This window comes from Lemur catta, chromosome 2, assembly GCF_020740605.2.
Source record: "Lemur catta isolate mLemCat1 chromosome 2, mLemCat1.pri, whole genome shotgun sequence".
Classification (NCBI taxonomy): Eukaryota; Metazoa; Chordata; class Mammalia; order Primates; family Lemuridae; genus Lemur; species Lemur catta.
This window is the reverse complement of record NC_059129.1, coordinates 83,991,937-84,136,115: the sequence shown is the minus strand read 5'-3', so window position 1 is coordinate 84,136,115 and position 144,179 is coordinate 83,991,937. Positions and strand designations below refer to the sequence as shown.

The 144,179-nt window shown below is 36.6% G+C and overlaps 3 protein-coding genes across 7 annotated transcripts; 2 read left to right on the top strand and 1 right to left on the bottom strand.

Annotated features, from left to right (window-relative positions):
• The first annotated feature begins 9,998 nt into the window (after positions 1-9,998).
• GJB7 (gap junction protein beta 7) lies at positions 9,999-22,830 on the top strand. Of its 2 annotated transcripts, none has more exons than XM_045543984.1 (2): positions 9,999-10,106; positions 21,500-22,830. In XM_045543984.1, exon 2 carries the CDS (start codon positions 21,527-21,529, stop codon positions 22,331-22,333), a length of 807 nt encoding a protein of 268 aa, XP_045399940.1. In that variant the 5' UTR covers positions 9,999-10,106; positions 21,500-21,526; the 3' UTR covers positions 22,334-22,830. The 2 variants fall into 2 exon arrangements, with proteins under 2 accessions (XP_045399940.1, XP_045399941.1); XM_045543985.1 differs by lacking the exon at positions 9,999-10,106 and adding an exon at positions 10,275-10,288.
• Positions 22,831-40,339: 17,509 nt separating this feature from the next.
• On the bottom strand, positions 40,340-133,683 carry ZNF292 (zinc finger protein 292). Of its 4 annotated transcripts, XM_045543981.1 has the most exons (9): positions 133,598-133,683; positions 133,199-133,395; positions 82,989-83,143; positions 82,719-82,797; positions 80,260-80,395; positions 66,460-66,662; positions 59,268-59,404; positions 56,910-57,051; positions 40,340-49,189 (listed from the first exon to the last, which is right to left on the bottom strand). In XM_045543981.1, the coding sequence occupies exons 2-9, from the start codon at positions 133,364-133,366 to the stop codon at positions 42,044-42,046; spliced, it is 8,166 nt and encodes a 2,721-aa protein (XP_045399937.1). In that variant the 5' UTR covers positions 133,367-133,395; positions 133,598-133,683; the 3' UTR covers positions 40,340-42,043. The 4 variants fall into 4 exon arrangements, 3 of the variants coding, with proteins under 3 accessions (XP_045399937.1, XP_045399938.1, XP_045399939.1); XM_045543982.1 differs by lacking the exon at positions 133,598-133,683 and having other exon boundaries at positions 133,199-133,533; XM_045543983.1 differs by lacking the exons at positions 80,260-80,395; positions 82,719-82,797; positions 82,989-83,143; positions 133,199-133,395; positions 133,598-133,683 and adding an exon at positions 76,353-76,367.
• On the top strand, positions 49,935-52,170 carry LOC123633488 (histone H2A.Z-like). Its single transcript, XM_045544769.1, has 2 exons — positions 49,935-49,940; positions 51,492-52,170. Exons 1-2 carry the CDS (start codon positions 49,935-49,937, stop codon positions 51,795-51,797), a joined length of 312 nt encoding a protein of 103 aa, XP_045400725.1. The 3' UTR covers positions 51,798-52,170.
• Positions 133,684-144,179: the final 10,496 nt, after the last annotated feature.

The following is a 144,179-nucleotide window of genomic DNA, read 5'->3' as shown; positions in this document are numbered from 1 at the left end:
GATGAAAGTGGAAAGCATTCAGATTTGGGAAAGAAGGTTCAGATCTGCGCTCCTCCTACCCCCATTTTAGGGGCACAGTCATTTAAATGTACGGTTAATACTCTGCTATTCTGTGAGGGCCCTGAGATTCCAGGATGCAAGATGTATTGCAGCTGCGGTTGAGACAAGAATAAATGTGAATGCCGGTTTGCACACATTTTGCTGATGATTAAGTTTGTTGGGATACAAGTTATAGCAAAACAAACAAAACAGAATAGAAGGGACCCAGTTTTTGCATGGGTTTATGTAAAGCTTTGGCGAATGGATTTTGCATTTAAAACTTGTTCTCCCAAGCCAAATTAACATTATATTTGATTTGAGGTTTAATTTTTAAAAGTTCATTGACATCTGGTATTATTAGGCAATCTTCTGGCAAAATAAGTTAAATTTCACTTAAAAAGCTGTTTGTGAGGTAGCTGAGAACAACTACAGGGCTACACAACATTATCGTGTTGCATCCTCAACAAACTCACACCTTCTTCTGTCCCTGAGGGTTCTTCTCACTAATCTCTAAATGTCAGATATCACTATGGAAACGAAAGTACTTTTACTGTCCTGATCAACACAAAGGGATCAGATGAAAGCATAAATGAAACATAAGAACATGTAAGAAAAGAGCATAAACCTGTAGGTAAAGACAACAGAGAAAAGCCTGAAGGCCTTGCTAATTTCATGGATATGAATACAATGCAAATGCTGTGACTTTAGTCATTATTATTTATAATCCATGCCATTTTATGATGCTTTCAAGAAATTACTTTGAAGAATGACGCCAGTCTGGATTCAGCTTTTATAATCTTTGTTTGGTGCAGCACCATTAATATTTAATAATATTTAACAGGAGATTTTATATTTGATGAGAGTGCATAAAGCAAAGGTTCATCTGTGTGAAAACACATTCAAATTGACAAAAGATATTTATTTTAATCAGGGGTTCCCAAAGCGTGCTCTGGGGATGACACTGGTGGTCTGGGAGTGTTCTTAAGAGATCTCTGCTGGCACTGGTACTTTTTTTTCCAGGTAAGAATTAATAGTTAAAAAAAAAAAAGAATTAATAGTTGATTTAAAATATTTAATAAAAAATCATACATTATTGGTGTTTTGTCAGAGGCAGGGTTTTTTTTTATTAAAACAAAACAAAACATAAATGCTAGCTTTTGCTTTCTCCTAGAAGAAAGCCAAGCCAAAGTAGGTGACATAATTAATGTGGACCAAGGATATCTGAGTCCCTAGAATGACTTTTTAGTCAACAAATTAAAAAATTAAGTATGTCGTGGTAGTTTGCAAAGTAGTCCCGATTCTCCACCCCTCCCTGTGTTCACACCCTTCTCCATGCCCTCCCACCCTGACTCTGAGGTCAGCCTTATGTCTTATTTTGGCTAATATGATATTAGCAAATGTGACACAAGAAAAGCTGGAAAAGTGCTTGAACTGGTAAACATGCTTTTACAAAGTATTTGTTCTTTTGACTATTGTCAATTGGGTGTCTATATTTTTCTTGTTGATTTATATGAATTCTATTAATATATAGTTGCTGAATATGATTCTTTTCAGATGCATGTATTGCAAATATCTTTTCCCATCCTCTGATTGCCTTTTTACTCTCTTGATGGTGTCTTCTGATGAAATACATTTTTAATTTAAAAAAAATTCAATGTATCAATTCCTTGAAAAACTGAAATTCAATTTACTAGGACACATGTTTAATACTGTTTGTACCACATCTAAGAAATCTTTTCCCACACCCAGATCATGAAGATAGATCTTCTGTAATCTAGAAACTTTATTGTTTTATTTTTCTTGTTTAGATCTACAATCCTTCTAGAGTTATTTCTTGGGTGTGGTGTAAGTTAGGAATCAAGATTAATTTTTTTCCATAGGGATTTCCAATTGACCCAGCACTGTTTATTGAAAAGAACATCCTTTCCCCATTGCACTGCGGTATCACCAGAAAAAATCAAGGACTGTATATGTGTGGGCCTGTTTCTGGACTTTCAGAGAATTGGCTTGTGCAATTGTGGGTGCTAGTTAAGCAGTCTCTGTGAGGCTGTTGTCTCCACATCTGATACTGGAGCTGGAAGTCCACGGAGTAGGCAATCAGGGAGGAAGACTGGACCAGGCTGGAACTCACAAACACGAGCTGGAAATCCGTAAGGATGGACTGAAACCTTTGTTCTGTTGCCTCTGACCTTGGTGACAAGGGTATTCTGCAGAAGCCCGAGCCATTCATTACAGAGGTAAATGCATACCTGGCCCTGGAGTTAGGGGGAATTAGGGAAGATGAAAGAGCATCCAGGAGAAGGTAGAGCAATTGCAGGTTCAGCTGCTGCTTCACATCAACAAGGTTAATCAGCATATCAGCAACAACATGTGTCAGCTACAAAGGCTGCTGCTTTCCTTTTGCCTTGCAAATCCCCCTACCTCCCTGACTGCCCACCCTAATCAGAAACATACAAGAAAGGGAGCTCTGGGAAATGTAGTTCAGCCTAGCCACATGGACACTTCATGTTATCCATAACAGATTATTCATAATATATTTGTCTTTTCTGTCAGGAAAAGGAGATGTAAATGTGTTTCTCATAAGATTATTTTCATTTGGGTATAGAATTTTAGGTTGTCACTTCTTTTCTTTCAGCACTTCACAGATGTCATTACATTGTTTTCTGGAGTCCTTCACTTCTATTTATTGATCAGCAATATGTCTTGTTTCTTTAAAAGTAAAACATCTTTTTTATTGGCTTTTAAGGTCTTCTCTGTCTCTGGCTTTCAGTAGTCTTACTATGGTATGCCTAAGTATGCTTTTCTTTGTATTAATCCTGCTTGGGATTCATAAAACTTCTTGAATGTGCGTCGATAACTTTCATAGATTGAAAGAGTCTTGGTCAATAATCAAATATTATTTCTTCCCATTTTCTCTTTTCTCTCCTTTTGGATATTATTAGAATCTCTAATTGATTTTTAATATATTTTAGTTTTTTGATGAAATTTTCCATTTTGTCATCTATTTTCTTGAACACATTAATAGCTATTTTCAAGTTTTTATCTACTAACATCAGCATCTGTATACCTGTGGGTCTTTGTTGTTGTTGTTGTTTTTCAGTCTAATCTTTTGGTATGCACCTGGTAATTTTTTGATTAAATGCCTGAAATTATGCATTTAACACGGTAGAAGTTCCAGATAATGCTATTCATTACCTGGAGAATTTTTTTTTATGCTTCTGAGACAAAGTATAGGAGGATATCATCTTCATCTTTTAAGGAATCCATCTGATTTAGAGCTGGATTTCACCCTTTTTAAGGCGTGGTTTATTTTTTGTTTGCCTAATTGAAAATCTGGGGTTTATACCAGGACTTCTATACCTTGGCAAACCCTGAAGACCAATTTTAACTCCCTAGCACCAAGAGATGCCAATAGCTCTGCTTAGATCCTCAGCCTGACAGTATCCACTTTCCGCTCTGTCCTCCTCCTTCTGGCCTGTGCTGCTTCCGTATCAGCGAATACCTAAGGGAAACAGGGGAGTAGAATACTGAGCTCATCTCAGTGTTTCCTTTCTCTCAGTGATCTTGGATTCACAGTCCTGATTGGTGGCTCTCTGCTGCCTTCAAACAATTTCATTTTGTTTTGCTTTTGTATTATATTCAGCTTTTCTAGCTGTTCTCAGCTAGAGGCTTGATTTTCTACAAAGTGATCTGTCATAGTCAATACGTAGGAGGAGTCCCCCCTCCATTCCCTTTGATTCTGTCTCTGACTCCAGCCAATGCTCAAGGACCACAACATTTTCACTTACTTTCCATTGATCACAACGGCTTTAATTCTGGTGACAAAGTTGCGCAAATGCCTTTTATCTTCTCCCCTAAGACCACCGCTTCTCTGGAGGATCTTCATAAGAAAATGAAACAAAGAGGAAAAAATGGCCCTGCATTCTAGGGTCAATTGGACTATCCCCATAAAATCCTGAAGTCCTTAACCGCAGTCTCCCCATCTGCCCCCAGCCCTGCCTGTCCAGGAGGAGCAAGGAGCACTGTTGACTCAGTGCTTATCCCACTAGAAACTCCTGCCTCATTACACTATAATCATCTGTGTAAGCCTTGAAATGTTTCTACCTTCTAGTAGACAAAGTTCCATAAGGAATCTTTGTTGTCTTCATATTCTTCAGTTCCTTCTTCATATGACAATATCTTTTAAAAATTTTCTCTAGAGAATAAACAAAGATAATTTAGTCATTTCTCTAGCATAGTTTTTCTTAAATTTGCTTTTTATTATTAATAATTCAGACTTTTTTATTACCTTCTGATAATCAAAATTTTTTCTGATTTATTATCTGATTTCTATTATCTGCTAATAGCATATATATTTGGAATTATCAATTTATGGAAAGCTTCCATTAAATTTTTCCATATTTGGAAGAATTTTCCACAGACTAAAATCTGCCTTGATACATTTCTCCTCCAAACCCACATCCTTTTGGCATTGGGTGTCACTGAACACATTCAAATGGCAATGAGACCTTGATCTCTGCAACTTTAATTACAACATTGGATAACTCAGCACAGTGGGAGGTAGGATGATTCTTGGAAGCCATCCCTATGCTATAATACACAGCAATAACTTAACTCTAAACGAATGAATGTGAACCACACAAATGTATCTCACTAAACCAAAATTAAGCCCAAATCAGCTTACCCAAACCCTTAGCTGGATCCTGTGGCCACTCCAGCTATCTGACAGAAGGGGGGTGTGCAATATGAAGGAGAGACTGGAGTATAAAGAGACAAGTGTCTCAACTGACTATGGTTAAAATAAATTTTCAAATTTTACAGAAACACGTTACTATGAGAATATACTGCTAGGGCTTCTCCCAGGGGCCCCTCCCTTTGGAACTCAGTCTTGCCCTTTATATAAACTTGCACACACGATCTTGGAGAGATTCAGTACTGCATCAAACCCCCTCCCCTGACAATCTTGTTTCAGTAGGACTTCCTGAGAAGAGGGGCAAAAGAGCAATAGTTATTCACCAAACTCCTTTTCTTTTTCTCTCCAAGTCTTCAGTGCAATACACTTGTATGAGTTTGCTACGGTGGCCATTGCAAAATACCACAGACTGGGTGACTTAACAAAGATTTATTTTCTTCGGGTCCTGGAGGCTAGAAGTGCAAGATCAAGGTCCCAGCAGGATTGATTTCCTCTGAGGCTCCTCTCTTTGGCTTGCAGATGTCAGCCCTCCTGCTGTGTCCTCACACAGTCATCCTGTGCATGGGAATTCTTGGTATCTCTTTGTGGCCCCAAATTTCCTCTTCTTATAAGGACAATAGTCAGAATGAATTAGGATCCACCCTAAGGGTCTCATTTTAACTTAATCACCTTTAAAGGCCTTGTCTCCAAATATCATCACATTCTGGGGTACTGAGGGTTCGGGCTTCAACATATGAATTTTGGGGAAGAGAGACACAACATAGCCCATAACATAACTGCTTCTGGCTCTCTCCTTTCTCACTCTCAAAGTTCTTGGAGAACAAAAAATGGTGAGGTTATTCTGAAATGCATTATCTTTACAGAAGGCTGGAACGAATACAGCCTTGCCTCCCTCCACTCCCCAGCCCCCGCAAAGCCCACTGGAATAGTCTTTAATCCCTCCTCTTTCTCTCAAATGCCTGACAGAAGGCCCTGATGCACGCTGTGTTTACTTCTACTCAGCTTTTCCAACAGTATGATGAATCATCTCCGTGATTCTGGGTGTGGCTAAGAAGCACTGACTCTGGGGGCCATAGGCTTATGCAGGCTGTGTACAGTTAACTATGTTTAGTATACTACAAGGAGCAAAATGTAAGCACACTTGGGCATCAAAACTTAGAAGAACAATTAGCTATTTTATGTCTATGTTTACCTTACAGAATATCATCTGCCGAGTTGTTATGGCAACATGCAAAGTGGCATAATCCACAGACCTTAAGCAATGAACAAGGTTTTAAGTATGTGCTTCTCATCAGAACCACAAAAAAAGATGTTTAAGGTACTTTTTTTATCTAGTGTTTTTTTTAAGTTTAGTCAAGTCCTATAGGAAGTATTTGACCTAATTATTTCATTTTTTATAAATTGTATATTAATATTTTTACTCATCTGTCCCATTGGAATAAAAATTGCCTGAAGAAATAATATTCCTACTTATAAAATTTTAAGACCCCTTTTTATATGGTAATCTTAAATTGCTTCATCAACTATTATTCACTACTTTGCCTTTTCAACTTTAAATTGAATTAACATCATCAAATACCTATGACGTGTCAGACACTGTTGCCCAGTACTTCCATATTATTGCCAGATCATCAGGGCTAACAATTCATGAGGACAGAATGAAGTTATAGTTGTAATGAGCCTATTCCAACCACTCCGGAGTGGGAGATCCTTACTTATGTATGTGTTTATTTGTGTTTCATATCGTTAATCTACAGGTTACATTTAAAGTATAAGAATTTACATAGATTTTCTGTAAGAAATAGGATTTTTTTGGCCTGTGTTTATTTCTCTATAAAAAACTATTAAAACAGTATTGGGGTATGTGTGTAAAAGTGATTACATTAAGAACTGTTTATGTGACAAAAGTTGGTGGAGAAGAGATCAATTTGTTGTTTGTTTTCCAATACCTACATTAACATGTATGTGCACACAAAGCCATTCTATTACCTTTTGTTAGGGTTTGAGAAAAATTTCTCTAGACAAAGATTAGGGTAGAAAAAAGAAATTTATTTTACTTTCCCAAGTGGAAAAGGGCCAACACGGTGAAAGAGGAAGAGTGTGTTGGCAGAGAGAATCAGGTATTCAGGCTTTTTATTTAGGAATTGTAAAAAGGGGGTGAAGATGATTTATAGCTGTAGCCAAATTAACAGAGTACTGTGAACAGTGTATCTGCTCCTCTCTTTCTTCTGGGCAGGCAGATAACAGCAGAAATGGCTATCGATGTCAAAGATCTTGTCAGTGACCTAGCCCTTAAAACATGATTTTGAGCAGGAAACTGAGACCTGGCGTTTGCTCCCCTGCTGTTTGTCCATGGGCCTTCGCAGGGACTTCTTGAGGCTGTAGAAATGATGGTGATCTAGCACCCCTTATATCTTCCTGCATAGAGCTTGAGCCCATCCTCCGAAGTGAGGTATCACAAGAATGGAAGAATAGGCACCACATGTACTCGCCATCAAACTGGCACTGACTGATCAACACTAAGGTGCGCACACAGTAGCAATATAGAAACAGATTCTAAAGGGCAGTGAGCTGGTGCATGTAAAGAGAAAGATTTAGATTTCCTTTCTGTCTTTTGGCTCTTTTCTGATGTTTGTGAGAATGGAGTCCCAGCAGGGTGCCTGTCAACTAGGGAGAGAAAGAGCAGAGAGCAGGGAGAGAGCTCATGATTGATCTTTAGCTGTTATTAGGAAATTGTAGGATTAGATATTTTCGTGCTCTTTCAGCAAGGCCGCTGCTTTCACTTTTCTTTTAGCAAATTCAAATAAGGAAAGAATGAGTTAAAATTCTAGGCTTATCTGTCACACAAGTATAATAACTGATGTACTGTATATACAGTGAACCTATCAGTTGGCTCTAAATGTTTTCTGATATTGCACACTTGTTTTCTTAAGAAAAGATCCACAAAATGCTGAAGAGTGAAATATGGCCTTTCATTTTTTGACTCAACAACAAGAAAACTAATTAGGGCTGGAGGCACATGCATCCATCAACGTAGAGGCCTGCCATACTCTGGAAGTTCTGAGACAGTGGTAGCTAAACTGATATTAGGTAGCATGTGAATTCTCTTTTCTTAGGAAACATAAGATCTCAAAACATTTCTTGGACATGGAAATTGCTTAGAAAATATTTGACACTGTAAGTGCAAACGTTGAAAATGTGAGTCCTTTCAATTGCTGGGAGGAGACGTGGTGTCTGGCTGAGCCCAGAACTGGGGCTCTGTGGTCTTTCTTAACAGAGTGATCACCAAGATGGGTCTTTCTGCAGCCCGCACTCTTGTGCAGTTCATATGGTAGGACACATTGGTCATTTGAAGGCTTTGGCTTATACTGTTTCAGTCTGCTCTGGGCTGTGCTCTTTGCTGCTCATCTTGCATGATCACATTCTCACACTGAAGAGGCATCTATCAAAACTGAAATCCAAAAGGAACAGAGGAGAACAAGGTTTATAATATTCATCCCATTCTTTCTCCAGTTCTGTCTTCTTTTATCTTGCTTTGCTTCACCTTTAGCTTTCTGACTTCAAGATGATGTTATTTGTATTACAATATTCTACTTTTTTGGTAATCTTCATTACATTTGTTTCTCCCAAAACAAAAATGGAGGTGGAAGAATTAAATTTCTTTGTCAAAAGTGTAGCACAGGCACTGTGTAGGAGAACACACCCATGATCATGCCCCTCATTCTATAAAGATCCAACTTGTACCCTGCCTTTCTGTAGAACCTTTCTTGATTTCTTCCTATCCCTGGAAATTTCTCCTTCCTCCAGCTTCTATGTGAGATACTACAAGATCCTTGAGGAATCTTTGTCTAGAAAAATACACCTCTGCCATACTGGATCATTGCATGCCACCTTTGTTTGGGTTAGTGCTGACATTATCCAAAGGATGGAATCCCCTGAATCAACAGTGCCCCAGGATTCAATATGGTCACCTTCAAGGTTGTCCCAGGGACAAATGACGTCAGCCCCACTGTTCAAAACAGAAGGTACAAACAGGTAATGTTTTAAGGTCATGGATAAAGTTTAGTGAGTGCTAATAATAAACAAATGAATGGAAATTGAAAGGGATGAACAATTCTATACACAAGGCTTTGGGGGTCTTACCGAGATAGCAACCCTTTGGGAGCTAGATCCATACTCTGGGATCCTGGGATCTCTGTAAAAACAAAACAAGATTTACTTTATTGGGTAGGGAGAAAGTATATTTAGTAATTACCTAGTAATATAAATTACTAACTAATAACATAAATTGATGGTTAAAAAAATAAATTGTACTCTTTGAATTCTGGATTGAATATATGTATATACAGAATAATTTCAAAAGTCTTGAACATTAAGAGCAACCAGAGAGAACCTGCACTGAAACTCACAAGGTCTGCACATGTGAATATCACAGTGTAAAGGAAAGAGCTCTGAGGCTTCGGTTTCAACCCTAGCTCTTTTCTATGCTTGCTATGCTGGCTCTGAGACCTCTCTGCAGTTCTGTCTCCTCATTTCTAAAATGAAAGTATTAAATTTTATGGCATCTAATGTCATTTCCAACAGTAAAATTCTGTTTCTAAGCTATTCTCATTTCAAGAGGAAATAATTTTGTTTTCATTTCTATATATCTTTAATTTTAGACAATCTCAAGCCTAGAAGTGGTTCCATAAAAAGATAAAGTACTTTAAACCTTTCTCTCTCATCTATTTTTTATATACGTAGAAAATGTCTGTTACCAGTGATCCCTGGGTTGGGAAAAGCGATTTTTTACTTTACTCCTGAATTGTTAGATTTTTTTTTTCATAATAATATATATTTATAAAAAACATTAACACAAAAACTAGGCCTTTTTACTTCCTGGATGTCTAAGAATAGGACATATGAAGTAACATTAAATTCAGCTCATCAAAGACAAATGACTTAAATTGTTCTTTTGTCTATTATATTTTTATAGATTGCTTTGAAAAAAACCTTAAGAAAATCATTTGAAGAGATGAAACACTCTCTCTCATTGCTCCAGCTTCTTTCTGTGGATGGTAGCAAGGTTTTATAAAAAGGAATACTCAATGAACTGCGTACATGTGAGTTCGGATTTTTTTTTCCGGTTCCAGTTCTCTTTCAATGTATACTGTAAACAGCAGAGATCCGACAATTCTCATCTAAGTTATGAGCCAAACAAATGATCAGGTTACACCTGTTTGCCTTACACTCCCTTGGAAACCGCTAAACTCCATTTTCCTGGGCTTAAAGCACTCGTTCGCTCTCAGGGAAATACTATAATCAACTTATGCTTTTTTCAATCAAGTGAGTAACCAACTGGATCTCTTCTAAATCTCCACATCTGTGTCAAGAGGTGGGTTAAGCTTATTTATCTTATAATAGGATTTGTCTATTTAATGGTAAAATTTCATTTCTTGTAATTGAGTAGTTATTATTTCTTCTTGAAAAGTTTCAGTGAGAGAAGTAATCCAAATTACTACAAACTTTCACATACTCCCATTTATTTTTGTTTCGCATCACAGATGCCCTTTCTGGGTAAGCTGCTGGGAAGTAAAGTTGCCCATTTGGAATGTGTGATTGACTTGAGGGCTTTTGGAAGCTGTGGCCAAGGAGCGCACAGGGCCTGAGCACAGAGCTTGTGGGCCAGTGTGAATGAACAGGATGAGGGGGCGTGGAGCAGCACAGGACTTTTCAGAGCCCCTTCCGTGTGGATTGAGGGCAACTTTAGCACTGCTTCTACTGGGGATCATCTAAAAAAGGCAATGCCTATTCAGGAAACTCAGATACCTTGCAAGTGGTATGTGTGCACATGTATCAGCCTATGTGGGTACTATACTTTCTACTCAGTGTTTCTCATGGATTCCTAGTATTAAAATTTATTTTTTCAGCATATTGTCATTTACATGTATAAAACCTAAAACTAGACATAAAATTCTTAGACTTCTGGCTCTTATATATCTATATTTACAAAGAAAAAATCAAACATTAAAAACCAATAAAATAATTAAAATTAAAGTATAACAGACAAAGGTTATCATTTTGCTGAAACTAAATTACTACTCACTAAGAGAATTGGTTGCTGACTGCTTCTAGAAGCCCAATTCTTTGAAGCTGGGCCTGCAGTTCCGTGGGCCAAGTGATGACTTGGTTCTTGTCCACCACTCGTTTCCATTCCAACTACGAGCTGGCTTCGTTTATGCTGCACACCCATCCATTGTGGATTCATTTGGCATTCTGTGGAGCACAACCATCGTGTGCTTCTCATAGGCTGAGATAATTAAGAATCCGGTACTGGGTTTCAACAGGATTTTAAGCACAATGTAAATGTTTTGTGTAAAGGGCCAGATAGTAAATATTTTAGGCTTTGAGGTCTATGCTGTCTCTGTCACAACTACTCAACTCTGCAGTTGTAGTGTGAAAGCAGCCATTGAAAATGGTAATCATATTGGCATGGCTGTGTCTCAAAAAAACTCATTTACTGGATGTGGCCTGAGGGCTATGCAGTTTGCTGAACCCTCATAAATAGGAGTGTGTAAATGCTGGAATTTTGTGGCAGCCTTTGGTTATGGGCTGGTCATTCACCATTTCTGGTTTTTTGCGCTTGTTTTTTAAAATCATAGAAACAATAATGCACACCTAAGCTTCCTGTAGACCCTTACGAATATAACAACAAATCCTCAGGGGGCCACAGATTCTGGGTTTGAGAAACATTTTTTTAGGGATTTTCCAAATAGCCATCTCCAAAAGAGAAAATGCCTTGTATGCAAACAGGGAGTTAAAGGGTCTGTAAGTGCCAGCAGGTACAACAGGACTCAGAGGTGGAGAGAAGCCCAGGAGAGGAAACTCTTTTCTTCAGGGGTTAAATGATTTGTGTGCAAGGTAGGACAGACCTATGAATGGATCAGAGAACTGAGTGCTCCAGGGGGAGTGGAGACCAGCTGTGTAGGTCTACTGCTGGATTTGCTGCCGACTTACTGGGAGTCTCTGATGAGTCGCCTACCTGAGTTTCAGTTTCTTTCTTACTAAATTGGGAGTTGTACCACACACAGTGCTCATTACCTAGGATGAAAGTAAGGGTTGGATGAGATGCTGGGAAATGCATCAGAAATGGTCAAGTGCTGGCCAAGGATAGGTGTTATTATTACTAACAGGTGAAAGCGGCTGGGTATAAAGGCTGATGGCTTTTTCAGGAATTGTCACTGCCAGTCTGCAAGGCAGTTGGAAATCCAGTGTCCCTCAAACACAAGTTTCAAAACAGCATGTTTTGATAATTACGAAGCAGTTCTCTGGCTCCTGGTAGTGCAAAGGGCTTTTTGGACAGTACTTGTGCTCATTCAGAATACAGAGAGGGCATTTGGTAGCATGGCCTTGCCTCTCTTCCCTCCTGGAAGCCAACTGTGTGGGGAGAGAAGTCACTGGAGTGGCTGGCAAAGGCCCATCCTGCAGTAAGAGAAGAATAGGTGGGTTGTTCAACAAGGTTCTCAACAGTGTCACAACAGTCAGGGACTGGTGCTCAGTGACAAAAGGTCAGAAACTCAGGTGTCTAGTTTACACAGAGTTCAGTCTGCCCTAAGGGATTCATCCATGTTAGCCAAGCCCAGGGGAGCCTGATTTATAAAGTGCATCTCCAGTAACTGGGATTGTATCTAATCTCAAGAGAGTGTCCTTACACAGCTTAAGGAATCTCAGCAAGAAAATTACTACTCAGAAGGTTGCTTGGTAAATTGGAGTAATGAGAATCAAATAATAGTTAGGGACATTTAATCCATTATATAGAAAAGCCAGATGAATTAACTATCCCTACTCCTATAATGTCGTTACTGTGACTCATTTTCTGAACCTAAAGACCTGCACACATTCTCACTAGCTCTGACAATGCTTAGCATGTTTGCCGCAGCAGTTGTCCCAGAAAATTCAGCATCCTTGGTTGCAGAAGAGTATTGAATATTTAGTTGTTCATTATAGTCTTTCCTCTGGGTATAGAACTATGTAGACACTGAGAAGATCTATGTAGTTTCTATTCCTCTATACTTCACATAGCTCTCTACTCTTTTTATCCTTTGCTGCCATGTCATTATAGTAGTCACAGGAACAGACGGTTGATTTGCTTCTACCTGTTTTTTCATTTACTAGCCACTTTACTCAGATGCTCTCTGGTTGCTATGATTAGATCTAGCATTTGCCAGGTTATCCCAGGTATATCCCAGGAATACATGACAGATGATCTCTTTGGGACGAATTTCTTCTACAAATGCCTAATAATACTTTCCCATAATGGCCTTTACTCTTTTCACACTCAAAGGAGGTATTTGTCTCCAAAGTCTGAGTTACTTAATTTAGTCTGATTATGCTCTCACTCCAGAATGTTGTACTTTATGGAGGCCTGTGATTATATTCTTAATTTCTCTTCATCAGTTAGTAAAACTTTGGACTAGGTGGTGGAAGCTTTTTGGCTGAGTTTTTGGGGATCCTTTAAATTTTACGGGTTTGATGATGATGTTATTTAAATTGTTGATATTTATTATGCTCCAGGTGCTATCCTAAGTGCCTCAGAGGAACTTACTAAAGCTATACTAATGCAAGTTCCTTCTAAGAGAATAGAATTTGGCATGTATAAATTTATTTCCTCTAGATTTTAATTTGGTTTGAATCCTGTAATATAGGAATAGTTATTTCAAACTTTGCATTTACACAATTCTTCGACTCCAAAATCCCCATTCTGAGGATTAGCCACGTATCTACTGCGAAGAGGAGGCTTAGAACAATTAGTCAGTAATTGCTACTGGAGGATTCTGACTTATCCCCATAGCACATGCATGCACTATGTCACACACCCTGTCTCCATTTCCCAGACATATTCCATTTTTAATAAAATTATGAAACATTCGAATCAATATTGAGGCACATAATGAAAACTACTCATTGCTGTAAGTTTAACATTTAAATTATTTGAGAAAATAGAAATGAATGGATATTTTCTAACTAACCATAAATATTATAAGCTATGACAGCAAAGAAACATGAAAATTACTTTAATTTGTCATCTTTTAGCTAAATTTTCTTAGTGTGCTCAATAGGGAGAGTTAAGGGCCTTAAAGACTATATGAGTGATTTATTCTATGGCAAAGAGCAAAGAGATTAGAGCCAATATTTCACATGAGGATCAACTTTTCTCCTTCTTTAGCTAAATTTAGTTAATAATTATTTACCGAGCAGCTACTTTATTCTAAGCACTTTGGAGGATACAAAATGAACAGAAAACATGGTCTTTGACTCCAAGCAACATATAAGCTTCTTTGGAGAGGAAAAAATACAACTGAGGCTAGTTAAGATGTTATATTTTCAAGTGCTAAAATATATGCTAAGGTTTAGGGGTTACAGAATCTGAAGAGAGAAAAATCACAATTTGGAAGACTGCAAGGAGGTGGTAGGGCTTGAGGACAGAGAAGAAGGAGGAGCAGCATGAGTAAGAGCGTGGAGATGGGAATAACGTGAGGGCCTGAGGTGGGGAGACAAGGTGATGGGTGGGGAGGATGAACCAGCTGACCAAAATGGGTGCTGATGACCATTGGTAGACAGAAGGGTGTAAGATTAGGCAGGATCTTGAATGTCAAGGTGGGAATTTGACATTCATTCCACAGGTATTACAGAAGCCATAGTAAATTCCTGAGCAGAGAAATAACAAGATAAAAATAGCATTTTAATCTAGCAGCTGAGTGCAGAATGGCTCTTAGGAGGGAGTCTGGAGACTTCTTCCATTTACTTTTCTTGCAGAGAAGAGGCAAAATGTTCTGTATCTCAGTTTCAGCTAGGAGCCAAGTTTAATGGAAAATGGAGAGACACTTAATTCAGGCAGAGACCAGAGAGACTGAGAGTATAAGAGAAAGAATGGTTGAGGTTGCTGAGTGTTTCTAGGGAAGTTTCTGAATCCTAAATTCAATTAAATTTGAATTTCAGATAAACAATGAATAATTCTTTAGTATAAGTCACCTTGAATAGGATGGCACACTTATACTATAACATTATATGTTGTTTCTCTGAAATTCAAATTTTACTGGGCATCCTACATTTTTATTTGCTCAATCTGGCAACCGTAGACCCTTCTCTTAAAGAACATGGCAGCCTGTACAGATATGAATCATATAAATAAGTATGTGATTACAACTTATAAATGGCATGAAGGAAAAGAAGCCAGTATTATGAACAAGAATATCAAGAAAGACCTAATTTAGATTGATGGGGTCAAGGGAAGCCACTCTGATTCAGGTGAAGGGAAAAAGAGCATTGCAGGTGGGAAAAAACAGAATAGATTTAGGGGCCTAAAGGAGAAACTGAAAGAAGGAGACAGCATCTTTAAATGCAGTGTACTTTGGAGTACAGGATAAGGTTGGAGAGACAGGTAAGGACATCACTACACAGACCTTTGTTGTCCAGGTAAGTATTTGGCCTTTTTCTTTCTACCCCAAATGCAGTGGAAAGCCATGGTATGGCTTTAAGTAGAGAAATGAGACTATGTTGTCTCCATTTTAAATGTTACTCTGGTTATGGGATGGATAATGGGTTGGAGGGGGCCAGGAATGAGAAAAGGAGTGGCAGATAGGAAGCTATTATGGTGTTTCAGGCAGGAGATGAAGATGGCTTGGATTAAGATAGTGGCAGTGCAGGCAAAAAGAGTGAAAAGTTTTGGAGTGTATTGAAAGGTAAAAACTTTGGCCTTGAATGTAGATTGAATGTGTGGTTTAGGCCAGAGAGAAAGATGATGAATGACTTCCAAGTTTCTGACTTCAACACTTGGGTGGATGGTGGTGCAATTTCCTGAGTACTGGAGAGGATCAGTGCTTTGGGTGGGGGGCAGAAGGTGAGTAAGTACCAGCAAGAGTTCACTTTTGGATATTTCGGGTTTATGAGGGTGGGTGTGGTGGCATGCACCTGTAAGTCTCAGCTGCTTGGGAGGCTGAGGCAGGAGGATCACTTGAGCCCAGAAATTCAAGGTTGCAATGAGCTGTGGTCATGCCACTGTACTCCAACCTGGGAGTTAGAACAAGACCCTGTCTCTAAAAACAAATAAATAAGTTTATGAGATGACATCCTAGTGGAGATGACAGGAGGCAGCTGAAGGTCAAAGATGAGGGGTCTACACTGGAGATACATAATTTGAAGAGTCACTAACATGCAAGTAAAGGCAAAAAAGATTTTAAAGGATTCATCATATGATTTTTCCTACATGGAAACCTTCCAGATGTATATTATTGGCTTGATTTGTAAACATTTATTGAATAAACAGCTTTCTTCAATGGTTAAAAAAGCACACACATATGAAAGTGATGGCTGTCTGGTTTCTTAGTATTTCTTTTTTATTAGGTTTACTTTTTTTCAGATTTAATTTTGTATTATACATTCTTATTGTAACAAATGTGAATAATGCAGAAAAATATTGTTAATATTTTGTTCTTTCTTTTGTCCTTATCTCTACTCCCTAAATACACTGTTTTCTTTAAATATTCAGGTTATACAGGCCCCTATTGTCTCCTTATAGTCCTCCCACACACTTTTTTATTATGGTGAACTGTATATAACATAAATTTGCCATTTTAATTGTTTTTAAGTGTACAATTTGGTGGCATTAATTACATTCACTGTGTTGTACAATTATCACCACTATTTCCAAAACTTTTATTGCCCCAAACAGAAACTTTGTAACAATTGAGCAATAACTCCCCATTCTCCCTTCCTTCTAGTCCTTGGTAACCTATAATCTACTTTGTGTCTCCATGAATCTCCTGTTCTAGATACTTCATGTAAATGGAATCATACAATATTCATTCTTTTGTCTCTGGCTTCTTTCACTTAACACAAAGGCTTCAAGGTTCATCCATGTTATTGCATGTATCAGAACTTTATTCCTTCATATGGTTGAATAATATTCCATTGTACGTATATACTACATTTTGTTTATCCATTCATCTGTTGATGGACACTTTTGTTGCTTCCACTTGTCAGCTATTGAAAATAATGCTGCACTGAACATTAGCACACAAACATCTGTTTAAGACTCTGTTTTCAATTTTGGAGGGTATATACCTTAGAAGTGAAACTGCTGTTGAGCTTTAGTAGTTTTTATATATTCTGGATATTAAACCCTTATTAGATATATGATTTACAAATATTTTCTCTCATTTTATAGATTGTCTTTTTATTTCCTTCCTTTTTACTTCCTGGAACTTTCTAATGTTCTTTGATGCACAAGTTTTTAATTTTTTGATAAAGTCCAATTCATCTATTTTTTAGTTGCTGCCCATGCTTTTGGTGTCACATCTAAGAATCTATCACCAAACTCAAAGTTATGAAAAGTTACCCCTATATTTTCTTTTAAAAGTTTTATAGTTTTAGCTTTTTTTTTTTTTTTTTTGAGACCAGGTTTCACTCTGTTGTCCAGTCTACGGTGCAGTGGTGTCATCGTACTCCTTGAACTCCTGGGCTCGAGAAACTCTTCTGCCTCAGCCCCCTGAGTAGCTGGAACTATAGATGCATGCCATCACACCCAGATAATTTGTTGTTTTCCTTTTCATTTTTTGTAGAGATGGAGTCTTGCTATGTTGCCCAGGCTTGTCTCACACTCCTGGCCTCAAGTGATCCTCCCATCTTGGCCACCCAAAGTGCTAGGGTTACAGGCAGGAGCCCCTGTGCCCAGGCTGTGGCTCTTATATTTAGGTCATAGATCCATTTTGAATTAATTTTTATAAATGGTCTGAGGTTGGGATCCAATATTATTCCTTTGCATGTGGAAATCCAATTGTTCCAGCATCTTATCCCCACATGTACTTTTAATGTAGGTGAAATGTTTGGGGAAAATTTGCAACTTTCCAAAATTATTCCTGATATTGGGAATATTGAACATTTTACTTTCTGAAATGTTTGATTAATTGACTTTTCCAAACTAAATTTCTGCTACTTCTTAAGAGAAAGGAGAAAGTCATAGGAAAACTGGTACATTAGAATTGGTAAGTGGAACTTTTAAAAAACTAGAAGTGATCCTTGGCTATTTAAAGAAAGGGAAAAATGAAGAGCTCTTATTAAAAATAAGGAGAAAATCTGGAATTATTGTTAAGAGATTAAAAACATTGTGCTAATGACTTCACTGATTTCAAATGCTTAAAGGTCTATTATATGAAGATTCCTGACTATTGTCCACCTTCACAGGAACAGAACTAGAGAAAAAATGTATTTAATGTTTTCAATGGCAAAATAAGAAAATAATAATGATAATTCCTACTGAGCACCTACCACATGTCAGACCCTTCTTTGAGGGCTTTACTCATATTAACTCGTGGAAACCTCACACACCCTCTGAGGTAGGTACCATTACCATCACCATCACAGATAAGCTTGGACTTGATCCCACAGAGTCTAACATTATGCCTAAGCTCTTATCCACCTTGGTTGAAAGGGAACTAACATTAAAACATCGCTCCACCACCAGAATATCCATTGTCTTTCCATCAGCAAAAAGTTTGAAAACAAGATGGGCACTTATCAGTCAAATGAAAGTCATAATGCTGATGCATGATGACATCAGTCCTCTGATTCTATTCAAAGATCAGTCACTTTCCTACTGATTTTCTTTTAGTAACATAGTCTCTTACCTTCCTCCCTTCTCTAAAATGTCCAACCAGGTACTTTCCAACGTTTTAGAACATTACATAAATATCTTCTTGAATAAGGACAATGCACAATGACATATGTCATAGGGAAACACAATACTTTTTTTTCTTTTTAATCTTTGGGGCTTTCTTTTAATAATTCATGAAGACATTAGCCTTTGAGGTGGATTTAAGAATCCTTTTTATTTAATGTAATTTTGTTTGTGTTCTGAAAACCAAGGACATTGAAGTATTCATTCCCTACTGAATACGGCATTGTGTACACGTCTTTGTTTTCCCTGAAAATACCTCTTAACCTTCATTTATCTTCTCAGCACTCTAGCTTGTGGGCTTGCTCCATATTGTTCCCTCTGTAAGAGATAATGTGATGTTCTCTGACAGGTGTGCTGTTGTAATAATATCCCAAGTTTCTTAACCCCTTGGTTTCCCTTCACACTATCATTGCCATGATTCTCTTTTGGCTGAGTCTATGGAAGAAACAAGAAGTAATTAATTTTTGTAATAGGAAACAGGACCTGAAAAAGGCAAGGTTTTCACCTGAGAAATCACAAAGTAAAACAGGGCCAGTCCTGGAGTTCTAGCCCACATCTACTGGTTATGGTAGAAAGTTAAAAGCAGTGGTTCTCAACTAGGGAGATTTTTGTCCCCTCTCTTTGGAAATATCTGGAGACATTTTTAGTTGTCACAAATGGTGAGGAAGGAGTTTGCCACTGGCATCTAGCTGCTAGGGGCAGGAGATGCTGCTAAGCACCTTGCAATGCATGGGACAGCTGCTGAAACAAAGAATTACCCAACCCAAAATGTCAATGGTGCCAGTAGTGAGAAACCCTCTTTTGGAGCAATGCAAATAAACTTGAACTCTGCTCTGCATCTTACGTTATGACCTTAGGAACGTGCCTTCAGAGTCTGCTTTCTCATTTGAAAGAACAAAACCACCACCACCATAAAACACACAAAAAGACAAAAAACAAAACCACCTTTCAGGGTGGTTGCAAGAGATCAACTCAAAAGCACAGAACAGAATGCTGATCATACGATGAGCCCAAAAACAACAAAAAATAAATCAGGGCACATCCCATGGAGTCCAATGATAAGATAATATGGAAACAGGCAGTGCTAGAAAGACAATGTCACTGAAATGAAAAAGAAGGCTCCCCAGATTCTCAATAGCTTTTATAGGGAAAACAGCAAGAGATGGAGAGAGGTGTACGAGAGAATTAAACAGCACTGGGGATGCACCAGGAGGGGAGGGGAGCAGATGATGAGACTGAGAACAGAAAGTAGTGGGAGGGCGGTATAGGTGAGAGGGATTTCAGCAGTGACTTGGAGATGAATTTGAGAGAGACTCAGGAGGAATCCAAAGAACTTGGTGGGCAATTTAAAAAGGACTGTGAGAGAGGAGTCTAGGATGAATCCTAGATTTCTGACTTGGGTGTTTAGGTGTTGGTGATGCATTCAGTAAGACAATGAAATGAAAGGGCAGTGAAGATAATAATTCAGCTGTAGATGTATCAAAGTTTGGAGTGCCTGTGGGACATGTAGATGACAATCAGGAGGCAGTGAGATACGGAGGTCTGGGGAGGAGCCAAAGATTTGAGAGTCAAGAACCTGGAAGAAATACTGGAATCCACGGGAATGAATGATATTCTCCAGGGAGAGCACACAGTGTGAGACAACAGCAGAGGACAGAACTTTTAAGAGCTGGACAAAGAAAACTAAGATGGATCAATCAAGAGAAGCAGAACAGGAAGAGAAAGTAGAGCAGTATGGACTCAAGGCTGAGAGCACTCTGGGAACACAGGGCAGGAAACAGTGACAAATGTCACAGAAAAATTAAATAAAATCCAAAGGGTCCAGAAGATTTGGTAGTTGGGTGCTAACTTTAGCATGAAAGGTTAAGTATAATGATGAGCAGAAAAACTAGACTCAGTGAGTTGAGAGTAAATAACAGTTGAAGTATTATAGAAATAAAGGATAAAGAGAGATTGTCAGAAACATAAGCTATGAAGATTTTCCTCCCCTCAAACAGACAACACTTAAGCATATTTATATGCTGACAGGAAGGGGATGGTGGAGGTTGAAGATACAGACTATAGAACAGGGAAAATGGATAGATCAAGAATGGGATGTAGAGCTGGAATGATTATTTTGAGGTAAGAAGAGAGAGACCTTTCTTTCCAAACTGGGTAAAGAAGGTAACTTAGGGCCAGGCATGGTGGTTCATGCCTGTAATCCCAGCATTTTGGGAGGCCAAAGTGGGAGGATTGTTTGAGACCAGGAATTCAAGACCAGACTGAGCAATAGTGAGACCCCACCTCTACAAAAAATAGAAAAATTAACCAGGCATGGTGGCATACAACTGTAATCCCAGGTACTCGCTGTAACCCCAGCTACTACTTCTGGCTGAGGTAGGAAGATGGCTTGAGTCCAGCAGTTTGAGGTTGCGGTGAGCTATGATGACACCACTGCACTCTAACCCAGGCAACAAAGCACGACTGTCAGTCTGGAGGGTAAGGGAGTATGAGTTGAAGGAAGTTCATATTGGAGAGCTTCATTTTTCACTATCAAATTACAGGCAAGCTCAGCTGCTGATATGGGAACTGAGAGGAGGTAGGTAGGGGTAGCGAATAACTCTTAAGGCATTAACAAATTAGAGAAAGTGAGTACAGACCACAACTTCAACAACCTGGCATGTGAAGGACATCTCAAGGTACCAGGGTCACTTTGCGATTCATGTCTAATTCTTTCCAGATCGGAAACATAACCCATTCACCTTTAGAGGGAAGCAATAAACTAGAAAGATCTTGCCAACCACAGAATTGTTTGAAAATAAGGTATTGTGTGTGTGGGATGATCAACCAAATTTTAAATTAGAGTAGGCACAGGATAAATTATGTCTGTGGACTGGTCCATCATCTTGTTTGAAAGTGAGTGTAGCTTATGGGATTCTTAGAGAGCCTACAACATTCAGAGTTGTTACAATGCAGAAATTGGAGTTTATCTTCCATAATCCCTCAAATAAAACAGTAGAAATGATCAATAGAATACAAATAAGTGAATCATGTGAAATTGTTTTCTTTTGCAGAGTCTTGCAATTTTTTGAGCCTAAGCCATGAGTTGGATGTTCCTCAGAGACCTCCTGAGTGGAGTAAATAAATACTCAACCGGGATTGGGCGGATTTGGCTGGCTGTCGTGTTCATCTTTCGTTTGCTGGTCTACATGGTGGCAGCAGAGCACGTGTGGAAAGATGAGCAGAAAGAGTTTGAGTGCAACATTAGACAGCCTGGTTGTGAAAATGTGTGTTTTGACTACTTCTTCCCTATATCCCAGGTCAGACTGTGGGCCTTACAGCTGATCATGGTCTCCACACCTTCGCTTCTGGTGGTTCTACATGTGGCCTACCGTGAAGGTAGAGAGAACAGGCACAGAAAGAAACTCTATGTCAGCCCAGGTACAATGGACGGGGGCCTATGGTACACCTATCTTATCAGCCTCATTGTTAAAACCGGTTTTGAAATTGGCTTCCTTGTTTTATTTTATAAGCTGTATGATGGCTTCAGTGTTCCCTACCTTATGAAGTGTGATTTGAAGCCTTGTCCCAACACTGTGGACTGCTTCATCTCCAAACCCACTGAGAAAACGATCTTCATCCTCTTCTTGGTCATTACCTCAGGCTTGTGCATTGTGTTGAATTTCATTGAACTGAGTTTTTTGGTTCTCAAGTGCTTTATTAAGTGCTATCTCCAAAACTATTCTAAAAAATTCAAGTCTTCAGTTTGTGAGTGCCACAACCTCAGATATGTTGAGTGTGGCGAGATAGGGGCCCCTCCCTTACTTCAGAATCACCATTCAGTCTTGGCCATAAACACATCTCAGCAACCTGAAGCAAAGCTACTTTGTGAGACAAAAGAAGGTTAAAGAAAGCCTGCATCCCTGCTAAGCAAGACCTAAGCTGGGTGGGAAAACAAAGGGTATCAGCCTTAATATCATTTGGGAGGAAGTTTTGTATATTGTTAATATGCTTTCAGTCGTGAACACTAGATAGAGGTGTCATTGTTTTGTTGTAGGGTTTTCCATTTTGTGGATACTGAGTTATTTTTGAATAGTTAATTGCAAATTAGTCTGAAGAAATTCAACTAACAGCATTCTTTTAAGAGCTTCAGTCTGTCAGAAAAGAAGGAAACCCTATGTCAGTTTTCTAGTTTTTGTAACTGTCTCATTACAATTCGTGCACAATGAACTGGAAAATATAAAAAGTGACAGTTCTGACAAACGTGATAGGCTCCAAGCTGAAATGGAGGCACTGGCGATCTTTCCACAGTGGCAGCCAAGGCCCCATTCACTCAGTCCGACTCAGTCTTTGCAGATAAAGACTGTGGTGTAGGGTAAGGTTGCGGCTACAGGGGGCGGGGGGGGGGGGGGCACACAGAGGCACATCCAATGAGAAGGCCCAGCCTGGGGGAAAGGCCACCTGAGCCCAGGCCTACCAGCTTAGGTATTGTTGGATATAAGTGGACTAGGGGAAAGGGAACAAAGTCATCATTTCAGTGGTCCCCAAATTAAGCGCAAATAGTACTGGGAGATATCCCACTCAAGCCCGAACCAGCAGACATCTGAAAATGTTACAAAGGGGAAGATGAGTCCCACAGAAAGCAGCACAAACATAAGGAACAGGGAAGGCCACAGAAAAACAATGTGCTCACTTTATACTTACTTAACACTTCTTTTTAACTATAAGAACATTGTAATATTTTTAAAATGTTTGTATTGTTGGACCTTTTATAATCAGGAATTCACAATGTACTATACAATATGTCACAGTTTGCCTACATTTTACCAGTGCAACTCCTTCCAGGACAGATAATAAAATGTGTACTATGTTGTTACATTGGTGCAAACAATGTTATTACTTATTTCGAAGACTAGAACTTTTTTGTACTTTTCTAATTTTTTTTTAAAAAAATCACAGGTATATTCTCTTGAATTTAATACTCTAACATATGTGAATTTCTCCAGAATAAAAATGAAGGTGTTTTGCTTTGCTCTTTTGCTGTCATTGATATCTTTACCTGACTGCATGGGGTATGATTATTCTGTGAAATAAAACTTGTTCTGACAATTTTAGAACAGGATTTGCAATACTGCTTGGTAAAGATAGTTCAGAAATCATTCTTCTCCCCTGGGAATTTCTTAACAAAAAGTCAGTGCATAAAAATGTGATTTTAACTAATACTAATCATGTCATGTCTTCCATGCCCTGCCCTCTTTAGAATAAAATGTCTCATTACAATTCAGGCACAGTGAAGGTTATTTGGGTCATTATGTAGTCTACAGACCATGTCACCAATAGTTGTCATAATCTCTGTCTGAAAGACTGTGTCCTGGACAACAGAGACAAAGATGAACTTTGTGGTTTTCCCCTTTCTTTAATTTATACCACTGATCACTGCTGGACTTACAACCATGTACTCTACCATTTCACAGGGGAACATCTAGCCTCATGAATGCAAGTAACCATGATTTTATCTTTTTGACAGCAATAGGTGGTTAAAGAAGTTTAAAGTTCTTGAGATCCTGATCATGGCATGGAATCTAGAAAACAGGGTTTCATTGTGCAGAAATGGAATGAAGGCATGGGAGTTTTTCAGTCTGAGGATGAGTTTGATGCCAAAACTGTTTTAGGGGAGCTCAGCCTCTTCATACAGTTATGACAAGCCCTACAAAACGGAAAAGGTTTCTTTGCATTTCTGCTTTGTACAGGGAAGAAACAGAAAGGTAATGTGAGCAAGGGCAATGGAAATGAAGATGTTTAAATAGCAAGGTGAATGATTTTTCCATCTTTAAGCTTTTTTGATAGAACCTGAATTTGCAAAATGAGTTGCCTGTAAGAACATTCTGAAGGCTTTCTTGGTGTCAGTGAAGACCCAAAGCATTTGATGGAGAGAAACTGGAAGTTGACTTGTATCATTTTTATTCTCTTATCAATAGATTATTGAGTACCTGGGAGCAAGACACTGTGCTATGCACCTTCCAAGATGTAATGCATGATTCTTGCTCAAGACGTCCACTTTCATTAAGGATCATGGAGGGAAAAATGGAGTATCTTATCTTGAACTCCTGAGCTCAAGCGATCCTCCCACCTCAGCCTCCCAGAGTGCTAGGATTACAGGAGTGAGCCACCGTGCCCGGCCCTTAAAATGGAGTATCCTACACCTGTGTCCTGCTCTCACTTGGTCCTCCCTGAAACCTTCTGGTGCCCACAGAGCAGACAGTAACCTTAGAGATAAGGAAAGGCTGTCATTTCTGTCAGGTACACGCAACTAGTAAAGATAACCAACCTTCAGTCACTTTCTCGCCACACCGGGCTTTTCCGATCACTGAACAGAAGCGAGCCACTCCTGACTTGCAGTGATTATTTTGACTGTTCAGTACTTGCCCCACACTCTTTCTAATTACAGACCTTGCTTCTGGCCACAGGGGTTCTCACCGGAGCTGGCAGCAAAGTTTTTCAAGCACTTGTATGAAGGAATGCCCAGAGCTACAAGTGGCTATGGTTCGTCTTCCTGAGGGACTGTGAAGATGAGAGAGGAAAGACTTGAGGATGTTTGAGTTCTTCACTCCCATTGTCCCCAAGCCTGGCTCCACCTCTACCCTTTCTGCAGTTTAGTTACAGGAAAGATATATTCCTTTCTGCTTAAGCTGGTTCAAGTTGGATTTCTGTCTTGCAACTGAGAGTCCTCATAAAGCCACCTTCTTCATAAATTTCTTTCCTGTATAATAGTAAAAAAAAAAAAAAAAAAAGGTAGAACACTTTTCTTGTACCCACCCTTTCTAAGTATTGAGCCTCCTAACCTTCACGTGTGTATACATACGTATGTTTGTGTAAATAGGGGGAAAGTTGTAGAAGGATTGCAACACTGGTTACCATGGGGGGGTATTAATCTTTTCTTTATAAATCTTTTGTTTCACATTACTTTTGTTAAAAATTTAGTAAGTAAAACAATTTAAAAGCCCATAATACCCTGTCTCTCTCTGTTCTAGCTCACATCCCATTACACATTCTTAAATATCGACACCAGTTTGTTCCGTTTACATTTTATTTTGTTTGTATATTTAGTACTGCTCAAAACACAAAAGAGAGGGGGGATTTCACAGCTCTTTAAACAACTGATTAGAAAAGCAAGAAGCAGTAGTGGAACATGTGGAGGCAAAAAATGTCAGCATTCAACTGAATTTTTATGACAAAAACCTGATGGAAGTGTTTTGGGAGATACCTACTAGAAGTTCTTTCTCTAATATAAAATTGGTTTTTTTTTTCACAAAGCAAATCTTTCTTCAGCTTTAAAAGGCATTGGTGATTGTGGAGAGTTCTGAAAATTTTCTATAGACTCATCTTGTTTCCACTGTGTTAGAGAATCTAATAAAAAACTTTCCTATTCTGAGATGATTATCTTTTAAAATACTATAATGTGCCCAAACACTGTTCGAAAGCAAAGCAAAATGAGTTGTGGATGTCACCCACATATGTCAACATTCCCATCTATTTAAAGGTAAAGTATCAGATCCTTCCCCAGCTACAGAAAATTAATTTTCTATTAAATTTGTTTCTATTAAAAGGGAAAATGAAATAATACTGTTCAGAGAAAAGTAATACATGTAATTTCTGTTAATACTTTTTTATCTTAGAAAATTTTCAGACATTAATGCCTCCTATCAGAGCAGAGATGGACAGAATGGCTGTGGGGCAGAACTGGGGATGAATCCTAGGAAGTAGAAGTGCACTCTAGATTCCTACTCTTCATCACAGCTCAACCTCAAATTCCTGGGCTCAAGCGATATTCCTGCCTCAGTCTCCAAGTAGCTGGGACTACAGGCGCATGCCACCATGTCCAGCTAATTTTTTCTATTTTTGGTAAAGACTCTTGCTAAGGCTGGTCTCGAACCCCTGACCTCAAGGGGTCCTCCTGCCTCAGCCTTCCAGAATGCTAAGATAACAGGCATGAGCCACCATGCCCAGCCTAGATTCCTACTCTTTACGAAAGAGTCACTATTAAACTCTGTGCTATAGATTGGGGCCAGAGGAGACAAATTAAGCAATGCAATCACCACATTCTTACTATAAAAATGTTATTAACTAAATTGATGATCACCAATCCCCTGTTATTAAAAGAAGGATTAAACACTAGGTTAACCAAGAGCTTTCGTTCACAAAGTATTTATCTCAAAGAAAAGGGCAGTAACTTGAGAGTTGACTTTCTGTGGAAGATAAGCTAAACTAACTAATCTTCTCAGAGCAGACTGCTTGTAATTACGTTAATTTGATGGTGACATTAGGAACTACTGACTGTGACTAAGGTCAAGGACTTTACCTTACTCATCTCTTTATATCTGTGTATCCCCACAGGTTAGGGCCCTTGTACTTAGGAGCTCAACGTTTCTTAGGAAAAACTTTGTGTTCCTCTTGCCTCTCCTATCTCTCATCCACCCAGTATTTATTCCTCTTCACCTAAAAGAACCCTGATGGTATTGGGGATGGTAATGTGCCTAGCTAAAAAAAAAAAGTACATTTTTAATCTCCACTGCATGTAGAAGTAGCTGTGTGACTATCTTGCCAAAGCAACAGAGACTTTTTTGGCTGGTGCTTTGGGAAAAGTTACTTAAAAAGTGCAGCTGACCTAGCTTGCATGTGTCTTTTCCCTTGCCCTCCCCTTCCTGCCTGAGAGATCACAGTGCTGCAGGGAACATCTTCTGCCATCAGGTGACTTTGAGGATGGATGAGAGACCTTATGAAGGAGATACTGATGCCATTATAGAATTGCCCCATCAGCCCTGAACTGCCTGTCTCCTGTCTGCCTTTTTTTTTTTTATGTGAGAGACAACTTAACTCCTACCTGACATAAGTTATTGCCTTGTTGTTTTTTTTTTTTTACTTAGAGCCCCAAATAGTTCCTGATTATATTCACATTAGTGACCAGGATGAAGACACAGAAGGCCTGCTGAAATGTCTAGTATGTTGAATGGCAGAACTTAACATGATAAAAAAAAATTCAGTAGGGTACAATTTTGTTCAGAATAAGTCAGGTGAAATGGAACAAGTAAACATTCTGCATCAAGATTTAAGATTTTTATATGAGACCAGGATTGATATTAGTTCACAATATAAAGTCCTTGGAGTTTTAGCTGTCCACCACCTTAACATGAGCAAAGCATAGTATGAGACTATTTTTAAAAAGTTAATTTAAACCTGTATTAGCAGAGGTTTGTATCCAGACTATAGGGAATTATTTTCCCAATGCTTGAAAGACAAATAGCTTATTTCATTTCCAAAGTTGTAGAAACCAGGACCAATGGGGCAAAATCAAAGAGATAAAGTTTTTTTTTTTTTACCTAAGAACATTTTATTAATTTGAACTGCCTCAATGAAATGATAAAGGAGTGAGATCTTGATATTGAAAGGGATGGTCAAGAATATTTCTGGATTGTATGGGATGTATAGCTAGATGACCTCCAAATTTCTTTTTAACTCTTTAAGATCCTATGGTTCTAGTACCTAGCATATATACTGGGCAGGGCAAAATGAGATGTTGTATTGACTATATCACTATATAAACCTAAGTCCACAGAAAGACCTCTGATTAATTATATCACCTTTAGGAAACAAATTTTGTGTATAATAACAGGACATCACATTACAATAAACAATTTATGTAGTTCCATAGAACTGGTTACAAAAGGATTTATCTTCTTTAAAATCATGGCACTATAGTGATATGTAAAGTACTTAATAGTTTGTATGATTTCATTGTTCTTTTTTCCACTTTGAGAAATTCCAATTTTATTTCAAGGCTTGCATCAAATATTTCTTCCAGAGGGCAAAATGTGATGTAAAATGGGGATAAGTAAAAATATGGATCTCATAGGGCTACTATACAAATTAAATGAGATGATCAATACGAAGCACTGGCACATAGAGGTTATTTAAAAAATGTCAGGTATTGTAATTAACAATACATGGCTTTATTATATCACTTATCCCTATATTATTTGCTTATACATTTGTATCCCCCTCTAAATTGTAAGCACTTTGAATGCAGGCAAGAACTATGCCCCTTCCTCATTGTATCTTCATGGCTTAACCCACAGTAGTTGCTCAGTAACAAGGAACATATTCCTAAACCTAACAGCATAAATATGTTGTAAAAACTCAAAAATAATATTATTCTGGAATTGGAAGAAATCTTAAAAATACTTAGAAATAAGACAACTACAACCCAGAATGATAAAGTGACTTGCACAATGTTAAATGCAAGAATTCAGATTTTTAAACTCCAAATCCAGTCTTCCAGAAATTTCCTATACAGAATTGTTTCAAAGATCTTTGGAATACTGGTGCATCCATGTAATGACCAACTGTGTTAGACTTTTTTATTTACTGTATTAGATAACTAAGGATGCACAATCAATGCAAGGTGGCTCCAGTCTGTTTCTCTCATGAAGGCTGGTCTATTCTAAAATGGACCCACAGCTAATGTGTCCTAGTCATCTCCCAACTTTTAAAAACTGTATTTTAATAACTGTTTAACTTATTATACATATTAAAATGTAAATGAATACCACATATTAGCCCATGTCCCTTATAAAGTATAAATACAAAATAACGAAGAGGTAATTTCTGGTTCAGTTTCCAGACCTTAACTATACACACCCATTTCCAGTGTTAGCTTGCCATCTTGTGGCTTCTTACTCCTGTGCAACACCGTAACCGACCACCATATATTATAGGTTGGCCTATAAAACTGATGAGCTTTATACACACAAATCCACTTTTAAACTTACTTCACATGCAGCAAGTTAACTGTGCCTCCAATTTCACTCCGGACCAACTTCTTTTCAGCAAAGGCTGCCAAATTTAAAGTCAGAAAGACAGATACTAGCAGATACAAGTGAAGCAAATTATCTAATTAAAAAAATATGCTGAGACAGGTACTCAAAAAAAATCTGAAAATTTATTGAATAATGTGTCAATGTTTGCCAAAAAGGAGTGGACGTAACTTTTTTGACGAAGCCAGTATGAACATGGCCTCTGATAAACGTGGGCAAGCAAGGTAATAATAGGATTTGAATATAGATTTTTGCCAAATGGTGACATGGTCTTTCTTCTCACTCTGACGGGATTATAAAATCTACTACGATGTCTGCTTTTTTTGTTGAAGGTGTGTATCATGTATACGTGTGCGCGCACATATATATATATACTATTGACTACCACATACATTTTCCTTCAAGCAGTATTCTAGGATTGTTAACCTGACTCAGCGAGAACACACAGGTCCCTTGGAATAGTCAGGTCGTGATACACAAACTCTTGAGTTACCTCTAATGCCAGCTAATTCCTTTCTTGTAGTTATGACTAAATGATTTGATGCATAAAGAGCTCAGAACAGTGTCTAACACAGTCTACTAAATATTACTCATTGTTCTTACTATCTAGATAGAACCAGTCAGTCCTCAGCCTTGGGCTCCCAACCTTTCTTCAGGATCTTTGAGCTTCGCACTTTGCCAACTGCTGCTCTGCTGAGTGCCCAGTTCTGCGTGTAAAAGACTTGAGAACTCTGCTACAGCGTGTTTGCCCTTTGCTTCAATGTAGAGCTTCCCAGGAAAGCTGCCTACACAGCTTGCTCAGTAAAGAGGAAAAGAAAAAAAAAAAAAAAGGTAGCTAGGCCACAAGAATGCTGGGTTCCTGTCTATAGTTTTAAAATAAGAATTCAGAATTTCTCTCATTATCAATGATATCAGCTTTGAGAGAGAGAGAGAGAGAGAGCGAGAGAGAGCGAGAGCGCGCGCCCAATAACACATACCTAAATCTCAATGATTACACAGAACCAACCACTATTTTGTGTTGGAAAGGGCCACACTATTACCAGGAAGAGCACTCCGGGTTTCTGGTCTTTTTAATTCTAGCAGAGCAGCTGTTGCCTTTCACACCACTGGCTCATCTTTTTTGGCTGGGAGCTGGTGTGGGATCAAGGTTTTGGTGTTAGAAATGAGAATTGCTTCAGCTTTTCATTTTATACCAGTAAACTTTTTAAAAATTAATATTTTTAAATTGACATCAACGTTTCACATGACACATGACAGAACTTCTAATTTTGCCTTATTTACTGAAAGAAGTGTCTTGCACTGCTTCCTGTATTTACTATGAAAACCTAAAAATCTTGCCTATGTAATCCTGACACTCTCAACCTTCATTCTTCTGCTTTGAAATGGCAATAATGTCACTAAGCAGTGCAGTAGAGAAAGAATTGTGAACCAGGGGGCTCAGCAGATGTTTTGCAGATTTGCTGTTGAATGGTCATTCAATTTCCCCATCTGTGACTGTCTTTATCTATAAAATGGGGTTGCCAATTCTCCTATTCTTCTCAGGGGGCAGAGGTGGTTGTGAAGATCATATTTTAAATGCATAAATGAACACCAAACTGCATTAGAATTACAAAATCTCCTTTGAGAATTTATATGCATGAGAGAAAATTTTGTAGTGCTAGAGCTGAGATGATTTTAAGTAGTCATAGTAGGTTTAGTAAATAGATTGTTTTCAAGGATGGTTTTGAAATTTTCAAGTTAAGTCTAATAAGCTTATCAGCTTTTTAGGATTGGAGGTAGGAAACAAGGATAGCCAAGAACGACTTGTTTGAACATTTGCATTGTATAACTGTAAAAGTGTACTGGAAAAACATAAACCAGATTGATTGTCCGTATACTCCCCCACCCAAATCTCAAGTGTCAAGATGTTGGTTAGTATGTTAAAGCCTCCACATAAAAGGGGCCCATTTGACTTGGAAAGAAGGGGGCATTCCTCTTGTGAGGATGACTCAGACACCTGTTTCCAATGAAGAATTTCCTGGTGTGATCTGCTCCTGAAGTTTGAAACCCACCCTGTGTCAAAAGCCCAGCGATTTCTTGAACATTTCTTTGCTACAGAGGGACCTTGGCATATGAGAGCAATTAATATTCTGGTGTCCCATTCCTCTTCTCCAACCTACCCAGGGGGACGAGGGATCTAGGAGACCTAGGGATGGTAGCACTAAAGACTGTAAGTGCAACTTGCGTAGTGAACATTTTGCCATGCTCATAGCTACAAGTGTCAGTTGTAGCCCTCCCAATACACACTGACGAGCAAACCGGTCAGAATGCATTCAACCCCTGCACAACTGCTTCTCATTTCCATTGCTCACGCTTGGCTTCTGTGGGTTAAGGGTACACAACTGCAGTGCAGATCTCTAGTAGACAGCCCCTATGTTCTGTGCTCCCTACCTTCAACACAGCCACCTCCTTCACGGCTCCAGACCGGGTTCCAGAAGTTTATTCTTTTTCTTCTTTGGAATCAATATTAAGCATAAGCAAAAAAAATTATATAAATGTGGTCTTTGAAAAAAAGAGTATCACTTACAAATCAGTTCCTGATATTGTTTCCTAATCACCTAGACAGAATTTGTTTCAGATAGATACCAGGATAATTTTTATGGCATCTTCCAGCCAAAACACTGAACAAGCTATTTGGCTACTAGAATCTACTATCTTATTCTCCAAATCAAGGCACATATAAGCGTTGGGGTCCACTTGCCTGGTTTCAACTCTCAGCTATGTCACATACTATCTGCGTAACCCTTAGGACAGACAGACACCAAACCTTTTTTCATCTTACTCAATTTCCTCATCTTAAAATGGGGATAAGAACACCTAGCTGAGTTGGTGTAAAAATAAATGGAAATATAAGGAAAATTCTAGCACAGTGCCTAGCACATAGTAGCAGCCAGTAAATGCTAATTGTTACTATCATCAGCAAATCTGATACATGGGATCTAGGCCAGGGAAGGCCAGATATAGCAGATTCCTGCTAGGGTGTAGCCTTGCACTTATTCAATTATAAAGCTTATCTTTTCTCTTGGCTGCTAAAAAAACCCCTATTATTTATATTTCCCCTCTTACTATTTTAGAATTCTTCTCCTCTGACTTCCTCCATATGCCTCGCAGCCCTGCTCATTATGCTCCGTAGAATGGGTTCCCTGCAAAACTCTTGTTCTATATTGCTTCACAAATTTATATACTGCAACTTCATCTTAACGGAACCAGGGTCTCCCAGGATGATACTCTGAAGCAGCTGCTTTCCCAAAATCCTTACCACACAGCCTGGAAGCACTCTCTCTGATGAACCTCTTAATTTAGGACTTCAGCACTTGATTCAGTCTTCTTAACACTGGTTTCTACTAAAGGCATCTCCTGTGTACAGTCCATCCAGTAAATTGAACCCAACATTTTTTTAATTTCTCAACTTCAACAACCTTCATCTATATTCTAATCCAGTAGTATAACTTCTATGGCCACTTCCAGACACTGCAAGCTGCATTACTCCTAAAATCATAAATTTCAATGTCCCAGTCTTTCATACCTAACTTTTGGTCTTATTCCCACTATATCCTCTCTCTGACCCCATTAAGACCTCCAGTTCCTTAACCATTCCCTTTTCATCTATCCTCTTGGCCTTGTCTCCTACCCTATCCAGGCTCGATTTATTGATACATTACTTGTACCAAGACTATGCAACCACCTCCCTCTTTCTCTTCCATCCAAACTGAGGAACACTCTCAGGAATACCATATAATCATGCAGATGGTGCCACTGCATCATGCTTTCTTAACTCAGCCTGGTCTTGAATGTGAGAAGTGGTATATATTGGCTGATCAGTAATCCTTTCGTATCCCCTTAGCTCCTCCTCCCACTCTTTATCTCAAGTTTTCACCATTCAAACCTTCATTTTCTACTTTTCTAAGGCTTGTTGTTGAGTGAAATATTCTGTTTCTTTCCTTCCTGACAAGTTCAACAGTTCTACTTACAGACTTAATCTAAGAGATATCCCTTCTACTTTGTAACATTAATACTTTCACCTATGTTCCATCCACAACTCTACTTCAACTTCTACCTCTTCAATAGGTACCTTCCCAGAGCCCACAAATATGCAAGACTCACCTTAAAAGCCTTCAAAAAACGTCAGGTACTAATTTCCTTTTATTAAAAGCAAGATACCTACTTACCTACCTACATATACAACAACTCACTACCTTCACTTCCTTAGCTCATTCACTATTCAATTGTACTAGAAGGCACCCACTAAAACTTCTCTAAAGATCAATAACCACTAACAGTTAATTCTAGTAGACACCTTTTTTAATTGATCTCCCCATGGCATTTGGCATGACCATCTAACCTTCATCAATCTTCCTCCTCTGGCTTCCATAACTCTCTGTACCTTCATTCTCTTTCCTAGTTCCCATCTGACTCTTCCTCCCCAAGTTTCTTTGCTGGTCTCTTGCCCACTAAATGTTGCTGTTCTCTAGGGTTCCCACCTAGGCTATCTATCTTTTCCTACATGCTTTCTGGGCATGTCATCCTCTCTCCCTCAAACTAGGGTTAAAAATTGCCAACTCCCAAACTTCTAGCTCAGATCTAAAGACTGACTTTGCTTCTTCCTTCAGTTACAACAAAATGTATAAAGTGCTTACTATATCCCAGATTCTGGGCTAAATAAATCTTAGGAGATAAAAGAAAAAGACAGGGTACTTCCTCTCAAGGAATTTAAAGTCCAGAACTACAGTTTCAGACTCTGATAAAGAACTGTTCACTGTCCCTCTCTGCCTTGATGACCTATAGGAACCTCAAATTCAATCTTTCCTCCAACTCTATTCCTTCTATATTATCTTGGTAGACAGCATCGCCATTCAGAAACACCCAAGGCTAAAAATTAGTAATTCTGCAATATGTGCTATTTCTTACATCTTAACCTCTCCACTAAGTCATTCAAATTGGTACTTCAACATGCTCTATTATGCCCATCATTTTAAGAACTTTGATTAGACTCCATGACACCTTCCAGGTACCATTCTATTTTCTCCTCTACTTCACAAACTTTCCAAAATTTGGTGTTTATACTTGCTCTCTATACTCCTCAACCCACTTCCAATTGACTTTCACTAAAATCAAATAATTGCAAAGGTCAATGATTACTTTTTCACCACTAAATCCAAAGGATACTTTATAATCATTTCTTAATCATCTTGGCAGAATGTCACACAAAATTGTACATACCTCTTTTAAATACTTCCATCCTATTATTCTCATGATATTCCTATTTTTTTTTAATCTACTTTTAAATATTCAGTTCCTCAGGGTTGAGTCCTGGACCCTTTCCTATACACTTTCCCTATGTAATCATCCATTCATAAAACTGCTTCTCTTCCAGTCTTACCTGACTAAACAGTACTTCTTCAATCATTTATTTAAACTAAGAACCTCACATTTTCTCTACTTCTTCCCTCTCCCTTCTTTCCCATAATCTGCAATGATCAAGTCCTGCCAAATATTTTAGATCTCTCAAGTCCATCCATTTTTCTCCCTCTCTGCCAGCACCTATCTACCCCAAGCCAGTATCCTTTTTCCTGGGTGATTCGGATGCCTTCCTAATTGGTCTTGAATTCCCCACTGGAATGTTTTTTCACCAGAGTACACTTTTAAAACTCTAAGAATCTCATTCTGCTGTTTAAAACCCAAACGTAAACTCATTGCTTAGGATAAAATCCAATATAAACTAGGTCTTTCTAAGATAATAAGTAATCTGGCCCTTGCTTACTTTTATTCATTCACTTTAAGCCCTATCCTTACCCACTTTTTACTATTCCTCAAAAGCTATCTATCACAGCTTTTTATACTTGCTTTTCCATTAGCCTGGAATTTTTTTTTGCCTTCCCTCTCCCAATTTATATTTCTTTAGGGAAGTCTTAATTGCTTTTCCTCACCAGACTATACAATATCATATTCTCACCCTATTATATATTCTCATAATACTCGGTATTATTCCTTCACAGCACTTGTAATTGTATAATTAGACTCTGAGCCCCATTAGAGTCAGAATCCCATGTTTTCTTTATCACTCACCTAAGCATTCTATAAATATTTACTACTGCTAAGTATCTACCATCTGCAGGGTACTATACTATGCTATGCTTGCACTGGGCATAGAGTGGTAGGTGGCCTGACTAGGAAGGATTCTGTTCTTGTGCAGCTATAGTTTAGTGGGGGTGGGGAGCAAAGACAATAAAGCAGAAAAAAAGCAATTACAGCTTGTGATACTTGCCATCAGTGAAATTGTGTGCTTTAGAGGAGATCAATCAATCATGGCGCGAGAGACCCAATACCTGAAGAATGAGTAATTAGAACACAAGGGGGGGAAAAAGCATTCTAAGCAAAAGGAACAGCTAATGACAGGATCTTGAGATGTGAAAGAGTTTGGCTGGTTTGAGGAACTCAAAGGAAACCAATGCGGCTAGAACACAATGGGCAAAGCAAAGTAGTATAACAAGATGTGCTTAGGGAGAGATAGGCATGAACCATAGTAAAAATAAACATTTTATTCAAAGTATAGTGTGAAGGTGAGTTTTTCCCCTTTCAAATTTCCTTTAAAAAAATCAATCTAGGCCGGGCGCGGTGGCTCATGCCTATAATCCTAGCACTCTGGGAGGCCGAGGCGGGCAGATTGTTTGAGCTCAGGAGTTCAAGACCAGCCTGAGCAAAAGTGAGACCCCAGGAGTTCAAGACCAGCCTGAGCAAGAGCGAGACCCCGTCTCTACTAAATATAGAAAGAAATTATATGGACAGCTAAAAATATATATAGAAAAAATTAGCCGGGCATGGTGGGGCATGCCTGTAGTCCCAGCTACTCGGGAGGCTGAGGCAGGAGGATTGCTTGAGCCCAGGAGTTTGAGGTTGCTGTGAGCTGGGATGACACCACGGCACTCACTCTAGCCCAGGCAACAGAGTGAGACTCTGTCTCCAAAAAAAAAAAAAAAAAAAAAAAAAAAAAAAAATCAATCTAGTTGCTTGGTAGAGAATATTCTGGAAGAAAATCAGCAGAATGTTAAGGTAGTTTAGGCAAGAGATGATGGTGATTTGGATTAGTTACAATGATATGGAGAGAAGTAGAAGGCTCCTTTCTACTTAACAGGTAGAACTGACCATAATTGTCACCAAACACAGGGAAAGGACATGAATTGGCATGGTGAAAACATTAAAGAGCTGAGCTTCAGAAACCTGGGTAGTGACTTCACTTATCCAGATAAATAATACTGGGAGAGGAATAGATTGAAGATGGGGTAGAAAAGGAAATAATGGTTTGGACATGGTATGCCTAACTACGAGGTAGGCGGTTGAATAAACAAGCCTGAACTATGAAAAGTTTGGTCTTACAGGTACAAATTTGGGTGAGATAGGTATACTGATTATACCAAACTCCACAGAATGAACTAAATCATCCAAAGAGAATGTAGAGAGACATAGTGATCCAGCAGTCAGGTGCTGGGAGAGGAGCCAGGGATGGAGTCAGAGATGAGACAGCCAGAATAGGCAAGGAGAAAATCAAGACAAAAGTCTTCAACCCTACTGAATGCTTCTGAAGCAGCAAATGAGGGCAGAAAAAGAGCCAATAAACATGGTGGCATGGAACAGACTGTTGATCCTGACGAGAACAATTTTAGGAGAGTTTTAGAGACATATAAAGTAGCACTAAATGAGAAGGAGTGTATATGAGCAGGCAACTCAGATTAGCTGTGATTGGGATCAAATAAATGCAGTTACAGTTGGATGGAATAAAGTGTCTTCTTCCCTATTCTTCTTTCAAGAACAGAAGCTACCAAGGGTATCTATAAACTGTTGGGAAGGATCTAGTAAAGACTGATAGAACAAAAGAGTAGTTCATTGAAAGCTCTTGAGGAGGTGAGGGGGGATGGAATCCAGAATAGGGGTTGGTTTTTGCTAAGTGGTAGTACAGAGTGCAGTTACAAGTAGGTTTGTAGATTTCATAGAGAACAATTGAGAAGGCTCCTGTCAAATTATTTTTCTCAGCAAAATATGCTTAAAAGATCATGATATGAGGGAAGGATATGTCATTTAAGCTTGTGGAAGCAAGCTTAAGTTATAAGAAAGCCACAGAAAAACTGTCAGGTAGTTTTGAGTCTATTTAAGTTTTGAGATCATGAACCTATCTCCTGGAATACTTTTCTTCCATACAAATGCTCAAGAGCAGACAAAAGGTTTTGGGATTTTTCCAGATCATGACTGGGGGGGAAAGGTCTGAGGACATTTGCAAAGGAGTATGCATAACTACACTAGTCTCCAAGCTGACAACTTCTACTGTGAAGAAAACATGTTAACTGTTACAGTGGGAATTTTTTAGGCTTGACCATGAAAATATATTTTTTTAAATGTTAATACTTAGGTATATCCCACTGAATTAGTATTCTAAGGAACTGATCTTGGGAAATGCTGTTTTAAAATGGCATTTATTCAGCCAGGACTAATAATCAACACTAGTCAAGACTAGACAGAAAGAGTGAGCTGATGAAGAGTCAGCGAATGGCAGTGATGAGGCAGAAGTACTTATTAGTGGAGACATCTTGAGCAGGTGAGCTAAAAGTTTGTGGTTGGAGAAAGGGAATCTGAAAGATTTGGAAGTGATAAATGTGTTTTGATTATGGTGAGGTGTAAGGCTCCCATTTATGGAGGAAGAGATCACTGAAATGAGAGGGATCTCTAATGAGCAAGGTTATTGGAGAAAACAAGTATTTTCTTCACTGAGCAGTGTTGGAAGATACAAATAACAAATATAAAAATTAAAAACACGTGTAAAGAATGAGCATGTGAAACTTTAAGAGTTATCTGGGTGTTTCTCTGATGAGGTGACATTTAAGTTATTAATTGATAGATGAGACAGTTATAGAAATAAGAGGAATAAGGATTCCAGATAGATGATATGGGTAAAGGCTTTGAGGTGGGGAAAAGAATCTTAGTATGTGTTCAATGGAATGGAAACTGCGGAAAATAGTAAGCAGGATAAGAACGCTTAGAAAGGCAAAAGCTTTGAGCAAGCAAGACAACTAGAATTTAACCAAAGTGCACTTAGTGTTCAATAAATATTACAGGGAGATATTCAAAACACTAACCACAAATACAATAAAGGAATCAATCGATTGGGATGGAAAAATTGACCAATTAGAATAATCACCATTTGTAAACAGCTGGTACAGCTGAATTAGTGCACACCTGTGGACTATCAGTCCTGGCTGAATAAATGCTATTTTAGATTGGCATTTCCCAAAGTCAGTTCCTTAGAATACTAATTCAGTGGGAGATAATTATGAAAAATATGTAAATATTGACATTAAAACAGAAAAATATTTCCATGGTCAAGCCTAGAAAATTCCCACTTTAACAGTTAACATGCTTTCTTTACAGTAGAACTTTTCACTCTTTAATATGCCAATGTGCAATGGACTGTTTAAGAGAGAGATATAACATGCAATTTAGAAAACCTTTTTGATCAAAGAACTTACTTTCCACCCCCCCTGGTATCTCATTACAATAAACATTTTGAAAAAGGCTGCTTTTGACTACATAGCTTTTTAGCATCTCTCATGTCCATCAGTCTCTTTCCCCAACTCCATTAACATTAACTTTATTCTAGCTCCCATTATTTTTTTTTTGCTTGCAGTATTTTCAAGTCTCCCTATTAATCTCCAACTTACCCAATCTATCCTCTATACCATGCCAATTATCTTTCTAAGATTGCTACCTGCATTCAGTAACCACTTAAAAAAAAAAAAGATAAAGACTAAATATGGCATACAAGAACCTTCATGATCCGGCCCATCTGCCTTTTTAGCTTCTCCAACATCCCTTCTTCCCACACCAAGCACTGGCAATACGGCAATTACACTATGCCTCTTCATACCTCTAAGGCTAGAATGCCCTTGTCCCCTGTGACCATCCAATAAGCACTCATTAAGTTTTCAAAACCCATCTTCTCCACAAAGACTTTCACAACTACCTCCTTTTCCCAGGGTAACAGGGCATTCTCTCTCATGTCTCTAGCTGCAGTAATTGTGTACTTTCATCTTAATACCCATGGCAACTGTGATTACTTAACCGATGATGAAAATTTGCTTTATTAAAAATCTTTGTCTAGAATTTTAAAATAATTTAACATGCTAAACTTAACATTGCTAAAAATTTCCAAAACTGTTATATTTCACTTAAGACAATGATGTATTCTGAACATTATTCTGACCTGTAATATACAAATTCTTTGGGTTTAGAAGAGGAAAAGAAATCTATTTTTTAATGCTGAAACCTTTGGCAAATTTAGGTTGTAGGAAGAAAAATATCTCAAAGAGGAAAAGTATACCATGAAAATTACATACGATTCTTTTTTAATACTTAGGCAGTACATTCCATATCAAATTTTACCAACATGCTGTTCTATAAATTCATATTCATTTTATACTTTAATTTGATTCCTCAGTACCATGCTAAAAAGCCCACTCCCCCATAATTATTTTTGGCATACATTACCTGGAATATAAAAAAATTTCCTTCAATGTTGGCAAACTCCTTCCCCTGACATGAATAACAATTACAGAAATGTTTAGTGGTAAATTTTCTTAAGCTAATGAGCAAAAGAAAAGCCCCAATATTTTCACTCAGCAGTGGCTCATCACTATAATGATCAGAAATAAACCTACTGGGGCAGTTTGGCCAAATGCCCACCTTTAAGAGCTAGGTCAACTTCTAAGAAAACTGTACAGAAACATTCAGTTGTTAACAAAAATTTAATGTTAAAATTATTCAAAGTTATTTAAATTACTGTTAACTTAGAAAAAAAAACCCATGTATTAATCACCCATAAAAACAACTTTTATTTTAATAAATAACAGTGGGCTTACCAAAGGGTAGGGATTTTAATGTGTCAAGTTTTATGCATATTGATAATAAACCTTAAGGATGTAAAGCGAACTATTCAATAAAACCCAAAGGCCCTAAAAATAAAACTATAATACTTTAATAAAACTTAAAAAAATATTTTCCAAAAGAAAATAGTTCACTCCTTGACCATGCTTATTTATTCAGAGTACCAGCGATTTCAGTTAAGTGCTTCATTTTTCCTGCAAATCTAATGTTTCACAGGGAATATACACATTTTCATATCATCACAATATCATCAATGTCTCAGGCCAATAATATTGTGAATGCAACTATTTTATAATAAACACAAAGTAAAAAAAATCAATGCTACTATTTATGGTAAACAGAAACAAAAGTAAATATTGAGGATGTTTTCTTTTGTTTCCAGTACTGATTTAAGTTGGACTTTAAATGAAGGTCATCAACTCTCCTGAAATAACCTCTACCTCTGGGTGTGAATCCACAGTATAAATATGGTGAATAAAACTAAACTATAAGAGCTAACCATGTATGGAATAATAAAAAAAAATCAATTATAACAACTAATACTGCTCTTAAAGACCAATCTAATGAAAAAAGTATCATTAGATATGGTGAGAAAATACAGACAAATCTGTACAATCTAACATCTATAAACAGTAAAATCAAAACATCCAACTTCCTTATAGAAAGTGTTTCATCTATGTAATTATAAATGTTAAGGACTCTTGTATTTTATAAACACAAGATGGGCTCACTTTGATGATATCAATTTTAAGATTTATAAAAATGTTTAAAAAAATCTTTCCACAAAACTTTATACAGTTTAAAGCTATACACCAATCTATAAATCTCAGAAAATGGGGAAAAAAAAAAACCCTTTATAAGATCACATGTATAAAACAAGAAATGAAATGTGATTTTATTTAAGGCAATACTGGGCTACTTCACAAATCACCACCTCAAATATTTACACTGCTCCACACTACTAGGTTCTATCACATTCACAAAAGATTTTTTTTAATACCAAATGTTTAAAATCTTCAATGTAGTAAATTCTTTATTCACATTTCCGTTATATTTCATGGACTCATAACTATATCCAATTAGAAGCAATGAAAAAAAAACCTATAGCTATAAGAAACTGCTAGAGAATCTGCTTTAATTTCTCATGAATACCACCCAAAAATACTGGATGGCAAATTTACAAAGCAGAGCGAAGTGTTGATATAATGTGCATACTTTGTGAAAAGTAATCTTCAGATCATCTTGTAAATAAATGTTTCATGTAAAAATCAATGAACTATGGCAGAGCTTCTAGTTTTAGTTCAAAAAGTTCTTAATTTAAAATAATAAAAGAACAGTTTTAAAAATTTGATCACTTAGTTAAAAATTAAAATTTCAAATATAAATGTGTCATTTAATAGTTTAGACTTACAGACCGCTGGTGGCAGCAAAATGATTTACAATAATAAATATATACAAAAAAGGTATCTACAAAGAGTACTGTTATACATGAGCAGTGACCATCACACAGATAATTCAGTTTAGTTCATGAAAAGGGCAGCTGGGTGATAGAAATTTGAGGTTTAGCTCAATATTTACAATAAATGAAGTATTGATTCTGTTCCTCAAGTCCCATAGGGATAAAAAAAGTTTTACATGACAAATGTCATGGTTTTTTTTTCTCTTTTTTGGCCAGGTTAATTCATGTCAGCAACAAAAAAATGAGTTTCACAATTCTAGCATGCTTGATGGCTTCCTATTTAAAATAAAACTATAAATGATGTGTTTATAGTACATTAATTAGCAGTACTGTCCTCTGCCTGTGGCTTTACCTACACTGATTTCTTTCATAACAGACATATCTGGATCATTTGAACGTACTTCAAGTTTTTTCAGACTGACTGTAGGTTTCATTTCCTGAAGCTGCTTTAAGACAAGCTCAGTGCAATCTTTAAGATTCTTGTCTAAAACAATTTTTACATTACCACTGCACTGAAGCTGTGATGGATTGGCAAATTGTACAAACGTTTCACTTTCTTTACAAGAACATATATGATTTCCACTAGTTACAGCAGTCTTGTCAATATTTTTTCTTGAATTTGAATGGGATCCTTTTTTGGTTCCACTGTTTGGATGGTCTTTGTCAGTATTTTTCTTCTGCTTCACTGCAGACTCCTCAAGAAACTTCAGAAATGATACTTCAAATCCCATTGGTTTAAATGAGCTCCAGTCAAAAGACGCAGGATGTTCCTCAGTGGTTTGAATTGCAACAGCAGTTTCTTCTTCTTTACGTGTGCTACTTAACTCAACTGCTGATGCTGGTTCAGCTTTTTCAACTTTCCTTTTCTTATTTTGTGAGACATTTTTTTCTTTATTAACTCTCTTCAAATTACTTGCTTTCTGTCTTTCTGGCTGGCAGGGGTTATTTTCCTGAAAATCGATGCTTACATTTGAAGAGGTATTAGCTTGGGTCTCCACACTTGTGCTATCTTCATTTATTAATTTTGTAATAAATAATTCTGTTAGCTCATCCATTTCATCCTTTTCATTTTTTTGAACCTCCTTCTGTGGAACTGTAGTTGTTCTTGAGTTATCATTGCTCTCTGATACACATGTGTCAGAATCTTTCACATCACTCTTATCACCTTCTTGCTCAGAAGTTTCCTTTACTTGTGAGTTGCAACACCGTTTGAAGACAATAAGAAGATTTCGGTGTTGTGATGTAAATGCCTTAGATAATTTATGACACTTATAGTGTCTAATTATGTTGCTTTCACTTGTAACAACTGAAGTACATCCCTTTATCATACATGGATACTGGGTTACAAATTTGCTTGTACACTCAGACAAGGCATCATTTCTAGCCTTTATAGAATATACATGCTTTCCACGTTTCAGAGAATAAGGCTTATTTTCTTCAATCTGCTCAATCTTTGCATTCTTGTTTTCTAAATTATTTTTTTTCTTTCGTTTGGTCTTAGGCATTTTTATTCCTTCCTTTCCACATCTGCTGTGTTTTGTGCCCCGATGTTTAGCCTTTGATTTATCTTGGTTTGCCTTGCTTGACATATTTTCCTGGCCAGGTGTTAACCTTCTTGGCCGAATCAAATGAGCTTTATGTTTGTCATTATGTTTATTAAAGATGTGTCGGAGGAGATTAGACCGAGTTGCATATATACGGTCACAGCCTTCACAGTCACACTTATATATACCATCTTCTTCTGTTTTACTTGCCTTTATCCCAATTCCATGGTCTGCCTCTAGATGAACAACATAGTTCAAATATGTAGTAAATGAAGATTTGCACTCTAACTGGTCACATGGAAATTTTCCAACATCCACTGAAGCAGTCATACTTTCAATTTCCTCAGGAGTCATTTCATGCAGTTTCATGTAGTGTTGTATTAGGCCAGTAATTGCCTGGAAAATTCGAGAACAGTCACTCACCTGACATCGAAATTCTTTCATAGTTTGTTTAGGTTCAGTTTCTTCACTTTCTTTACCAGCTTCACTTTCCTCTTCAACCTCTGCAGAAAATGCAGGTAGATCTGATTTGTGTACAGCCTGGTAATGAAGAATCAAATTTTGCTGTATTGTAAAGGCAGCAAAGCATCCCTGGTGAACACATCGGTAAGGTCTGTAGGGGCTGTACCTTGTTGGAAACTCAAGAGATTGGGAAACTGGCTTCTTTCGTTTTTTCTCCTCCTTTTCTTTTTTATGTCTCCTAATTTTTCGTCCTTTGGTTTGTATGTTTGTGAGAGAATTTGTATTATATTGTCCTGAAGTAACTGTAATCACCTGTGAAGAACTTTCTGTTTTTTCAGGACTTTTTTTTTCTGTAAGTTGTTTTTCTGTGATCACTGCTGCATTATTGAGGGCATTTTCTACCTCCACTCCCAATAGCAAAGCAGGCTGGGATTCCCTTTTATTTTCCTCTGGCATAGCTAGCTGTTTTTTTACTTGTGTGATTCGTGGGGCTGACAAATTTTCACTTTGAGATTTTCTTCCATAAGGCCTTTTTATTTTTAACTTCACCATTTCTTCAGTTGTAAAATGATGTACCAACTGACAGTGTGCCCGGAGATTCGAATTTCGTGTAAATGTTTTTGTACATGTAGGTACTACACACTTAAACGGAGCAAATTTCAACTGATTCTTCTTAATTTCAAGAATCATCTCTGGAGTATATTGATGAATTTTACCATAGTGCTTAAATAGTGCATCCTTTGTCATCGCACTGTAGTTACAGCCTTGGTTTTGACACACAAAGGGTTTATTAACTCTGTCACTAAACTGAATGTTTAGCATTTCAGAAACTGGTTGAACAACTGTGACATTTGGAATTGACTTAACAGGGGTAGGAGGCAATGTCACAGATGTATTTATTAGCACACACTGGGATGCTGGTGCAGATAGGTCATTTTCTAATTTCAATTTCTGTAAGCCTTCTAAAATTTCCTGTATTTGATCCTCCTTATGTAATACTTCAGGCTGAGGAATGTTACCTTTCATTGGTATTACACTTATGAAGGAGGAAAACTGAGAAGAATCAGGTAATTTGTTATTTTGTACAGTGTTTACCGAAGGAAGCTGAATGTTATAATTTATTTGTGCATTCTGTGATGTTTCACCAGCACCCTGAGATCCACTTTTTAACTCAAGTATTTGAGAATTCATAGCAGTTTTAATAATTTCAAGAGTCTTTTCAAAGTTTTGTATAACATTGTCTTCAGAAATCTGCAAATCAGAATTTATTGAAGTTGTGCATGAATTTAAAGCCATCATTTGAGAATCACCATTTTCAGTTTTTAATGTTAAAGGAGCTAACACTGTATGAGCCTCAAGATTAGTTTTGAAGTTTCCTTTTACATCAGTCATAAATAACTGATTGTCAACACTATTTAATTTCTGTGTTAGGTTTTCCACCAAACCCTGAGGTTCACAACTTGGAATTACGTTTGAATGAAGGTTAGTAGTTGGGATCTCAATACTCTTTGCTATGAGTCCCATTGTTGTTAAGTCACCTGTTACCAAGTTTTGGGAAGCATTAGGTGCAATTAGTGAAGGTGCAACTTTCTTTCTTCTTTTAGAAGCACTGTTTCCTTTTTTATTTAAATGACTGGATCTTGTGTTCTGAGGGCCACTTATAACTGAAACACGTGAACTGTTACTGGTAAAATTTTGTGATGGTCCACTAGAATTAGGGAATGAACTAGAGCACAAACCATTTTCAACAGTCTTCAGTAGTAAGTCATTTGTTGGGAAAACAGGCAAACTGCTACATTCCTCAACAGAAGTAGTTTTGGAGTTTGGTGTCCTATTCTGGTTTGTCAGCAGGGCGTTTGGGTGGCACACAGTCTGCAACAGGGGTGGCACAGTTGGATTTGGCATCACTGTTGCATTTACTTGTGCTGCATCCGAGACACAACCTGTTGGAACATGAGAAAGCATTTCACTGCCCTCAAACGCACTGGGAATGCCAGCAGTTTCCAAGGCCTGCTTAATAATTTCACTTCCTTCTTGACTAACATTGGTATTAAAGTTAGTCACACGAGGAAATGTATTTGGCAAAAATGTTGAGCGATTTTCAGCAGCAAGAAGCTGTAGGAATGATGGATCTTTAAAACATACTTCTGGATTGAAGGTAGATTGTTGTGGCTGCTGCAGATTTACTGCATTTGTGGAGAGAATCATGCTGGCAAGAAGAGAAGGCTGTCCAGTACTCTGTAGAAGTTCTTGAGCAATTTCTGCTCCATCCAGTGGTTTACAATAAGATCGCTTGGATAAGTGTCCACCTAGTGATCTGGGATTAGTGAAAGCCCTGTAACACCTGCTACAGATAAATTTCCCATCTCTGATAATTGCAGGCCATTTAGCCCTTTTGTTGTGCTTGGGTTTTCTCTCCTTCCCATTTGGGCCTCGCCCACGCTCCTTTTTAACTTTTTCAGGCACAGACTGTTGGGCATTGGTGCTATTGAAGTCATGTGCAACATTCACTTGTGAAGGAAAAACTGCATTCTCACCATTACCCCCCTTTAGAAAGGAGGAATTAGTGTTTCCTTCAATCTGTGGGGAATAATGATTTGTATTATTTTCCAGTTGGGAAAACACAGAATTAGTCCCACTATCTGCTGGTGAAGGGAAGAGAGACATTGAACTACTTTCCGCAGGTAAAGGAAGGAAAGGATCTGAGCCGCTGTCAATATTCAAAGGCAAAACTGTTTTGGTTAGATCTTCCATTTGTGCTGGCAAGGTAGTATTAGATAAATTTTCCATTTGGGAACATAACATACCACCTTGGTCATTTTTATCCTGAGAAGTTATATTTGGATTTATGACACTTTCCATTGAGGGCAACAATGGAGTTGACACACTTGCTAAATGAGCTGGAAAAATGGGAGGTGAGACATGCTGCAACTGGGCTGAACAAGTAGGATTCCCATTGGCTTTGGTCTGTGGTGTAAAAAATGCATTAGAGCTGCTCATCTGTGATGGCAAAAAATAAACAAACTTTCCATTATTTGGTGTACTTAAGCTGTTAGATTTCTGACCTTTTTTACTTTTGCGCTGCATTTTAAATGCAGCATACTGGTCAGGGTGTGCTGTCTTCATGTGTTTCCCGATACTCTGTGAAGAATTATAGGTTCGAGTACATCCCTCGACCTGGCAGCTGAATTTCTGAACTGGAGCTTTTGGAGGCACTGATGGAGTTCCTAATGAACTACTTAGGCTGGGCGGTGGTGGAACAAATGTGATACTTTCTAATGTCTTAAGAGGTAAATTATAAAGGTTGGATGATGTTTTAACATTACTTCCACATTCAAACTTGGAAGTTGGCAAATTGTTTTGAAATCCTGCCTGATTTTGCACAGAAAAGGTCATTAGATTGTTCACTTGTCTTTCTAAGTTTTGTGGTGTAAGGTCACCTATTTTGAGGGTTTCTGAATTTACTAAAGAATTCTGAGTAATCTGGGCTTCATTAAAACAATCCTGTTCTTTCCTCTCTTGGAAACCTGGATGACATAAATCATTACAAGTATCTTCAACTGGTGTATGTAAGTTTGTGACCAGTGATTCACCACTGCCTTCCATAGTTGAATTTTCTTGCTTTCCAAAGTTATCCTCGATCCCCTGATTCAGAGACACCTTAATGGACACAGCTACTTCACTGGCCTGAAGCAGAGGAATAGTAGCAGGGTTTTCCAAACCATTTGACAATGGTCCATTAGCTTGCCTGAGCTCAGAGGCAGAATTCTGGTCTTGTTTGATCACAGCTGATTCTGCTTTGCTTTTATCCCAGGCATCACTTCTATCTGCTGGTAAGCTGTTGTCAATGTTGTTTTCTGAAGGAAGTACAGATCTTTCTTTCTCAGTATTCTCTGCTGTGTTCTGATTCACTTCGGAAGGCTGAACAGAATCTCCAGATGAATTAAGTTGATCTTTAGGAGGCAGCACTTTTTCAGGAGGGGAATTATGATCATCCAAATGCTTTTCCAGCTCACTCTGAGAACGATAAACTTTACCACAAGCTGTGAACTTACAAGTGTAGGTATTATAATGTTGTGCTTCATGATCATATAGTAAATAAGCTTCTGAAAAAATCCTGCCACATTTAGGAAACATACATTTTGCTCTAAAGACTTGATGCTCCTTTCGGTGGGTTAAAAGCTCTGCATAACTATTAAAACCAGCCTTACATTTCATCTGTATACAGATATATGGTTTACTTCCACAGTGCATTTGTAAGTGATCATTAAGATGAGTAACACTCACAAAATGCCTTCTACAGTACTGGCAAATAACTTTTTTGCTCTGCATTTCAAGAAAGCGCTTGGCATCTTCATTATCTTTGTGCCCCTTTACATGAGCAATTAAATTTTTAAAGTACTTAAAGCCCTTTTTACAAAAAGTTACAGGGCAATTAAATTCATTAACAGGTACTGGTTTCTGGACAGGGATCACTTCTGGCTCATAAGATTTATCTTTGTCATCATTCTCATCATCTGAACCATCATTATCATTAAACACTATGAAATCCGTTGAATACAGACTATTCTTTTTTATAGGCCGTTGTTCCTGCTTAGCCACAGTATTAGTCTTCTGATTTTCACTGGTAGTTGTTATCTTAGGAGGCCTTCCCAATCTTCTTAACGGTTTCATAGCTGCTAGTCTTTCTTTACTAGATTGTTTAACATGCAATGTGACATGAGGGACAAAAGTTTCTTTAGAATTAAAGTTTTTTGCACATATGGGGCAACTGTAAATTCCATCTTTGTAATGTTTCTGAGCATGTCGTACTATTCTGTGACCAAGGAATTCTTTGTCACACAGCACACAATATTGCATGTAGGCTTGCCAATTCCTAAACCTAGCAGATATAAATCCCCTCTCTCTTAATTGTTTTATCTCTCTCTTCTTCTGCTTTTCATCACCAATGTCTTTAAGAAGGCCAGAATTAGCACCAACTCCACCAGAAAGCCCATTCACAGAAGTTTCTTTACTCTCTTCCTGGTAGTCTGCTACTTTCTCATATACTTCACTGTCATTTAGTTCATCTATTGAAGATACAATGGATGCTTCTTCTCCCATTAATGCAAGACATTGTCGTTTTAAGGTTTTCCAATCCCAGAATTCTGGATCAAAGGGCCATTGCGTTTTCAATACAAGTAAGAGCTCACAGCGTAGAGAATTTGGTATTGGTAGATTTTCTTCATCGTATTTCTGGTCTGGCTGGTTATACAACATTTCCACAGCATAATATGCATCAACTGTAGGCTCAATAAGAAATTCACTCAGTTGACAAGCACGTTTAACTTCCAGATCATCAGGCAACAAACATGAAATGGTCTTGCAAATAGATATTTTCACTTCAGTATTTTCTGTAGACTCCAAGCGAAGAGCTTTTACACATAGTTCTATACAGGTAGCAAGTCCAGCCCCTTCAGTCTGTGAAAAAGCAAACAGGAAATGTTAACAGAATCTACACTAATTTATTTGTGATTTTAGTTTTTAAGATCTAGTTTGCTTTTCTAAAATCTTGCAGTTGCAACATATGAAAAGATTCCCCTTCTAAAGCAATGCAGCTATGTGTGTGTGTGTGTGTGTGTGTGTGTGTGTGTGTGTGTGTGTGTGTGTGTGTGTGTACAATGAACTGCATAGCACAGGAGAAAAAGCATAAGTACTGGAAGAAGCTAAGATCTGGTTATGAAATCATCTAATAGCTAGGCAAACTTGAAAGTTATTTAACTTCTCTGACTTTTCATATCCCATTTATAAAACAGAGGTCAAAATAGCACTTAAACTTCCTAAAATTGCTATATTAAAGGAGATTAAGTATTTAAAGTACCTGGCATAAAGTACAACACATAGTAAGTTATCAATAAATGTCATCTTTATCATAAATCTTCCTTCCTAAGTTTATACTTGCAATTTTTCTGAAACAAAACCCTCTTAATCCAATTATAATACCGAGAATGTCCCTGTATTTCCTGACTTATTAGTAATGAAATAAATATTTCATTTATAACAAAATAAGGTATTGATCTCTAATAGTAAGGATTCCAGTGCTATCATAAAACTGAATGCCAAATCACCTACCTCATGGCTAGACCAGCCTAAGAATTGGGAGGATACAGAACCCAAAAATGTTTTCTTTTGAATTAGCATCTTGAACTATTATTATATAGCAGTAATGAAGGTAAGTCAGTTGAAAGATATAAGGTGTTAAGAAGAGACAGAAACAGGATTTAAAAACTAGAAAGGAACAATGATATATGAGAAATAAGCTAGCCACAGCAGGTGGCCACGTTCATTTGAATGGATGATCCTATGTGTGATATAGGATCAAAAGGAAAGACAGAAAAGAAGTAAAGAGAGCTGATAGGGTCTGTACTTTGATAGGTCAGGAAGAAAACAAAATATTTTACTAAAAGAGAAGCTTAGATTTGTGGGGCAAAAGGAGAATAAGGAAAGGAGGCTGGGATACTGAACTGGTCTTGATTTGAGGAAAAGCAAGGGCACAAAGACCAAGAAGAAAATGAACAAGAAAAATAGATACAAAGAAACCTACTTTAAAAATGACACGGAAGAGAGGACAACTGGGAAAAAGGTGGGACCGTATGGGCATTTCTAGCTTTCACATAAACTTGTGAAATTATTTAATGTTCTTCTGAGATAGATCTGACCCATAAAACTTTTACAGGAAAACATCTGCATCTCTGTTATATGCCTTGGGGGCTGCTAATATGGAACAATTAGGCCACTCCTCTGCTATAATATGCAAGAAAGAAAAACACACATGTTCAGTGAAGCTGCACACTAAACAGAGAAAGACACGAAGTTAAGTCTCGGAGGAATCAAAGGTCAAGTCAACCATAAAGATAATTCTAAGGCATATAAAATATTGTCAGACGGTTTAATACGTACATAGAGGATGAAAATTCTGCAAAGGGCTGATTATTTAGAAAATTCAAGAAATGATGAAGAAAGAAATGAATTTAAGAAGGAATTCAGGGCCGGGCACGGTGGCTCACGCCTGTAATCCTAGCACTCTGGGAGGCTGAGGCAGGTGGATCGCTCGAGGTCAGGAGTTCGAGACCAGCCTGAGCGAGACCCCGTCTCTACTGTAAAAATGGAAAGAAATTAGCTGGCCAACTAAAAATATATATAGAAAAAATTAGCCGGGCATGGTGGCGCATGCCTGTAGTCCCAGCTACTGGGGAGGCTGAAGCAGTAGGATCGCTTAAGCCCGGGAGTTTGAGGTTGCTGTGAGCTAGGCTGACACCACGGCACTCACTCTAGCCCAGGAAATAAAGTGAGACTCTGTCTCAAAAAAAAAAAAAAAAAAAAAAAAAAAAAAAAAAAAAAAATAAATAAATAAATAAAAGGAATTCAGAGTTGGATGAAGCATATGTCTTGGGAAAATGACTATTTTATGTCACATGAATGTCAAGCCTTTTCTCCAGAAATGGCAAAAGCTGGTTCAAAAATTCTAATTATTGCTTATAAAACACAACTAAAATTATTTAAAAGGGGGAACTCCACTGACATTTATTCTAATCCAGTCTGTGAATGAATTCAAAGGTTCATTTCAACACACTAAGGGCAAATAACTTTAATACATTTGTTTTAAAAACATCTTAATGGGCAGTCTGAATCATGGTGTGATGCAGGAGTAGGTGGGATCTCCTTGTGTCTGATTAGCCGTTTCTTGGTCTTGCTTGTTTGAGCTTCAGCTGAATTCAAAAAGTTCCCGGTGTGCTGTATTCATCAACACCTGAAATCTAGGGTGACCAGACATGGATGTGTGGATGCGAACGCCGCTGTGTACGGTGCAGCCATCCTAGAGTACCTCACCACGGAGGAATTTGAACTGGCAGGAAGTGCATCAAAAGACTTAAAGGTAAAGTGTATTACCCCTTGTCATTTGCAACTTGCTATTTGTGGAGATGAAGAATTGGACTATGTCATCAAGGCTACAATTGCTGGTGGTGGTGTCATCCCACACATTCACAAATCTCTGATTGAAAAAAAGGGACAACAGAAGACTGTCTAAAAGATGCCTGGATTCCTTATTACCTCAGGACTCTAAATACTCTAACAGCCGTCCAGTGTTGGTAATTCCTGTGGACTGTATCTCTGTGAAAAACACAATTTTGCCTTTTTGTAATTCTATTAAAGAAGTTGGAAGTTTAATTAGCTTTCCAACCAACCAAATTTCTGCATTCGAGCCTTAACCATATTTTAAGTGTTACTGTGGCTTCAAAGTAGCTACTGATTCCAAAGTAGTGGGTTTTGGTTGAGTTGACTGTTTATAAAAATAACTGCTTGGATTTTAATTGTGATGCAGTAGTTACAGTAACAAACATTTGGTTTCGTACAGATATTATTTCCACTCCGGTGGATAAGCTCAATAAAGGTCACATCCCCACTCCCCCATATACAAAAAAGCAACAAAAAAACTTTAATGTTAAATTAAATCTGAAACCTTAACAAATAATGCCAACAAAAGAAACTATGTCAAAATTTTTATTCTTCTGAGTTTTCATTTGTATGTACTTGAAAATTAAGTTAATAGGCAATATTCAAATTATAAACTGGCCATATGACAAGTATGTTTTAAAGTTGAGTGAGTTCACAATTTTCCACAAATACAAATGTGATTAAACAAGTGATTAGCCCATAGAAATCTACTTAATTCATAACATCAGTTAATAATAAGTACTGACAGCACCAGCTTGAATTTATGAGTCACAAGAGCAGAAAGCTAAGTGATATGAATTCAGAGGAGGAACAGAGACTCAACCCCCTTTCTGGCACTAGAAGAGAACCAGGAAAGCTTTGGGAAAAAGAAAGCTTTGTCTTTTGTACCCTCTTCTCATAGCCGTTTCTGTTCATTTCTTCTGGCTGCCTAGTATCCTTGACCTAAACCTAACCAGGGCTTTCGTGTTGATTTTAGTTCCCCATGTGACTTCCAATTCAGCTTTCCCCTATACCTGTAGCATCATGCCTTACCCTGCTTTAAAACTCTTTAAATGGCTACCTATGTATTTCAGAATTAAATATAAACTTCTTAGCATGGAATAAAAAGGACCTTCACAATCTGACCTTTGCCTCATCTGTTCTAGTCTCATGTTTTTAATCTTTCCATCTACCCAAACAGAAAACTGACCCACTTGAAGTGCCCCCAAATATCCTATTCTCTTTTGTCTTCCTACTACTTTATATGCTTTTTCTCTCCCCTCTTTGGCCAGTACTAACTGAATAGCAAAACAGACAAGGACATTAGTGGTCCACTTCTTTTATTCACTCAGCACTTACTTTATACCAGGCACTGTGCTCAGCAACGCGCTCTCACAGGAGTTTCAACATTCCACTCTAATAGAGACCCATATTAATATTGCAATTGTTTGTGTATCTCCATCAAGAGACTATAAAATCCTTGATGGAGATTTTTAAATGTATAGTAGCTGAGATTGCAAGAATATTAGGGAAATTCCTGGGGCTCAAAATGAAGATGAACCTAAAAATTGGAGCAGAAAGCTTGAACTGATGTTGGGCCTTATCTAGCCTGGTGGGGATTGGGTATGTTGTATTTTTCAACTCTTTAACTTCAAGGGGTCTAAGAAAGAGTATACTGCAAGAATTAAAAGATGCACCAAGCTATTTGCTCCCATTCCTTTGCAGCTATCAATACAAATTTAAGAAGAAATTACAGTTGTCCCTTGGAATCAATGGGGCATTGGTTCCAGGACCCCACAGATACCAAAATCTGTGGATACTTGAATCCTTTATACAAAATGGCAGAATATTTCCATATAACCTATGCACATCCTCTCAATTACTTGTAATACCTAATGCTATGCCTACACATCATTTCGTTTGCATAGATTCAACATAATACTCAGCTTGCAGCAAATTCAAGTTTTGCTTTTTGGAACTTTGTGGAATTTCCCCCCCTAAATATTTCTGATGTACAGTTTGTTGAATCCATAGATGTGGGACCCATGGATATGAAGGGCCAACTGTATTTTAAATTAATATGAGAGTGGCTGGCAGATAGTCTTCAACTCTTGGAATTTTGAAAAAAGAGGACTATCAATTAATCCAAATCACTAACTTTCACCTGGAAAATGAAGAGACTTACACTGGAACCTAGTCACTATAGCTTAACTTTAAGGTCTCTTCCTAAAACAATAACAACCTATGATTTTAGGTTTAAGACAAAGCATTCTCTGCTTGTTAGATTTCAGAAAGTAAAAGACACAGGAATAAAATGTCATGCAATGAGAAACAAGATTTTGGAGGCAAAGAGCTACTATCATGATGCATATTATTCCTGCCAAGAAATCTGCTGCCCTGGCCAACTTTACCAAGCTATTTATACTTTAAACTGCTTTTTTATGTATTTTATTTCTGGACCCAAAGCCTCTTTAGAAGAGTGTTAGCCAACAAAACTATTTGTGATCATGGGAACGTTCTGTATCTGTACTGTCCAATAGGGCACCCACTGGCCACATGGAGCTATTGAGCACCTAAAATGGGCTACCATAACAGACAGTGCAGCTCTTGTCCAAGTTCCACAGCGTCCCCCGCCCTGCTCCAACATGGCCTCTTTATGAGTGGGGAGTAAGATTAAAAGAGGATGGTGACTTTTATCAAACTTCCTCAATTCATTTAATTAAGTAATGAAACCCAGAGAGGTTAAGGTCAGTAGTGAGTCAAGATTTATACCCAGTTTGTCTGGCTTCTAGTTCCAGGTTTCTTCCACTTTGCCGTGCTGCTTTTTATTTTTTTATTTTTTTATTTTTTTTTGAGACAGAGTGTCACTTTGTTGCCCGGGCTAGAGTGAGTGCCGTGGCATCAGCCTAGCTCACAGCAACCTCAAACTCCTGGGCTTAAGCGATCCTACTGCCTCAGCCTCCCTAGTAGCTGGGACTACAGGCATGAGCCACCATGCCCGGCTAATTTTTTTGTATATATATATTTTTTAGTTGGCCAGATAATTTCTTTCTATTTTTAGTAGAGACGGGGTCTCACTCTTGCTCAGGCTGGTCTCGAACTCCTGACCTCGAGCGATCCACCCGCCTCGGCCTCCCAGAGCTAGGATTACAGGCGTGAGCCACCGCGCCCGGCCTCCGTGCTGCTTTTTAAATTAGAATTAGGCAGTGGCGCAGCCTATATTTTAAAATTGCACAGTAGTTTCCTAAGAAACTTATTATTGTACCTTTTTGGGTTATTTTTTTAACTGTGGCACCACAATATATAAAATGGAAAATCAGGATGAGTTAACAAGGTTGATATAGGAAAAACTGGAAAGGAGAAGGATTCATATTCCTGTTCTTTACTTCTGAAATTGAAGAGAAATTATTTCAGGAGAGAAAAATGAATATACACCTAAGACTTACTGACCAATTATAGATTTTAAGAGGTACTTATAAAGGGAGATGGGGGAGTGTCTTTTGATCCTCCTTTCAAAAAAGTATACATTAATTAAAAAATCTGTCATCATGCTGCATGCCAATTTTTAGGTTTTATGCAACAGTAGCACCTTTGGAAGGTGTCTTTCCTCTGTGTACATTTAAATGGAAACCAACTGCATTCCTACAAGAGTTAATAAAAGAAAATCAGTAACTTTCAGAAAACTTCCATTCTGATTTACCTAATAAGTGAAAGCACTCATGCAACCTGACAGTTCCTTCTTCAGTTGTGTCTAATGTACGTAATCCATCTGTTAAGTCTTTCATTTCAACGACTGTTTTTTAATTTGCAAAAGTTCTTTTGACTCTTTAAAATCTGCTTGATCATTGACAGTGTCTTTCTTTCATAAGCTTTAATTTCTTATTTTATGCCTTTAAATATATGTATTTTATAGATTTGTCCATATTATTTAAAATGTTAGGCAACAAATTCTACTATTCTTTGCTGAAATTCACTCACTTCAGAGTGTTTCATACCTTTATAAATTTATAAATCTTGATGGTTAACTCACTTATGCCTTTAAATATATGTAATTTATAGCTTTTATGCTTGTATGTTTATGTTCTTTCTATATGCTAAAATTCCCTCATGGCAGACTGCTGCATGTTTTGTAAATCTTGATGGTGAACTCATATTAAGCAGGGTTTTATAAGAATCCTGTGTTGACAGTATGGCCCTCCTAATGGAGTTTTGTATTTGCTTCTGTAGGCATCCCAGGTATTATCAGCCCAGAACTCCATCCTCACCTTCTTAAACATTACTTACTTCGCATGGGTATTCCTGGATTACACAGGCCAGAATAAATGTGGCCCCCAAATCTGTGAGAGGGTAGACCTATAGTTATAAATTCTTAAAGGCAAGGTTTTCCTCCTCTGACCCGGAGTTCACCTGGACATACGCAAGGTTCCCTATTATCCATCTGTGTTGGAGAGTATTATTTTTCTAGTCTACCTTTTCAATAAAATTACAATATTTCACAGGCCCCAGCTGTGTGTGTTGAGGGGAGTGTTCAGATCTAACTCCTCAAATTGAGATAGCCCAAGATCTTATGACGTATTTGCATATAGCTATCTCCTATCCCTGTGTGTATATTAAAACTCAAACTACTTAGTTACTGCCAAGTAACAACATACCCAATCCCCACCAGGCTAGGTAAGGCCCAACATCAGTTCAAGCTTTCTGCTCCAATTTTTAGATTCATCTTCATTTTGAGCCCCAGGAATTTCCCTAATATTCTTGCAATCTCAGCTACTATACATTTAAAAGTACGTTTGTTTTATTTTATCAAGTATTTGTGGCTGTTGTGTAGTCGAAACGTTTTTTAGATAATGTAATCTGCTCTACTGCTAGCAAAGGAATCTATCTCTATATTCCTCTTTACACTTTCTAAATTTCTACAGCCAAATTGACACAGTAGTATAACCCCTAAGAGCAAAAGAGAAGAACGATATAATGTAAGTATTATGTATTTTACTTTTCTTCCAGCTAAGAGCAAGCCCCAGGACCTCAATTGCATTTTTAAGTTTTTCTGTATTGAATGTCTTAAGGACTAATAAAATGTACAAAGCACTAAATGAAGTTTTAAAAAAAAACACTGAAAGAGATGCCAAAATAAGAAAAGTTAAAATCTTTTTATTAAAGATAATTTATACATTTTAAATTTAAAAAATAGTTTTATTATTCTTACCTCTGAATTAATAACTTTAATCAGGAAGAAAATGTGATAAACTGTCTTTGTCAACAAAGACAGTTGACGACACCTCTCAAGGTACACTTGTATAGATGGTTCCACTCTTTGCTGTAATTTACTCCAAAAGAGAGTGAGTTCCCTAAAAAAAGAAAACATTTAGAAGTTAGAGTAGCAATGTAACAACCATGGACCATGTAAGTCTGGTCATTACATTTAAATATAAAAATAGTTTTAGATTCCAATTGTACATGTGCAATTAAGTTTAAATGCAAGAAAATAGACCCAGATTTTCTAAACACCAAATAAAATAAGGATATGGTTTATCATTTTGCTAATTTTTTTTCAATCTCAGACAAAAAAGCACTACCTTTCACTAGGAAAGCACGTAACACTTAAGCAAGTTAATACAAATGGGAACTGTGAACCACATCTAAACTTTATGTAATAAGAAAGCTCAAGATTGTGTATATGTGTATGCATAAATATGTATATATACATACACACACGGAGAAAGCAGACATCAATGGCATAATGATTTTCTAAAAGCATTTACACTGACCAATAAGTTTATTACTAGATGAATATAAGAACCAATGATGACACAGAAGAAAGAAACTAATCTGTGCCACAGCAGTGAAACAATAAAAAAGTTCTGAAAAATAAAATTAACTTCAAAATTTATTTCAAATGCAGTAACATTTTTTCATTAAAAAATCCTACTAAAGTGGTGAATTTTCCTCTTTCACTTATCATCCTGTTTCTACTCTGTCCTCCATGATTAATTCCCACATAAATCTTCCTTGCTTCAACTTTTTTTACCAGGTGTTCTCAATACAGGACTTACCTATTAATACTTCTTCAGTTTCCACTCCTAGGAACTCTTTTCACCATCTACTTGAATAACTTGCTCATTCACTGGATTTTAACCTATATACTGAGGACTTCAAAGTCTGTTTCTCCAGTCTTAACAACTTTCACCTCTCTAGTTCTTTGTAAGACTTCTCTACTTTGATCTCTTCTGAAACCAGAAACCTAATATATGAAAAAAGATGATTGCCATTCTTCCCAGTTCACGTCTCCCTAATTTAATGCATTATCACTGACCCTATCAGGCTCTACTTTTTCCCTATCTTCATGACTGTTATCTTCAGCATTTCTTTCACCTATTCTACATCCATAAGGTAGCCTTTGAAACTTCCCAGCTGGACTATATATTGGCTTTCCAGATTTTCCATTTCAACTCTGCCCTCACTGTTGAGTCCCCAATAAATTCTCAACTGTTTATCTTTAACAGTGTTTCTTAAACATAAACTTCTAGGTTGTCCTTCTACTCAAGAGTTTGTAATAGATTGCTTTTATCATATAAAATTCAGACTTTGGTGCCTTTTTAAAAACCAATTAATACACTAATTTCTTAGTCATTACTCATTTTCATGCTATGTCATACCCAGAATATCTATCCATCCTCAATAATTTTATTTATTTTCCCTTCAGAATTTTTCTAACTGCCTTTCACATCAATCTTTTCTGTACTGCATATACGATTTTTCCTTTATAACAAAGCTCAACTGCTCAGAAAATCTTTATAATTATGAACTTCAATCTTCTTGCCTGATCTATACTTATTTGTATGTTATGTGTCACTTGGTAAATATTCTTAAATGCCACAATGTGATAAACCAAATTTTCTTTTGTGTACCCATAATATCAACACAACACTAAAGACTAATAAAGCTGTTGGCTGACCAAATTGTCAATCTTAGTTTATGCTAATTTAAGACAGCTGGTCTTAAATTTTTGATTTAACTGAAACCCGCATCTGCTAGTTGTAGCCTCCCAAAGAATTATTTATATATAACAAGTTTTGGCCACTTGGAAATGTACCATACAAAGAAATGTGCACTGAAAAAAAACACTGAAAAAGTTAGTGAAGTGGAATGATTTCTCATAGCTGAAAAATGAACTAAATTTCCATTTATATATGACTAGCAGTAAAGTAGCTAAAAGTGTGTAATATGCAGAGAAAAAAAACACATTAAATAATAGGTTTTTACATATCTGAAAATAATTTTATGGTAGCAGTAGATAAAATAGAACTTTCTTTTATCTTCAACATTTAAATATTTCCTGACCAAATGATCATTACTGGTATGCTTGCTTAGGAATTGTGTGGTCCTTAAAGCAAAAAGCTTTTAAATTTTTAACAACTCCTTGATGTAATATCTGAAAATAAGCCTGTTGTCTTGGTAAGACCCAAAAAGATTTTTAAAAATGTTCCTATGCTATATGAATTCTCACAACCCATTTTGTATTCTTATTTAACACATTTTTCTTTAAAAAAGAAAATCAACTCACCAAGCACAGTACATATCTCCTTGTTGGAGCTGACGTGACAAAAATGCAGTACATAAAACAAGAGCACTTTTTTCATCACCCTCAGATTCTAAGTTACAGATCATTTCTAATGCATCTTTGCAATCAACTTCTGAAATCTATAGAAAAAGGAAAAATATGCCATAAATGGTCTTGTGACATATACAATAATACACTTTAAAATTTTTCATTAGATATTTACAGATCATTTTCATCAATAAAATGTCATTAACTCATACACTATCAAAGTCATAATTTTTCATTACAAGGACAAAGACTGGCTGTAGTTTAAAAAAATAATCTTTCTTCATAGCCAGTAGAAATTAATATAGTAATTCTGAGAGAATACCGAACATGAGAGAACCAAATATTTTCAAGAATTTACAAGTAAATAACTGATAATTATAAGCACCCTACCCATGAAATTAGATCTATGATACTGAAAAAGAAAAGCTGCAGTACTTTTATTCTTTTTTCCTTTTAGCCACTGATTTAAAGCAATAGAATCAAGAGAAAGAGAGAGGTATATTGGATATAAACTAGTAAACTAAGTATCTATTCAGAAGGGGAAATATAATATGAAACATTTTATGCAACTATATCACCTTTAAAATAAGCTCACCTCAATTTTCTATACATCTCCACTATTTTTACTCCATCTCAAAGCTTGCCAACAGCCATGCATGCGTGCGTATAACCTAGATGAAGGCAACTTGCTTCATTTAATGATGCACTCACATCTATTACTTATTTTTTAATTAAAATTTACTACCTCATTATAATGATATACTATAGAAAACAACCAGAATTACCTATGATTTCTACAAGCATCTGCTTTAAGACAAGGGATGTGACAAACAGCATATAATCACAAATCACCAGTATTCCACAGAATAGAAAGATTAATTACAACATGGCACAACTGACAGACGGCAAAAAGAAGAACTCAACACCTAACACAGAACACTGGCACCTATGTACCACAGAGGTGCTATGCCTACTTGATCCTCTCTATCTGATCAAATATTGAGTAAGCAAAAGTGTGCACCAGTGTAAAATGTAGTGTTTAGGATTGAACAAGTGTCTAAAAGGGGAATAGGGGTAATCTTGAGGTCAGTCTTTGATAGTGATAAAGGTTGTGTGGCAACAGACTCAGAGTTTCCATTTTATACATTAAATTGGGCTTTCTTAGAAAACACTAAGAAAAGACCAAATTCTGTGTGTGTAACATCAATGATTTCTTAAAGGAATTATGAAGTTAGTGGTAGAGTCAAGACTGAATCCTAAGTCTTGATACTATCTGGTGCAGTGGTCCTCTGTCTATTTCTAACAAATCTTTATATAAGCAACCTCATTTAAGCACATAAAAAAAGGGCTGAAGGATTTGAAGGGTATATATTTATAACATATTTTAAAATATCTACAATATGTTAAATATATTGTCAGACATTTTATGTATATTATTTAATTTCAACTTTTCTACTAGGTATTATCATTAACACTTTATATACAGATGCTCTCCACTTTCAGCGGGGTTATATCCCTACCCGTTTATAGGGACGTAATCCCATTTTTAAGTGGAGAAGCAAACTGAATGTGTATCGCTTTTGCACAATCAGAGAGTCTAAAAAATAATAAGTTGGACCATTCTAGGTCAGGGACTGTCTGCATAATGGATGTGGGGTTCAAAGAAGTTACCAAGTTACAACAGTTAAGTGGTGGAGTCACAAATCAAACCATGTCTGACTGACATCAAAGATCTAAGCTCTTTCCATTTCATTACATTATCTTTTATTAAAAGCTGTGTTAACTTTAAACAATTACCTTGGCGTACTCATGCAGACAAATGTTAGTAAGTCAAGCCATGAGGTGTTTTTTTTTTAATTTTTTATAAGCTGTTAATGGTAACAGTAACAATAGCTACTATTTTTTTGTTAGTGCCAGCTTCTTCAGAAATAGCATTGCTAATCTACATAATAGCTTGCCCAGTAGATATTACTATTTCTTATTGTTGTTGTTGTTTTTGCTGGAAATACGGCAGTATACAAGAAAGACAAAAATCCGTTGCCTTGTGGATCTTAAATTTTAGTGGAAAAGGCACAATACTAACTAAGTAAAACATATTATATTTTAACAAAGCAGGTAAGTGGGATGTGGGGTGGCGAGTGGAGCTGCAATTTTAAATAGGATCCTTAGAAAAGCCTTCCTCAGAAGGTGACAGTTGAGTTAAGATACGAAGGACATGAGGGAAAGGATCATGTGGCTGAATGAGGGGAAGGGGGTCTAGGCAGAGGGAACAGCAAGTTCAAAAACCCTGAAGAAGGAGCACCTCTGGCAGATTTGGGGACCCGCCAGGAGGCCAGCATGGATGGAGGGAAGTGAGTGAGCAGGCAGTGGAGAGGATGAGATTTGAGTGCTGTTGCGTGTGGAAGGAGAGATCTTACTATTTCTTTATGAGAAAGAAGGCTCAGAGAGGTTAAGTCACTTGCTCAAAGTTACACATTTAATGGCAGAGTCAAGATTTCAACCTAGGTTTAGCTTTGTAGTCTTGCTCTTTCCAGAATTCCACATGCACAAGCATATTGATGCCATATATTGCTAAATATGGATTTTGACTTGTTCAGAGGTTTAATAAAAATCCTTATTTCATAAAAATCTGATTTATTTTGAATCTCATTTTTGCTGTTCTTCTAAAACCTAAGCCATTCTTATTGAATGCTCATATGGTACCAAATGTGTACATTATGTATAGGAAAGAAATTTATTTGCCCAATGATATTACTCTCATTACCTTATTCTTAATATTTAAAAATATTTATTTGTACGTGTGATCATCTATGTGTATTTATTCAAATAAATACAATATACCAACTAAAACATTTGCTATATTCAATAATACAGAAAACGTCATTTTGGGGAGGAAAACTTCATTTTTACAGGCATACTAATAAGACAATTTTTACTATGTACTTGATAGCCTTCATTACCCTGATTTGCCACTAGATGGTCCTCTTGGAAAAATATAGTAGTAAAGAGAATGACAGGAGTAATGAAGCCATGTTTAAACTAATAAATGAACTGAAATTGAGAAAAGTAAAACATAGTCATCAATGAACAAGAATTATTTTAAAAATCCAAAGCAGCATAATTCAGAGATTACCAATGTATTATGTATAGAGAGACTATTCTCTGCTTTGAAAAATGAGCAAAAATTTAAATGCCAGAAAATTTAGAACTCAGTAAAATATTTAAAACCAATTAGAACATTCTGTTTGTTAAAGAATATTATGTTGAATGCCTTTGCAAAGCAGAAAAATCATTTCAAAATGTAAACATTTTTTATGTTTTAATATGGCTCTTTATGCCAGTTATGCAAAAAATATAGAATACTTCATCAATATTTTATGTATGTTTACAAAGTATACTTTAAAAATGTATTGGCTCTAGTCACATTTCAAGAATAACTGATTTGCTTATCAAAATAATATTGCTTTCCATATAGAAAAGGACTTAACTGTTAAACATGTCATAACTAAAAAAATGTAAAATCAAACAATGAGCTATTTTTTAACTCTCAGGCTAGCAAACATTTAAAAGACTAATATTAATAACCTCTAGTGTTAGGGAAGAAGAAATTTCATATACTGTTTTTGGAAGCATAAGTTGCCATCACCTTTTCTGAATGGTCATTTGGACATACCCACCTGAAATGTGTAGCTTCTTTGATGTAATAATTTTACTTCCAGAAACTTAACCTACCAGTGTATTTCCAACAAGGATGAAAGGGTGTATGTACAAAGCAATAATGTAAGTGTCCACCAGTCTGGTTAAAGATATTACAAATCCATACTGTGGAATTATGCAGCCATGACAAAGAATGAAGTTGATCTATAAGGAGTGATAAGGAAAGATTTCCACAATAAGGGAGGGAGAAGTGTCTACCAGCCAGGGTATGTGTATATGTGGTTTTAAGCATATAAAAATATACATATATGTATAGAAAAATATCAGAAAGGTTATATATCAAATTTAATAATTACCTAAAGGAGTGTTAAATGGGGAAATAAGATAGAGACAAGATAGAAAATTTTACTTTTTAAACTTCTATGTTGGCCGGGCACGGTGGCTCACGCCTGTAATCCTAGCACTCTGGGAGGCCGAGGTGGGAGGATCACTCGAGGTCAGGAGTTTGAGAACAGCCTGAGCAAGAGCGAGACCCCATCTCTACTAAAAATAGAAAGAAATGATCTGGACAGCTAAAAATATATATATAGAAAAAAATTAGCCAGGCATGGTGGCACATGCCTGTAGTCCCAGCTACTCCAGAGGCTGAGGCAGTAGGATTGCTTAAGCCCAGGAGTTTGAGGTTGCTGTGAGCTTGACGCCACGGCACTCTAGCCCGGGCAACAGAGCAAGACTCTGTCTCAAAAAAAAAAAAAAAAAAAAAAAAAAAAACTTCTATGTTTATTTTATTTTAATGATAAAACCAACAGAAGTAGTGGATCTAAACTAAACAGTATTAACTTTATTTTTACTGCTATACTAAGAAACCAGGCCAAAGTTCATTCTTTCCAGTGAAGCCAGATAAACACTCATCTCTCCCAGCCCCACTTCTCTGCCATCTGCCAGGGCTAGCTGCTATCTCTACCGCACTAAAGGGTCCTGGGAAATAGTCAATCCCTTGCCTACTGGCTCACTTGGACAAAGATTTCCTCAGACAGACCATCAATCTAGGCCATGGCTGACTCCTCCTAATACTCTCATCATCCTTTAAGGAACACATTTTTAAAAAAAAAAAACCTAAAAACCCAACTCAAATACTTCCAAGAAGCAGACAAGTAAAGTAAATGAATGAAGTGTGCGTGTAGGGGCTGAGTGGGAAGAGTATGAGTATCCTTTCTAAAGGGGACAATGTCTCTGGCCTACTGTTCCAAAGGGACAGGCAATGTGACTACCTTCCCCTGGGTGAGAAATAATAAGCCTTGGTGATAGCTAATCTTAACTTACCTCATACAGAATAATGAAGAACAAATTTCTAATGTGTTTGTAATGGAAACATAAAAGAGCAATCAAACCTAATCTGTAAGCAAAAAGGGACTTTCAACCAGCAATGTGTAGACTTACACATATAATGTCCTGTTCAACACTATGTAATCTAGTTTTTTTCCCGGGATAGGGTATACAGACGTTAGTAAGCCCTACTTAAGCACATGAAAAATCTTAATTCTACCTGCTTAAGATGACGGGGGAAGGGGGAATCATTTCATGTGGCATCAGAGCCACCCAGGGTCCTCATAAAGAATTTTCTCAACCATCTCCCAGAGCAGAGTGGACTGCTGCTACTCAACTCTGAATAATTAAACCAAGAGGAAATTTGGGCTCAGTATTGTAAGACTGATTATTCAGAGAGCTAGAAATATAGATTTTTACTTGAGACTACAAATTCAGTCTTCACCTTCAAAATTAACCCAACAACTCTATGTTTAAGTCAGTTTCCGCCTAGAAGGTATGCTTCTTTAGGGAAGGGTGTATGCCTTATTCTCCTTTAACCCCCTGACTGCCTACACAGTACACATCATTCACTTAATAAAAATTTGTGAAATGAAGGAAGGACAGATGGACAGGGCAGATAGGCATGGACTGAACTGATAATAAACGCTTTACTGGAGTTAAAAATATATATCTATCATGTAGCAGCATAATAACTACTTTATTTAAGGATTTTAAAAATGTTAACATGTCAAAGGCTATTTCAATAAATTTTATACATCTGCCAATTAACTTGTCCAGCTAGTTAGAACTAATAAGAAAACGTCAATTTTCTATTTTGCTTTCATATACAGCAATTAAAAAGTCAATTATATATAATGTCATAAAAGAAATAATAAAGAAAAAAATCTGTATTTTAGCCAAGGTCCAAGCTAACAGTATGGTATCTTAGGCAACAGCCTATGGTTCTACTTCATTCAGTCTAGAAATTGCCTGACACCACTCTCTTCCCAGTATCCTCAATATCCTCGCCTTAGTAAGCTGAACAGGTTATTTCTCATCTTGGTCCAAGCCTACCGTCTGTCTCCTCCCTTCCTATTCTCAAGAAAGATCACACAGTCTCCATTACACAACCTCTAACCTTATGTGTCATTCAGCTGTCAATGGCTATGGCTATACCTTCTTCTCACTCTGATTATAATATCTGTCTACTCAGGGGGTCATGCATGTTCTGTTAATTGTCTCCTCTGTCTTGTGTCTTTCTATTAACATATCCTTAAGTCTGTCCCTTTGTTCTTCTCTCTCTATTGCTCTGGAGTCAGAGGATACATATACTAAAGATACAAGACACTTGTATACATTCAGTGACCACAAAACACTGATCAATGTACTATAGTTGTGTTTATCTAATTTTTTAAAATACATATTACCTTTTCTTGATCAATATCTTTTAATTTTCCTACTCTGTGTTCAACTTCCTTTTGGAATTATGAGGCCTCCAAAATGCAAAATTCCCATTTGGACCACAATTCTACTCTCAGAATTTTGCAGTCATAAAACAGACAAATACATGAAAACTATGCTTTATGCCAAACTAGAAGTAAAAATAGAATGTCTCATAAAGAAATTAAAGTTACATTAAATATGCAAATAATACTGAAAAAATTATAATCCACATAAAATTACATACAGTGCGTGTATATGTATATATATACACACACACATATATATATTCTATATAGAGAGAATTTACATGACTTCCCTCTAAGAATGAGATAGAAAGTTTTCTTAGAGGGAAGTCATGTAAATGCTATAAAGTTACTTAAATTAGCCAGTTAAAAAGATCTATAAGTATCTTAAGTCAAATACAACTGAAGGCCTCAATGCTGACAAAATATAAATATCCTACTAAACTATTAAGCCAATACCATCTTTCCCATAATTCAGCCAAAGCATTTAAAAGATCCATATTATTTAAAAATAGAAGCTAGGTGAAATCAGTTCATATGTGATTCTGAAAGCTGCTTAGAATCAAGTTACCACTACCTAAGAGCATAGCAAAAATGTAAGACTGACAGCAATGATCCCCTTACTAAGAGAAAACAAAACAAAAAAATTTTAATCTAATTAAAAACTAATTCCTCCATTTTAAAAAATAATTACTAATGAAAGAAAATATACTCACCTCTTCAATTAACTTTTCATTTGGTGATGACGTACAAAGACAGACAAGGTAAGTTTGCTTAAAACTACCTTTTGTGCCAATCTCTGGATGGTCAGAACACAGCTTTGCTAGAGCAGTTGCTTGGCTTAACTGATTTGTTTTGATTAGATGTTTAATTCTCATATCCAACAAGATGGGACCCTCAAAAGCTAAAAATTCATTCACTTTAAAAAACAAGACATAATAATTTATTAACATTTGGTAATAATTCATTTGCAATACAAATACTTAAAAGGAATTTTTTTTTAAAACAAAAGAACTAAAACTGCTTTTCTTTTTCTTTTTTAGCAATTCTCTATTACTGCCTGTAAGGCTATCACAAAATACTTGACTTTATAAGAAAGAAATTAGAATTATATTGCTATCTTTTAAAAGTTGCATTACATAATTTTGCCCCTTAGAGTACCATGTAGAATGAGTCAAATAAACTCCTTGATGATAAAAATAATTATGCATTAAATCCTAACAGTCAGTGTTATTAAGATTATACAAAATTCTTTTTCCCACAGCAGTTATTTTTGAATACCAGGGTTTAAATCCCCAAAATTATTAATGGCAAAAAGATGTTTGGACATTCTAGAAGAAAATATTCAACTAATATTTTGTTCAATATTGATGTATTTTTCATTTTACAAAGATGACGTTTATTTTTTTAATAGATGTTTTAGAATAAATTAAAATACAGAAAAATAAATAAGAGGTCAAAAAAGTTTGTTAAAGGAAAAATTTCATAAAACTTCTGTGGGCTTCTGTTATTTTTAAAACATCAATTAATAAACCTCAAAATATGCTTAGGACCCATTTATGCATAATAAATTTCTATTTTGTTCAAACTTTTGAATTTCCGAACGCTTGTTTGGTCATCTACAAATAAGGGAGTAATTTTTATCTTATGAAGGAGGGTTTAAATTTTAACAAGTGCAAATTCAAACTTTTCCCTAAGTTTTCTTTGCCAGGATAGAAATCATGTTTAAAAATTTATTTCGTGATGGCTACCCTGAAACCTTTGGAAGGCTTTCAGTAATAAAATTTAAAATGTCCTATAAAGAAAGCACATTATTTTCTCTACTTGTGAATAGACTGTAAGATACACCTAATAAGTAATTTAGAAGATGGAAAATGAGAGATCTTCCTTCTTCTTTAGCTACCCTTTGCTTTCCTCTAGAACTTTTGTTGTTTAGATCTAACTGTACTCCACTCTACTATAAAAAGATTCTTCTGTAACATACTATTATCATGGCTACTCAGTATTAAATCCACAAACATATAAGCAATAACACAGGATCCCAAATTTCATCCTTTTCTTACAGTAGACCTTGTACCTGCTACCTTCTAATTCTTTACATTAGACTAAACCAAAAAGAATTAAGAGTGATCACATAAATAAAACTCAATCCATGGTTTCTGGTGCCTCTGACATAGGTCGAACTGAGATAAAGGGCATTACTTTTCTTTTTTAATATCATATGATCCTATTATAACAATTACATTGCAAATATCTTTTCACAGTTCAGTTAACTGCCAAAGCAAAATCTGTGAAGATTTTAAATAAAAGATTCAAGAAAAACAAAGTTAAAGTGATTCTGGCTATAAACAGCTTTAGTTGCCTAATTCAACAATTCTCTTAAAAGAAAACTCTAGAGATACAAAGTTTGGGGATTATTTCAAATACTCTCAAAAAACCTCATAATCAACAGACTCCAAAATACCATAGCAAATAAATAATGTAAAGGCGGCAAGTATCCAACAAAATTGATGGCACTCAACCTCATATATAGCACCTAAATTCTCAAATAACAGCATGTAAGTTAGAATGACAAATTGTGCAAAATAATTTCTGTGCTAAATCAATGTATAAGAAAATATATATTAATTTTATAAATTTCAAAGCCCTAGGTTTTTGTTAGTTTTTTAATGATGGGAGACCACTGCCACACTTAGGGCAAAATGGATTTCAAAGAAATACAGAATATTAGAACAGAAGGAACTTTATAGATCATCTTGTCCAGTTTCATCATTTTGGCAGATGAGTAAACTGAGGCTCACAGAAGGCAAATGACCTCCTAGGGTCATAAAGCCAGTTAATGACAGAACCAGGACTAGAATAAAATATCTTCTGACTTCTAGCTGTATAAAGTATGAGATAAGAAAAAATGGTTCTCCTATTGACTACTGTGTCTATTTCTAATTACAATGATACTTTATAGCAGTAAAGAGCTGTGAAGTAGCATTAGCCTTTAAAAGTAAACAATTACATGTTCTGAAGCTCATGGTTCAAATAGATCAAAAGTAGATTACACTCTAATACTCAATTCAGTCCTATTGAAAGTTTACTTCTCTCCCTCCTGCCTCCTCTCTCTCCATTTCTCCTTCACTGCTTTTCTTCCTCCCACCCCTCTTCATTTTTCTCTATTTCTCTCCAATCTAGGACATTTTTTCCTCATAGTTACAATAGTGCAACAAGGACTACCTGTTTTACTTCTTGCCAGACTTAACGAAAAAAATTTTATGAACTTTGAGTAGCTAGACACATCAAACTTCACTCCCTACCCTGCTTTTCTCTACTCTCATCCCACAAAAGTATAAAATCGTTTTTATTTTACTCATGTTAGCCTCTTTATCTATTTTCTCTGTATTTATGGTTTTCAACAGAAAAGCAGGTTTTACCACATTCGAGTCTATCAAGAGAGCTGGATGACATAAAATGGCAATGTAAATGAATGGTATTCAGTTAGTTCAATTAAGAATGTAAAAATAGCCTTCTTCCCATAAAATGCCAGTTTTATGATATCAAAAAAGAAACTATTAATTCATGTTAAAGATAATTAACTTTAAATATATCACATATATAAGTTGATTTTTTTGATAAATAAATCATTACACAAGTATTAATTGAGTATGCAGTGTGCACGACCTACCTAGGTCCTGGATTTCCCCCAAAGTGGGACCAATTTATTTACTGGATGCATTTTCCCATGCCCAGATTTACACACAATTTTCTTTGCAGCATCTCCAACTAGCTGTTTCACACATAGCTCAAACACAGCGTACAAAAATCTCTATACTGCAATATGTCTCGTCTCTACATCTCCCTCAACTTAGCTGTGCTCAAGCCAGAGACCTAAGAGTCTGACTTTAAAAATGCTCTCCCCTGCTTCCTGCTCATTCATACATCCAACCCATCATCTAATTCTGTCACTTCTAACACCTAAATACTCAATTTCATTCAGTTTTCTCCATCTCCACTCTCACCTCTAGCCCCCCCAGCTGAAATCACTAATTGGACCACCTTGCTAGTGATCCGCTGGTCTGCTCCTCTGCATCTACTCTTACCCCTCCATCTCTGCCCCACTAGAAACCAGGGTGCTTTTTATTTTGTTTTTAAAGAACCCACTGAATTGTATTCCCCTGTTTAAAACCTTCTAGTGGCTTTCCTTTGCCTTTAAAGTACAAATTCCAAAATTCTCATCAGGGCCTACATAAATCTGTATCACTTATTCCTTTTAAAATTGTATCATTTGCATTTTCTCTTGGAAATAATTCAGCAATTAGGCAAAAAAAAAAAAAAAAAAAGGCATCCAAATTGGAAAGGAAGAAGTAAAATCAACTCTACTAGCAGATATTATGATCTTCTATGTAGAAAACACTAAAGATTCCATTAAAAATTATTACAACTAATAAACAAATTTATTAGCAGGATATAAAAATCAATACACAATCGTTATATTTCCATACACTAACAATGAACGATTCAAAAAGGAAATTAAGAAAACAATTCAATTTACAATAGCATCAAAAAGAATAAAATATTTAGGAACAAAGCTAACCAAGGAGGTGAAAGACTTGTAGCCTAAAGAATACAAAATACTGCTAAAAGAAATTAAAGACACAAAAGGTTGGAAAGATACCCTGTGTTCATGGATTAGAAGACTATTATTAGGGTATCCATATTACCCAAAGCAATCTATAGATTCAACACAATCTGTATCAAAATCTCAATGACTATTTCTTTTTGCAGACATAGAAAAATTCATATAGAATTCTCAAGGGACCCCAAATAGCCAAAATAACTTTGACAAAAAACAACAAAGTTGAAGGTCTCACACTTCCTGATTTCAAAACATTATACAGCTAGAGTAATCAAAATATTGAGACATACAGACCAATGCAATACAATAAAGAGTTCAGAAATAAACCCAGCATATACTGTCAAATGATCTTTGACAAGGATGTCAAGATGACGTAACAGGGAGAAGATAGTCTCTTTGACAAATAGTGCTGGAAAAACTAGATATCCACATGCAGAAGAATGAAAGTTGGATCCTTATCTTACACCATATACAACCATTAACTCAAAATGGATTAAAGATCTAAAGGAAGACCCAAAACTATAAAACTCCTAGAAGAAATCATAGAGAAATAGCTTCATGACATTGGAGCTGGCAATGATTTCTTGGCTATGACACCAAAGGCACAGGCAACAAAAACAAAAACAGACAACTAGGACTATGACAAACTTAAAAATTTTTGTGCATCAAAGGATACAAGAGTGAAACATGGAATAGGAAAAAATATTTGCAAATTATGTATCTGGTAAGGGATTAATATCCAGAATACACAAAGAACTCCTACAACTCAACAACAAAATATCAAATAATCCAATTAAAATATGGGCCCAGAATTTGAACAGACACTTCTCAAAAGATGACATACAAATAGCCAACAAACGTATAAAACATCACAAATCATCAGAGAACTGTAAGTGAAAACCACAGTGAGAGGTCACTTCACATCCATTAGAATGACTACTATGATAAAAACAGAAAATAAGTGTTGGTGAGGACGTGGAGAAACTGGAACCTTTGTGCATTGCTGTTGGGACTGTAAAATGGTGCAAGCTCTATGGAAAACAGTATGGGAGTTCCTCAAAAAATTAAAAATAGAACTACCATATGATCCAACTATCCCACTGCTGGGTACATACCCAAGAGAACTGAAAGTGGGGTCTCGAAAGAGATACTTGTACTCTCAAATTTATAGCAGCACTACCCACAACAGCCAAGAAGAGGTGAAAGCACACCAAATGTCAACCTATAATGGACAAATAAGATGTGGTATATATAGACAATGAAATATCCTTCAGCCTTAAAAAGAAAGGAAATCCTTTCACATGCTGCAACATAGATGAACCTTGAGGACATTATGCTAAATCAAATAAGTCAATCACAAAAAGACAAATATGGTATGATTCCATTTATATAAGATACCTAAAATAGTCAAAGTTGTAGAAACAAAAAGTGGAATAGTGGTTACCAGGGACTGAGGGGTCGGGGTAAGGGAGAGTTATTGTTTAATAGGTATAGAGTTTCAGGTTTTTCAAATGAAAAAGTTCTGGAAATCAGTTTTACAACAATGTGAAAGTGAATATATTTAACACCACTGAACTGTACACTTAAAAATGGGTAAGATGGTAAATTTTATCTTATGTGTTTTTTTTTTTACCACAATAAGAAAGTGCATTAAAGAAACCAATTTAGCATTGTTAGTCAAAGAACTCCAAATTAAGAAATTTAATAAAAACACACCACTTCAAGCTCTAGAACACTGGTTGTTAGCCCTGGCTATACAATTGTCTTGAACTTCTAAAAAGTATTTAATATTCAGAGATACTGATTTAACTGGTCTGAGGTAGGGTACATCTAAAAACTCTCCAAGTGATTTTAAACACAGCCAGGATTGAGACTACTGCTCTATGTAACTATATTTCAGTGTCCAAAGTAATCAATTAGGGATAATCTTAACCTTCAACCCCATTCTCTTACCCATTCCTGAGGGAAGAAGATATTACATTTACAAGAAGTAGAATTTTAACTTAAAAGATTTTAGAATTTATTAAATCATGTTGTTTGCTTTTACATTAAGTATGATGATAAAACTTTATGATCATAACTAATTTCTGACATGACTAATATAAAACAATTCTTAAAGATTAAAAAGCATTCCACAGCATACCCTTTTCGTGTGAAATAAAATTTAACTATGAGTATTAAATTTAATTAAATTTTGACAGATTTATCCATGTAACATTATTATAAAATATATCTATTAAAAATAAATAATGTACTTTTCTAGGATGTTTCAAGAAGCCAATGAGTGTGTTTTAAAATCATTTTAGTAAAAGTGAAAATTTGGGGTCACTATATTTGTATTTAATTATAAAATAATAGGGAAAAATTACTGTTAACAAAATATAAAATATATCATCACAAAGCTGAAAGAGTGAACACTTTTACAAGTTCATTGCAATTGAGTTGTAACAGCTTACTTCTATCCAAGGACACTACACACAAGGAATTCTAAGGGTTATCCACAAGTAAAAGACAACTTAATTTAGTCGTGATTTTTAAAAATAAAATCTAAAATGCTCCATTTTTGTATTTTTTATATCATGATAAGGTCAGTTAATGGCAGAGGAGAAGAAGCAAGAGACAGGGTAAAATAAGAAAATTTTAAAAAAAGACAACCAAAAAGAAACAAGTTAAGAAAACTATATATTTCTAAGAGTATCCAATATAATCTGTAAGGTGCTCTTTTTAGTGACTTCCCATCCTAACACAAAAAAACTGTCACTAGATTTAAGTCTATTTATTTCAGTAATAAACTTAAAGACTTATTACTGAAATAAAGGCTTATTTCCCACAAAACTCTGAATGATTTATAAGTACCATGGAAAAGCTTAAGCTTTAGAAATTTCCCTTGAAAACCAAGGGGTTCTGGGAAAAAAAGAGGACTGCAGTGCTCAAGATTCAAGAAAGGATTGGCAAGCAGATAAAAATGCTATTTATGCAATTTCAAATTCATGTAATATAGAATTAGAGGGGAAAGTGCCTAAAGAATTCAGTGTAATTTTAATAGGGAGTTCTCTCAGAGTTTAGATTTTAACATGATATATATAAAAGAAGGAAAAGCAGGTTTAGGACCAAAGATGAACCATGAGCGTCAGACATAGGTTTGCATTTAACCAATGCAAAATGTTAGTAAAGCTAAATCCAAGATGGCCCCTACCCTCATCAAAAATGATGAGAACAATAAACTTGGAGAAGGTGGTTAAGGCCTGCTTCTTGGGTTTGATTATGTACTATTTATGATGATAGCAAAAAGCAGAATTCTTCTATTCTCATGATGTTTCTGGATAAGCTTTAGATTTAAAAGTGTAGGAAAAAACAACAGAATAAGTAGAAACAGATGGGAAAATGTAATTTTCAAAATGGGGCTGATGGCATGTTTTGCAAAACTGTAGAAACAGGAACAGATGTAATCCTGGGTAAGAGTTTAAAAATTAATCACATTAAAAAGATGGCTTGTGATTGTTCATAAAAAGAAGTGTGACTAGTAAGAGCCAAGACAGATTTCCAAAACAAAAATTAGATTACACTTTTCACAGAAATTATCTCAAAATTGATCACAGACCCAAATGAAAAATGCAAAATTATAAAACCTCTGAAAAAAACACAGGAGAAAATTCTACATGGCCTCGGATTTGATGATGAGTTTTTACATCATTAAATAAAAAGTTGATAAGTTCGACATTATGAAAATATAAAACTTCTGCTCTACAAGTTACCATTAAGAGAAAGGACAAGCCACAAGAGGACTCTTTCACAAGAGTGAAAGAACAGATTTGCAAAACACATATCTATCTGATAAAGGACTTGTACCCAAAATATACAAAGAACTGTTAAAACTCAACAATAAGAAAACAAACAACTCAATTAAAAAATAAGCAAAGATCTGAACAGATGCTTCACTAAGGATATACAGATGGCAAATATGCATATGAAAAGATGTTCAATATCATTTGTCATTACAGAAATGCAAATTAAAACAAGAATGTGATATCACTACATGCCTATTAGAATGGCTAAAATTCCAAAAATAGACAATACTAATTGCTAGTGAGGGTCTGGAGCAACAGGAATTATCATTCATTGCTGATGAGAATACAAAATGGTACAGGTACTTTAGAAGATAGTTTGGTAGTTTCTTACAAAGCTAAATACAGTCTTGCCATATGATACAGCCATCACATTCCTAGATATTTTCACCCAACTAATTTGAAAACAAAACAAAAAAAAATCTGTATGCAAATATTTATAACAGCTTTATTCAAATCAAAAATGGGTAGGAAACAAGATGTCCTTTAGTAGGTGAATGAATAAACAAATTACATCCACACAATGAAATACTATTTAGTGATAAAAAGGAATGAGCTACTAAGAAACATAAAGATATGGATGAATGTTAAATGTATACTGCTAAGTAAAAGAAACCAGAATGACAAGGCTTTAACTATATGATATGCTGAAAAAGGCAAAACTATAGAGATGGCATACAGATTAGTTGTCAGGTGTTTGGGATAGAGTAGAATAACTGAAGCACAGGTATTATTTTTTAGGACAGCAAAACTATTATGTATAATACTGTAATGGTGGATATATGACAATAAGCATTTGTCAAAAACCCTACAACTTTATAACACAAAGAGGGAATCTTAAGGTATGCAAATTTCAGAAAATCATTTAGGAGGTTGGGGTAGCCCAGGATGGAATGCAGAATGTGACAAAAGAATCTAACTGTATTACAAATGTATAATAGAACCTCACTGAAAGGGATGAGGAAATAAGGCAATGACCTAACTTCGGAAATGAATGGAGAATGTAAGAATAACGGCAAACAGAACTAGACATCAGCACTCTGATTATTAAAATCATTTCCCACAAGTCATCAATTCTGAAACCTCTATGTATGTATCCCAGGATTAAGTAACTGGATGGCCACTGGTGGGAGAAGCCTGTCTGAAAGGCTATGTACTATATGATTCCAATTGTAAAATATTTTGTTGAAGTGGGAGGTTAGAGATAAGCAAGGGGAGGAGGCTAGAATGATCCCTGTTAATGGAGACAGTATGAACTAATATTTAGTTTAATAGAGATATAGCTGATTATTCATAGAAACATTTAAAGATACATGTAAATGCACAGTATACACATGTATATTTCCTTGCTCTGTCCACTGAGAGGACCTAGAAGAAATGACATCTCAGTAGCAACAAGCACATCCAGTGACCACGTCCTGGTTTCTAACACCATCCTCCAATAAAAGGAACCAAGGGGTCCCTAGAGAAATGGTTAATTCTAGGACTGGGGCAGTAAATAATGCAAGATGAGCCTGAAGCATCCTGTGGTATCAGAAAGCAAGGAAGTACTCAAATGAAAAACAAAACAGACTATGACAGGGTTATGTCAAAGGGACACAGGAGTCAAGTGAAAGAGGTCCCGATGGCCAAAGCTGGACAATTTTAGCAACAAAAAGTAATACTGGATTATGACCAAAGTATAAAATAAATATCCATGAGGCCATCCTAATATAAATAAATGATTGAATGAATAAATGACTAAGTAAATAAATAAATAGGGAAGAAGAGACAAATCTCCTGTGTAGAATTCCTAATAACTGATGTAGATACTTCTCCCTCAAGGAGGTAAAATATAACTTCCCATGTCTTATGTGTGGGCTGCATATAGTTAAGTTCCTTCTAAAGAATACACTATGGAAATGGAGGTGGGGGCAGGGAGAGTAATTTCACAGTGAAAAAACTTAACACATACCACCTCAGCTCAGTGGTCAAAGTTCACATCAACAGTGATAAGTCATGTTGACAATATGCACCCTTCATATTGTTTGATTACAATGGTACTTTACCTCTGTGGTCTTCCTCCCAAAACCCATAACCCCAGTCTAATCATGAGAACAACATCAGACAAATCCCAATTGAGGGACATTCTACAAAATACCTGACCAGTACTCCTCAAAACTGTCAAGGTCATCAAAAACAAGGAAAGTCTGAAAAATTGTCACAGCCAAGAGGAGCCTAAGGAGACATGACGACTAAATGTAATGTGGTATCCTGGATGGAATCCTGGAATAGAAAAAGGACATTAGGTAAAAACTAAGGAAATCTGAATAAAGTATGGACTTTATTAATAACAAAGTATAAATATTGGTTTATTAATTGTGACAAATGTACCATACTAAAGTAAGATGTTAATAATAGTGAAAACTGGGTGTGGGATATATGGGAACTCATTACATAAATCTAAAACTATTCTGAAATTAAAAGTTTAGTAAAAAGTAATACATTAGGTCAGACTAACCTCAATATTGAAAAATCTTAAGAGAACTCTAGCCAAACATTTGTTATGATCTCTCATCAAATCCTCACAGACATAAAAGGAGAATCATGGGCCAGACATAGTAAAAACAGGTGTATTTGACAAAACAATGACAATCAAAGGGTATGAATACAAGGCCTGAAGGCAAGTAGAAAGATTTCTGAGTATCCAGGAAGCTCAGTTTCTGGACATAACCTTTTTATGGTTATGATCAAGAATCTGGATGCCAATAGGGTATATGCTAATGAAGTCTGCTAATGAGAGGGAAGTGGGAAGGTCAAAAACCATTCTTGAATTACAAAGTCATGATTCAAAAGGATCTTGACAAGTTGGGGAGACAAAAACAGATCTAATACAACAAAATTAAGCAGGAAAAAAGTAATAAATTTGCATACAAAAAGAAAAAGTACAAAAATATAGATTGGGGAGATATGATTAAAAGTAGCATTTATTTAAAAAGTTTTGTTGTGATTTTAGTAACCTCGTCGAGCTGTGAGAATGATATGGCTACCCAAAAAGGTAATGTCATCTTAGGCCACACTAACTTAAGCATAAATTATTACACTGGAGGGGGTGAGGGTACTATTGACCTCAAATTGGCCAGATCAAATTTAGAATACAGATTGACTGTTGAGATTTACACATTAAACAAAACAACAACAAACGTAAAATGCAAAGATGAGCAGATTTAAAATCATGCCACACCAGGAAGATTTTTAGTCTACAGAAGAAAAGAAGACTAAGTGTGGGCATGATGACATTTCAAAATGTCAGTTGCCACTGAGTGAAAGAGGGATTTACATTTTGATATGGCTTTAGGGGTAGCACTAGATCCAAAAGATGGAAACTCTTAAGAATACAGTTTTCACAATTTTCACAATGAAGATTTTCTAATAGCAAGCTAAGAGTGGACTGAACTACATAGTTACCATACGCCAGAAGTGTTTAAGCAAAGGCTAATTTTATTTATCAGTGGTGTTTTAGAGAGGAATTAAACTTGAGTAGTAAATAATTGAGCATTAAGTACCTTGTCAAAATCCAAGATTATGACTAAAGAAAGGCACAAGTATTATTTAAGTATGCCTAAAATTTCTCTGATATTCAAAACCATCTACTTAACGTATACTGGTTTGGTTATTAGAGTTACCTCACTCTAAGGTGCTAAAACCTTAAAGTGAAACCAGCATCTTTAATTTTACATCCCCAAATCAAAGAGCATTTCTTGGTTTAGCTGGGCTTTAGCAGTCCAAAATTAATCAATTAAAAAATAAACTAAAACAATTCAGGATTCAGTGGATTATCCACTGTTCAAATACTACATCAAAATTTCAAAGACTTCACAATGAACAAACTAAGGAGGTATACTCATTATTATCTGAGCTCCTGCTCTTCAAACTTGCTGCAGGCTAGATTTATGGCTGTAAAATCTTTCAATCATATAACATCTCTCTGGTTGTTTCATAAGCTGTATTCAAGTCTGGCTACCTACAATCCATTTGCTTTGCAGAAACTCCTCATGGCTGCATAGTCCAAATTATTCCAGTGGCTATGACAGGAGAAATAAAGCAGCACAGAGATGGGTGGAGACATTTGTTAACAGATACAATGTTAGGCACATTCAAACAAGTAGGGAAATTGAGCACTTTATTTTTTAAAATAAAGTTTACATCTCTGCTAAGGTAAAGATTGATTCCTTTTTCCTGCTTTAGTAAAATGTATGAGTTTGGCAAAATGCCATTTAGAAACTGACAATGGGAAAAAGCAGTTAAAACTTTTTTTTTTTTTTAAACTGAGTGCAATTTTATTTTATTAGGCTAGGTGCCACAGGGCATATTAAAAGTGAGTGGCTGAGGACTTGACTTTAATTTCCGGGTCTGCTTCTCATGATTGGCAATGTGATATGAAAAAGACAACTCATCTTTCTAAGCCACTATTTTCTCATCTGTAAAATAGGGACAATAAAGATCCTACCTTTTTCACAAGATCATTGTGAAGGTTAAATAAAACCATGCACATAAAAAGCACTTTCCAAACTGTTAGAAACTATATAATGTGATTTGCTACTATTATTAATATGTCACATCCAATACTTCCAAAACCAAGAAGATCAGAAAGTATAGTTTGATGGTAGAAATAATGTCAATCTATTGGGAATAAAGCTAATATGGGAAAGGCAAAAAAATCTATGATATTCAACTTTTAAATTTATTTTTTTACTTCATTTTATTTTTTTTGAGACAGCATCTCACTCTGTTGCCCTAGGTAGAGTACAGTGGTGTCATCATAGCTCACTGCAACCTCAAACTCCTGGACTCAAGCAATCCTCCTGCCTCAGCCTTTCGAGTAGCTAGGATTATAGGCATGTCCCACAACACCTGGCTAAGTTTTCTATTAAATTTATTATTATTATTTTAAATAATGAGAGTCTACTTTCCATTTCTCCCAGGCCTTGAGAACACTGTAGCTAATCTTTGGCTATCCAAGAAGGTATGGGATACTAAAAATAAACTCCCTGTGAAAATTAAGAAACAGGTAACACCATCATAACTATCAGGAAAGCAAGGAGAAAGTGGTAGAGAGGGAATTCAAGTAGGAACAACCAGCCTAAAGAGAAGTTTGAAGATCGGCTGGGAAGCCTTTTGGTAAATATCAGAGTACCGGAAGAACTGACAAGCAATGGGCTTAACACTCAACGCTCCCTTCTTTTGGTCTTCATAACTTGCTATCACATAGCAAAATTACCCAGAGTTTGCCATCAATCAACGAGAAATGCAGCAATAAATGACAGAAGCTTATAATGGTAAATATATGCTTTTTCCATTAGACATATTACAAAATAATTTTTTCTTATTGACTTCTCCAGTTAAATATCTTGGGAGTTTAGGGTGAAATCTGGGCACACTCTTCAAAACAATCTCAAGAAAAGTATCTCTATAAGATAACTGTACTTTTCTTCATGGTATATACAATTTTTAAACTCTAAACATTAAGTGTTATACATATTCGCGATTTAGCCATCTACTTCCAATAGGATACCTGCCAGTTTGAGTTTAACTAAGATCTTTATTGCCTGAACTCATACAATAAAAATGCAGGATAAAGTAAGACCAAGCAATGAACTGTTTGAGAAAGAGTACTAATCTTAGATACAGAAGACTTGAGAGTTCTAGCACTGGTTTCCTTTCTGTTTGAGGAAAACTATTTAACTACCCTGTTTCTGCTTCTCCAACTACCAAAATAATTATCAAATGTAAGCTAGATTGCCACCTGTCAGGATGTGACAGAGGGAATTCCTCTGTTGAAAAGATGTTGGGAAAAAATTCTAGTTTCTCTGTTACTCTAAGATTTTATAATCCTAGAAATACATCTTCCCCAAAACAAAATAAAGGTGAAGGACTTCAAGCACCTCAGAAGACTAATTAAATGGTCCCTCTTTGGGATATCTTGAGATGAATTATATCAAAACAACTTTAATACTTATTTTTTCTAGTCTAATGATTCTTTTTTTCTCTCTCTCTAGAAAATTTACCTTTATCCTTATCCAATGGTTCCTGGGAAAGAATAGTGCACAGTACCGGGTTTTTCCACACCCCAGTCTCTTGAGCTAGAGTAGCTAAAAAATGCAATTCACAGCTGCCATTCTCCATCAGCTTTTCATGAGCTACCTATAAATATTAAATAAACATCCAAAGAATTACAACAGATTTTTTAAAGCAAGCTTATCAGGCTTTAAATATAACACTAAACTTTCGAAAGTAAGACTTTTATCTTAAAAATGTCATGTCACATTACAAAAGTGCTAAATTCCTTTACTTCTGATATTTAAAGATGAATTTCAAGGATAAGAAATAAATCAGTTATAAATCTTAAGTAAGTATAATGTATTTATAGAAGTCCATATTATTTTTTTCCCGATATCTAAACCAAGAGTAAAGTTATTTCTCAAGGAAGCTATCAGAATAGCCATAAGCATAAAAGACCTTACATGTTTTGTATCCTCTGTGTTAGTAAAAAAATTTTCCCCCAAATCTTCTACCATGAATAAAAAGATCTGCAGCACAACCTAAGTGACAACTTACATATATTCCAATAAAAGAGACTTATTAAAAGAAAACAACTAAATGTATGATTTTTCGTTTATTCATTACATAGCTTTGGCAATTTCACATTAAAGCTAACAATGAAACTTCCTTACTAGTTGTTTCCAAGTGTTCATGAACTTGGCATATACTTCAGTCCATAAAAGACCAATAGTTTTCATTCAATTCAGAAAATATTTATTGCGAACTTCAACTGACAAAATTCTGGGGAAGAGAGCAACTTAAACCCTTAAGGGGCTTATTCTCTAGTGGAATAAAGAAATATTTAAACAGTTGAAACACAGGAAAAATAAAACAAATGTTGTTAAGCAGGTATAAACTAACCTTGAGGAATCTCTGAAATAGGAGCAAAGTGTTATGGAAACTCTTAAAGCTTTATGCTATGTTCAAACATAAAGTCTATTCCTCAAAGGCATAAACATCTTCTCATTGCAACAAAGTTCAAGTACTTTAAGAAATTTCCCATGATAAGTAACTGAATGTAGAGGGATTTTAAGAGTTATTCCCTTCATAATCCACATAAAAAGGTACCAGCTAGTGCTTCTGTTTCAAAAAGGAAAGTTTAGAAGTTTATCTTATGTTGGCAAACAAAATCAAAAAAGAAAGTTTATCTTCTGTTGACAAAATATACTAGACATGAGTTTAGGGTATTTATATATAAACATATTTAATTAATTATTTAATTCTGTGGTGTCTGAATTATTAATAATTATTATTTAATTATTCTGATGTATCTGAATGCTAAACAATAGAAAGTTCTGAAGCAATTATTTACCTAAAAATGCTTGCTGGGAAAAAAAACCTAAGACACAAGTTACTAATAAGCTGAAGTAGGAACTGGATGATCAAAAAGTTAGTTGCAATGTGACAAACAGGACAAGACTTTCATTTCAACAAAGTGATTAAGCATCGATTATGTGTGAGAGACTATGTGGAATCCTATAGTATTAAATAAGACATAAATTCTACCTTCAGGGACTTAGCACTTGATGTAGATTTCAGTGTTTAATATTAAAATAGAAAGGTTTATTTATCTACCTAACTATTATTTATTTCACATGCTTCTAAAATTTAAGACTAAACCTCTTTAATATATTTCTTACAGAAAACCCTAAGGCCGAACGATATTTTAACTCCAGCTAGAGAAACAAAGAAAGACAACTATATATACGTTTCGAAACTAGCTAGCAGGAACATTCTTTTTAACAAACCAATTAATCAAAATTTACCTGAAGCTATAATATTACCCGCACAATTTAGTGCTTCAAATAAAATCTGAAAAACACTCCAAAACAACTAAGTGCTAAATTGTGTAGTACCATATGTAAGTAGAATAACAGCACTAAATAAAAGAGACAAAGCATGTGTTTTCAGATACAGGAGAAAAAGCATGGGCTTTGCAATAAAGAACCTTGGTTCAAATAACTATTCTGTGATATTAGCTGTATAAGTATGGGCAGATAAATATTTGAAAGTATGAGCCTCAGTTTTCTCACCTTTAAAATGGGGAAAATATACCTACCCACAGAAAGTTTTCATGAGGATTAAATGACACATATTAAATTCTTATAAAGAGATTTTCAGCAATCTCGGTTAAACTGTTTCTAAATCCAAATGATGGCATTTCTTTTTGTGTTCCCTTACTGCTCTGACAAAGCCCTAATATTTGATCTTAAAGAACGGTCCAATATTCAATCTACCTAAATGTATATATACATTTAGCAAACATTTATTGAGCATCTACTATATGCAAGACAATAGCATTAATAAGAGTGGTAATTGATGTATATCATTATTTAGATATTTTAAAGCTTAATTAATTTTTTTAAGAATATGGAAAACTGACATAAGATATACTATATTAAATCTAATAGGTAAAGACTCTCACCTGCACCAGTGACTGAAATTGTTTCCACTGTTTATCTGATAACTCAACAGGTAGACACAGCAAAAGTTCAACACAGCTTCTAAAAAACAAAAAATGGGTAAAGATATAAATAATTATTAAAATTCAAAGTAAAATAAAACCGGTAATTCATCAGTAGATTCTTTATAATTAACCCATTTAAAATTAAACTGTCATAAGACATGAGATTTAAGGTATTTTTTTTTTTTAACAGCTAAATCTAGTTTTTAATTTACTCAAAGGTGTACTCACAATGCCAAGCGTTCCAGAACCAAGGCTACATTTTCACATTCAGAGGTAAGATAAGGTCGGGCTTTGACGTAACTTTGGATAGCCACTGTGTATACCTCCAACAAAGGTAAGGGATCTTCTGAAGTTTTCCATTTCTCTGCATATTCTAGAAGTGTCTGTTTTGGAAGGAATAATAAAAAGTATTGAAAATGTAAATCAAAATACACACTGACTAATCAGTTGTATTTTTCTTTTCTCCCTGAGAAATTTTGAAAAATAACATTTCTATTCATAAAAACAAAAAAACAGCTTATACTGATTAAAATGTTAAAAGAAATAAAGTCATAGTCATATTTTTGGCAGCTCTCTGCAGAAAGAAAGATAAGGGTTAATTCAGCAATAGCATCATTTCATCAAAGCTAGTTTTAAATAATGCAGATGTTAGCTCCCCTCTTAGGTCAAAATGCCACCTTTCAGCCAATAATTTCTAAGTTTTAAACGTTACTGATATTTTACAAAGACACCTAAGCAAGTAATACTTGACCAGGCAGTGAAGAATTACAAAGAATATTTTTTCTATTTTTCATATATAAGCAGGTAATTCAATACCTAACAACAAATGAATCACGTATAGTCAGCAACGGCATGTACTTTTTCAGTCCATAAAAAAATAATAGTATATAACAAATTAATGATATTTTGACAGGCTTTATCATTTAAAAAGTCATCTAAAGACCTTCGGCATTTAAAATTAATAGTAAAGATATTAAAGAAGGATTATGTTAAGTAATTTTTGGTAATAAAGCATTTATTTTTTAAATTAAGAAACATTCCTCATACTTTAATGAAGTATTTCAAATTCACCTCATCAGAGTTACTTTAAAAAAATGCTGCCTATCCTATTGAATGAAAAGATGGAAGAAAATGGCAATAGTAGCTATAAAGAAATACACATTAAGACTGCAGCTATTAAAATCATGAGTTATAAAAAACTATCTAAAAGATTCTACAGTTAGGCTACATTAAGTGCAACTCTAATTAAATGTTTCTATAATACAGAAGCCTGCCACAACTGGTCCGCTCCACACTACAAGGTTTAAGATTCATTTAATCACATATGGAAATTCAGACGTCTTTTCCTGGAAAAGAGGGTACATTGAAGGAAAAACTCTCCATCATGAGGGTTTGTATCCCCTGGCATATAGAAGCAACTTTAAAAACAGAAGGGAATGAAGGAGGAAATTGTATTTTACTACCAACAGTCAAAAGAAAACTTACTAACTTGTCCTCTCTGCTAAACTCTAACTAGCAGAAATAGTAAGATCGATCAGGCAAAAGGAAGGAAAAAGGAATAGAAAAAGGTAGTCTGGTAAATTAAAGGGTAACATTGTAACAGCTTACCTTCTGAATAGTCATATATTCATAACCCTGACCCCTCTCTAACTCTAACCTCTTCCTTTCCTTTCCCTCTAAAAAGTGAGGGCAAATACTGATTGCCAGAAGAGCTAGAGAAAGGATAGAAAACCTGCAGCCACAATGTGGTACATAGTAGGGTGGGTGGCAGGTCCAAAACCAACTCAGATGGCAAAATTTCCAGGTAAAGTTGAAGTGGAAAAATTTGTTTCTCAGATATCCAGAAAAAAAATCCCTAAATCTTTCCCAGACAAGCCCTAAAACAAATTTGTTCTCATATCCACACTTTGACCTCACCTTACCCACTATATTCCAAACTTTCATGGTACAAAATAGATTCTGGGTGAGGATAAAATGAAATCAGGGGTAAGTTTCTTAGCTCTACCCAAATGTGAAATACTCAGAAATCCAAAGGTAAAGCCCTTCCTGAACTTTTAAGTTCAGGGTAAGGATAGAGATTCTGGAGGAGAGGAGAATCAGTGTTTCTACACAAAGGTGCCCTCTTGGCATTCTCTAAGATGACATAGGACTGTTAAAATATAATGAATGAAGCTGCCTACTCCATCTACACCCAAGACGTTCAGGCTTCAATGTAAACAGAGAAATTAAAGCCTCATATCTGCCTAGTCATGTCACATATAATTGCAATCCAGAGACTCACTTTTGCAAGTGTCGGGGCTCAGAAATCAATACCGCAAAATATTGTGCTTTGACAAGCTGAACTGAAGATGAAGCCTCAAGGTCTGACACCCCCATCCCCATTCCCTCCTGTCTCTCCCAAAGCATAGGATAAAGGTGTTTTCTGAAGTCCCCTCAGCTGCCTAAAGTCTGGACACACTAAAAAAGAAATCAATTACCTCTCATCCCTTCCCTGAGTTTTCATTAACTGAACTGATAATGCAGAAAGAAAAGACTGAAGTCTGTCAACACATTTGGAAAGACTTTTGTCCCAGGCCACTGTATGTTCTTCAAGCCCACTGAATTCCTCTAAAAATGATTTACTACTCCCCTAAAATCATCCACATTTCCCTATCTCCCTTTCCCCTAAGAAGGGTATAAAAGCATCTGTACCCCACTGGGGGGAAGGGAATCACAACCAATGGTTAATAAACTTGTATGTTTTTTTCTCCTGTTAATCTGTCTTTTGTCTAACTGATTTTCAGGGAATCTTCAGAGGATGAAGGGGAAGTTTTCCCTTGGCCCCTACAAAGGAGAATTCTTACTCTCTTCTAAACATCCTTCAGATAAATAATAACTTATATTTCTTATGGATCTGTAATGGCTATACTCTATAATCTTTTGAGAGGACAATGACAGAGAGCTATGGACTACTGGAAGAGCAGAAAAAGAAAAGATTCCCTTTTGATTAGAACATTTACGAACTGGAATTAGTTCCTGGTTGAACCAACACGAACTAGAAAAGACCATACAAGAAAATATGGAATTTGATGATGCAACCATTCAGTCAAAAGGGATGTTTAATTTATCATTGGTCTTTCAAACCTGTGCCACTCATAGGCATTCAAGCATGTTATAATAAGAAATACCTGGTCTTTGTTCTAGGTTCCTAGCACAGAGCCCCTAAAACCCTTAAAATATCCTGTGTGGTAAGAGGTATCTGTCTCATGTTAATGAGATGACTTTTGACTGAGGGGCTCCTGGACGGCTTCCACATGGGAACTGGTCACCAGAAAGACCAAGACAGGATTAGAGAGCTGGTACTTTCAGCCCCACCTCCCTGCACCTCTCAGGAGGTAAAACGGATTGAGTTCAATCTCCAATGGCCTCTGATTTAATCTATCAGATCTATGTAATGGAAACTTCACAAAATCCTCCTAACAGGACTCAGAGAGCTGAGTTTGGTGAACACATCCATATCCCGAGAAGGTAGCACAGCCCAACTTCACAGGGACAGAAGCTCCTGTGCTCAAGACCCTTTCAGACCTTACCCTATGTACCTCTTCATCTGGCTGTTCATTTGTATCCTTTATATTTAATAATAAGTTATCATAGTAAGTATAGTATTTTCTTGAGTTTTGTGAGCAATTCTATCACATTATTGAACCTGAGGAGGGGGTTGTGGGAGCTCCTGACTTTGTAGCCAACTTAGAAGTGTGACTTGGGGTCTTGGTACTTGTGACTGTTTGACCAAATTCCCATACTTTTTCCCCATTAAACCAATGGTTTTTGTTCCCATACCCCTTTAAGAATAAATAAATGAATGTGTGTCTATATACGTATATATTATATTTATATACATATACGCATATAAAAAGACAAAGATAAAAGTCATTGTAATCTGGTTTGGAGAAGGGTGGAGGGGGTGGTATAGCAGAGAGAAGACAGGGAACAAACCTAAATGTCTTCCTGCAAGGCACCAGATTGCTTCCATTAATGAGTAAACTGCAAGCTAAATATAATAAAAAAAATTTACAACTGTGTAATATGAATGATTGATGGCACTAAGGATGCTTAATCTGGATAATAAGCAGCATTTACTGAATACTTACCATGTGTTAGGCACTGTCCTGAGAGCTTTACATGTATTGCCTATTAGGTAAATTACAGCAATATGCTTACGTTAAAAATGAACAAAATGAGGCATAAAAAAGGTTAAGCAACAAGTTGCAAGATCACAGAGCTAGGAAAAGGCAAACGAATTCAAACCCTACTCCAGAGTTTGTGTACTTTACTATGCTATACATTTCTGGAGAAATAAAAATTTCATTCACAACCCAATTCACAATTCTAAAGGCTTGTTACATAAGAGAGGAGTTAACCTTATTTTGTGTGGTCTCACAGGACACATCAGAACCGCTAGGTTAAAGTTTTAAAGAGAAACATTCCTGCTTACTATAAGGCAAAACTATCAATTTAAATTAACCAAAAACAGAACAGGTTGGCCTTCTGAGACAGGTGGTGAACTATCAACTGAAGTTATTCAAACAGGAGAAAGATAACTCTGACTTCAGGATGCTGTAAAGGAGTCATATTTTGCACACACACATTCCATCACACCAGAAGATACTACACTAGTGTGTGATCATGTGTGTGCTCCTAAACTGGTGGCTTATGGATATTTTGACTGCTGTGCATACTGTTCAAAAAATATTTGAATTTGTTCTTAACATTTAAAAATATTAACTTTTACATAAAAACGTGAATTTCTCACTCTTCTTTTTTTAAAAATTTGGCAACTTTGGGCTCACATTCCAGCTTGGCAACTGGCTAGAGCTGAGCTCCCCCACTAAGACCAGCATGGGCTCTCTGGTTGCTACATGCTTCATCTCATTCTTTAAGGGGCCTGTTGGATACCTACAAGGTATCTGTGGTCACAGCCTGTGCTATATGGTGTGTATTATGGGGCAAGCCTGGGACAAAAGAGAGAAATATAAGCAAAAGAGAGCTTAAAGAATTGTGTTTTAACAAGATCTCCTACACAGTGCTTCTCAGCCTCTTTTTCATTATTGTCTGCTCTTAATGAGACTTTTGACTTTTTTTCCTAATTGTTCTCCATCCTCAATGAAGTTTTGATACCACAGATAAACTGTGTATCTGTTTATGGGCCACAAACCATTGTAATAGCTAAGGTTTTATTTATTCCCTAAGAGCCAAGTTCACCCCCTTGAGAACAAAAATGCAAGCTTCAACAGTTTGGTTCTTCAGTTGATTTTTTGTTATTTAAGTTAGTAGAGACTAGAACGATATTCTCTGGGGAGAAAGATGTAAAGATTAATTTCCAGTAGCTTCCTTTAGTTGTTCTAAAGATTATTAGGAGAAAAAAACCAAAGAATAGTAAAACCACAGGGGTATTAAATATAATAAACATGGGGGTTAAATTACATTGCTGTCCTATGTAAAGACAAAACTAGTGGAGTGTTAGCTATGTTTGTAATGTTATACTCATGTTCCAGTTTCAATTTATGTCTAGGATTCTCTAGAATAGAGGTTCTCAAATATTTTAATTATGACTCTTTACTCTCTTAAAAATACCTGAAGATTTCAAAGAGTTGTTTATGTGGGTTATAACTGCTGACATTTACCACATTCAAAATGAAAACTGAGACTTTTAAAGTATATATTTATAGATGGATTTAAAATAATATACCTATCACATTAGCATAAAGGTATTTTTAATTAAAAATGAATTTTCTGAACAAAAATAGTGAGAAAAGAGACATTGTTTTACGTTTTTCAAATCTCTTCAATGTCTGACTTCATAGAGAAGAGTGGGATTCTCGTATCAGTTTCTGCACTTATCTGTTATAATACTACACATCATGTGACCTTTGGAAAACTACACTCACTATGCATGAGTGAAAGAAGGCAAATAATGTCTTGAAGTTTTCCCTTAGCCTTTGATGAGTATGTAGTATCTTTAAAATTTCAAAAGTTATTAAAACTTATTTTAAGGTTTTCTGTAGAAATGGTAGAGTGGACATACACATTTTGTACCTTGCTCTCCCAAACCTCACTAAAACTAGAGTAATTTAAGTGGCATAAAGCCACAAGGAATAGGACAATGGAAATGGAAGAAAAACAAAATTTAAAAGCTGGAAAGCATATGTAAGACTGACACTCCAAGAAAATTGACTTCTGAGCAGGTTATAAGTAAAAAGTTAATTCTGTATGATCACCAAAGGGCTCAGGAATTGAGAGCATGAGGTCCCTCTGGAAACAGGGGTGAAGAGTGGGGCTAAAATTGAGAGGTCTGGTTGAAAAGTCTATTTCAGCAGTTGAGCCTCCCTGATTTTTCCCTCTCTCTCTACAGCTAGAAGACCGAAGCTAGGCACTGCTACTCTGCATCACCAGCAGAAGTTTATTCTGCAGAGAAAATAGTGTGCATGTGTATGTATGTACGTATGTATGTATTTAGAGATGGGGGTCTCTGCTTCCCAGGCTAGAGTGCAATGGCAGGATTCATAGCTCATTGTAACCTCAAACTCTTGGGTTCAAGCCATCCTCCTGGGTTAGCCTCTCAATTAGGCAGGCACATGCCACCACACCTGACTAATTTTTCTTTTTGTAGAGGTGGAGTCTTGCTATATTGCCCAGGCTGGTTTTGAACTGGCCTCAAGCAAGTCTCTCGCCTTGGCCTCCTTCCCAAAATGCCGGGATTTCAGGTGTGGAGCCACTGTGCCAGGCCAATTCTGCAGAAAAGTTTAAAAAGAGGTGTACAGACCCAGATGAGGGGAAGTATCTTACTTTTAAGGGCATAAGTCAACTTCAGATATACTGACTATAAAGAGATAAGTCCTTTTCTCCAACTCACTGCCAGAACACTGAGTCCTTAGCTGAGTTCTTTTCTGGAAAGTCAAAGAAAAAAGACCCAAGATTCTGACGCCAGGCAGACACTAGGCCTTCCGCAGGGAACAAGACAAGCTAGAGATGAAAACCACAGCAAACCCCACACACAGGCCTGGAGCTTTCAATGAGCTTTTTAGCAGTATATCTTTAAATAGGCATAGCCAAGGACTACTAGACATTTAAGGGAAGCTTCTAACATGTACAAGAGAGCAAAACAAACAGAAAAAAGGCAACTTGCATTAAGCAGAGACTATGCAGTTAGAAAATAAAACTTCAAGAAACTATCATATACCCTTGGAGAGGTGAGAGAACATACTACACCTATGAACAAAAACACCATGTCACTATACTAACACTAATAAAATTTAAACATATAAGAGCAGAAACAGAAACCTCAATTAAAAGAGTTGAAAGATAGGCTGGGCGTGGTAGCTCACGCCTGTAATCCTAGCACTCTGGGAGGCCGAGGTGGGCGGATCGTTTGAGCTCAGGAGTTTGAGACCAGCCTGAGCAAGAACGAGACCCCATCTCTACTAAAAAAAAAAAAAAAAAAATAGAAATTAGCTGGACAACTAAAAATATATATAGAAAAAATCAGCTGGGCATGGTGGCACATGCCTGTAGTCCCAGCTACTTGGGAGGCTGAGGCAGAAGGATTGCTTGAGCCCAAGAGTTTGAGGTTGCTGTGAGCAAGGCCAATGGCACAGCACTCTAGCCCAGGCAACAGAGTGAGACCCTGTCTCAAAAAAAAAAAAAAAAAAAAAAAAAAAAAGAGCTGAAAGATGAATCGAGGAAATTTCCCCAGAAAGCAAAGCAAAAGGGATAGAGGGGAAAAGACAAGAAAATGTAAAGAATAATGTTTGAGGTCCCATAATCAATAATAGGAGTTCCAGGAAGTCAGAACAGGGAAATCGAAGGGAAGAAATAAAAGAATTAATTCAAGTTAATTTCCTAGAACCTAAGTTTGTGATTTTAAGAATGAAAAGACCCACTGAGTGCCCAGCACACTACTTAAAGAACTACACCCAGGCACTTTTTCATAAAATTTCAGAGCTCAAGGACAAAGAGGGCATCAAAGTAAGACTGATGGGAGAAGGGGTGGCAGAGTTCTCAACAGCAACATTGGGGTGAAAGGAAAATGAAGCACTGCATTAAAAGCCAAGGGGAGGCTGGGCACAGTGGCTCACGCCTGTAATCCTAGCACTCTGGGAGGCCGAGGCGGGAGGATGGCTCAAGGTCAGGAGTTCGAGACCAGCCTGAGTAAGAGCGAGACCTCCGTCACTACTGAAAAAATAGAAAGAAATTATCTGGACAACTAAAAATATATAGAAAAAATTAGCCGGGCATGGTGGCGCATGCCTGTAGTCCCAGCTACTCGGGAGGCTGAGGCAGGAGGATTGCTTGAGCCCAGGAGTTTGAGGTTGCTGTGAGCTAGGCTGACGCCACGGCACTCTAGCCCGGGCAACAGAGCAAGGCTCTGTCTCCAAAAAAAAAAAAAAAAAAGTCAAGGGGAAATTCTTTCTATCCAACTATTACAAGTACTATGACAGAAAAGTCATTTTCAGACATGCAAGTTCAAAAATTTCACCTTCTAGGAACATTTTTTCAGGATGCTACTAAAAGAGGAATTTCACCAAAATGAAGGAATAAACCAGGAAAGGAGAGAGAATGACATACAGGAAAAAAGCAATCTAACATGAGAGAGGAGAATGAAGTAAGATCTCAGGAAGACAGCTGTATAATTGGCCTGGAAAATAACTATAGCATGTCACATGGCTTTAGAAGAAATTTCTTCAAGATGAAAGCTGACAAACTATCTAATGTGCTTGAATAAGCTGAGTGGAGATTTACACAATTGAGGGAGAGTTTGGATTGAATTAGTGATAAATGCATAGAAAATTAAGCTATGAAAAAACTAAGACATTAATTTAAGTCTAGAGAAACTGTACTCAATAATTAGACAGTATACATTCTTTACAAACAAAAATAAAACATTGACAAAAACTGACCACAAACTAGGCCAAACATAGATAGTCACAAGAAATAAGAATATCACACATTTCACATTTTTTAACACAATGCAATAAAGTTAGATACTATTAACAAAATACTCCTGCAAAGAAAACTACAAACTTGAAAAATTTTAAATGCACTTCTAAGTCATGGGTGGAAGAAATCATAATAGAAACCAGAGAATACTTAGACCTGAACTACAGCAAAAACACAACATATCAAACTTTGTAGGATGCAGCTAAAGCAATCTTCAGAGGGAAATTTATATTATTAATAATAGATGCAATGTTTATATTGTCACTTCTGTTATATAAAAAAATTTGTTCCAAAACAATAGGAGCAAAGCATGAATTTCCCATTTGCTCATATGCTATACTTTTGGTAAGGAACATCAGGTGAAAGTAAAAAACTGTACCCAGATGAACTGAGCTAAGAATACACAAAATGTACACATCTCAAACATGTACCAGCTACCTCAGTTCACCATGTTATTAGCCAGACCTGTTTTCGCATGGTGTTACAACTTTCCGTCCATATTTCAAAGACTCTCCTTCCACCAACTCACACTAACTCATAGACTGCATCCCTTCTGACATCCACCTTCCTTCTGACACCCACTTCCACAAACTTCCAATCTTTTTCAAGGTAAAGTACCACATTTATTGTATTATAGTAGTCATGTATTTCATAACCACTTAATAGGGGTAAAACTGTGCTATTGTTTTTGTAAGGTTCTGTGTGGTGTGCGAGACTGATGAAGTTTTTGAATGTTGTGCCTCATTTTTTCCATAAGCCCTGTGATTTTTATTGTGTAATTTTGCATAGCAAGGTGATTGTTAGGAATGTGTATGTTGTGATAAAGCAGAACTGACTGCATTAAAAAAGACAAAATGAAAAACAGCCAAAGAGAACATTATTGGGACAAATGGAGAAATCTGAATATATATTATAATTATATAATATTACTGTGTCAATGTTATTAATATATTTTCTGAGAATGATGATTTGTTGTGGTTAAGAAAATATCTTTGGTCTTAGGAAAGAAATGCTTAAAGTATGTAAGAGAGTTGGAATGTCACGATGCCAGCTAACTCTTAAAGGATTGAGAAAAGAGAAGAAAAGAAGGAAAAGAAAAAGAAAAGAATATTTCAGATAAAGCAAATACAGCAAAATGTGAACTAGTGAACACTGGTGGAAGGTATATGGGTATTCATGGTATTATTCTTGTAACTTTTCTGTATCCTGTAATACAGAGTTTGGAAAAGCAAAATATTGGGGATGAGAAATGTGGCGAATTCTTCCCTCCTCCTTATATTCATGCCCTTTGTCACATGACTTTAGAGTACTTTCTATAATGGTAAAGAATATTTTCCTAACCCATACGACTTGTTTTGACCAAAACAATGGGGCAGAAGTGACGGTAGGCCAGCTATAAGTTTAAGCATCTTGCTCTTTCTTATGCTTCTGCCCTCAAAATGAGATGATGTGTCCTGATTGGCCTGCTGTCCCTAGGGGAATAATGAGAGGTAGCCATCATTCTCATTGCTCTAGTGGAGGCCAACTTATGTCAGTTAACAGCCAGCCAACCTCAAACATGTCCATCAGTCCAGCTAAGATCAGCAGATACCCTGCCAACTATCACCTCACCTCAGATGAGTGAGCAATAATGCCTATGCTACTAAGGTTTTTATGGTTGTTTATTATGCAGAGTTTGGTAAAAATAACTGGGTTAATTAAGTAGCCAACTTAAATTAGACAAAGAACAGAATAAACTCAAAAAGAGCAAAAATTAAAAAGTAATATTAAAAATAAGAGTAGAAATAAATGAAATAGAAAATAAAGATACAACAGAGAGAGTCAACAAAACCAAAATCTGGTCATTTGAAAAAACTTAAAAAAAAAAATCCATTGGCAGAATAGATCAAGAAAAAGGGCACAAATAAATAGTATTAGGAATAAGAAAGGGGCCGTAACTACAGAAGCAATACAGATTTTTTAAATCATAAAATATACCAAATGACCTTATTTCTTATTTGAAATAACTTAAAATCTGAATAAAATGAGAAATGTTCTAGAAAAACTTATTTAAAATACCTCAAGAAGAGAAAAAAGTCTTTACCCACTAGAAAACCGAATCCAGCTTAAAAAAAAATCACCAGATGATTCTTATAGAAAAATCTAGCAAACAATCCTTTAGGAAACAGATCACCTCTTTATTATAGAAACTTCTGGAAGAAAAGAAGGGAGCTAAGAGAAGGAGGGAAAATTCCCTAATTCATTGTTTGAAGCTGCTATAAACTTAGAGCAAAACTTGGTATACATGGTATGAGAAAGGAAAAATCATAGGCCAATCTCAGTCATAAACATTTAAAAATCTTATCAAACTAAATCCTACAATAAACTTTTAAAAATGTTAAAAATATTTTGAAACAATCACAAAGTTACAGAAAAGTTGGAAACATAGTACAGAGAAATTTTTTCCCTAAATCATTTGGGAGTTAGTTGTCAATCTAATTTCCCACTGCCGTCAAATAGTGTATGTGTCCTACAAAAAGGACATTCTCCTACATAACCAAAGTATGAGCATCTGAAATTAGGAAATAAATATTAATACATTACAACCATTTGATCCTCAGTTTAATCCTTATTCAAGTGTGTCAATCAATTCTCCCAATGATGTCTTTTATAGAAAAGGCTACCACTGCAAACCACGCTGTGCATTTAGTTGCCATGTCTCTAAGTCCTAAATGAGACTTACAGACTCTTAAAAGGACCCTTTGAACCACTGAAGATTACAGGCCAGTTATCTTGTAGAATATTCCTCAATTCAGGTTTCGTATTTTCTCCTGAAAATACCTGATTAGATCTATGTTATGCATTTTTAAAGGTGGGAATATCATAGAAGATGGTCATTTCTTCTCATTATATCCTATCAAATGGTGCATTATGGATGATGTTCATTTTGATCCCTTGATTAATGTAGTGTCTTCCCTCCTCACTTCAATTAGGCTATGACTACTGTATGCTGGAACTGGCTGCCTCTCTAGGTAGTTCTCCCTTCTTGCTCTCCCTAGGCTCTGACATCCTCTGCCAGGCTGCCCCTCTGCCAAGATGCCCTCCTCCCCTGGCTCTGGCTCTGGCTCTGGCTCTGACCCTCCTCACCAGAGTGCTTCTTCCCCTCAACCCCATGGATGCCCTACTCATCTCACTTGGGCTCTGAATCCCCACACACAGCCACACCAGTCACCTCCCTATGGAGTCCTCCTTTCCCTGATTAGGCTCTGACCCCTTCTCCATCACCAAGTGACTATGTGGGGCTATCCTCCTCAACCAACCTGGGCTTTGACACTCCACTCTGCCCACCACAGCACCCTTACCCCCGCTGCAGACATCAACTTTGCTCCACCCTACATATGGCTTTAGCACTGAATAATTCAGGAAGAGAAGAGAAAGGGCCGCATTATATTTTTTATATGTTTTTTTGGGCCCAGGAGGATTTATCCTAGAAATGTGAGGATAGCTTACAATTAGGAAAATCTAATGTAATTTACAATGACAATAGATTATAATGGGGAAACTATATGATTATCTCAATAAAAAAAAGACATACAGTAGTCCCTCCTTATTTATGGAGAATATATTGCAAGACCCCCAGTGGATGCCTGAAACCATGGAAAGTACCAAACCCTATACTATGTTTGTCCTATGCATATACAACTATGATAAAGTTTTACTTATATATTAGGCACAATAAGAGATTAACAACAACAATAAAATAGAACAATTGCAACAATATAATGTAACAGAAATTATGTGACTGTGATCTGTCTTTCTCTTAAAATATCTTATTGTATGCAATATTTTTGGATCAGGGTAACTGAAACCAAAGAAAGCAAAACCAAGGATAATGGGGGACTACTCTAGCAAAACTGTGGATAAGGAGGGACTACTGTAATAGAAATGCAATTTGAGGTAAAGAAAAATCAAAATCTTACAAGGAATAAAAGAAAAGCTCCTTAACTGGCAGAGTGTATTCAGTAAAACCCACAGCAAACTTTATTCTTAAGTGTCAAATGTCAGAAGCATTTGGTTTCCAACTCAGAAACAAAACAAAATAACCGGTCACTCCTTCTATTCAACACTACAGGGCTAATCAGTGCAATCAGAAGAAGAAATGAAAGTAATACGGCTGGAAAGAAAAAAATGTCATTATTGTAGACAATGCATGCATAAGAAGTCCAAGAGCATTCAGTACAGTAGCCAATCATTACACAAAATCAACTGCAATTCTATTCAAAAAGTAAACAATGACAAAGTGTAATTGTGAAAAAGATAACATTCACAATAACAAAACCCATGAGGTACCTATGAATAAATATAAAATATTTATAATTTCAGAAAAAAATTATGAAACCACTTAAAGAATAGAAGGTGGCAGCATAAATGGAAATACCACATACATGGATGTTGGAAGACAAAATTTAAAGATGACAATATGGTCCAAGTTTAATCTAAAAAGTCAAAGCAATGCCGATGAAATCCCTCATAGAATTTTTTATAGAACTTGACAGGCTGATTGTAAAATTCGCAAGGCCAAATCAATTTTGATGAACCAGATGAGACTACCTGCCCTAATCAGACAGCAGGACTTATCCTAAATCTATACAGAAATTAAGATAGTGTGGTATTATTATAGGCATAGATGATAGGAAAAGAAAGAGCTTTAAAACAGAGCTAGGTATATATGGAGGTTAGTATATAACAGATGTGCCATTAGAAATCAGTGAAGAAAGTAGTGACTATTCCAAAATAGTGCTGAAACAACCAGCTATACAGGAAAGAACAATTACAACATTTAGGATTAAATACCTAAATGTGAAAAGCAATACTTTAAAACTTTAGGAAGAAAATATAGGAAAATATCTTAAGGCCTTGGGGAAATGACAGATTTCTTAAACAAGACACAAAACACACAACTATAAAGGAAGACAATGATAACTGCAGCTACATTAGAATTAAACTCTTCTGTTCACCGAAACTCCATAGAAATCAAACGAAAAGCTACAAACTGGAAAGAAACTTTGCAACACATATTCACAAATACATAGTAACAGGCATAATACAAAATTTATAATATAAAAATAACTTCTACAAATCAGTAAAAAAGAAACTAATAGAAAAATAGGCAAAGGGTAAAACAACTAAACAGAGAATCCAGTAGAGAGAGAAAATTCTGTGATCAGCTAAAATCCCATGTTCACTTTGGAGTAAAAAAAAAAAAAAAGATTCTCCTGATTATAACAGAGAAGGTGGTTATTCCCAACTACGAAGTTTGTCTGAAGTCTGACTTCAAAGGGCTGATGTTCACTTTCAGTTCCCAAATCTGCCTCAGCATCTCCAATTTGAGCTTGTCCATCACCATATTTCCTTCTGAGGATGTTGCCTTTGTATCATCTTTCTCCCAAACTGTGAGAATTTAGGAGTCTCTCAAACATATGATGAAATCCAAGATTACTTAATAATCTTACTTCCACATTGTTCTGGTTCAGATACTTGATCCCCTATATTTCAGTCTATTGTCCCTGGCAAATAGCCCACTGGAGTAATTGTTTCAGCAGCACTTTAGCATTTTCAAAAATAATCAATCATGAATCTCCCATACACTCAAATGTTAGGGCATGAGGTAACCATTCACAGAAACTGAGCTTCTGACAGCTCTGAGTCCTTAAGTAATCTCTAAAATGGATGCTATAAACACAATCTCCAGACTTTCTCAGAATTCTGGCTCCAAGGACTACTTTTTTGGCAGCATTTTAGTGAAATGAGCCAATCATAACCCCAAAATTTCCCTATTCCTTACTCTGATGTGGTGTGGCCCATTAATTTCTCTAGTTCTTATAGAATGCATCCTTTGCTATAAGCAAGGATTACAGAAGCAACTAGATCAATATCTTGGTGCAAAGGGTCTCAATTTTGGACTAATATGAGCATGTTTGATGCTAAACTATTCACAATGCCCACAAATGACTAATTTCCTAAGAAACCTAATATTAATGGAGGCAGAGATTTCAAAAAAATAATGTCTAGTATACAATCTAGAGAGGTAACATTTTTATAGTCCATCTACTGAATTAATTTTCACAATGCTATGTAACTGTTTTTCCATATAGAACACTCCAAAGAGGACAATTTTGATCATCAGCTAGTCTCCACAATATTTCTTTGTATTTATTTTCCAAGAACCATAACAGCATATCTCTGGTTGATCTGTACCTTCACACTGTGACTCCCACAGTCGAGCAGTCATAATAAGGTAAACACACGGCTCAAATGTAAGGTGATGATTTTAGCCAAACACACAGCAAAATATCACACGTGGGAGGTACAAAATCCTAAAGAGTAAATCCCCTACACAGAATGTAACCCTAGTATCTTCAGGGACCCAGCACCCGGTACATGTATATAATCATAATCAAAGAAACAGAGTCTAGCTGCCATAAATAATTAGGGTACGAGTTTCAACTCAACTTGCTGGGGCTAAGCCAGAAAAGGTGCCACAGTCTACTCAGTGTGCCTAAAATGGGCCAAATGCCACATATAATAATGCATGCTTACTTTAGAACATGAAATACAATGGTAGGAAACCCAGCTTAAAAGGTGATCAGTTCCCTTCACTTCTATATTCTGTAGTAACTGCCCTAAATGGTAATAAAATTCAACAGAAATAGATTTTTCCTTAGTCACCTATATTTTATTTGCTGGTCCACTTTTTGAGTAAAACCAAATGAAAAACATTTTCTGAGAAAAAAATGTTAATCAATATCGGCTGAACTATTAATACGAAGAACAGTTCTCAGCACAATAAATGTACTGAGACAACTGGATAGCCACACATATAAAGATGAAATAAGACAGTTACCTTGTATCATACACAAAAATTAGCTCAAAATGGAACATACTTAAATGAAGAGCTAAACCTATAAAACTTCTGGAAGAGGTTTTAGATACAACACCAAAAACATGTCTGTTAAAAAAAGCTGATGATTGGGACTTCAATCAAAACTTAAAACTTCTGCACTTCAAAAGACTCCATTAAGAAAACAAAAAGCCACTGGCTGAGAGAAAATGTTTGCAAATGATATAACTAATAATGGGCTTGTATCCAAAATACATAAAAAACTATTCCAACTCTATAATAAAAAGACAAACCACCAATAAAAACTGGGCAAAAGATTTAAATGGACAATTTTCCAAAGAAGATAACAAATGGCTAAAAAAGCACACAAAAAGATGCTCAATATTATTAGCCTTTAGGGAAATGCAAATTCAACCATGAGATACCATGTCCTCTAGAATGGCTATAATTAAAACGATAGTACCAAGTGTTGGTGAGGATAGAGAAACTGGAACACTCCTGCATTCATTGCTAGGGAAAATGTAAAATGGTCCGGCCACTTTGGAAAATAGTCTGTCAGTTTTGTAAAAAGTTAAACATAAACTTACTATTCAAACCAGCAATTCAACTCCTAGCAATCCACCTAAAATGAATATAATCATGTTGACAAAAAATTTGTATGTGAATGTTCACATCAACACTATTCATAACAGCCAAAAACTGGGAACAACCCAAATGCCCATCAATGGTGTGAACGTATAAACAAAATGTAATATATCCATATAGTTGAATATTATTCAACAATAAAAAGGAATGAAATATTTCATAGCTTTTGTCCTACTTAGTGAGAATATTCACATATTTTGCTGTGTTTTCTGGGATGCAACCCATGGACCTTCTGAAGTTAAGATACAGTGTATGCACCATATTATTTTTCTGAAAGCCAAAATATTCCAAATTCTGAATCACTTCTGGCCACAATAGTTCCAGATAAGTACTGCAAAATTCACAATTAGTAATTTCTACAAGCCCATCTATCACATTTAAGTATTTTACATTTATAATAACATATATTAAGCCTCACCCATTTCCGAACTACAAATTAATTTAGTATTTTTTAATTATAAAATGACTAAACGTGAAACACATAAACATGCAATAAAGACTTGGTTATGTTAGAATTTAAATGTTAAGCAAATTAATGTCATTTATGGCATAGATCTGTAGCTATCTGAATTTTCTCCCTGATTCAAGTCAAATTTGTAGAATCAATTTGAAATTAATGAAAAAGAAAATACCAATCAATATATATTAAACATTGCTTAAAATAGCAATGGTTCACATATTACTTTTTTCAGGAAAAATTAATAACTAATTCAGAGATACCTGTTAAAAAATACTTAAAATATTCTCAAAATAGAAATGTCTGAAAGCCCCTTTAGCTGTAGCACTCTCATAACCCAGAATCAAAGATGGAAAATATGTACTGTTGAAAGCTAGAAATGAATGTGAGTCTTTCAAGTAAAACTGATACTTCTTAGATAATAATTTGAAACTAACTCCAGCTCTACTTAATCCTTTTTTTTTAAAAAGAACATATGTTAAAAATCTGATATCCTCAAATTGTATTCAACTTTCAAAAACATTTATGCTACCATCCCACTTACTGCAGTTAAATGAAATACTAAATTTTCTACTATGGGATGGATTTCCAGAAAAGCAACTGCTAGGATAAAGCAAACAGATATGTTACTTTACTGACAGATTTACTGGCCAGACTGCCTTCCCAAAAGGTTTTCTCATTTCCACCAAAGTTTGAGGGCATCTTTCTATTGCCTCCAGTAAGAAGTGATATACAGCCCATTTAAATTCAATAGTTTCTCTAATTTGCATTTATTAAACTATTAACAAATCTGACCTCTTTTTTTGTTTGTTGAACATTTGGATTTGTTATTCCATGAACTGTATGTTGCTCTGTTCTAGTTTCTACCACATATTGTCTCCCTTCTTGTCACTCTGTAACAATGTATATATTACAGAAAGTCACCTTTTGTTCATCACTTTTGTAAATAATTTCCTGGACCTACTGTTTTGCCTATTGACTTTTATTATTTTTGCCATACAAAAATTATTTTTATATTATGAAATATATACTTTGTAGGTATAAAATGAAGACTAGAAAGTCTTTACTAGGAATGTATCTCAGACTTCTGGACTAAACACGTAGTCCAGATTATCTTGCAAGATTTTTATTGTGTGTGTGCATAACATGTCTTTGCTTTTGCACAGTTCTGATATGCACAAATATTAGTTACCACAGTTTAGTTAAATAATAGTCCCCAATAACCCAGTTCAACTGTTAGGTACCATAGTGTATTACCTTTGAGTAACTGTACAAAGTTTGTGGCGAGCTATGTGGTCCACAAATTACTATATAAGTAAGAGTTGTGGACCATGATCAGTAAGTAATCACATAGCTTATCTCAATGTCTGCCAGCAACTGGTCACTGGGCATCTGTTTGTTACTCAGTGCATGCACAGACAGCAAAGTGTGTAACTGTGTTGTCTTCCTGTCTCCCAATGATAAACTCACTTGACATTTCACAAAAATAAATAATCAAAAGAGGGAACTGACCAACAAAGATGGAAAAAAAGCAATAATTATGACAAAAGTAATAATGCTGAAAGTGAAATTGGAACTGGTTGTAACCAAAAGGATGAAAGTATCCTGAGGAAAAAATTAATATTAATGGCAGTCTCAGAGATACTGCATGACTTTGGAAATGCAAAGTACTGTATGAAATGTTGAAAACTAGTACAAATTTAGAAAAAGATATGACAATTTGGCAAGGCATAGAAGAGATGCATGCTCCATATCTTAAGTTATACAATGAGAAGGGGCAAGTACTGTTGAAACTACTCTTGATAAGCTTTGTATGAATAGAACACCTTAATTCTCAATTTTCTAATGTTTTAAATTATTTAGGTAATTTTAAATTGTTATTTAAATTATTATTTTACATTTTTGGTGTATTTTTAAGAGTGTTATATTACTGTTTTTTCCATTTCACTATGTATTTATGATCAATGATTAGAGTTAATGGTTTAATAAAAAAACTTAAAGATCTGGGGAAAATTATTAAATTTCCAACTGATAATATTAAGATGCAGTTTCAGCTCTCATCATTTATACAGTACCTCAAAGTATACCATGCAAAGCGAAGATTGTGGTATTTAAATCTTTAATCTATCTACAAAACAGTTTTGTATGGGGTGTAATGTGAAGGTCCATTTTTATTTTCTTCTTTGGACAGCCAGTTTATGCCAAAATCCTTTCATTAACTTTTCCCATGGAATTGAACACTATGTTGTCATACACTAACTTCTCAATATATACCAGCATTTGAATTCTCATTCTATACTAGTTCTACTCATGTATTTTTCTATTCTTTAATTGTTTACATAGTGTTATGGTCTAAATTGTGGAAAGGCAAATCCCCCTTTCACTATTCTCTGGCATAGTTTTCTTATCCACTCTTCAACATTTCACTTTGTTTTAAACTACTAACACTATGTTAACTAATAACAGTAATAACAGGAATCCTTATCTATATCCTATTCTTATTGGGGAGAACTTTAGTGTTTTATCATTTAAAATTATTTCCTACTGGTTTTTAAACATTATTGTTTATTATATTTAGATAATTTCCTTCTATTTTTATTTTATAGGGTTTTTATTAGAAAGGGTGGTTGATTTTTATCAAATGCCATCTTTAGCATCTACTTAATATGGGCTTATTATATAGATGTCTGTCCAGATGCTTAACCAACATTGAATCCCTGTAACATCTGCTTCATTACAAGGATTTTTTATATATATTGCCAGATTCTATTTCTTAATACTTTATTTAAATTTTTGCATATATAGTCTACAGTCTTCTTTTTTGACATTATGTTAGGTTTTGATCTTAAAGTTATTTTGGCTTTATAAAATGAATTTGGGAGCTTTCAATTTCATGGCCTACAATAGTTTTAAAAATTGAACTAGTGTCTATTCAGACTTTTCTTGGTTCAGTTTCAGTAATTTGTATTTTATATGGAAATCCACTATTTTCTCATTTTCAAATTTGCTGAATTGACAAAACCCTCTTCTGCATGTGTGAATGTATCTAAGTGTGCATAGGATTATAGGAGCTTTAAAAAAAATTATGGAAGGGTACAAACTAAGTTAATAAGGATTTCCTAGAGAGGTTAGGGTGTACGGAGGAATGTCCATGATAAAAATATGTAAAATGGTCCCTTTTGTGCAAAATTATATAATGTATATTGGAATGCACAACATGCATGAACACACAGTAACTAATTGTTATTAAATAATGATGGAATTCTAAGATAAAAAAAATCCATTTTCAACAGGGCCTAAAAAAAACCTTCAACACCCTTAACCCTAAAAAGGGTATCTATATGTATATTCACTGTTTTAAAGTCACAGAATTATTGCATTAGATTTAGAAAGACTACTGAGGTATTTTGTTGGACCTCCTCATGTGATAAATTATGCCCTAAAACCATACAAAGTATTATGTAGAAAGTATTTTCTCCTGGTCTGTAGCTTGCCTCTTTTAGCATGCTTTTCACCATAAAAAGGTTATCTGTAGTCAAATCCATCAGTGTATCTTTAATGGTTTCTAAGTTTGTGTTTCCCTTAGAAAGCCTACTCCATTGTAAAGCATATGTCTATGAAAAGACAATTCTCAAACCTCCCCAGTTATCAGCAATATAAAGATGAAAGGCAAGAAGGAGACATCATTTCACAAAATATTCTGAACCAAACTGTAGCCCAAAATATATATTGCAAACAACCTGAAAGCCACTAATAGAAGATAGTTTAATAAATTACGGTATATCCATGCTAAGGAATGTTACATTTTTAAAAAATGAAGTAGCTTTGAATATAGATGTGAGATGTCCAGGATATATTAGGTTAAAAAAAAAGTATGACACAGAATAATATGGATTATATTATCCCACTATTTAAATATACACATATAAATGAATTATATTTGTTTAAATACATAGGAAAGTATCTAGAAAGATACTCAGTTTTTTTAACTAGTTACCTCTGGAGGAAAGAATGGAACAGGACAAGGAAGATAGTATCTTTGTATTGTCTCCATTTTTAAATAACAAGAATGCTATTTTTATAACTTAAAAAAATAGTAAAGAAAAAAAATGAAAAGAGACCAGTACACTAGTCTCCTAACACTACATACTGGTGAGTTAAGAAAAACTAATCAAATAAAAGTATTGTATGTATCTGACTTAAAGGGTGCTTCCAGTGTCTAGGAAACTTTGTTAGAACTGAATTTTGAAGGATGCTAATGATTAAATCACATTTCTATGGATATACTGACACCAATGACCTCATCCCAACCAGTGATTTCACTGGCTCCTAGTATATCAAAAACCCTATAGGCAGATTAAATATTAGAGTCTAATTTCTGGGCATTGTATATCACAAAAAATATTAAAACTTAACCAAAAGTAAAACAGACATATGCTTCAAAGATGTTTATTAACTATTTAAATGTTCCTTTGGAGAAACTTTTTCTGCAGACTTCTTAAAAATATATATCCACTGGACTAAGAAGTTTATTTCCAGGTAAATTTCACTGCAAGCAAGCACAGGCAATCTTCATTGCTCCGAGACCTTAAAAATCTTCTAGGATCTTCTTCCTTGAAAATGGTCACTTCCAAGACAATGTTCACCAATACCTCTGAAAGTACTTGAATGAAGAAAGCTGAGAGTAGAGCATAAACATAATAAATGAATTTTGTTAGTTATTATGGGGTATTATGATTTACACAGATGTAAAAATGGAAGGACTGTATATGAAACGTAACCTCTGTTTTGCAATTTTTTTTCACAATCAAAAGACTTAGAATGCCCCTCCAACACATACATACACACATACACAGGCGGTATGAGCTAACTGAAAGAGCTCCAATGGCCAAAGTTGGAACAATCTGAGCAACAAAATAAAGCAGTACCTGATTGTAATGTGAAGTATAAAATAAATATCCATGAATCCATACTGATGTAAAATAAATGACTGAATAAATAAATGCGGGAGAAGAGAAAAATCTCCCATGTAGAAGAATTCGAAATAGTTTATCTAGATTCTGCCCTCAGGGAGGCAGAGCATAACATTCACTCCTTAAGTGTGGGGTGCACACAGTGGTTTCCTTCCAAAGAGCACAATATGGAAAGGGGGGGTGGGGTTAAAGAATAACATTACAAGTGGAGAAATCTGACAAACACTAATAAACCAGATGACTAAGGTAAATATCAACAGTGTTAAGTCATGTCCACAATATATACCTTTGATGATGTCATGACAATGGTACTTTACCTCTGCGGTCTTCTTGCCAAAAACCCATAATATCAGCCAAATCATGAAAAAAACAGGACAAATTCTAATTGAGGGATATTCTATACAATATATGACCATTACTCCTAAAACCTGTTATGGTCATCAAAAACAAGAAAAGTCTGAGAAATAATCACAGCTCAGAGGAGTCTATGTAATGTACATCCTAGATGGGATCCTAGAACAGAAAAAGAAAACATTAAGATAAAAACTAAGGAAATCTGAATAAAGCATGGACTTTAGTTAATAATAGTAATAAATGAACACTGGTTCATTAATTGTGACATATGTACTATACAAATGCAAAATATAACTAATGGGAAACTGCCTGTGAGCTATATGTGAACTCACTGTACTATCTTCACCGTGTTTCTATAAAATTAAAACTATTCTAATAAAACAATTTTTAAGCATTTAAGAAATCCTTCATTATTATGTTCATTTTAAACTCAATATCTGGCTATTTTTACATGAAAGACAACAGTGAACTAAACTTTCCAGAATAATAAAAAGATTAAGATGGCTAGCTATGTATTATTCTAAACTTCAGAATTTTTTATACAATTTAGAAAATTAACATGAAAACTGACATTCTAAAAACTAATCTTGACATAAGTATTTTCTAAGAACTTTAAATAGTAATCTAAATTTCAAGTTAACATTGTTGCAAGCTAGTGTTATCTGATTTGTTCTCCCTTACCAGTCCAAGGAAATACTCATAAAATCACCCTTGGACATATACAATGCTTATACAGTTCCTGGAACTTAAAATACTGGTTAAAAATCTGAGATGTCAGGATAAATTAAGCAAAGCAAAGATGCCTATAGCAGAAATACACGCCAGGAAGACAGTTAAGAGATTTCAACGTATCTGCCAGTTAGGCATCTTTACCTTAAAGGCTCTCTTTGCTTAAGCTGTCAATTTAGCAGCCTGGGTTGTTTCCCTTCTAGTACCATTTATATACCCCTCTTTCCAGATGCTTTCAGGAGAGTACAATTTCTAGGCAAATAAAGGAGGGAAGCACACAGACCGTAGAAGAATCAAAATTCACTCTGGGAGAGTTGTTTTTCATGTACTGTTTCTAGCAAAGTACAAAATGCTCAAAATATCCAGGAATAAATTACCCAGCCATATTTTGTTTGGCTCATGCAGTCTTTAGGGTTTTATTACCCCAGACTTTTTGAATTAGTTGCCAATATCTAAGATTGAAACATTACATACAAAAACCTGAATTTCTAGTTTTTCTTGAAAAATCAGAAGATTTAGCAATACTGGCCAGCATTCCCACATGGCAGCAATAAGCAGACATACAGCAGTTGATGAATCAGGGTAAGAACTCTCTAGTTTCCCACTATCCTTTCCCTATCCAAGTCATTAATTTACATGTCTAGGGTCTGTAGGTATTTAAAGTTACAACTGCTGGCATAGATAAACATCTAACTAGTGAAAGCAGCTTTTGATCCATGAGCATCAAACTATATTAAGTCATCAGTAAGTATCACATATTTGACCACAGAATAGGTTTATCCAACAGGGTTTATCCAACAGACCTCTAGCTTAAGATCTGGCTGTGGATATGTATATTTTCAAGCACTAAGTGGCCAGACCCTAGAATCTAAAGATTTAATCAAGTGAGTTATTGAATGAGATGACTAAAAAAAGTTTATTGATATTAATAACGATTGATCTGAACCCATAATTAACTTGTTATGTTTACTGCAGTAGTTTCTTTTTCCTGAAAACTTGGATCCTTATTTGTGTTAAGATTAGAAATTAAACACATCACTTGAGAGAGAAAAAAGTAATTTATTAGCTCATATAATAGCTAGAAAAAACTAGAATGATGATACATAACTAGAATACTGAATTTACAAAACCATACATACCAAAAGCTCCGGTCTTACCCTATTTGTTTATACCATGAACTTTTGCTGCTAATATAATGGGGAAGTAGATCGAAAAAAATATGAGTTCAAGCTTTCAGAGAAACTATTAGTTCAAGAATACAGGAACAACTATAACAAAAGACTGGACTCAACAGCAACAGAGTGGCTTGCCTCTTTGGAGATCCTTCTACTCCAAATTCCCCAACTTACCCAGGTTTCCCCATTTTTATTATCTGCTTGAAATCTTATCTACTTGAGATACATTCACACAGCATCATAAATTAGATCATTTTCTTCACCAGCTGAGAGTTCCTTCATACTTAGTACTTAGAGGATAGGAGGTTTGAGTGAGGATTCAAAGTGTATTCATGGAAATTCGAGAACATTGGGTACTTGGGAAAGAGGCCTGGAGAAGGGGAGGGAGTGAAAATGAAGTGCTCAGGCATGCCCAAAACAAAACTATTATTTCTAAATTTGGTAGTGGTCTTTCCTGCATGGCATGCTGTTCCTAGAATACAAAGTCACATTAAAGTATACACTGTGAATAAAAAAAAAAACTTGTGTGTAATTAGTCCGGGAATTTTACCTCCGTTAATAACCAAAAAAAGTATGCTTGAAGGATTCTTTGTACGTTAATGAGTTGACTGACTGACAGCTGGCAGCCCCTAGGGTAGCTTCAGGATGCCATGCAGGCTGGTCACCAGGCAAACAAAAGCATGTTCAGAAGTTTGGGACTTTCAGGCCCACCTCTTCAACCTCCAGGGAGGGGAAAGGGGCTGAAGAATTGATCATTGGGAAATGATTTTATCAATGGTGTCTATGTAATGAAGCCTCCATAAAAACCCCAAAGGACTGGGGGTTTGGGGAGCTTCTCGATAGCTGAACATGTGAAAGTTCCTAAGGGCTGGCATGCCTTGGGAGGGCACAGAAGTTCCCAGAGCCAGTTTCCCCATACATACCTTTCCCTATATATATCTCTTCATCTCCATCCTTGGTAATATCCTCTATAATAAACCAGTAAATGAAAAAAGAGTATGCTGAAGTTCTAGAAGAATACAAAGGGTATGCCAACAAAATGAAAATTATTGTATTAATTAAATTTCCATACTGTGTTAACTGAAGTAGTGCAGATCATAATCCCAAAAAACACAATCCCTAATGCTGAAATCTGAAAAGATCAAAATCCCTAACATCTAAAATCTTGAAAATCACAATACTGAAAGATTAAAATTCTGAAATGTTTAACTCCCCAAAGTGAACACTAAGGAAAGAATTCGTACCTTTCTGGTTGTTTGCAAGATAGTTGTATCATATTAGTTGCATCATATTGCCTTGTTATTGTTTGTATTTGGAAATTAAGTATGGCTTAAGGAGATGCATATGGGCACAAAGTTGACAAGGTGTGGACTTGTGTACTTAATTTTATGTGTCAACTTGATTGAATTAAGGAATACCTAGAAACCTGTTAAAATATTATTTTGGGTACGTCTGTGAGGGTGTTTCCAAAGGAGATTAGTGTGTGAATCTGAGTGGACCAGGGAGGGGAAGATCTGCTCTCAATGTTGGTGGGTACCATCTAATTAGCCAGGGGCATGGAAAGAGCAAATACAGGAGCTGGGATGGGCTGGGCTTGCCAGCCTTTCTTTGGGTTCCAGGACTTAAACTAGCTGCTCTCCAGGGTCCCTCAGACAGAGTTTCCTTGGTTCTGAGGCTTTATTGAGGTCTCCTGTCTTGGACTTGTAACATGGAAGGGAGTCGTAGCGTAAGTAGCTCCATTTTGCTTCTGACCCCCTGTGGTAACATCCTTTAGGTTAAAACCTTCTGCTTAGCTCTGTGCATAGGCTAGAAAAAAAGATGGGCTAGAAGAAAGAAAACTATGCCCTTCCCAAAACTAACTCCTGAGGAGATACGAAAAGCATACACACAATTAACAATACTATGGTAAAGATTTTTAGGAATATCCTGACCCAACCTTCTTCCTCCAAACTTAACAAATGAGGAAGAACAGAGAAGTTTTACAACTTCCTTGGACCCTTGCTGATGCCCAGATGTCTGTAGTATTCAATTACGACTTGCAACCCAGCCCCCCTTTTCCCCTTCCCTTAAGATAAAAAGGAGCCTAAAATTCATACTAATTTAAGATGGTTCTTTAGGACATTAGTCTGCCATCTTCTCAGTTTGCTAGCTCTCCAAACGGAAGTCACTTTCCTTGCCCTAACATCTTGCCTCTTGACTTATCGGCCATCCTGTGGTGAATGGTATGAGTGAGCTTTAACTCAGTATAGACTGAGCCATGCTAACAGAATCCCCAGGGTTGCCAGTTTGCACACAACCTGTCAGGGGACTTCTTGGCCACCATAATCTTGTTAGCCAATTCCCCTAATACATCCCATCTTATATATCTATATACATATCCTATTGGTTCTATCTCTCTGGAGAACCCAGACTAATACAGATTTGGTATTAGAGAAACCAAGTACCATTACTTCTTACTGTATTCCTTCCAACACAGTGGAAGAGATCTGTGAAATTGTTCCCTCAAAAAAAGGCTTTGATAAATTAAGTGTACTAGGCTACTTAATGGTGAAAGATAAAAGTTTATGAGCTTATTCTTACTGGTGCTGTGAAAGTAGAAAATCATTTAATTGCAATGGCTGAGCAATCATCAGACTTTCAAATGGACAGCATACACCTGAAAAATTTGTAGACCACAATACTCTCCAAATGTAAGTGCGAGTGTTTAGAAGATTACAGAAGTAAAAATGCAGGCAAAAAAATATTAATACAAGGAATCTCCCCTGCCAAATTATTCAATCATGTATTACTTCTGCCCCTTCACACATAGCACCAATTCACTAGGCTATTTCATCTTTGCATTGTTTCCAATACTAAAGGTATAAATCGTGCAAAGACTTTTAGAGTTCTAATTAGCTTTATGCAGTTTTTCACAAATTTGGCTCCATAAAAGTACACATTACAATGTTGACTTTGTGCATAAGCATTGTGCGTGTACGTAAAAACACTGAAACGTCCTCAATAAATGAAGAGATGTCCTATTTGTACATCAGCATTTGTGACAGACATAATCTCTTGAGATCTCAACTCTTTGTGTGACTTTGTATGTGGTGGTGACCCATCATGATTTTTGACTGATCTCATCAAAAGACTTAGTTGGACTATCCATCATAGTATTTCAGATGATTCCAGTTATGAAGCTGGGTGCACACAATTACCAACCATAGTGATATTCATTGCACTTTTTGACCTATTTCTTTATGAATATGGTTTGTCTGCTCATAACTGTTATTATATCCATAAGATCATCATTAGTATACTTGTTTATGCTTGGAAAAATATGTATATTATTGCCTACTTATTTTATTGTATAAAGTGGCCAATGAAGTGTTCTGTGGTGTCTTTATGTTTCTCAAATAAATCCCCTTTTAAAAATCTAAATAAACATCTTTTAGAAGTTTTTTTATGTTATTTTTTTCCAGAATTATATTTTTTGGATTTTGATTTTTCAGGCTTGTGTTTTTTGGGATTTTAGACTTTAGGGATTTTGATCTTTCAGGATTTCAACATTAGAGATTATGGCATTTGGGACTGTGTCTTTTAGGATTATGGCCCTAACCTAACTGAAGGGGACTTTTTTTTTTTTTTTAAATTAACTTCTTAGTAAGATACAATATGCTTAAATTTCATGTTGCATTTTTTTGCCGGGGCCAGCCTAAAAGGAAAAAAAATGTATTTGACAGCAATATATATTTTAAATTATTTTACTCCCTATTACTTTAACTGTTGCAAAGCATTCTATTTTCCTTTAAGTTAATAAGATTCAGCTCCTTGTTAGCTATAAACTCTCTTTAGTATAGCACAACCTTCCTGAACCTCAGGTGTCAAAGACTTGAATAAAGGACCAGTCTTTCAATTGTAGGGGTAAAAATTCCTATCTGTAGTTTTATGGAAAGGCAGTATTTTTTTCTTTTCAGAAACATTCACTGTTTTCATAGTAATTATAACTTAAGTTTAAAAAACAATTGGCTCCTACACAGAAAACATCATCTGCTTTTAAAAAATTATGTAAAATACTAACTGGATGAATGTTCCATTGGGAAGATTATCATCTACAGAGCCAGCAAGACCAGTTTTATCTTCAGTAATATCTCCACCCAAAATTGTCACAAATAGGAAAGTTAAAGCAGTAGGATTAGAAGGTAGAAAACCTCTCAAATAGATCCTGACGTCTTGCCATTTTATTGACTTTTTTAAAATATGTAATTTATTTAATATGACATGCAGATTCATTACTTCTGTACTAATGTAAAGAATATTGGATACAGCAAATATAACAGTTTGCTTTAGAATCAATAATCTGATAGTTAACTCACTTTTACTCTTTTCTCCTTCAATTTCTAGAAACATATTATGACTGACTTTTTAAAACACATATCATAACTTCAAAGAAAAAGCTATAACTAGGGTGCACAAAAGCAAGAAATGAAAGTCAGGAATTCAGTAACCAACGAATTGAGAATAAATCCTAGAAATGAAGGCAGTATTAACAGAACACTTTAATCAACTATATAGAAATAATGGCAGATATGTAGTAAATGTTATTTTATTGAACATACAAGAGGAATCTTAAGATCTTAAAATTAGCAAAGTTAGGGTTTTAAATATACACAAGAAAACCCAAATATGAAAATGATGAACACAATCATATTTAGATGTCTACAAATAAACCATTTAGCAAGTCAGCACTAATAAATTAAGTCACAATAACTCTTCTCCCTGCCTCACCAGCTCCACATCCTCTGAAGTGTGGGTGTGCTTTTCTTTTAACACAACCTCCTACTTGGGGAAATTTTTGAAAGATAATTTACATGATTGTCATTTGCTAATTTATTTAAAAGGAAATAACCAAGTGGAAAATTTCTGAACTACCAAGTATGCTAATAATAGGATTGAAAAGTTCTCATTAGATGTTTCCTAATTGTTTAAATTAAGATATAATAGATTTTTAACTATGAAAACACACTTACACAATTATTTCATTCTCTCACCTCAACCATTTTTGGGATCAATGACTTTTAAGGACGATTCCATCATAGTTATATCCCACTAGAGTGAATAACTGCATTTACAACCATGGTATTTTATTCATTACTATTTTTTTGGTAGAGAAGGGATCTCAGGATGTTGCTCAGGCTGATCTCAAACTCCTGGCCTCAGGCAATCCTCCTGTCTCAACCTCCCAAAATGCTAGGATTATAGGCATGAGCCACTGTGCCCAGCTGTATTTTATTTTTTAAAAAAGCTAGTTTCCATGGACCAGCAGTGAACCAAATATGCGGTGTATATGGTGGGGGTGGGGGTTGGGAGGAAGCACTGGTACTAATCTACAATTTTCAAGCACTAGGACAGTACATAATTTAACTCCTTTAGTCCACTGCATCTATTAGGGGCCGACCAAAAAACAAGCAGTACACAGTAATTTGAACCTAATATTTTACTTCTCTGTGTGTGCTTCAGTATTCTCATATATAAATGGGGATTGTAACCACCTATTTCAGAGGGTTGAGCTAATATTCCCTCTGACACACAAATATCATGCACAGATTTAACAGATTCTCACACATAGTCAGCACTTAATAAATGTCAGTTAATAAGAGTACTACTGCATATCATACATTCACATTTACTTTGTAAGAACTGGGTGATCAAACTGAATCTTTGCCCTGAATATAGATACCCAATGTCAAAAATGAGATGAAACAAGAATGGTGAGAAGGAATATAGGGTGTTCCAAGAGTCTCCACACAAAGGAAAAATTCTGTAAAGTTTTATAATGAATATTTTCTAAATAAAGGTACATTTAGCTACCATTTCCCATTTTCCCTATGTATGGCAACTTTTGGGACACCCTGTATAATTTCAGTAAGTAATGGCTTCTTTTTTTTTTTTTTTTTTTTTTTGAGACAGAGTCTTGCTTTGTTGCCCAGGCTAGAGTGAGTGCCGTGGCATCAGCCTAGCTCACAGCAACCTCAAACTCCTGGGCTTAAGCGATCCTACTGCCTCAGCCTCCCGAGTAGCTGGGACTACAGGCATGCGCCACTATGCCCGGCTAATTTTTTCTATACAGGTTTTTACCTGTCCAAATCATTTCTTTCTATTTTTAGTAGAGACGGGGTCTCACTCTTGCTCAGGCTGGTCTCGAGCTCCTGACCTCGAGCGATCCACCCGGCCTCCCAGAGTGCTAGGATTACAGGCGTGAGCCAACCGCGCCCGGCCAGTAATAGCTTCTTAAAGGCACAAAATTTCACCCTTCTCCCAACAATTAAAACCACTTATTCAAGAAGAAAAGAGACTACAATCATTCAACAAGATTTAATTACTTATAAGTCAGTAAACTAGGCATGGTCTCTTTCTATAAGGAGTTCCAATTTGAGGAGGGGGAGAGAAGCACACAATGATAACATATAGAAACTATGAAAAACATATACAGTTCAACAAAAAGAATGGGGAACAAATCATCGTAATCCTTTTAGTAGTATAAGAAAGCCTCATGAAAATGTAGGATTTGAAATGCCTAATAATCTTACCACAGACTGAGGGAAAGAGATGTGGTGAAATCAGGACGACAAAAGAAGGAAATACTAAAGGAGAGCGCTAAAGCAAAAGCACAGAAATGAGGGAGCATATGTAAACTGTAGTGTAAGAACAGACTACAAAGCCCTAAGACTACAAAGAAATGAGATATGGCTGCCAATCAGCCAGGCTGGGGCACTGTGATCATGAAAATTCTTGAATGTAAAGCCAATAAGCTTAAATTTTATTTTTCATGGAACAACAGCATTTTATGTGGTGCTTATTAATGTGATGGGCACTGTACAGACATCTTATTAATCCTTATAACTCTCTAAGGTAGATATTACTATTAATATTAGCCTCATTTAACAAATTAAGAAACTCAACCCACAGCTCGTAAATAGTGGAGCTGGGATTTCAACTCACGATGTCCAACCCAGAATTTGAACTCTTCAACATTTTGTAGTCTTTTAAAACTTTTAAGGAAAGAATATGATTACCTATGCTTTGAAAAGATAAGTGATAATCTTAGTGACAGTACAGAAGATTGACTGGAGGAGAAAGGAATGGAGAGCAGAAAGTATCTTCATAAACACACACAAATCTTCATTGAATTTTCCTACGACAAGAAACTAAGTGGCCAGTAACAACACATCAAACCTAAGGGAGCGGGGGAATACCAATAGGCTTTCCTTTTGGTACAGGGTTGGGGGGTGTGCATAGGGAATGGAAAGGGATAGTGGATGAGTTCCATTTCAGACACGTTCAATGAGAAGTACCTACTAAATGTACATGAGGCACAGTTCTACAGGTGGTTGAAAGAGGAAGACAAGAACTAAAAGTCTAAAAAGAATGGACACCTGGAAATCCTACCCAGAGTCACAGGAGATGCTGTCAGAGCACATGACTCCTGAAGATTAGGACATAAAGCATGGATAATCAACCAGGCCATCACGAACCACATGATGAGAGAGAGTCCTATCTCAGACATGATGATGCGGTGAGGAAAATGCTTGATGCTTGCTAATGGAGTCTGGAAGGAAGAAGGGAACATTTGGGAGTGATGAGGTTGAAGACATACTACCCTAAAATACGGCACCTTGGCATTTGAGCAAACAGCAGAAGCAAAAAGGATCTCTCTGGCCTTCTCCCACCCAGCTCCCTTGAAACAGGCCATAAAAGAATTCTCTGACCTTCTTCTAAAGTGGGTCTGTAAGACCTTCATTCCAGAGGTCCCTTCCCTATTCCCAGAGGGAAGGAATGTCCTTATCTCTGAAAACACAAGAACACAAAGAAGAATCTGAACAAAAGGGCCTTCCCAAGTTTCCTCCAGTTTATTACCGTTAGATCCTGCCCCCTTTTTGTCTGATCATACTTCCCCACAATGTCTACTCTTTATCAAACCTAAGCATAAGAATAGACAGGTTTCCCTGTTTCTTTGGGTCATTTCTGAAAGTTCCCATGTCATGTAAATCTTTCATTAAATAAATTTATATGCTTTTCTCATCAATCTGTACTCTGTTATAGGTGCCTCAGCCATGAACCTAGTGATGGGTAAGGAAAAGATACTACTTTTTCTCCCCTACAAGTGAAAGACATAAAAAAATTATAAAATTTTGGATCTAGTCTTCTCAAATATATTAATAATAGTTACCATTTACTGTGTACATACATCGGGTGAAAGCAAGTCTGAGCAAAGACAACTAAGAAACAGTCACAAAGGTAGAACCAGGAGAACAGGGTAAATAAATTGAAAGGAGATAAGTTTAGATGGGGTCACAAACATTTGAAGTGCCAACAGGGACTAAGCAGGCAGCCATTTGAACCCAGAGCCACGTGTAAGTTTAATATTGCCGTATCTTCTGAGTTTCCAAAAGAAGCCTGAAATTCATTTTAACATGAAAGTTTGTAACTTTTAAAATGCTGAAAAATTAAATTTTCTTAAAAACAATGTACAGGCACATAACATAGTCTTTGGGCTGCTACTTAAGTCTACAGTTAATAAGTAACACAGACATGCCAAGTAAGTGACTTTTAAAAGAACATTTTCTTTAGTGTGGTGAAGGGTATAATCCAAACTGCAAACGGAAGGTAAAGAAATGAAGACAATAAATATGGTGTCTTTCCAAGAGGCCCAGCAATAAAAATAAGAAAACAAGAATTAAAGAAAATTTTTTTTAGGAAAATAGAAGTTTCATGTGTGGAGAAGAGGGGTCAGAAGAAGGGGAAAAATCCAAATATAGATGACCAATGAGAAAGACATGCACATGTCTATACGCTGAAGGACAGGAATGATGGAGAGACAGGAAAGCAGATGGTGCTCCGAGGAGGTGGGGATCAAGTGTACATAAGAAAAGATCCTTTGGAAAGCGAATAGCCACTTCTGCCTTGGGTTTCCAAGGAAGAAAATAAAAGATCCAGAGAAAATTTGAGACGAAGAGTTGGAAGAAATATATAAGACAGCCTACGTCTTCTCAAATTTTCAGAAAGAATTAAACATTAGCATTGAGTATGTTTGTGGAACTGCTTGTGTTTAAGTTTCACTATTATCTAATATTATTGTTCCTCTGATAAAATACAATTTCTCTATCCATACTATATATACATCAGTGCCATGCTTCCAGAGGAATATAATTTATTTTAAATCTTAGGTACCAAAAAATGAGTTTATTTAATGTGCCTTAGTATGGAAGGAGCACAATTAAGAATCTTTAAAAATTAAATGAAATGTATGAAAGCCTTCGGCAGTGGCTTTATTATGTCTCTAAGACATGTATGTTCACTTCCTTTGGGAGGGTACAGAGAAGAAAGCAGTAGAATGAAGAAACATACAAACTTTTGTGTGTATAAAAAAGAAGATATTGTCAGAAGACAACTATGCTTGAACTGCCTTAACAACCTCTGCCAATTGTGCTGTTATACTCTAGATTAGTACTTGTCAAACTTCTCCAGTGGTAACTTTTCTGTTTTATACATTCAGGTATCAGGTAAGACTGGGGGCGAGGGGAAGGGGTAGTTCCCTTCCCCTGCTCCCTGAAAATTGGAAAACCACTATAATAGATGACAAGAAACTAAACAGTATTTTACTAACACTAAGATTAATATTCTTGGACAAGCGGCATGGCTGCAGTTGCCTAGAGGTGGCATGGCTGAAGGTGGCCTCTGAGGGGCCCGTGATAGGGCCTGTGTCTTGTCTTTCCTAGAGCTGTTGACCTGCTGCTTGGGTGCCAGTAAATAGTTGCTCCTCCTGCCTAGTGGCTGGGCCGCACTGAAAGCACATCATGCTATCACCCTGTCACCTTAACAGGAAACACACTGGTATCAGAAAGAAGCTCAATGTGGAACTCTTGAGCTATTCTGAGTCTTTCAGATATGTCTATTGCACGTAACATCAAATCTGTGGGTGAACTGGGAGATATTTAAGATGACCAAGGACACATTCATCTTAAAACTGAAGCAGATTTTGTCATTTTCCGCCCTGAACGTGGGCAAAAGCTTACGGGTACAGTGAATAAAGTGTCTACTAGACACATTGGCTACTTAGTACAAGGCTGTTTTAATACCTTCATCTCTAAATCTGAGCATATGTCAGCGGAGCATTGGCAAATCACAGACATAAACATGAGTGATGAACCAAATTTTAAGTATTTCATTTACACTCAGATGCTGCTGGAGTATTCTGCATTTGGGGAAAACAAAATATCACTAGTTTACAATCCACATGCTCTGAAGTTTCTGAAAAAGTAACAAAGACTGCCACTGAAAAAGCTGCTGAAAAACTTCCAAATAAAAAGAAAAAAAGACCAAGATATGTTTGAAATAGATGATGGTATCACAGAGCTAGCCACTTCTGCAGTTGTCACCCCAAAGGAAGAGACAGACCTGTAAATTATTAATAATAATGTTGAATGGCCTCTGGGAGGAAGAGCCAAAGAAGAAAAAGCACCAGGAAAACCAGGACAAGGACTCTATTTTCCAAGGCAATGACTTCAGTGGTTACCATTGACATAAAAAGGAGAAAAAAAAAAAAAAACAACACAATAAAGAGGCTAAATTTATCCCACTTTTGGAACACTCACCTAAAGAGAAAAGGGAAAAGTAATTTTCTTTAGTGTATTTTAAACACAATTCAGTTTATAAAACGTTGATTTATAGACAAGATGAATAAATACTTGAATGACATGAAATGTTTGTGTATCAGTGTACGAAACAGGGAACACTTGATTAGGAGTTGGAGGTCTTTTGTGCTAAAACTGCAAAAGTGACAAGTTAATTTGAGGAATAACAATGTTATTAAAGTGTCATTTTATAGTACACGTACAAAAAAAAGGTTAGAGCTGCTCTCACTCTCAACTCTTCCATTTTCCCAGATTTTACACTCTACATAAAATTATTTCTATAATCTCCAGACTAGCAAAAGGACTTTATAATATTCACATCATTAAATAAGTATATGTATTTTATTCCACTTTTTATAATAGGTTCAGTCATTATATGCCATTTTATTTTGCTTTGTGAAAAACTCAGGACATTTACCAGTTTGCAGTTTTCCTTTATCATGATTAATACAATATTTCTGTTGTTTGACTTAGAATTGCTGAACATTCTAAATGTTTCTAAAGTCTCCAAAACTCTAATGTACCACACAGCTATTGACTGGTGGGAAGCAATATTCACAACTCTTTCCTTCCAGGTACATCTGTGTTTTCTTTTTTCTTTAAGTCTGAGAGGTTGATAGAAAGAGCTATTCTTTTATACTCGTTCATCTGTACCTCAACCATTCTGATTTTATTGTGTGTTGGAAGAGGAGAGCCTGATGAAGACAGGATAAATGTGATTCTGAATAGGGGAAAATTTCCTGATTACTTTTTAATGTCTCAGCTACTATAAATTGTTCTGACGATAAAACAGCTGTTTACTGCTTTCATTGAGAAAAGTGGAATGTGTGTTGACTAACTGGGAAACACTGAGTAATGAAATGACAAACTGGTTGAGGCTGATAATCAATGCATGGCCATATTAATTCATTTAACAGATATCTGAAAATCTACTATGTGTAACACATTCTACTAGAGCCGGGGATATACAGCAAACAAGGTGGATGTAGTTCCTTCCCTCATCAAGGGTCATAGGAGAAACAGATGTGTGTACGCGCAAACACAGTATAAGAGAATACCGAGAATCAGTAACTGTGTTAAGTGCTATGAAGAAAAAGAAGACTGTCCACTCACTGTTACCTTTGTTAGTTATCTGCAAGTAGATGAATGGGTGAAGTGAACTCTCCATGTCAGCTATTTTTGTTGCCATTTATCTAGTACCAGACATAGTGCTGGTCTCACAGTCTAATGTCTGAAAATAAATTCTGCTAGTGGTATATCTTGATGTAAATCTAAATGATAGGATCTAGAGTTTGGAGAGAGGCAGACATTCATAATGTTTGTCTACAAGTAATGCCAAACAATGGAAGGATGCAGGCCAATGTCTTTGATTACAATTGAGATTCATGTGAGTATTCAGCCCTTGAAATGTAGCTAGTCCAAATTGAGATGTACTGTCAGCATAAAATACATACCAGATTTTGAAGATGTACAAAAAAGAATGTAACCTATCTCAAATTTTATATTGGTGATACTATAACATTTTGATATTGTGAGTCAAATAAAATATCATGATAAAAATACATTAATGTTCTTTTATGAAGGAAAATTTCTAATATACTCCACTTAGATATATTAATAGCTAACATTTACTCAGTTCTTCCAGCATCATAATAAGCAAAGTACTCAGGAAACATTATCCCTTAATGACAATAGCTATAAGGCAAATACAAGGACAGAGGCAAAAAAACAAGCCTGAAGTTCCAGAGAAGTGTCAAAGTCGGAATTCAAATCATACTTCAAAATCTGTACTTGTAGTTACTATAAAATCCTAGCTTCTCTCTCATCCTCAGCCTTTCAAATTCTAAGTTTAAAATTTTGGACAGAGGAAAGGTTTCAACTATAACACCAATAATCTTCTCCTGGCACATCCACGCACATCAACTAATCCCCCTACCCCTCCCACATAGAAAAACATCTTTTACAAATTACTGTAAAGTCTAATCCTGCTTTAAAATGTAGGCTTCAAACAAGTTGATAAATCAGTAATTTAATGTTATTTTTCAAAATTGTAATAATAGATGACTTGAAGATAGTGGAATCATTAATGTTTTAAAATTATGCTAGGTCATTATCATACATAAAATATTCAAGGTGTTTACAAAGGAGTCTTAAGTGTAAATGAAAATGTTATTTTATATTACAACAATCATTTTAAATAACTATGCCTTTGATCAATTCTTCTAAACAATAAGAGGTCTCCATTTCAAGGATAAAGAAACAAAGAAAAGCTATAAGCAGCATGCCAAGGATCACAACAATGATGTGAAAATTAAAATCAATGTCCTTAGAATCCCAAGATTTTAATTCACAGTATTTAATGGGCTGTTAAGCAAAGTAAAGATAAAATCTAAGCTGTAGGGGGTTTCTGTCAAATAAAACAAAAGATTAAAGATAAATTTTGAGGGAGAAAAATGCTACACCACAAATAGTTTCATTCAATTATAGGTAAATCCTCACAGGTCTTTTCGTGATAACATTAATTTCTCCTTAGGCAACATCTGCAATATCAGGTCATCTTTTGAGAAATATTTTATAAATAGATCATAATCCTGAATATACGGACTCATTCAATTTCACTTACTAGGGCTAATTCTTTTTTTTTTTTTCCTTTGTTCGAGACAGAGTCTCACTCTGTTGCCCGGGCTAGAGTGCCATGGCATCAGCCTAGCTCACAGCTACCTCCAACTCCTGGGCTCAAGCAATCCTTCTGCTTCAGCCTCCCAGGTAGCTGGGACTACAGGCATGTGCCACCATGCCCAGCTAATTTTTTCTATATATATTTTTAGTTGTCCAGCTAATTTCTTTCTATTTTTAGTAGAGACGAGGTCTCATTCTTGCTCAGGCTGGTCTCGAACTCCTGAGCTCAAGCAATCCTCCAGCCTTGGCCTCCAAAGTGCTAGGATTACAGGCGTGAGCCACCACACCCGGCCTAGGGCTAATTCTTAATTACTAAAGAAGCAGTAATTTTATGACACAAGCATTCAGAAATGTTTCCTGTAAAATATCTTCATGCTGATGATGAACTTCGTGGTAAATTTATATGGATAGGTTTAGTCACGGTATAAGTCACCAGATTCAAACTATCAATCTTTTGATATTAAACTTTATGTTTTGTTTTTTTCAAATAATATAACTTTGTAGAATTGTTTAGGAAATTAAAAATTTGCATTTTTCTCAATATAAATTGACAAGAATATTAATGCTTTTGAGTTAAATGTACAATGATTTTTTAAAGTTTTTTATGTTGACTGAAATCTATCATATTTGCAAAAATTAGAGAAAGACCAAGAATACATGTATTATGTTTATATCAAAAACTACAGGCCGGGAGCGGTGGCTCATGCCTGTAATCCTAGCACTCTGGGAGGCCGAGGAGGGTGGATCGCTTGAGGTCAGGAGTTCGAGACCAGCCTGAGCAAGACCCCGTCTCTACTAAAAATAGAAAGAAATTAGCTGGCCAACTAAAATATATATATAGAAAAAATTAGCCGGGCATGGTGGCGCATGCCTGTGGTCCCAGCTACTCGGGAGGCTGAGGCAGTAGGATAGCTTAAGCCCAGGAGTTTGAGGTTGCTGTGAGCTAGGCTGACGCCATGGCGGCACTCACTCTAGCCCAGGCAACAAAGTGAGACTCTGTCTCAAAAAAAAAAAAAAAAAAAACTACAAAATGGGCCAGGCACAGTGGCTCACTCCTATAATCCTTGTACTTTGGGAGGCAGAGGCAAGAGGATTGCTATAGGCCAGAAATTTGAGACCAAACTGAGCAAAACAGCAAGACCCCAAATTAAAAAAATTAGCCAGGTGTGGTGGCGTGCACCTGTAGTGCCAACTACTCAGGAGGCTGAGGCAGGAGGATCCCCTGAGCCCAGGAGTTTGAGGTTGCAGTGAGCTATGATGATGCCACTGTACTCCAGCCTGGGCAACAGAGCAAGACCCTGTCAGAAAGGAAAGTAGAAAGAAAGGAACAGAGAAAGGAAAAGAAGGAGATACGAAAGGAGAAAGGAAGGGCATGGGGAAGAAAGGAAAATACAAAATACAAGCTATTTATTTTGAGTAAATAAAAATTCTAAATGCCCGGTTTTGATGATAGTGGCTCATCTTTAAAAAGGCGGCAAAATCATTCCTATTTAGTAGAAGTAATTTTTTTCAATACCACAAATAACAATTTCAATTAACTTGGGTAAATCAAAATTACTACAGGACTTAATTTAAATATTTGATACGATCACTTTCTGATATCCCAATAAAACTGTCTGGGATGAAAAATCAGCATCAATTGTTAATTACAGTGGGCCCTTCATAACTGTGGATTTTGCATCTGTGAATTCAACAAACCTCAGAAAATATTAAAAAGAATTAAAAGTAACAATAGAAATAAGACAAAATAATACACTATAACAACTACTGACACAGCTTTTACAATGTATAGGTAGTATAAGCAATCTGTAGAAGACTGAAAGTATACAGAAGGATGTGCTAAGTTATATGAAAATACTGTGTCATTTTATATAAAGGGTATGAGCATCCAGGGATTTTGGTATCCAAGGGGGGTTCTGGAACCAATCCTCCACGAATACCAAGGAATGACCATACTACTTTTAATTTCAGATTACCTCTTTCTAAATACAAAACCTCTGTTTAGGAGTTAGGAAGCTAATACATAACATCACCTCCTATATTAGGCATCAATAAGGATGCCAAATGTTTCCCATGAATATATTTTCCAGGTATCTAAATACTTATTTTTTAAAGCACTGCTTAATTTTGGCCATTTAACCATATGCCTCTGTCTTCCTAAACAAATGCTTAATAAAATCTAACACTTTTTAATGACTCAAGGTCATACTAAACAAGTATTATATAGTAATAATAAGGTCCTGGGAGGCAATTTGGATAATCTGAGCCATATAAATAAACTAAATGGTTCTTAAATCCTGTGATTTCACAAGTCTTCAGAATAACCAATTCATTGCTAGTAAAGCATCTAACAGTGCCTGTTCTAAACATTAATTCCCCTTTCTCTTCAATCTGCTTGGCCTTGCCTATCACTCCAAGTTTTATCCCATTTGCAGACTGTGGAAATTAGGTAACTAAATTTCTTAACTTGTATGTAAAATAACGTTACTGATTTTAAGCAATGACCATCTATGTGAGGGTGAGAGAGTCTTCAGCCAAAGATAATGCAGAAGCTTTAAGAGCCATTTTGTTCTGCCTTTATAGATAAAGGTCTACACTCTGGATAATCATATAAGCTTTAATTTTGAATGCCAGTTAAATGGCATTTTCTGAAACAGCAAAGAATTCCTACACAATCTTAGTTCAAATTATTAATACTTCCTCAACTGCATAAAGAGCAGCAAAATATATTTGACAAACATGGCTCTCCTCAATCTCATAAGTATTACAGGAAGACTAAATGTACAAACAGCAAAGTTGTCATTAAAGATTTAAGAGTCAGTTTTACTTCAACTGAAAAAATTTGTACTAGGGCGAAAAATCAGAGATTTCAGGATTGCCTTCAGAAGTTTAACTTTTGCAAATTTTTCACTGAATTACCAGTTGATTTTTTCCTATCCAAATAGTGCAGTGTCTCCCACAAACTGAGCACTGAATAATTGCTAATGGAATAAATAACAAATAATTTTTCCTGCTAGTTTCATTTTTTGTTACTTTTTTACTAATAGAATAAAAGAGTATAATCTATTTCAGGAAAAGAGTTACGTGTCCTTTAACAACAGAACACTGGAGAAATAGGCAGTAAAATACATTGAATTTGAACCCAGATTATATCCATATTCTAACTCTGGGACATTGGGCAAATAAAAATTCAGAGTGTTAACAGCTGAAGACTAATAAAGCTCTGAGAAAAACCTCAAACAAATACTTACTGAGAACTTACTACAGTCAAAGCATTATATGTGCAATGAAGGATCCCAAAATCTACAGGGGAGACAAAGAGCATAAAGAGGCATCAAACTATATATCAGACAATATAGAAATAAGGCAACAGATGCAAATGTATTTTTGACTCATATATTTTTCCTAATGAAAAGCTGACAAAGTTTGAAAAACAATTTTCAAATAAATTGAAATCAAAGTTAAATTAAATCATAATGGAAAACTCATGACATACAAGCAACATGACATAACTCACTGACCAGAAGTCAGAAATAACTATGGGGGCATGTGCAGACCAGAGAAAGTGTACACGGAAAAGACGTCATCACGTTGGACTTTAAGCTACAAGCAAAATTGATAAAAATGACTCAAAAACTACTGGTTAATAATGCCTTCCTTGTGCCAGGCACTATGCTAAGTACTTTCATCGTTACTGTCTATTCAACTACCTCTTACGTGTAGGTATTATCATCCCCTTACCAGAGCTAAATATTTCTCCTGGATTGTAAGAGAGCTCATATTTTAATTCAATGGCATTTGGCTTTCTACTATATAACACTTCAAAGTTATCTAAGCAAGTCACAAAGGCAGCAAAATGAACAGGTATTTTTGTGAGTAACAAATAGACCAATCTAGATGGGGCAGAAAGTTCCTGTAGAAAAACAATGAAAAAAAGTAAACAACAGAAGAGGGAGAGCACTGGGGTCATACTTAAATTTAGATTTTTTTCCTATGCACCAGTATCTCTCAAACTGGGTTGTGTGGACATAATGTTAGGTTTCTTGCGTTCACTGCAAGAAATTTAAAACTGCATTTTACTTTTGATGCCTCTCCTAAATAAAATATAAGAATGTTCTGGGTCAACTAAACTATAAGGCCAGCTTAAACATAGGGACTTGCCCGCTTTTGTGCTTACTACTGAACTGAAGCCCAGTGATCTCCTAAAACAATGTTTTTCAAACCGTTGGTTAGGACCTATTAGTGGATTATTAATACAAAATCAAGAGCAACATTTAAAAATAAGTGAAAACAGAATGCATCACACATAGTAAGAGTAAATACTGTTTTGTGATAATTTTGTTTCAGTGTGACAATTAAGCAGCAAAATAAAAAGTTACATCTTACTTAATACAGGCTGAGTATTCTTTAACCCAAATGCTTTGGACCAGAAGTATTTCAGATTTGGGATGTTCAATCCTTATAAACTGAGGCTAAAACTTGTAACTCTGATATCTACAGATTTAGTCCCTTGGGTTTCTGCAAACTGAAATCTGAGAAACACTGTTACAAGTACTGGACTGCCACTGAGGTAGAAAGACAAAAGCAGGACTTTAGGGAATTTCACAAACTGAACAGGAAAGTTAAAAGCAAGTTCATCAGAGCAAGAACTAGGATGTCATTATTAGCCTACACAAAATAGAAACAATACAATACAGTAAATTCAGACCATATTTAATATTAAAGAACCATGGTCAATAAAGAGGTTATTCCACAAATTTTCCAAATGTCTTTCTTCTATTTAGAGATTGAGATTAGAAAGCAGGAATAGGAATGCCTTTTGCCAGCCTAAAAGGTGCAGTCAGATGTGGTTTCATTACAGAAGATGGATGACAAAAAAGAAAGCAGAGACAATGCAATAGAAAAGAAAAATTTAAATTGTAGGGAATAAAGGGACAGAAATGGTCCCTAAAGAATCACATCTCCCTGCACCCACATTATTGTGTTGTCCACTTCCCCACAGAGAGTCTAGATTTGACCACTTAATTTACAGTAGCCAATGGGACATCAGCAAAGGAGACGCTTACAAAATAAAGCGTTTGTGCAACAGAACTTACTTTCTTTCTCTTGCTGTCATATAAAGAAATCCTCCAGGCTACCTTACTAGAGAAGAAGGGTAAGAGTACAGAGATGAGCCAGTCCACATGAGACCCTTACACCACCTGCCTGACAATCACCAGACATATGAGTGAGACCATCTGGGACCATTCCGTCCCAGACAACCTGCCAGCTGACTGCAGAACCACCCATCAGAGCCACAGACTTGTGAACAATAATGAAAATGGTTGGTCTTTAAGTTACTAAATTTTTGGATAGTTTGTTACATGGCAATAACTGATACACCGTACTTAAGAAAAAAACAACTCAAGGCCTATAACATGTTGAACTTAATTTTTATTTTAATCCTTCAAACTTGGAAGGGTAAGAATTTAGACAATGTAACTGCTAATCATCTACACTTACAAGATTAACAAAAACTCCTTGGTTTGGCATCATAAACTCTTAGTCTGGTTCTTTTTTATTTTTAGTAATTTTTTATTTCAGCATATTACAGGGGTACAAATGTTTGGGTTACGTATATTGCCTTAGCCCCACCCGAGTCAGAGTTTCAAGCGTGTCCATCCCTCAGACAGTGCACACCGCACCCATTAGGTGTATATATACCCATCCCCTCCTCCCCACTCCCATCTGCCCAACATCCAATCAATGTTATTACTATATGTGCACTTAAGAGTTGATCAGTTAATACCAATTTGATGGTGAGTACATGTGCTGCTTGTTTTTCCATTCTTGGTCTGGTTCTAATTTATCTTTTCTACCCCATTTTTCATCCCACCTTGACATTTTTCTCCAAGTGCCAGTTTGCACACTTGTTTCATTTCTCTGAGCTTTTATTCTCATCCTTCCAACTTCTCTTAGGTTATCTAACTAAACCCCTTCAAGACCCAATGTAAAGAGTGTTTTCCTTCCTGCTTAATTTTTGCTAAACTAATTTCAAGATGCTCTACTTCTCTTAATCCATACTCCACTTATGTTTATCATTAGATACTTTACTGTCTAATATTGTCATTTAACTATTAATATATGCCCTAGATTTTGTAAGCTCTTTGAGGGTAGAGGTCTACTCCATAATTCTCCATAGCTACTTTAGCGTTCCCATAAGAGGAATTAAATATCTGAGTAAAATAAATTAAGAAAAGATATTATGTAATTGAATTTTAACAAGTCTTCTTGGCCAAATATACTATTTAGAGACCATTAATTTTTTTAATGTAAATTTAAGGAAGAAAAAGTAACATTTTTCTGCTGAGGTCCATGATGCAACTCTCAATGCCAAAAGAGAAACAATGAATCAAGAGGCTCTCCTGAAAAACAATATGTAGTTAGAAGTTACAAGGTATATGTGGCAAACATTTTAATGAAATTTCCATTTTATAAATATAGAGGATACCTGGCCAGCCATGGTGGCTCACAACTGTAATCCTAGCACTTGGGGAGACTGAGGCAAGAGGATCGTTGGAGACCAGTTTGAGACCAGCCTGGGCAACATAGTGAGACCCTGTCTGTACAAAAATAAAAAAAAATTAGCCAGACACAGTGGTGCATGCCTGTAGACCTAGCTACTTGAGAGGCTGCAGTAGCAGGATTGCTTGAGCCCAGCTGCAGGTTACAGTGAGCTGTGATCATGCCACTGTACTTCCAGCCTGGGTGACAGGGCAAAAGCCTGGCTCAAAAAAAAAAAAAAAAAAAAGAAAGAAAGAAAGAAAAGAAAAAAGGAGGCTACTCATATTGACTGGCTAATTTTTAAAAACTGCATTTATCTGTGGCAGTTGGGAAAAATAATCTCTCATCTTTGATAGAATCTCAATGAAAATAAGCATAGCAGCAGTTCCACAGTTTCAAAAATCTTATTTTGCAGGTTATAAAATGTTATAAAGGTCAACCAACTGCAGAATACATCTTCTCTCCCTTCATTTTAATTTAGGACCAAAAAGTAACAAGGGGGCAAGCAAAGCTTTGTACAGTTTCCCCCTTTGCTAAAATTGGTATAAGCACATTCTGGAAAGTAGAATTTAATATCTCCAGCATGCAATCATACTAATTATGAACATTTAAAAAATTATTTCCCATGAGCATTATCTAAACTTTTAAAAGTTTAAATGACTTATTGCTCCCTCAATACCTAAAGTAATTATCACTAATTAACAAGCAAGCTATCTTTTCTTCTGATTTGAAGTGTCCTACAAATTAACTTTAGATAGCCTCTAATAGTAAAAAGAAAAAAGTCTAAATTTTTTAAGGAAAATGCTTAAACAATATCTAAGATTTTGCTGCTACAATTAAAGCTAAATAAAGTATGCAGATAAACAAAAGAATCAACTTGTATCAAACAAAAACTACAACCAAATGTGTTAGATACATAATTCAAATGCTCAGTAGCTCTCCTAACAGTTTCAATTTGATTTTTATTTCTTATACCAATAAGGCACTAATAATGGGCAATAAAATTCTAACCCTGACCCCCCAGCCTGAAATGCTTATTACCTACTTTGAACTCTTTATTTAAATTACTATACATAAAATTAACTTATACTATCAATAATTAACTGATTAATTAGACATAGCTATAGACCAGAATTATTATACTCCTGTAAAGCAGAAAATCATAAATTCAAATAAGCAGCTATAGAATGATCTTGAAAGTATGTTTTTGGGTGAAAAAAAAAAGCAAGATACAATAGTTATCTTTAATTTTTTTAAAAGAACAAACTAGTTCTGAAAACTATTAGGGGATTGTCTTTGTGGAAGATGACTTGGAAGTATGAGTGGGGAGGAGATCAAGTTTTTGTTGTATGCCCTTTCCCAGTGTCTGAATTTTTTAAAACTATTTTCAATATACTATTATACATTTTCAATTAAGAATAAAGCAAAACTAATTTGTCAATGATATACTGTCTTTTGACATCTCTTCCACTGTCATCTTGAAGTGATATTTAAATCTTAGTTTATTAAATGTATATCCTACTAAAGTCTCCTGTACCTTAAATCTCCTGTAACGACTAAACCTAGGTCCTTGCATATAACTGCTTTCTTAAAAGTACAGAATTTCAGTTACAACAGAAAGTCATATCTTTGCTTTAATCGGGATAATTATGTATGCTGAATAAGCTACCCTCTTTAATGTAGTAAAACAAATTGTTTTAATAATTGTTTAAATAATTGCTTGTAATTTCTGCTCAGAAGTAAAAAGTTTCTTGACCTCTCATGGTCAGTATGAATTATATTTAAATATAGTTGAAGATCATTTACCTGGACCTGTTCCAGATTAACTATATTTCTGGAGTTTAGCAATCTCAATACGAAAAGAGTATGACTAAAAAAATTCTTCTTTCTGCTATTTCTCAAAAGGGCACTATAGGTATCTAGGAAGAGGGATAAATTTCCATTTGGTGGGACTGTCCTGATCACTTCAGAAAATTTAGCATCCAAGGTCATGGGCGCTAAATGCCCAGCAACAACCAAAAAACTGATTCCACATATTTCCAAATGCCCTTGAAGAGAGAACTGGAGGCGGAAAAAGTACTATGCCCAGCAGAGTGGGAAGCACTGCTTACGCACGTGTGTGTGTGTGTGTGTGTGTGTGTGTGTGTATGAATGAGCAGTATACACACACACTCTCTCCCACAACTGCTATTCAACCCGCTAAAAATAGTCAGCCACCAGACGATAAATGACCAATACCAGTTGCAATCAGTCCTCCAGCCCAGTATACAGTGCTGACAGCAAACATCACACCCCAACAAATCATTCTTCAACTATGACAATGGCTTAATTTTTCCAATGAATGAGACTACTTTAAAATCCTTTTAAAACAAGTCCTGTTAGAATGCTTCGTTGAAACTCCCAAATAAATAACCTTCTTTTGTACTGTACTTATCTCAGTTACAAAAGATATAAATCAGTTTGCTACAAAGATTTGTCTACTTTCCTCCAGAGATTGTAAACTCCTTGAAGTATAATCATGGTCGCCTAGCCCATATACAGTAGGTATTCAATAGAAGTGCTGAATGAGTGACTACTAACCCAGCTTAATACAGTACTAGTCCAAGAGTTTCCAACTGTAACCAATTTTTATATACAGTAAATTTCATAATGATCCTAAAGCAAATAAATACAGGAACTTACTTGTGGTTATCCTATATTCTTACATTAAGCCAATTTTAAGAAAATTAATGAGTTGACTGTATTACCCATAGTAAAGCTAACTTTTAAAAAAATAAGGAAATTTAAGAGTTGGGCACGGTGTTGCAGATCTGTATTTCCAGCTACTCAGGAGGCTGAGGCAAAAGGATCACTTCAGCCCATGAGTTTGAGGCTGTAGTGCACTATGATCCCACCTGTGAATAGCCACTGTACTCCAAACTGGGCAACATAGCAAGACCCTGCCTCAAAAAATAAATGATATAATGAAATTTAAGATTTATGACAGGCACTCTAATATGCCCATCCTCTACCTACCCTTCCTGCCTCCCCCTTAAGCCTTAAGCAAATTCTCATTTAAATTTGTAAAAACTGAGGCTTATTTCCAGGAAGTTACCCAATATAAAGAGCAAAACAATACCATTAACAATAAGACAAACATTTGATGACTTTCATTTCTATTTCTCAGAACTCAAGAAATCTGTTACTATCCTACCTCATTAAAAAAAAAAAAAGATAAGTCTATAAACTTGGGATCATAAGCAATTTCTATTTTTGTGGGCTTCACTACATTCTCCAGAAACTCATCTTTTGCTGAGGTAAAAATTCAACTAATTCATTTTTTTAAACAAATGCAACAATGAAGATTATATAAACTCTGAATATGAACACTGACAATATTAACTCTGGAGCCCTCTAACTCTGACAAACATTTATTCATCTTTGCCTTCTTTAAGCATGTGACTATCCCAGTTTTACAAGAAAAGTTTAAATAGAAAAAATTATATGATAATCTCAAGGTTAGAAACCAAGACAATTTCTAGCTCCTAGCATTTCTAGCAATGTATTTAGATTGCTCCAATAAATTCTATAATTGTTAACCTCTCAAATTCACATCAAAGTGCTAGGTAATACTGGCTAAGATATAACTTTAAAGAAACAAATGTTTCCAGTTACCTCCCATGTGACAATATTACTAACATAAATAGGTTACTTTAAAAAAGAAATCCAGAAAATGTTTTAGAAGGAATCAAACATCAGATATACTCTGTACCTATTCAAATAATGGAAATCATTTTTAAGTGCACTTAAATTATTGTGGGATTATAGTGTATGAAATATTTTTTAATTTCTGAAATCTACAAACCCAGCATTTGTTTCATTACTGTTTAATGGTTTTGTCAGTAGTATCAGTCAATAAAAACAATTTATGTGTGGTATGACTAATCACTTAATAAAACTAATACAGGAAATTACTTCCATTCTGATTTTTAAATGCTACTTCACCCATATAAAAAATACCTCTAAGTGATAACTTTATGATGTCACACATCCTCAGAGAGTCCAGCTTGCATGACATGCCACTTTCCCGCAATTATTAATCCTGCTTATAAATATTGCTGGCAAAGAGTATTTACATTGATTGGCCTTAAAACCATCAGTGGACACTACTAGGGGGAAAATGCCTTTCAGCAAAGCCAGGCTTTAATACTTTTAACTGATTAAAAAGCTGACTTTTTTTAAAATTAATTATTTATTTATTTATTTATTTTTTGAGACAGAGTTTCACTCTGTTGCCAGGGCTAGAGTGAGTGCTGTGGCATCAGCCTAGCTCACAGCAACCTCAAACTCCTGGGCTTAAGCGATCCTACTGCCTCAGCCTCCCCAGTAGCTGGGACTACAGGCATGCGCCACCATGCCCAGCTAATTTTTTCTATATATATTTTTAGTTGGCCAGATAATTTCTTTCTATTTTTTTTAGTAGAGACGGGGTCTCACTCTTGCTCAGGCTGATCTCAAACTTCTGAGCTCCAGCGATCCGCCCGCCTCGGCTTCCCAGAGTGCTAGGATTACAGGCGTGAGCCACCGCGGCCGGCCTATTTATTTATTTATTTTTAATTTTTATTTTATTTTTTTGAAACAGAGTCTCGCTCTGTTGCCCGGGCTAGAGTGAGTGCCATGGTGTCAGCCTAGTTGACTCAACTTTTAAGTGAAAGACTTCCTATTATGGGTATCTTACTGCAATAATTTTTATATCTAAAATAAATATTTATATCTAAAGCCAATTAAGAATGAATGGGTACAGGATAAAGAAACAGAAATCTCAACAATTCTTAATACTAGGATTCAAAGGAATGTCTGAATCTCTAATTTTGCCCACAGCTATTCAACAGACCTATTTACTTTAAATGGGGAGTTTTCACATTGCATATCCTCCTCCACAAGTCACCACTTGATCTCTGTCTTTGTTTTTAAGATAATGAACAGCCATCAAATAATTTGTGACAACAAAGTGCGTACAGCAATGGAGACTCTTTTGTATGTGATCAAGTATCCCTGATCTTACAAAGGAAACACTTCAGAAATGGGAGACTAAAAAGGAAGTGAAAATGTAATCTACTCTGAAACGCTAAAATGGTCCACCATTGTTCGACCTTAAGGTCAACATCTTTTTGGAACAAATTCTCTATAAGGATACATTCACATTAATTCTAAATGTGACCTGTATAAATTGTATCTTTTTTCCTTGTTAAGAAGGCAATCCAACCAAGATCTTCAACAGAGCCAGCAACACCACCTTAAAATTTGAAAGGTAACATAAGGCTTGTAATTAAGCCCAAATGTAGACCCAAACTCTCCGATTTCAATCATCAGCAAACAGTGTTATTAACATTCCAAATTCTGGTTAGAACGCAGTTACTAGCAAACTGTGTCCTGGGGCAAGAAAAGGAAGGAAAGGTCTGAAACTGACCAGAGCACAGGTCCACATAAACCTCTCCCACTTCATCAAGCGGCCAAATAGGGAAGACTCCAAGAAATGGAGGGGAGTGGGGAGAACAGCGAGGGAGAAAGGGCAGAAGAAATCGTACTCCTTGAAGGGTGAAAGCAAACGAGAAACAGACTCTGGAAAAGCCTCCCCAAAGGGACATTCAACCCACGAACAGACAGACGTACAGGGACAGCTCCTCTCCACTAAAGAGAGCAATCTTTACCACGATAGCGATGCACCAAGCAAGTAAACGCAGGAGGGGACGACATCCGCCACCAGCCCCCTGCCAAACGTCTCGCCCAGCTAGAAGGGGTCGGCGGGGACTGCTCCTCCGAACATCAACAAAGGCCCCTTCAGTCCTAAGGCGAAACTCGAACAACAAAGGCCCGGAGACAGCGAGGACAGGGCCGGGGCTGGGGGCGGGACGGATGAAAGCAGGGAAACGCAAAGGAATCAAACCAGTGGGGGCGGAGGCCCTTCGGAGTGGGAAGCAGAGGCGCAGAGGCGGGAGGCGCGGTAATCCCCAGTGCACAATAAGAGAAGGAAGAAGAGGACCTGGCCTCCATTCTCCTCTCACCCTCTCCGATCCCCGCCGTCTACATCTCCTCAGCCGCCTGGACCGCGCAGTCCCGAGTTCGGGGAAGGACAGGGGAGGGGGAATTTTCCGCCCTGACCACAACTCCCTTCCCCCAGCCGGGAGCTGCAGACAACAACCACCGCCACAACGGCAGTCACACAAAGGCGCCTTCCTGATACTTCCCGCTCCCAGCCGGGCGGCCGCGCCGACGATGCCAAGGCAGCGGCTATCACCGCTCGGCCGCCTGGCGCTCGCTCGCCCTCTTCCCCCTCTAGCTGGGGAAAGGGGGAGGGGGCCCGGGCGCCCTCACCTGGCACAGCTGCTGACAGTACTCGGTGGCCGCTTCCACGGCCGGCACCGGGCTCTCCCGCAGCTGTCGCTCCAGCTCCTGGAGCCGCTCGCCCAGGCGCTGCAGCTCCGCGACGCAGCCGCCTTCGCCGCGACTCAACCTCTCCTGCTCGGCCTCTTCGTCCGCCATCTTCACACCCCGCTCCGTCGCGTACGCACCTGGGTCACGTGATAACACAATGCCACGTTCGGAGGGGTCACGTGCCGGGCGCGCTTGCACGCCGCCGAGCACGTACAAAAGGCCCGATGGGGAGGATGAGGGGGGCGGGGAGAGTGGCGCGAGAGAGCCCGAGGGAGGTGAAGGCAAGGGGAAAGGAGAAGGGCGGGGTTGGGGCGGCGCGGAAAACCGCGGTTAACTTACCCCGAGCGGGAAGTGGGCAGCGGCGGCTGAAAGGGGCGGGCTGGTGGAGGCCTGCTCTCCGTCACGTGGGCGCCGCGACGGGAAGAGGCCTGGGGAGGGGCTGCCCTCTGCAGCGTCCCTCCTGGCCTGGCTTTCCACAGCCCCCGAGGTCTTCTACGGAAATACGCCCCTGTTCCCCAAGAGGACTGCACGGGGAGAACTCTGGGCGGCCGGGGGTAATGGCTGCATTTGCGGTTGGTCCGTAAGCAGGCCAGAGGCAGAGGAAGAGGGAGGAGGTAAAACCCACCCATGGACCACAAGCGTGAGAGCCAAAGCTGCACTATGAACTGTCAAAATTGTCTCTGACTTCTCACCAGGCAGGGGAAGAGGAATCAAATGCGTGAGGTACCAGATCTGTCCCGCTTGACTCTTCTTCTCAGGCCCAAGAACTCCTGTCCCCGGGAAACACATTCTCTAGGGGGTGGAGGCAACAAAGGAAAATAACAATTGGGTCAGAGCAGAATCAGGTTCAATCCTCTGTGTGGAGAACGGAGCAAACTCATGAGAAGCATAGTTTAAAAGAAGTCAAACAGACTATGAACAGACCAGATGATTTTTAAACCACAAAAACATTTCTAGAATAAGTGATGTTTACTGTGATTTAGACTCTACTACATACTACAGGAGTCAATCGCCAACACTGAAAACAGACTATATATGAAAGCTCTTGAAAAGAAAGTAGGTCAAGAAAAAAAAACAGCAATAAGGACTTCATTAAAAATCATAACCGAGGAGAGGAAATTGAAGCTAAAATAAAACAAGGTTGTCGAGAATTATTATAAATATCAACTGCATTGTTTTTCCTGGTGTTACAAATAGAGATGGCACTCTGAACCACATTTTACTTACAAGCTAGAAGGAATGAATACTTGGCACTTGAACAAAAGACTAGAAGAGGTACTACAAAAATCCAAGTGCTTAGCCCTAAAGTTCTTAATAAAACTAATATTTTGTTACTGTTAGAGCATTTTAGACAAGAAACCTCTCTCTCACAACTGAGTGAATGCTTAACAGAAATCCAGAAACAATGATATTGAGGAGGCACCCAGCCTTTTCACTTATTCTATTTTTCTAGTACAAGCATCTAAAAGTTACTATTGTGTGCAGTGCCCCTTTTCAAGAGATTGCTAGTATTAATGGAAAGTGTTCTAGATAGTATACATTGTCAGAATGAATGTTTTGTAATGTATCCGTGGTAGTTATGTTTTTAAAGTGGTATTATGTAAGGTGACCAGGCATAGCTAAACCCCTTATGAAAAACAGTATCAGTTAGTGTTACATATTAACAAGGTAGAATCTTCAAATGTTTACTCATGGAAAAGACTGGGGAATACATTCAAAGGCTAGGAGAAAGGATATAATAGTATCACTGAGAGCTGAAATAGCAACAATTAAGGCAGCTACTGATTTTTAATATTTGCAGCTCACTTTCCCAAGTGTTTTAGATATTCTGTAAGCTAGGTTTCGCCAATTTATGTTATCTTAGGATTCCAGTGAAAAATATAAAAAGTCAGAAATGTGAGATTAGCTAAATGTTACAGATATCCAAGGACAGATATCACAGATTAGCAAAGCTCATTTTCACTTCAAGTATAATGGCTTACACCCCACCTAATCTATATGGACTGGAAGAAAAAAGGAGGGGAAGGAAAGAGAGCTATATCCAAAGAGAAATATATCTAAATATTAATTTTCAAAATTGCCTGAGAATGTAGATCATTCCTACCTCGATCACATGATAACTCTAAAAGTAAAGAGACGTGATTATTAGCAAATTGATTTTGAGCACTTTTACTGTCTGGTAAATGTCCATCAGCATGGGCAGCCATGTCTTTCACTTTTATTTGGTATCTGTGAACCCTCTCTCTCCATTCCTTCCTCTTTGCATATATATTGTCTATAGGAAATGTAAGAACTAGAGATGAGTGGTGTAATTATACTCATTTATTGAGCATTTAATATTTACAGGCACTGCTTGGTTTGGGAAAAATAAGAGGTGAATAAAAACTATCCCTGCCTTGAGGAAGCTTGCAGTTTTATGGAAAAGTGACCTACAATGACAATACATACAATATGACAAATGTAATATTATGAAAATGCATGTAGGTTCAACCCAGAGCATCAAAGTAGTAGTAGTCTAAGATGCTAACTGGAATGTCCAAAGAATCCCTAAAGAAGTGAAGGTTTTTATTTTTTAATTAAATGAGAAGGTTTGGTAATACTGTCCCTTGACAGGTCAACCTTGTCTTGGAGATCTCAGAAATCTCAATGTTATCCATAGAAAAGGTGTGTCAACAAGTACGCACGACTTCTTCTGCCTAAGTCCACTTGTTCTTTAAATACCAAACTGTCAGCTCATAGGAACCAACACACACACACACACACACACACACACACACACACACACCCTACTTACTGAGATGTTCCTGGGGGAATTCGGAGGCCTATTCCATCAACAAAACAAGAATAAGCCCTAGGGCCAAAAGACTTCACGTCTCTGGGGGGGCTCAGTATCTGCGCTGTGAGTTACCCATGCCCATTTTGAACACAGAGCGACTGCTATTGACGAGGTATATCATATGAACCTTCACGCCCAAAAGACTCGATTTCTGAGTAAATCTGGGAGACAGATTTAGACCTCTATCCCCACCCCAGCGTACAATAAAGCTGGGGAGATCCCTGGGGGTGGGGACAGATGTGCTTGCATCCGGGCCATGCGTGCTTGCTTCGCTGGTTCTCCAGGCTGCACCGGCCCACACACGCCGGTGCACTCTTTTTTCTGGAATTCTTGAAATAGCAGAGCCTAAGGACAGGAATGGAGGTGGGTTGTGTCGACTACGAGCGGGCGGCGCAGAGCCTGGGGGCCCCTCCGGGGAGCGCGGCGGTTACAGACCTCGGGTCGCTCTCGGGCTAGGGCGGGGCAGGTCCTTTCCACCCCCCGCCCGGAGAAACCCGGCAGCCGCGACCTTGCCCGAGCCCGCGGGGAGAGAGCCTGCGGCCGGGGAATGGCGGAGGGCGTGCGCCACTGGCTGGGGCTGTTTCTCCGTTCCCCGGCTCTCGCCCTGGGCCCAGGGGACGAGAGGGTCCGCAGGCCGGGGCCCGGGGCGGGCACCAGCTCGCTCCGTTCTGCTCTGCTAACCCAGTCTGCGCCTCCGCACACGGCGGAAGCCAGACTCCCTGCACCCCGCGCCTCGCGGACGCTCGTGCCCTCCGCTGTCCCGGGAGCCTGCAGCCCCGGCATTTGCAGCCGCGGCTTTTCCACCCAGCGCTGAGGATCAAGCCCGCCTCAGCGAGGCTGTGACACCTGGCTCACGAGCAGTGGCCGCCTGGGCCTCCAGGCCGAGAGATTTTGGAGCTTCTCCCGGGCGCGGCGGGGCCTCCAGAAACCGGCTGGAAGGGGATGCTCGAGTCTGTCCTGCGGAGGCCGCGGCGCGGACACCGCTGGCTGGTCTCGAGCAGGCTCAGCTGCTCTCTCCCAAGGGCTGGGCCGCCGGGCCCTGGATCTCAGGCGGAAGGGACGGAGTCTGTCCGAGTTTGGCCCGGTGGAAAAGCATCCCAGAGTCTGGGAGCCAGTGCTGTGTCCACACACGCAGAAGAGAGAGCATAGGTAAAAGCCCTATTGAGATTGGTTAAAAACACACCACATTTTTCCAAGGAAGACATTTTCCTTTAGAGAAACAGTAAGAGGAGTCAAATAAAATGCTGAAAACATTATGGCAGGTGCTGTGCCACATACTGAAATGATTGCAAAAGCACAGGAAACACTGGGCTCAGATTTCAGAGGATTAGATTTAGTCCTTGTGTTCTTACCAGAGAAAAGATAGTATATATTTATATGAGCAGGTAATTAAAAGAAGAGAGATCTTTTTTATTGTCTATTTGGACATATTTTTCCTTCCCATAAGAGGAAAAGCCAAATGCAAATGAGAAAGAGTAATAACATTTTAAAGAAAATGCTTTTAATAGAGCTTCGATTATCCTAAGATGAAAATAATAGTGAAATAAAGCAAAATAAAATCTTGGAAGCCAAATGTGCTATACACTGTCTTTGTAGAGAATCCTTGAGTTGGTTCATAGCATTTCTCCAAAGAAGCAAAGAGAAATATAGAAAGTGCCTTTCCTTTTTTAGATCTCTAGGTTTTAATCACTATATCTCATTTACCTCATCGGAAATCCTGTGTTAGCAAAAAATCAGAGAATATAACTTTTGTGGCATTTGGATTTAAGAAAAATAGGACTGTCAAGATGTGATGAACCTGGAAATGCACAGGTCTCTTTTCCCATTTTAGGACATGAACTTCTTAGGAGTTCTGATTTCTGTGTTTTTGTTTTTGTTTTAGACAGGATTTTGCTTTGTTGCCTAGGCTGGAGTGCAGGGTCGGGATCATAGCTCAGAGTAACCTCAAACTCTTGGACTCAAGGGATCCTTCCACCTCAGCCTCCCCAGTAGGTAGGACTACCTGTACTCACTACCAAGCCTGGCTTCTTTTATTTTTTATTGTATGGGGTAGAGGGCGTGTCTCATGTTGCTGAGGCTGTTCTCAAACTCCTGGCCTTAAGCAATCCTTAAGTGATCCTCCCACCTTGGCCTTGCATAGTGCTGGGATTACAGGCGTGAGTGACCGCACCTGGACTGATTTCCGTGATTCTTATGGACATATTCTTCAGTATAACAACAATAATAATTTAAATGGTATCAATTTGAGTAGTATTCTATTCATATATTGGGCCAGCATCATCCTACCAAGTTCTTACCCGTTATCACATCTTTATAAAAATATTCTCTTACTGTTCCTCTCCCCAAATCCTCCATAACCAGGCTCCTCTGTGAACCCTTCCCTGGTCTGTTCTGGCAGGGTAAAATCTGGGTGCAACATCTGTAAACAGAGTAGATTTGATTCATTTGTTCTTCTTTCTCTTAGGTTCCCCCTGCCCCAGCCATTTTTATTTGGAATCTGTCATTTTGCCTTTTATTGCAATCTATGGATGAACCTCACTCATAAGCCTCTATGCCCTTTCAGGCTAGAGACTGTGTCTTATATGCAGCCTACCTTGTCTAATACCCTTTGGCAAGTTGCAGTGTAATAAGTAGTCAATAAGTGCCCATTAAACTAAATTCAATTCCGTTTATATTTGGCAGTCATATATTGATTTAGACTTATTCTCATCATGATCTAAAATATCCCAGACTCTATAGAGAGATCAGGTGCCCTCTAAACCTTAGGACTTTATTTACAACTGTCTTTAAAATATTTTAAGAGGGCCGGGCTCATGCCTACAATTCAAGCGCTCTGGGAGACTGAGGCAGGAGGATCGCTTGAAGCCAGGAGTTCAGAGCAGCCTGAGCAAGAGCAGACCTTGTCTCTACAAAAAAACAGAAAAATCAGTTGGGCATGGGAGCTCACGCCTGTAATTCTAGCACTCTGGGAGGCCGAGATGGGAGAATCGCTTGAGGTCAGAAGTTCCAGATCAGCCTGAGCAAAAGTGAGGGTCCGTCTCTACCAAAAATATAAAAAATTAGCTGGGTGTGATGGCGGTGTGCCGGTAGTCCCAGTTACAGGAGAGGCTGAGGCAGGAGGATTGCTCGAGCCCAGGAGTTTGAGGTTACGGTAAGCTATGATGACATGACACCTCTGCACTCTAGCCAGGTGGGGCAACAGAGCAAGACTCTGTCTCAAAAGAAAAAAAAAAAAGAAGAAGAAGAAAAAGAAAAAAACAACTTTTATTGCTTCTTAACCACCCTTCAGAAGGGGTGTGCAGGGTTAGGAGGAAGCAATTTCAAAACTTTCCTGTGTTTATCTGCTATGATAAAAGGCATTTTTCTTTTTACACATGTAAGGGTAAGCGGAGAGGGAAGAAAGACAGTTAAAAACTAGATTTGTGAATTCCAAATGTCCATGGTTCCAATAGATCCTATAATTGAAAATTATAGTCCATTAATTTTTAAATTATAAACAGAAGTGATATTTGTGGTAAAAGTTTCAAGCAGTAAAGAAAGACATGTAATAACAAGTAAAAATCTTCTAACCCCCATTCCTGACCTCTACTCCCATTCTATTACTAGACTCAGTAACTCCTTTAAAAATCTTCTTCTGCATATACAAGCGTTTATGGGTATATCACCACCCTACTTTCTTAAATCAGCTTATACTACCCGTTTGGGCAGTTTTTCACCTTGCTTTTTTCCTCTAATATTTCATTTAGAAACGTTTTCATATCATGTTATTTTTAATGACTATATGATATTACAGGGTGTAAATGAAGATAATTTAATTGATTATTTCATTGATGAGCAATTGGGTTATTTCTATTTTTTAACTATTAGAAAGGATGCAGTGACCTTCCATGTGCATATATCTTCTCATCTGAGCAAGTAAATATCCACGGGGTAAATTCCCCAAAGAGAAGTTGTTGGATCAAAAACAATGTGATTTAATCGTCAGATTGCCAAATTGGCCTTCCAAAATGTTGGAGCAATTATAGTCCCATCAACATTGGAGAAGGCAGCCAATTTTCCATAAATCCTTAATGAAAACTGTAATTTATCAAACTTTAAAAACAATTTCATAGTTTCAAAATAATTTCTCACTCTGATGAGCATTTCTTAAATTTTAGGCCAAACTGAGCATCTCTTGTTCATTGCTACTATTAATTTTTGAAAGGTTCAATCAATTAAAATCATTCTATGTTAAGCAATTGTTAATTCTGTGTAATATTAATATAAACTTCCTTGAATATGCTGTTCTTGAAATTAATTGTTTATTAACTTTGATGTTAAAGTATACCTTGGAGGGATAACATTCTCTTAAGTCAATAAAGGAATATTAAGAAAGGCCTAATGTTTCTTTCTTTTTAAATATTTCTGCCATTAGAATAGCTTCTGGGTATTTTATTCCCATTATGAATTAGTGATAGAAGGTAAAATGGGTTACTGTTTTTGTACAGGAAACGTGCAGTGTAGCAAGAAGGCAACTTCCTTTGCCTTTGCCTGAGGATGCCCGCATCTTGCTATCATTTTCATTCCACTGTAGAATTTTCTTCTTTGGTGCTCTGCCCTATTTCAAGTGTACAAAGTAACAGAGCACTTAAAAGCACTCAACTGTCTGCAGCACTGGTGCATCATTTAGAAAGCAAGAATCATTTCTTGCCTAGCACTGACTGGCACAAACACAGCAGGAGTATAAAGCTGAAAGGAGAAACCATGAGAAATGTGTTTTCTTTTTCTGTCAAATGAATAAAACCAGGACTTCAAAATGAACCAAACGTTCTTCAAATGAACCTTCAAGATTAAAGTCAAAACATTATTTTTTTAACTTCCGAAGGATCAGTATATGTTGCTCCTCACAAAATTGTTAGAAACTGCTCTGTGCCTATTTGTTTGAAATTATAACGCTAAAACTATGGAAACTAGTTTTATAGCAAACTCAGTCTTTTGGAGTATTTTACATCTTTCATATACTTGAGCTATTTATATGTGAAACAAAAGACTATTTTTAAAGCAGTAGCTGACCACCATTACTTCCCGGTATAAGTTTTTTGCACTAAGAACTTTCACAATTACTCCAAATGCTCTCCCTTCAAAGCATAGCAAAAGCAAAGCACCTCATTCTGTTAAAGATGGATTCAGGTTAATACAAGTGCTTTGCAATGTGCAGTGCAGAATGCCCAGAAACTCTGTAGTGAGTACCTTCATGAATTGAAGCCCAAGCTCATTGCTTCTACCTCTGATCTCATAAAGCCATTTTCTGTGGAAAATAACTTCCTTGTGACACATTTTCTACTGTTTTGTAGAACTGTTAAGTTTCTCTTTGGGGGGGCATATCTTCTAAAATCCTTAAGACTTGAACTTGTGTTTTAGTTGCTCAAAGTATTCAGTGATTAATGTTTTCCTTGTTTTTGCTTTTAGTGACATAATGTGGTTCTATTATATTGGATCTTTGATCAACTCCTGAAACTCCTTCAGGCTGCTAAATGTTATTTCTAAGTTTCTACCATCAACCCTTTCATTATACCCTCTACTTTTGCAATCTCATTCATTTTCATGGCTTTGATTTTTATTTTGGTGAATATAACTTCCAAATCACATCTCAATCCTAGATCTTCAATCTGAACTTTTTCCTGAGCTATAATTTCTCATATCTTGCCTGCTGGACAGCTCCACCTAGATGTTTTGCCAGCATTTCAAACCCAAAATGAACTCAATCAAGGTTTCCTCTCACTCTTGCCCTCACCCAGGCTAAGTTGTCTCTTGATTTTCCTGTTTCTGTTCAGGGCATTACTATCTTTCTAAGTTTTAGTTCCAAACCTTGAGTCCAGTTTTGACTCTTTTCTTTCCCTTTTTTATGTGCCATCAGTTTTTCAGACTTGCCAATGAAATCTTAGTATCACTTCTCTTCCCCATTCCTCATGTCTTCCCCCATTGGTTCTCATAAATCTCTCCTAAGGAAAGGTTTCCTAATGTGTACCTTTACCTTCTTGCTCTTTCCATTTTGTGCTAAGGATTTCCAGCTACACCTAGAGTCTAAAGGATGACTCTGATTGGAAGGCAGCACAGTCTAGAAGATTTGAACCCCCAAATCTGGAGTGAGCTAAGTGTTGGGGATTGCCTAAGTCACTTTGTCTCTCATTCCATAATTCCTCATTTGTATTGTGGATAATAATAATTCCTACAAACTATAGTTGTTGTAACTGAATGAAAGTATGCACATAAAGTGCTTATCCCTGGTGCTAAGTTAGCACTCAATAGATGTTAATGGTTATTATTATCATGTCACTTTGCTACTCAAAACTGTTACTGATGCCATAATATCTGACAAATGGTACAGCTCTAACCTGCATTTCTGACTTTGAATCCTACTTACTCACATTCATAAACTCCTTTTAGTCATGCCTGCTGAACTGCTCTCCACACACATTTCATTTATCTAAGATGTTTCTTACTTTCTAGTTTGTTTTATAGCTATTTATTTAATTTCCCCTGTCTTAGTCACCATTCTGTTAGGTATAACTACCTCATACTTCCATTACAGTAAGTTAAATAAAAAGGAGGGAAATCAGTAACTCACATGTGAGGGCTAGCTAGGGACTAGAAAGCTTCCAGGAACCCTGGAAGACGTCCCCTCAGTCACTTTCATTCTGATGCCACACGGCCTCCACTTCTTTCTGTACATCAGCTTCATTCGCTGTCCCTGCATGTTGGCTTTCTCTGCTTTTCCCTATACCCAGCAGTGAGGCACCTCTTATATTTATACCTCCTTATTTCCATCCACTTAGTTCTGCACACAGATCAAATGACCCTGCCTGCCAACCCCAAATTCCTGGGAAAGAGAATCAGAATGGCATCCAGTCTAATCCAGTCAGTTATAGCAGCAGGGCAGGTCATCTCAAACAAACATGGCTGCCAGGCCCCACCCTATGTGTTCAGGGCAGAAAATGAGGTCATTAGAGCATGAGTAGTATTTTGTCATCTTTATATTTTCTCACCATTCTTGCAACTGTGCCTGGCATGGACTCCTTCAATATGTATTTATTAAAAAAGCTAAAAGTTTCTATTGTGAGATTGCTGAAAACAATACTAATATTAAAAGTGAAGTTAAATTTATAATTTAGTCTATAGTGAATGATATAGACTTGATTAGAAGCTAGCTACAGAACCTCACAATGCAACAGAAAATTTTGCCAGTGAAGGAAATACTTGAACATGTCTAAACAAAGGAGCTTTGTAGAGATTCAGGAAGTCATCTTTAACTCATCTTTTTATGTATTAATTTTTTAGGGACAGGGTCTTGCTCTGTCACCCAGGCTGGAGTGCAGTGGCACAATCATAGCTCACTGCAGCTCTGAACTGGGCTCAAGCGATCCACCCTCCTTAGCCTTCCCAGCAGCTAGGACTACCGGCACTTGCCACCAAGCCTGCTAAATTTTTTTTTCTTGTAGAAATAGGGGTCTCTCTATATTGCCCAGGCTGGTCTTGAACTCCTGGCCTCAAGCAGTTCTCAAGCATTTCTCCCATCTTGGCCTCCCAAAGTACTGGGATTACAAGTGTGAGCCACCACCCCTGGCCATTAACTCATCTTTAATAAAACTCCATTTTGTGTAAAGCTTTGTGTGCTTTGGAGCTCATTATAAAAAAGACATTGATAGATTAGAAAGTATCCATCACCATCCAATGATGGTGATAAGAATATTAGAGAGTATATAGTAGTTTTCTAGAGCTGCTGTAACAAAGTAGCACAAATTATGTGGCTTAAAACAACAGAAATTTATTGTCTCAGTTCTGGAGGCTAGAAATCTGAAATCAAGATGTCAACAGGGCCAAGTTCCTTCTGAAACCTGTAGGGGAGAATCCTTCCTTGCCTCTTCCTAGTTTCTGGTGATGATTGCTAGTTTTTGTCATAAATTAAGTTTTTGTCATAAAAAACTGACAGTCATTACCAGTTGATTTGTAGTGGCAGTTCATAGCTGCAGCATTCAGTTTTTTACCTCTTTTGTCATGGACATTCTCCCTGTGTGGTTATGTGGCATTTGTCCATGCATCTATGTG

Bases quoted from the DNA above. Each gene is read 5' to 3' on its own strand.
- GJB7 (XM_045543984.1), top strand. From the start codon at position 21,527: ATGAGTTGGATGTTCCTCAGAGACCTCCTGAGTGGAGTAAATAAATAC.
- ZNF292 (XM_045543981.1), bottom strand. From the start codon at position 133,366: ATGGCGGACGAAGAGGCCGAGCAGGAGAGGTTGAGTCGCGGCGAAGGC. The intron at 57,052-59,267 runs GTGAGTTGATTT...TTCTTTTTTTAG, and splicing joins GGAGATATGTACTGTGCTTG to GGAACTCACTCTCTTTTGGA. The intron at 49,190-56,909 runs GTAAGAATAATA...GCTTTTTCACAG, and splicing joins TTAAAGTTATTAATTCAGAG to ACTGAAGGGGCTGGACTTGC.